Source organism: Ylistrum balloti, unplaced genomic scaffold (assembly GCF_031769215.1).
Source record: "Ylistrum balloti isolate Yb309-2 unplaced genomic scaffold, AGI_CSIRO_Ybal_v1 Utg369698, whole genome shotgun sequence".
Classification (NCBI taxonomy): Eukaryota; Metazoa; Mollusca; class Bivalvia; order Pectinida; family Pectinidae; genus Ylistrum; species Ylistrum balloti.
Genome location: NW_026781930.1, coordinates 81,848 through 191,625, shown reverse-complemented (window position 1 = coordinate 191,625; position 109,778 = coordinate 81,848). Strand labels below are relative to the sequence as shown.

Here is a 109,778-nt window from a genome sequence, read left to right as displayed (position 1 = left end):
GGTTAAGGCATCCGGGTAATTAGTGGTGACCGTATCTTTCCATTGTCATATGGTCTTGTTATCCAAAGGATTTCAAGCTGATTTTGAGTAATATTCCCTTTGCGTTATGGCTTAATGATCATACCAACCAGACAGGGCTGTTATTGTATCTGGCAGTATCTCTGCCTTACAATCCATAGAAACCGGTCACACTAGATTCAATATTATGTTCATTTCATCTTTTAGATGAACAGGGTATCACTGCACAAGTTATATACATCCCATCTTATGTATATATCCCCAGTAATGTAACAGAAGGTAAACTAGCTATGAATCTTTAGATTATGACGTTGTAAACATTGACGTCAAATGTATCGAAACGGAAGTTTCTTCGCTTTATAAACAAAGAATGGAATAAAATTTGGAAAGATCTGATTGGTTCGTTTTGTCGTGAACAATAATATTATTTGATTGTTTTGTTTTTTTTATTACAGATTTGTCACCTTTGCTTATTTAACATCTCATGTTGAAATTTCTTTGTTCTACTTCATATCTGTTGCTGTTTAAATAAGGAAGAATGTATCAATTCTCAGTATTTTAATTTTCATAATGCATGTTTAAATACTTTCATTAAGACAGTCCATACTCATCGTAATACCAAACAATTCCTAAGTATTAGAACACAAATACCTAATGGTTTGTACATGTTAGAGCGTAAGAGCTAATTCTAATTTGTATGTGTCTCTCTGATTGATTTCGTAATTTTCCTTCGTTTCATTTTGAAAAGTTTAATTTAAGTTAATTGTAATAGGTAAATTTCATTGTCAAATCTCACTTTGTGGTATCGTCTAGTCTTTAAGGACCAGGATCATAGAGAGAAAATTCTAACAACGATATTCTACATTACATCTCGTCCGTTGAATTGCATGTAATTTCAAATTAGCGATTGCAAGCTTCACACGAATTTGTTTCAGTTTCCAGTAGGATAACACGAGTATGTAAAGAGTTTGTTTTTAATGTATGAACGACATCATAATGGACGTTCACGGAACAATGATCTGTCAGCTAATGTCACGTGTGATATCCATACACGCTATTGGAGGCAATAATCAATCATTAATGTATCACTTGAGCAAGCATTGACGCTACAATGGTAAAACCTTATTAGCGATTCAGATCTCAACTCACGGCAGAACGAGTTACCTTCTTATTAGAGACTACATCGCTACCTTGCACTTCTATCTACCACATATTTCAGCGGAATTCATTATTTGCTGTTTTGACTGTGGGATCGTATATCTGACTAGCATCATCCCGAGCTTAGGATTATTTATGTTTTGTATTAAAAAGCCGTTTAAGTATCGTTATCAGATAGGCGAACTTACGAAACAGAGATACTACTCGGATTAACCTCAAGGTTAATGAACCATCATCTCTGTATCACCAGGGATAGTTAATAATTACACAACGCTGAATAACTTCGGGATATTTCATATTGGAAATCGCTTTCAGATTAGATATAGAAAAAAACTAATGTCTGGATATGGATTGCTCACGAGTAAAGGTTTATGTATGGATGTGCTTGTGCTTGTATAAATATGTGGCAGGTGTTGTGTACGTCCGTGGAAGGGGGGCAAGCTTTCCCCATGAAGTTTACAAAGAATGGAGATCGGCTTATCGCCTCTACAGGAATGCGCATGTCAACCTGGATATGCCTTACGAAGCCGTTGGAAGTGGGAAGGGAAAGGAAGCTATAAAGGAAAACATTGATATTGAGTATGCTGGTTCCGACTCGTTGTTGTCCACGGACACGATTGCTAGCCATCCCGATCTTGTGCTATTTCCGATCATGGCTGGGTAATGTTTTACATCACTTTATATGTTGTTCGTGTTTTCTTCTTTTTCCTCTTCTTCTTTTTGTTGTGTATCATAACAAGATTGCGTATCTAAAGTTTAGTTAAGTTATCCGTACGATGTCGGCGACGAAACATTACTGAAAAGTTATATGAGTCCCCTTATTGTTACTGAAGTTGTAGATGCCTCGATGATTCCAAAATTTAACAGGTGGTTGAAAACACGGGGCATTTTGTATGCTTAGTAGCTTGAAACCTGACGATACGAAAATTAAGTAGACTTATATAGTCTTATATAATAACCATTGCTGTCAGTTATTATCCCATTTGAAAGTATACAAATTCAAAAGTATGAAGTACTATAGAACATATGGAAATTGATTCCAAGTTTGACTTAACCAAGACATTTGACTGTTGTGATACTGCTTTTTTCTTCCAACGGATTATTAAGGAACCATTAAACCAAAACAAAACTTCTTTTTCTATTTGTCGTTTATATTTGTATTTCAAATGGCGGAGATTTATTGTTAGATATTCACATGCGATAGTTGCCATTGGTGTTCCGGTCATTTTTCTCTGAAGACCTTCATTCCTCCCAATAACTGCTGGCTCAGATATTGATGTTTTTATACTGCGTTTTAGAACATTTATGGTTGTTGTTTTTATTGTTGTAACTAGTAAACAAACACTTTATAAGTAATGATACAGGTACATGCTTAGGAGATAAACTTCTATCTATATACGGCATCAGCAGCTACATCAATAATGTATTATAACCAGTGTTCGTTTTTATCGTTCAATTAAACCATTGATTTCATACTCTCATACATCTGGTTAGCAGAGACTAGCATTTGAAATATGTTCAGGTGTTCTATTATGACATAGCAATGATAATCAGTAAGCATCTGGTCATAACTGTAATTACCGCGCAGATGTTTCTCCACCTTTGTCCTATATCACGCCATGCCTGTGACAACTGTGAAAAACACTTGTGATAATTGTAACTTCCACGTGGGATATGGTAAGTTTATCGTCACCGGATACTACAATAGCAGAATTGGTATTTCTGATGATGTTATACTAAATGATCAACTGAATGAAGTTTCAATCTAGTTATTGTCCAATACTATGAACTACCTACCCGACACTGAACCCCATCTACGTGATCGTCACCGGATACTACAATAGCAGAATTGGTATTTCTGATGATGTTATACTAAATGATCAACTGAATGAAGTTTCAATCTAGTTATTGTCCAATACTATGAACTACCTACCCGACACTGAACCCCATCTACGTGATCGTCACCGGATACTACAATAGCAGAATTGGTATTTCTGATGATGTTATACTAAATGATCAACTGAATGAAGTTTCAATCTAGTTATTGTCCAATACTAGGAACTACCTACCCGACACTGAACCCCATCTATGTGACAACATGTAATAAGGTAGAATGTAAATCAATTAGGCAGGAACTTACTAATTCTATGTAAAACATGGCAGGCATGTTAATGACAAGAATGACACTTTTCCTTTTTACTGTGCCAATGGTGCTGGTTAAAAGACTATGTATTCACAAAAAACCGTGAAAGTGATCGGAAATTTAAACACGGGTAACTACGCAATTTCCAGATCATTCGCAGGTATCTAGAAATTTTTACATCAGATCATTATTCCGATACCCCGTCCTGTCTTTGTATAACATTGACAATACAACCATTGGAATTCATTGGATTGAAGATAATAAAGAAGATAGTGTTGTAACTTTACAAAACAATCACTGCACTTATATTAGAAAATGCAAAGGAAAACGTTCCAGAAAGTTTACGTCATTATGTTGTACGGGATGAACATGATTAAGATATATATCAGGTAAGTAATGATGAAATTGTTTCAGCTATCAATAACTTTAGTTCTAGTTAGGCGTGTGGCTTGGATGGCATGTTAAATAATGTTTTAGCTCCGGGTCTGCATAAACGTTTTAACAATGTCTTTAATTCTGGTCATTTTCCATGGACAATTTGAAGTATTCTGCCAGTCTATAAAAAGGATAATAAAGGATTCTAATTATTACATAGGTGTTACTTTAGTAAGCTGTCTTGGAAAACTTTTTACATCGATAACTGTCTTTTATTATCATTCGATAAAAATACAGTATTATAAAAGGTGCTTATTTTTGTTTCCGCAAAGACTTATTCCCTGTGGATGCTATATCCGCTTTACAAATTATAATTAATAAAACATTTAAAAGTAAGAAACAATTGTATTGCTGCTTAATAGATAAACGGAAAGCTTTCAATTTAATAAATAGAAAATATCTATGGTTTAAATCAATCATAGAAGGTACAGGAGAGAAAATGCTAACACTAATTAGATCATTATTATATGGAAATTTCAGAATCTGTTTAAAATACAATGGATTGAATTAAGAATTCTTAGAATGTAAGAACGAATTATTTCAGGGAGACGTCGATTCCCAATTTTATACTCTATATATGTTCACGATTTTGAAATGCAATTAGTGACAACTGTTGATAACGATAATGATACTGATATTTTGGCTGAATCCCGAGTAGGTCTACAGAAGTAGAGCCCTACTAACTTGCACACGTAAGTGGGCCTTAACGGTCAATACCGATAGAACCAAAGCTGTAGTTTTCAGACATGGTGGAATTCTTAGAGAGAATGAAGAATGGTTTTATAATGGTGAAAAGATAGAAATATTTAATGAGTTTAATTATTTAGGCATGCTGATGAATTGCAATGGTAACTCTAGACAAACCCAGAAAAGGGTCGCGGATCAAGGCATGACAGCCTTCTGTGCTACTTCTAAAGTATGTAGAGATAGATAGCTACATTAATATTGAAAAAAAAATATCTGTTGTTGACTAATTTGTATGTAGCGTTGTAAACCATGCCTCTGAAATTTGGGCATTCCATCAAGCGCCCGACGTGGAGAAATTGCATATCAGTTTTTGTAATAATATCATAGGTATTAAAAGGTATATGCAACAGCTTTATCTATACGATATTATATTGTGACGATATCCTTTTAGTACAATCACAATATTTTGCATTTCTAAATATCGGATAAAATTGAGGCATACAGACAACTGTATTTTATCATGTTTTAATCATATGTTGGAGAAAGACGATACATGGTTATTAAATGTTAGAAAAGAATCGTATAATATTTGACTTGGTTATATCTGGGAGTCAGATATTGTCGACAACACTTGTTTTAATACAATCAATGACAGATTATGCGAAAGTCTTCAACAGAAATATCAAGAAACTATAACGTCATTCCCAAAATATATATTTTTCAATACTTCACAAATGTTTTAACTTTACAAATTTACATTACCTAAGTATATAACAGTTGATTTCAAAGAGAACTTACCAGAATTAGAATGTCTCCCAATGATCTTAATATAGAAAGTGTCAGCTATTAAAAGTTAAGATATAATTTGATTAACTTATGTCTTAACTTTTAATAGCTCATTCGTCCCTTTGTATAAAATTGATTTTAAATTAGTTACAATTTGACATCATCTATGGAAATTTGTATAGTTCATTACCTTACAATTTGACATCATCCACGAAAATATGCATAGTTCATTACGTCCCTTTGTAAATAAAAAAAAATATTCAGAACCATGAAACTTATTTTTGCTTGACAAAGATGCACACTTTCATTAAAACCAAAATCTACTGGATAGCAAGACTATCGCTGAACTTTGATAAATATCAATAATCAATAAATGTTTTCATTGTTGAATGTTTCATCCTAATAGAAGTATGCATATGTGTTATATGTAAATATGTATTGTGAGTAACGAAATCTTCCAAATAAATATGGTGCGTGTACAACCACGTCACTGACTTCGACACTGACATTTAAATTCCCGTGCAATATAACGTAGGTGAAACTCTCCATATAATGTGTGAATAATAATTGGGTGTGGAAATGTTGAAATTGATTTGGAACTCTCTGAGGGTAATGATATATAAAACAGCACAATTTTAAACATAACTGTAATTACCGCGCAGATGTTTCTCCACCTTTGTCCTATATCACGCCTTGCCTGTGATAACTGTGAAAAACACTTGTGATAATTGTAACTTCCACGTGGGATATGGTAAGTTTATCGTCACCGGATACTACAATAGCAGAATTGGTATTTCTGATGATGTTATACTAAATGATCAACTGAATGAAGTTTCAATCTAGTTATTGTCCAATACTATGAACTACCTACCCGACACTGAACCCCATCTACGTGATCGTCACCGGATACTACAATAGCAGAATTGGTATTTCTGATGATGTTATACTAAATGATCAACTGAATGAAGATTCAATCTAGTTATTGTCCAATACTATGAACTACCTACCCGACACTGAACCCCATCTACGTGATCGTCATCGGATACTACAATAGCAGAATTGGTATTTCTGATGATGTTATACTAAATGATCAACTGAATTAAGGTTCAATCTAGTTATTGTCCAATACTATGAACTACCTACCCGACACTGAACCCCATCTATGTGACAACATGTAATAAGGTAGAATGTAAATCAATTAGGCAGGAACTTACTAATTCTATGTAAAACATGGCAGGCATGTTAATGACAAGAATGGCACTTTTCCTTTTTACTGTGCCAATGGTGCTGGTTAAAAGACTATGTATTCACAAAAAACCGTGAAAGTGATCGGAAATTTAAACACGGGTAACTACGCAATTTCCAGATCATTCGCAGGTATCTAGAAATTTTTACATCAGATCATTATTCCGATACCCCGTCCTGTCTTTGTATAACATTGACAATACAACCATTGGAATTCATTGGATTGAAGATAATAAAGAAGATAGTGTTGTAACTTTACAAAACAATCACTGCACTTATATTAGAAAATGCAAATGAAAACGTTCCAGAAAGTTTACGTGATTATGTTGTACGGGATGAACATGATTAAGATATATATCAGGTAAGTAATGATGAAATTGTTTCAGCTATCAATAACTTTAGTTCTAGTTAGGCGTGTGGCTTGGATGGCATGTTAAATAATGTTTTAGCTCCGGGTCTGCATAAACGTTTTAACAATGTCTTTAATTCTGGTCATTTTCCATGGACAATTTGAAGTATTCTGCCAGTCTATAAAAAGGATAATAAAGGATTCTAATTATTACATAGGTGTTACTTTAGTAAGCTGTCTTGGAAAACTTTTTACATCGATAACTGTCTTTTATTATCATTCGATAAAAATACAGTATTATAAAAGGTGCTTATTTTTGTTTCCGCAAAGACTTATTCCCTGTGGATGCTATATCCGCTTTACAAATTATAATTAATAAAACATTTAAAAGTAAGAAACAATTGTATTGCTGCTTAATAGATAAACGGAAAGCTTTCAATTTAATAAATAGAAAATATCTATGGTTTAAATCAATCATAGAAGGTACAGGAGAGAAAATGCTAACACTAATTAGATCATTATTATATGGAAATTTCAGAATCTGTTTAAAATACAATGGATTGAATTAAGAATTCTTAGAATGTAAGAACGAATTATTTCAGGGAGACGTCGATTCCCAATTTTATACTCTATATATGTTCACGATTTTGAAATGCAATTAGTGACAACTGTTGATAACGATAATGATACTGATATTTTGGCTGAATCCCGAGTAGGTCTACAGAAGTAGAGCCCTACTAACTTGCACACGTAAGTGGGCCTTAACGGTCAATACCGATAGAACCAAAGCTGTAGTTTTCAGACATGGTGGAATTCTTAGAGAGAATGAAGAATGGTTTTATAATGGTGAAAAGATAGAAATATTTAATGAGTTTAATTATTTAGGCATGCTGATGAATTGCAATGGTAACTCTAGACAAACCCAGAAAAGGGTCGCGGATCAAGGCATGACAGCCTTCTGTGCTACTTCTAAAGTATGTAGAGATAGATAGCTACATTAATATTGAAAAAAAAATCTGTTGTTGACTAATTTGTATGTAGCGTTGTAAACCATGCCTCTGAAATTTGGGCATTCCATCAAGCGCCCGACGTGGAGAAATTGCATATCAGTTTTTGTAATAATATCTTAGGTATTAAAAGGTATATGCAACAGCTTTATCTATACGATATTATATTGTGACGATATCCTTTTAGTACAATCACAATATTTTGCATTTCTAAATATCGGATAAAATTGAGGCATACAGACAACTGTATTTTATCATGTTTTAATCATATGTTGGAGAAAGACGATACATGGTTATTAAATGTTAGACAAGAATCGTATAATATTTGACTTGGTTATATCTGGGAGTCAGCTATTGTCGACAACACTTGTTTTAATACAATCAATGACAGATTATGCGAAAGTCTTCAACAGAAATATCAAGAAACTATAACGTCATTCCCAAAATATATATTTTTCAATACTTCACAAATGTTTTAACTTTACAAATTTACATTACCTAAGTATATAACAGTTGATTTCAAAGAGAACTTACCAGAATTAGAATGTCTCTCAATGATCTTAATATAGAAAGTGTCAGCTATTAAAAGTTAAGATATAATTTGATTAACTTATGTCTTAACTTTTAATAGCTCATTCGTCCCTTTGTATAAAATTGATTTTAAATTAGTTACAATTTGACATCATCTATGGAAATTTGTATAGTTCATTACCTTACAATTTGACATCATCCACGAAAATATGCATAGTTCATTACGTCCCTTTGTAAATAAAAAAAAATATTCAGAACCATGAAACTTATTTTTGCTTGACAAAGATGCACACTTTCATTAAAACCAAAATCTACTGGATAGCAAGACTATCGCTGAACTTTGATAAATATCAATAATCAATAAATGTTTTCATTGTTGAATGTTTCATCCTAATAGAAGTATGCATATGTGTTATATGTAAATATGTATTGTGAGTAACGAAATCTTCCAAATAAATATGGTGCGTGTACAACCACGTCACTGACTTCGACACTGACATTTAAATTCCCGTGCAATATAACGTAGGTGAAACTCTCCATATAATGTGTGAATAATAATTGGGTGTGGAAATGTTGAAATTGATTTGGAACTCTCTAAGGGTAATGATATATAAAACAGCACAATTTTAAACATCTCAGGATAATGTTTCAAAAATACACAATTAGATCATTCAGATATGATAAAACTAGTATATAACTAGAATATTTTGTTGGACCTTAAAGAAGAACTATTGTCATTACCAGGTTAAGGAATGTTTTCTTATTAATGATGGACATAAAACAAGGTAACTTACATAGATATTGAATGGGGGAAATACACTGTATTTTATACTAATGAAATACTTGGAAACGAAAGGTAATAAGAAATGATTATTACAGTCAATAAATGGATAGTACAGTTCTTTTATTCCATAGTTGATGGTTTCACACGGCGTAAATACGAAATCGAATGTCTTGAAGAAGGAACCAAATAAAAGTTATGTCCATCACGTGATGAGTCTGTAGTAACGAAAATGATTTAAAGTTCTTGGTTGACGTACTACCGTCTAGAAATCCAAGACGTGATATCTTGCACAAAAATTAATGATAAAAATATCACAAAGTTCGTTGTTAAAGTTGAAATAGCTGAGGTTTTTACTAAGTAGGGTGACAATACATGCTATAGAGAAACGAATATTTCTTCTGTAATTCCGGCATTGAACTGCATCAGATGATTGCTGTCCGTCGAAATGTTCTAGAGTTTTACTATATGTGCCGTATACTATATGTACCGTATGAGATACAGAGAATTATCTATTATTGTGTGTGTTAAACCACATCACTTACTCTTTCTCAAACACATTATGGTAGAGTTTATAACAACAATGGTCATTCCGTGTCGAAATCATGTGAGGTAAACTCTCCATAGTAGAAAAAAACTTGTGAAACAACAATAATGTTTGAAATACAATTAAAATAGCGTCTTTTCTGACGAGAGGACACAACGACGAAATTCTGCGAAAATGGTGAAAATATCAGCACGTTGGTTGAATCGATTGATACGGGCTCTTCAATGTTTGGCGGTGGAAGTATGTTCTGCAACCGTGCTGGATACATCAATGGTTGTGTTAGCTGTATTTCAGCTACATCCGCTGCACCTGGATATCTCACTTGGTGTTTGCCTTGATCATTTTGGTCATTGACGTTAAGTTTTGTAAACTGACTTTTTGTCTTCTTCAGCAAGAAACATTTGAACCATATGCAAAATATAATAACAATACTATAACTAGGCCCAACTAAGCTTAAATAGGAATTTAATTCTGTTTATACTTTCAATTGGTTGAATTGCTGAAATTTCCTGAATTCACCATTGTTTGTATCTTATGTGGAATGTTAATATTTGAATAATTTGGAAACTTATTTTTGAATGGCTTCCATGACGGACTAAATGAAATATTTGATATTTGTTTTGTTGGAAATGTAATGTTTAGCGGTTGAATTCCAGAAAATTGTTCGAAAGAAGCTGATAATGAAAGATGATCATTTGATGCTGAACATGAACTAGGCACATGTATTAATTGAAGGGGAGGTTTAGCAATCAAATTGTCAAATCTTGCCTGAATTGTTACAAACCACGAAAAATCGCATTTCCATGTTAGATGTAATGACCAATGAGCCATCAGTAATATGATATGCCAGGAAGTTGTAGACCAGAAACTACAATAATAACACAATACTTATTTATGTTTAACTTATTACTGTAAACAAGATAACAATGCAATGTTTACTTAAATTAATGGGATATATAGGGGAAGTTAATTGACATTGGTTGTAAAAAGGATGAGAACAAGTACGAATGTCTTCTCTATTGAGAAGTAAATATTTAGATAACTATGGATTGACAGCAATGGCTGAAGATTCCAGGTGGTATTAACAATAAGATTGCAAGAATTACATTCTTAAGGATTCGAGATTTCAAGACGGGAGTGACATTGAAACAGGAATATAACATACATTGTATAAACGAAATTTGTTTAGAGCATCCATTAAAGTTACATGAATAACAATAATGATATGTTTCAAGACTATTAGTGTGGAACACGTAAGAAGTTGGCAATATTATCATAACTTAGTTGATGGGTCAAAAGGAAGTTCAAGTGTTCTTGGAAGTGTATCTTGTATTCCCAGAAGTGTTTCTCGAAGTTGAGTTGGTGAGATAGTCCTTGGAGAAAGATGTTTTAAGGAGAATGATTCGAACGTGGGAAACAAAAGAAGATAGGTGAGGAAATATTATTTCGAAATAATAGTTATTACCGATAGTTTTATGTATGAAGTTTGTATCAAGATAGTTCTTTTCTTAAATACAGCGAAACATCAATGAGTTGATTCACGACGATTTTTGCTTACATTAAATCTGGTTAGAATTTGAAAAAAGATAAATTTTCTTTTAAAACATGAATAATTCTCCGTTGGTTACGGGAGAAGAGATCGTTTTGAGCGATACATTGAACGGAAATCAGAAATAGTTTGTGTCAAAGAATTATGTTAAGAGAGGACGACGTTATTGTTGATGTTTTGTGTATTTTTGTGGGACATCCCTGATGTTGTCTGATGTGTGATTAAGTGAGCTTGTTATCAAATCTGCCACGGTGTCTTTGTTCTGTTTGACTATAGTTAAAAATATGTCATAATCCCGAAAATTAATAATAAATGAAATCAACCATTGGGATTTTGTGTTTACAACACTTTTCTCCTCCCTAAAGATAACATTTTCGTTGACTTTGATGCCAACGACCAATGTGATCAGACAACAGATGAAACGTCATGATGACGATCTGTAAATGGAAAAGATAGAGAAGCTGAGAGGAAAAATACGCAGTTGAATGATAGCAAAAAAAAATGTTATATTCTGATCAAGGTAGCAATGAGACCAACGTTTCTTGAGTCTTAAGCATTTGCTGTAATGCAGTTTTGTACTGTAGATTTTGGCTGTTGTCTGTTGTATCTTCTGTTTGGGAACTAGATGTGGTAGATGTGATTGTAGATGTTTGACAAGATATATGTACAATACTTTTCATTGAATATTGTGTATCGACTGCATTGGTTGTTTTAGCTTGTTGTTTCTTGTGTCTATGACTTCGTAATTCCATGTGTGATATAGGTTCGTCGTCTGATGAATGATCACGTGTGTGCCCTATGCGGTTGACAATGTTAGGTTGTGTTTTGCGTATCTGAGTCTTGTTTTTGTGGCTTCAAGATTTGTTACAACTCTAGACATTGTGATGTGTTGGTCGTTAATAATATGTTTGTGAAATTCTTTCTTCTAATTATTTGAGAGTGGTTTGAGACGTGTGTCGTGGGGTAAACTTGGATCTCTGTGATATAAAAGGTAGAATAGACTAAATTTGGAAAATTCATTCACGAGAGATCTCATACTTGCTCATGCATCGGGAATGTTTTTATCCAGTCGTAAGGTGTGTTAATCATAAATTTGGTCAAAATGCTATGTTCTATGACTTCTCCCAACCATAGAATTTCCTGTAGGTTTGCTATGGTGGATGTGAAGATAAGTTAAAACATCAGTGATGACTTTGTTTTACAAATTCCTTGGCATTGTCAGATACAATGTGTAAAGGACAACCAAAACGTTGGAAAAGCTCTGTTAACAGAATGTGAGCTACAAAGACAACTTCTTTGGTAGGAATAGCTTCTACCCATCCTGTGAGATACCAAACAAAACTTAGTATGTACTTATTGTTGTGTGTTGTATGATGTGGTCCTGAAATGTCCATTTGAAGCTTAGCAAAGGGAAAAGCTTGAGAGTCTGTGTCTTGATGTTGAATCTGTTATGTGAATGTGGTGGTTTGTCGACATAGAAGACATGCTTTGATGTATTTAAAGTCTAAAGGTTTGGCCAATATACTTCCGCTTGATTGGTTGATATGTTCTGTCTATGCCTTGATGTCCAGTACAGTCATGATATTGCGCGACGACTGCCTTTGTTAAGTGTTCTGGGATGTACAGTCTGAGTTCTGCTTCAGATTCTGCCTAACTAATGTAATAAACAGTATCATCGCATCAGAAAAATGTGCGATTTTGTCTATCTTCTATACCGAGCTGTATTTTGGTTTTGGTATTGAGGATGTTGAAGTCTTTTGATTGCTCATGTGTCATGTTATATGATTTGAATAAGTGACTGTCAAGAGTTGGAATGTCTTCGGTTGCCATTTTGAAGTTTAAAAACTTTTTTGAGTTAAATGTATTACATGTTCAACACTCTGAACTGAAAAGTTTTGTCAGATATATCTAGATCTTAGTCGTCACTGATGTCATCAATGTCGGAATGTGTGTCACTATGTGGTAGCTTTGATAACATATCAGCTATAATAGTTTTACCTCCTTCAATGTACTCTATGTTTTGATTGTAGGACATTATTGTTAGAGCCGAAAGTTCAACTTTCCTTTTTTAACATCTGAGTTCAGTAAAGCTTTTAAAGGTTTATGGTCAGCCTTTACTGTGAATGTTGTACCATGCAAATAATTATGCAGTTTGTCTAAAGCATAACGATTTTAACTACTGTAGACCACTTACATTGGGTTTTATTAAGTTTATGAGAAAGAAAATATATTGGTTTTTCATTTGTTTCGCCAGGAATAATTTCTTTTCTTGGGTCACATTTTTGTGTTAGAACGGTGCCAATACAATGATCGGATGCGTCCATATATAAAGTATAATGTTTTGAAACATCAGGAAAACTCAAAAGAGGATAAACTTTCCTTTTGAAATGAAAATGCTTTTTGACATTCAGATGTCCAATTGGATTTTGCATATGTTTTGGTAAGATTGATCATATGACCATCAATGGCTGAAAAAATTGGAATGAAACAACTACAGAGTGAGATTGTTTCATTGATTCTATGACTTCTACCTTGTTATTGTCAGGCTTCACTCCTTGACGAGTGTTTGTAAATCCTGAATACTTTGTTTCTTGTTTGAAGAAAGAACATTTTTTTTCAGTTTCCGAAGCCGAGAGAAATATTCACTCTTGAGGTCAAGAGAAGTAAAATACATTGAATTTCCTAGCCTAGCTAGAAGGTCATCAATAACAGGAAGTAAAAATGAGTTTGGTTTTGTGATTACATTTAGTATCCTTTAATCTATACAAAATCTTAGGCTATCATCTTCCTTTTTCATCAGATTACATGGAAAACTCTATAGAGAACTAGAAGATAAAACAATTTTGGCTTGTTACATATCGTCTATGGCATGTGATTTTTTCTCTTGTTGTTGCAAAGGAGTGCGATATAAGTGTAATAGGTAGATAGCTGCCTGTGTCTATAGTCATTTGTATTTAGACAGTACTTGTGAGATCTGTATCTTTCTCTGCAAAAATGTCATTGTTGTCTTTAACAAGTTTGGTCATCATATTTTTGTGAGTGTCTGGAGAATCAAGATGTTGTAGAGATAAGTGATATTGGTTAATATTTTCTTTTGATGTTTCTTTGTTTGATATAATGGAAGTTATGACATCATTATGTGTTTCTGTGAGTGTAGCGATTGAACAACCTTTATATGATATAATAGTTCGCTGAGATGAATTGACAATTGTCATATGCAATTTAGTCTGGTAATTAGATATTTTATGTATGGACTCTAGCACTCGGATGTCTGACTCACATGTTAAAGAGCTAAAATAATTATGTAACAAATGCAAAATCTTAATACCTTTGATTGATCTGTAATGTGAAATTTTACTTGTACAGACAATACTGGATTGTGGTGGTAAAACAACTTTCTGAGATTAGCGTACAATACAATAATTAATCATTAGAACCAGAGTGCTTCCTACTTTTAAAGCATTTTGATCAAAAAGAAGGCTTACTCCTTCTTTAACAAACCGATTTCTTCTTAAGTTTCTGGACATATATTTTGGCACACAAAATGAATGAGTAAATTTCATGCCTCTAATAGTGAATTTCAAAGTAATTTTCCCAGAAACGTGTAGCGTCTATTTCCATTGGTTCTTCATCCCTAAATGTGTGAGCGTGTGTGTTGTATTGGACTGTGTTTATTTGTGAAAGGAACTGGTTGTTTTGGGAACAAAGATGAAATTGACGTCCAATGTCCATTTCTCTCATTGCCCAATCTACAACCTTATCAAAAACATTTAATTGCCCTCTCATAACCTGATGTCGGGAAACTCTAACCAATCATCAAAAGACCTAACGAGCTGTTTGGAAATAACAGGAGAATATAAGTCCTGGTTTTCATATTTTTTTCTCTGCCAACGACACTATTCATTGAGCAAAACGTTGGACGGGTTCGTCAGGCCGCCGCTGAATTTGCTTTAGCCAAGCAAATACATGGGTAAAACCTTGAATATCTCCAAATCAACGGTGTAGGTGGGCTTTTAGATCACCCCAGTTAGGACTCTCTATACCATTGGTATAGCGTTGAATGATTTCACTTAAAGGGCCAGTAGACGACTGCAAAACTAACAAATGCTTATTGTGTGTATTGCCTGAAACATGTGCCTGTTTATCGATGTCCCGCATCCATTGTTCAAATTCTGTTCCCATCAAAATGTTTACCTGTAAACTACGAATTATCACTTAGTATTAATCTGTTGGTACTGTTTTATCATACCTTAAGTCGTTGTGACTGGTTATTGATTAATGTCGTGACACTAGGTGCATTAGCTGTAAGAAATTGAATAGCATATCATCATTCATGTGTGTAAGACCATGTCAAAGCTCATATATTATTCAATCCTTGTTATCTGGTTAGCCAATGTGTAATATTACTTTATCAGTTTCTTAACACTTTTAGTATAAATACGACCACATTTCTAACCAGCAGTTATCGGTTCCTGAAGGCATGTGAGTGTTGCATCTCTCCATAGCCTACATCTCAATAAACCTTCAACACAGTGTTTTGACTTCTTCATCTCCACTCATCACCACACGAAACAAACTTCACTTTAAGTGGTCTTCTTAAAAATACTGTACCAAATGAAAGAAAATTTACCAAGTGCAATCTCGACAAGATTAAAGATGAAAACCATTTTATAATTATCTAGATATTCGACAAAAATCATTAAACACTATGACAGAAGAAAGACAGTTGTATCTACTTCTGGCTAATATACGGGGTTATACTTTAATTAACATAATATACATACATTGCATACATATTATATATGATTGTTTAGAGTTCGTGTTGTACTCTACTTTCTACATTAATGATTTCTAAGTTCACTCTTGCTACCATCCTTGTTACTTACAAATTATTTACACGTATACATCTGTACATGTGTAATGAGTCAATGCTGACATATTTACTGACTATTTCATTGTATCTAATGTTTAGGTCGCGAAATAGTTTTATGCTTAAGGGTGTATCCCTCCCCACAATGCTGTATCATTGACGACTTTAGATTGTATTGTACACACAATCTGACAGGCCAAAAGGCCAAATGATTAAAAGAATTTGAATTTACCATGCATAGTGTATATGATATCGTCAACACATTAACATAATGTACAATGCATTTCAGAAGTGTACGCTTCTTCTGGTTCATCGCCGACAACTGCTCTATAAATCTCTGACATCCAAAATAAGAAAAAGCACATCGAGATCGATGATTCCTTGCGTTTGCTTCTCTAATTTCCTTAATATTCCGTGAAAATGATAACATGTTGAGTTGCAGTAACACCGACAGCGGTAGTCCGCATTATTACTGGAATGTAAATTCACCACAGTTTAGGAATTTCTGTAATCTCAATTACATTTTAAGAATGTTATTTCATATATAAGAAAAAAAAGTGAAATACCTGTTTTACAGTGTGTGTAAAGTGCTGTTTTGGACATTTTGTTTGTTCACAGGTGTGTAAACTATATGCTTGACTGTTTACTGTTGTGTAAACTGTAATTCAACAGATATTGAAAATAAAAAAAGTAAACAAAACAACAACAACAAAACAAATAAACAAAAAAACAAAACAAAGCCAAAGGACAAAAAAGCAAAAGCCACATTTCTTATATTTATAATTTCACTGCATTTCTATATGAGCTATCTAAATAAAATGAAAACTGATTAGTTGCACATTACATGCATTGACTGAACTGTCCGACAACTGATTAAATAGCAAAACATTTTATCTCAGTATGGCGGGAAAGGTTGTCAACTACAAAAAACACGCAGAAAATTGTTCCATACGAACATCATATTTTATTACAATATATTATATTTACATGTCAATTCAAGTATTTTCTTACATTGTTTTACATTTTATAAAAAATAAATGCGCAAATTGCAGAAGTGAAATAAAAAATAAAAGCGTGTTGCACTAATATTGATATACATGTATTTTACGAGCCAGAATTCAAGTTCGTTCACCTAAGTGATTACATCGGTTCTATTGATAAGGACAAATAGAGAGAAATGTAAATATAGTTATAAGTTTTTTTCTTTAGAAGAAGAATAAGATTCCATGCGCTACTTGACAAACAAAACTGTATTACGTTGCAGCAGTAATCAAACATTACCAATGATTAATTGCTGGCATCAAGTTCTTCAGCTAATTGATAACATTTCAATGGGTCGCCTAGTGTATGTTTTACACAATACCCAAAACAGGAATCATTAGGAGAATAGTAGCTTAATATTCATCTCTACGCACGTAAAACAATGGAAGTAGTTGTGATTAAGTGTATATCCTCATCCTACCAAATCATTAGCTTCACATAGATCAATGTGTTATAGGAAAGATATCATCTAGGATCGGTTTTCTTTAATCTTCAGTTCAAAGTTGATTACCATGTTCAATTTCCGATTTTTATAGCTCGTCATTTGTCGATAGTGTCTGATCTATTATTATACTTTATATATCATTCCATTAAAATGCAGCAAGTGACTGCAAATTTTATTTCCAAAGTGAATGTTGTGTATTATCAATAACAAATATATATGCCCACATAAAACCATTTCCATAGTCTCAGGCGTTTTTGTGTTTCGATTTTTTAGTGGTCGTATGGCGCAGCCTTGCGAACTCCTCAGTTCAAAATTACATACAACATGTACAGGTGCGAACAACAATGAAACAGCAGTTCTCTCTCTCTCTTACACACACATATACACACATTCACACCCATTCACACGCAATATCAGTTAAATAGTGTAGAGGGAATTCAATATATTATGTGTAATTAAATCATTTCTTCTCTTGTTATTCATTGTGTTGCTTTTTTGATAATTCTTTTCGTGCTTATAGGTATCATAAGTTGGATAAATCCTAACATAGGCATATTTCTCTATGAAACGTTTCCTTAAATCTGCGTATCGTTTAAATTGAAGTTTCAAATGAAAGGACTCGTCAATGCCACCACTGTTACACAAAGGACGCATTCTATTATTCCCTTCCATATTATTATACCTCATAATTTCAAAATTCAATTTGTGAGGTAACATTTTGATACTTTAAATCATCTTCAAATTTCAATTTCATTTAGATATTGTAAGATATTTTTTAAAACGAAAAATCGTCATCGATATATTCATACAGCGAAAAATTGGAATTTGAATTACTTTTGAAAATGTTTATGATATATTCAGTTGTTAAAGTTCTGATACAAAGGATTTTTAGTATGTATTTGGATTTAATCTAAGTTGAATTATTTCCAAATAATGTTTTACACACACATATAGTGATTATATAGTCTTTATTATTTGCCGCATATATTTTCATTAGTATTAGATTTATTTTAGAAACTTTTTCCCAGACAGAATAAACTGCAAATGCTTGAAATTGTTACGTTGCTTCCTAGTTGTCAAAGATACTAAAATACCTGACGACATATCGGAGCTTGTAAATGTGTTGATTTATTGATACACTTTGGCAGTATCGATAACGGCACTACTTCTGATTTTTTTTTTTTTTTTTTTTTTGCTGGATGTTCAACTTGTAATGATTTAGAACACATGATGATTGGTAGAAAATAATTTATAATTTCAATTAAGTATATCCAAACTTGCAGAATTCGATTTTACCTAACGATAGTCAATTATGAATCAAAGAATGCTTAAAACATTTGAACAGTACTAGTGAAATCAAGAAGAAAATTCCGACGTGTGAGCATAACCATCTATGAATCTCAAATTCAGATATTTACATTTCCAATATGTAGTCTCCATTTGCCCTAACCAACAAAATTGAAGCTTACATTTCGGTTAACGTCAGTCTGATAATTTCTCGCAAAATGGAACTATTTGGTATTCCGTCAATTATCGGAGTGTTCCGTCACTACGTATAACTCCAATTAATGACGATTTTTAAAGTATCGCAGTTAAAAGAAATAAATATCAAGATGTTTGTTTTTAATTGACCAGATGTGTAAACTGTATTTCTTTTACATATATTCCGACTCAACACGCCACTAACTGAAACTGGGTGTGGGGTATGCTGACTAATACAGCGAATTGTTGTATAAGCAAAAATGATATTCATGTACAAAGATGTCAGAATCGTTTGTATTTTAGAATATCTTTTCAATGCTACATGAAGCCAATAGGCTTTTCGTTTACAGGGACAGAAGAACAACAATAGAATAGCACGTAATTAAATAGACGCAATTTAATATCGATACGATTAGAAAAGCAAGGACGAAAATCAATCTATGACAGGACTACATTGTAAATCGTTTTGATTATATGTGTCTTCATGTTTATTCACATTTACATAAGCGACCTGTATTATATCCATATGATGGCGATGGTGTTTGTTGCGATTAAACTGATGGTTTGTTGTGAAATTGAGTAAAGAGTGACAAGCGACACTTTGTTCCGGAACAACAGACACCTGTGACCTATTGTAGACTTGTCTCTGCACCACTGAATTCCTCTGCACCTCATCCTTTGATCAAAACCATCGTATTTTCTACTTTACATCAAACGCGTCTTAAGCGAACTGTAGTATGTTATGTGCGTCATTGGTGCCATTTGGCATGAGCAAGGCGCAAAACCAAAACAATGTATTTCGAAACAGTGGATTTTAAAAATGGAAACAGAACGGTTGCTGCAATGAAAATGACAGGGGAACAATACCATATGTCTCCAATGTCATCTTTTTATGGCTTATGTTTTGGGGACAATTCCCTACGGAACATGTTATCGTCATTGTTATTCAGGTAGTGAGTGATATAAGCTATAGAGACATTGTTCATTCGCTTGTCAGATCTTGATAGCGTTTCTCCTTTTCGGGTGATGGGTCGTCATATTACAACGGCGTTATAATTGCTTTCTGACTTCAGTATTAAATATAAGTGAATTCTCAACAATCATGATATTTCTATTAAACAGTCAAATTAGTCTTAAATTTACACTATACATCGACACCTTTCTCATCCGTTAATTGACCTACATTTTTTTCGTATCTAAGTGACAAAGTACAGGTAACCATGGCTAAGCAACGATTCATAATATGAAAAAATGTCATTCTTTTCAGAATTTACTGAACAATATCGTTAATAAAGGTCAACAAAGGTTTACGAATTGTGAATGTAATAGGAAGGAAAACTCTAAGTCTCCTCTAAGTCTTGTGAAGTGTTCTATATTTTCTATAGAATGGGAGTCATATAATATCACGAATTCTTGACCTTAAAGTCTCATATATCCTGGACCTTAAAGTCTCATATATCCTGGACCTTAAAGTCTCATATATCCTTGGCCTTATAGCCTCACATATCCTTGACCTTATAGTCACACATATCCTTGACCTTAAAGTCTCATATATCCTTGACCTTAAAGTCTCATATATCCTTGGCCTTATAGTCTCATATATCCTTGGCCTTATAGTCTCACATATCACTGACCTTATGGTCACACATATCTTGGACCTTATAGTCTCACATATCTTTGACCTTATAGTCACACATATCCTGGACCTTATAGTCACACATACCCTTGACCTTATAGTCACACATATCCTTGACCTTATAGTCACACATATCCTTGGCCTTATAGTCTCATATATCCTTGGCCTTATAGTCTCACATATCTCTGACCTTATGGTCACACATATCTTGGACCTTATAGTCTCACATATCTTTGACCTTATAGTCACACATATCCTGGACCTTATAGTCACACATACCCTTGACCTTATAGTCACACATATCCTTGACCTTATAGTCACACATATCCTTGACCTTATAGTCTCACATATCCTTGACCTTATAGTCACACATATCCTTGACCTTATAGTCACACATATACTTGACCTTATAGCCTCACATATCCTTGACCATACAGTCACACATATCCTGCCCGGTTTTCTCCTTAGCAATTTGAAATGGGTAAAATTATAATCTTTATCCTTGTAACTAATCACTACGCATGAGAACTAGCTTGTGCCGCATCAATGACAGCCAATTAGCGCTTGTAAATCTTACATCCCCACCAATCGCGCGAGAATTTACCTTAAGTACGTTTACAACGATATGTGTAGAGAGATTCCGTATAGTGTTGGCCATTGTCAATATGCTAGAAAGTAAAGATGTCGAGGAAAATGACAGGACATACTTTGTTTACAACATATAATAATGCTTTGACACATATGACAGTCAGTAAAAAATATGTTTCCATCAATGTATGACTTGTAACTAGCATGCTGTTGCACACTATATAAAACATGGCCTGAATACTAACCCTTGCAGGGGTCGCTAGTATTTGGTGTTTCTATAAGGAGAAATTTTGACTATCGCACACGATTGAAACCATGTTGCGGAGAGATAGACAGAACCCATCGGACAAGTCACATTCCAAACGGAAATGCTTAGCGCTAGGCGCTCCGAGAGCATACCTGACTAGTGGAGTGCTGTTGGATTACAATAGTAACGATTTGTGAGAATAGTGAGTGACAGAAGAGCAGCTAGGTTAACACACCTTTCTGATCCTGATTCAGAAAATCTTTCTCGGCATCAAAGTAAAAGACAGATATAAACAAGATTGAAATCCACCCTGTAATTATAAGTCGGACAAAAAATAACAAACACATGACGTTTTGATTATGTGGTGTTATATTGTTTTCAGCTCAAAGTTTGAAATATGTTGAGATTCCCCAACGAGTGGCAGTTGTTTATTATGTTTATCTGACTCACGTTTGTTAATTTTCAAATTTTGAAAAAAAAAACACTAGCTATCTCAAGTGTCTTTTTTTAAATTTGAAAATTAACTATCGAAAGTTCGATATGAAAGAACCGTTCTGAGATATTACTTATACCATAAATTTATATACCAGAAATGTACCAAATTCAATTTCTCCTAAAAGGCCACTAAGTTCTGTGAGCCGCATCACAACAGGACAAAATATAGTTCGTAAGGATGGAACGGCTTTTATATACTTTAGATGATCGATTAATGTTTCTAGTAATGTATTTATACATAAAATAATTTAATAAATATATAATAGTATGGTAAATATACTGTTTTTTACGTATTATCAATAGAATACTCGTTTAAATCACCCCGCGAAATGATACTGAGGTTGAACGTAAAAGCTTTGGCAGCTGAAAACTAAACTGCGGTATCCAGTTATTGGTCATTTCTTGGACGTAGTAGGTGTGTAATTACTGTGGATGGTGATATCATTTTTTTCATTAAAGACACTGCAAGGCAGACGTATTTTAATAGACTTTCGGGAAACCAAGCTGGAAGGATGAGCTAAAGTTATTGCCATGACACTGTGTTGTTGACACACGTGATAATGTCGGCGTGGCTGCTTCACCGAGTGGCAATACGTGATAATTGTAGTGTGTTGAACTGGAGAACAACGCTGAAATGCATTGATACTGTACTCACTTTAATGCTCGGAAATCTACTGTATAAAAATGTCACGAATTTACAATCAACGTGCGTATAGCCAACGTGTCATGCAGCGTGTTTACATGAGATCATTTTATCATTTTATTGACACGTGACAAGTGTTGCAAAAAGGTATTTCATGTTTTTGTTTTTGGGGTATAAATTGGCACTGAGGGGAATGAATGATTAGATAGTGTTTATTTGTAAGTTCTATTGGCAACAATTCATTAGGTAATCACTACGCCAAGCCATGCTTTTCCGAGTTCAGGACAGGAATTATACATCAATTTGTGCGTAACTTCTCAATTGAGTACGATATGAGTCTGTCAAAGGCTTTCCAGTTTCTTTGTCTTTGAGACCTATATTAAGAATAATCTGAATAATAACCGGGAAGCAAATCGTGTGACTTCATACAAATTACGAATTACACATCAGCATTACATCGATCTGCTTTCTCTGCCATTGATGGCATATCTACCAACAGTTTGTCAGATGTTTTGTGTTTGTCTTATTGTATAGTACGGACTGGCTGGGTCTCTATACAAGCTGATGATCGATTTGATGATCGGTATTCATGATAATTTTTTTTCTTGGACAGACGACAACAGAATGGACGCACTGCAAATTATTCCAATGTCAAAGTTCAGAGGTTAACCAATCAGAATTGTTGGAGGTCAGATAATACCGATCGAAGGTTTTTAAATTGTGTAAACGAAAACACTACCAAGGTGCTATGAAATTTATCATGGAGCATATCAGTTAGAGAAACAGACTTAGTTATGGGATAAATATAAAAAAAATGTTTTCCCTCTATCTTATCCGTTATTTATTTGTTATTTATTTTTGTGTACATTGTAACATATCTAAATGTTTTATGACGAATCGGTAAGCTGCAGTTTGCGTAAAACAAAACAAAAAATAATATCCCAACACTATTATTGACGAGTTGTCAAATATCATTAACCTGAAATCAACTATCGAGGGGAGACTGAAAACGGCTACAAAGAAAAGAACTCGATCACTGCCATAGAGATTGATAAACTCGATCATTGATTTACCAGATGATAACGGCGAGGTCAAAGATTCCTTGTAACCGATACAGGTAAAGAGGATGACGATCATATAAACTATCGAGAAAAAAAATTAACACAAACCAACCAAAACCAACCACGTGAAACGGACTTAAACATACAAACATTGAAATAAAGCAGAAATGAAAAAAAAACAATCGAAATTGGTTTCCCTCTCCGTAATTCTTCCTTTTACCACTCACCGACGAAAGTCAGTGTTCTGCAATGGTATTTATTATAACTAAAACCTGCAGATGTATCAACTCAAACAGGGCAAAGGGCAAAGCAATTCAAAAGTATCAATCCATGTTGTCGTCAGAAATTGTTATTGAGAGTTTGTTTGATTGTATTGGATTTTCTTCAATATCGCTGTGACTTCGTCTGACAGAAGATAGGCAATGTTCGGTCAATGTGTGGTTCTATTACAATTATGCACCATTACAACTTTTCCTACTTACAAGGATATTTGTATAGCCACAGCATTCAAATCTAAATAAAGATATACAGGTATATTGTAAACTATACCCATTTCGAAAGTAAAATATTCTTTTATTATAATAAAAATAGCATTCTAGTAGCGGAATAAAAACAACGCTTAGGGCAAGTTCATGTAGGGGAGGTTACTCTTTCACACAATAATGCTTTTCATATTCTCGCGAGAATACGAAAAGATATACAGCCCTACATCTTGATTTGGTATTCGTTGCATTTCCTTATTAGAACATGCAATGGAATACTGAAAGGAAAACAATTAAGTTATCAAGTAATTAATAATAATAATAATAATAATAATAAGTTTTATTTATTGTCGGTATTAAAAACAATACAAACATTAGCTCTTTTGAGCTATTTCATCCGACACATGCATACAGTTACACATTAAATACACAGTGACATAATAGATAAGATATAAGTTTAGAACTACTCGGATAAAAAACTTTAATATTTAGCAGGTGATATATTAAAATATAGTATTGTTAAAATGTGTCTGATTATATAGGTGTTCTATGTGTGTCTGTAATCATGTGTGCATGTGTTGCATTTACATTTTGGCCCATACCATCTGTTAATTAGTGTCTTAAATTGTGTAAGTGTGGTTGTTGTTCTGAAATGGTCTGTTAGGGTGTTCCAAATTTTAGGTGCTTCTGATCTAAATGAGTGTTTGCCGTATTTTGTGGTCCTAACCTGTGGTATTTCCGCTGTATTATGGTATCTAAATGTATATGATTTTTCTGTTATGTTTATGAGGTCATGCAGATATGTTGGTGTTTGATTGTTGCTAATTTTGAAAACTTCTATTGCAAAATTTCGAAGGCGCCTAATTTTGAGAGAGGGTAATTTTGAACGGGTTAATAAATTTTCGTATGTATTTTCGTGGTCGTCATAGATGAATTTCAGAGCCCTTTCTTGAATTTTTTTCCATTTTTCGTGTATTAGTTTCACCACAGAAGTGCCATGTAAATGGGCAGAAATTAAAGTTCGAAAGAATGATATATAGTGAGTCTGCCCATTCTGTTTAAGTGTTTTCCTATGCGTTTGAGTGTATTGAGTTGTTTGGATGCATTTTTGCAGATGTTGGATACATGTGTGTGGAAGTTTAGTTTAAAGTCAAGTGTAACTCCTAGCAGTTTAACCTCTGGTTCGCATTTAATGGTATTGTTGCCTACTTGGAAAGTGATGTTTTCGTTTTGTGTTTTATTACCTACTGCCATGGCTTGAAATTTATTTGGGTTAGCTTTCATTTGATTGTTTGCGAGCCAGTGTATGAGTGAGTTGCAGTTTGTTTGTAGTGATGTTTTGACTGTTTCTAATGAGGTGTGTGCTTTGCAAATAGTGTTGTCGTCGGCATAGTTGTATAATTTGCAGTGTTGTATAGAGTGGAAAATGTCGTTGATGAAAGTGTTGAAAATAATTGGCCCTAATATTGATCCTTGTGGTACTCCTTTGCATAGTTCCTGAAAGGTGCTTTCAATATTTCCTAATTTAACCTTTTGTTTTCTGTTTTTGAGATAGTTCAAAATAAGTTGTGAGGCCGAATTTGAAAGTCCATAGTTTTTTAGTTTGGGAGTTAGTAGGTCATGAGGCAAGCAGTCAAAAGCCTTTGAGAGATCCATAAGTATGCATCCCACATACTTATTCTGGTCTAGTGCCATTTTCCAATCCTCAACGGCTCTCAATAATGCCGAATGACATCCATATCCGGCTCTGAAGGCAGAGAGGTAAGGGTGAAAGACACCATCAAGGAAGTCGCTGAGTTGGAAGTGTATGGATCTCTCAAAGACCTTGGACAGTGCTGGAAGTATACTCACTGCTCTGTAGTTTCCTTTGTCGAGGGTGCTGTATTTCTTGTGAATTGGTCTAACTTGTGCTGTTTTTAATGCGTCTGGGAATGTCGATGTAGTGAGAGAGAGGTTTACAAGTGTAGTGATAGGTTTGATAATGCTGGGTTGTGCTAGTCTTAAGAGTTTGGGTGAGATATGAGTTTGTCATGTCCTGTTGCTTTTTTAGGATTAATTTTGTTGAACTGTTTGTTTATGAATTCTATATCTACATGTTTAAATGTAAATTGTGTATCTTGTTTTTTGTTCCTGGCTATGGTCTGTAGACTAGGATGTTGATCGTCAATAGGGGGGCTGTTAGATCCAATATCTTTTGCTACATTAACGAAAAAATTATTAAAGGTGTCTGCTACTTCTGCTTGTTTGTTAATTATTTTTCCTTCTTCTTCCAATATAATGTCTACTTGATTTTGGCAGCCTTTGTTTGTAATAAATGGTTTGATAGTTTTCCAAAAGTTCTGGTTGTTTTGGCCCCTGTACATATGTCTAGGAAGTATTGCTTTATTGACTGTTTTCTGAGTTTAGTGACTTTGTTTCTCTGTGTTCTGTATTTTTCCCAGTTGCTTTTGGTGCGGTTGGTGATGTACTTATTGTGAAGCATTTTCTTGTAATATATCTCTTGTCTTAGTTTCTTGTTCATAAATGGTGTTTGGTGTAATCTAGCTCGTCTTTTTTTCATTGGGGCGTGTTTGTTTATTATGTCTGTCAGTGTTTTGCTGAAGTTGTTGTAGGCTGTGTTAACGTCTGTATGTTTAACTGTTTCTTCTAGTGATGCGTTCTGTAGGTCAATGTGGAAGTTTTCAATGTTAAAATTTCTGAAGCTTCTATATGTTACCAATGGTTGTTTTTTAATAGATATCTTACTTTTCATTTGACATGCTATTAAATTATGAACGTCACTGATTCCAGTATTAAAATTACATATTTTCCCTATTAAATTTGGTTTGTTGGTTAAAATCACATCAATCAGTGTAGGATCAGTGTTTTTAGGAAAGCAAGTTGGTTTTTTTATTAGGTTTGTCAGGTCGAAAATGTCACAGATATTTCGCAGAGGCTGTCCTTTAGGTGTTAAAAGGTCATAGTTGATATCACCTAAAACCATAAAATGTTCATACTTTGTTGTACATTTATCAAAAGTTTTACAAAAATCATTTGAAAAGTTTCTTTCAGACATACTAGGAGGTCGGTACACACCCTGTATTAGCCACTTTACATTATTTATGTTAAGTAACTTTCTCCAGTACCTTCGTTCAGCCATTATTTTTCAAAATAGACGGTTTTCAAAGGTCTGATAGAATGAAATTATTCTTCAACCGGAGAAGTGCTTCCGGTTTTCGGACCATAAAAATGAAGGAAGGGAGGTAACTCTGCCCAATATTTTACTTTAACTTCCAAGCTTTAGTATTTGAAGAGCTCCGCTCTTACGGCGACACAGCCAACGCTCTTATGAATACATTCTAGTTGTGAAATATTACATTAAATCACTCTATAACCCCTGAAAATAGTTTTTAAGAAAGGCTGACACAATTCGTTCTTGTCGAGGTATTGTAAACAATAGTTACGCTAACAGAGAATAAGTTGTTATACTTAAAATGTAACTTGCATGACCTCCAGAAGCATCTAACATAATCCAAAAATGTTGTAATGATCCTAAAAGTGGAAAGCAAAAGTAGTGTCTGGTCATACTCTTAACGACAAGGCCGCGACGGAGAAAATTTCCTTGTTTGTGTGTGGGTAATGACATTATTTACAACTTCCGAAAGACATTGATGTGAATCTTTACTTTTTTGTTGTTGTTTGCTTGGGTTTGTTTTTTTCAAAATAAATAAATAAAAGAATTAATAAAGAATGAATGTGCATATTTTTATGATTACTAATTAACAAAACGTGTATAACCTTTAAACTTGCATTTAGTTGTTACAACACTTTTTATCAGTTTTGACATGGAATTCAGACATTTTATTTCCTTTGCTCTAAGTTTTTCTCGGTTGTTTAAGACATTTGAATTCATTTCGCAATTGCTCTGCCAAATATACCTTACAAGTCAAAAAGGTGCTTTATTGAAGGTATCTCTTTTCCTATTTTTTCCTCTTTATGTCAAGGATCGTGAGTAAATTTTAAACTGTCATCATTTTATATTGCAGGGCGGTGATGTTGGGCTATAATATACCTGGCCTAGGCGGCCCTCTTGTGCTCTCGAGATCAATGATCGTTGGCATTTTTAACGGCACTTACACGTGGTGGAACGATACTGTGTTCACATCGAGTAACCCTGGTCTCAACATCCCTTCAAAAAGGATTATCGTTATAGCTCGTGCTGACAAATCTGGTACTACTTCTATATTCACGGAAGCTTTGTCTGCTTTCAGTCAAGAATGGAGTCAGCAATACGGAATATTCTCAAAAGGCATTAACCCGGATACTGAACTTCCGTATCATTGGAATTCGGACGTCATTACTTATTACGGTCAACAGAATAGGGGAGTGTCGGGCTTAATTTTATCTTTCAGGGATTCAATAGGTTACCTCTCTGTTGCTGATGCTTACGAGGCAGACATCGCTTCAGCGACAATCGTGAACAAAGCTGGTCGACTAATCACCGCTAACTCTACCACCGTCCAGAGTGCTATGGATTATTTTTCGGAAAAAAGTTCTGAATTGACGTTCAGCTTAGCAGATGGCGGTTCGGACTTGGCATACCCGATAGCAGGATTCACCCACATAATCATGTACAAAACAACAATGAAAAACTGTGCGTCTGCTAAAGAGCTGGTACGTTATTTAGACTGGGCAATGACATCAGAGTCTGAGCGAGCAGCGTGCGATAATAAAGGTATGGCGCCACTAAGTCTGAATATGGTTGAGCAAGTGAAGTCAGTCGTTCTGAAAAATATAGTTTGTCACGGCGCAAACGTGTGGGATATGGTGCAGAGTGACAAAGAAGCAGAAGGTAGAGAGGTACAGCAATGGGTTATTCCAGTATCAGTCACTATTCCCATAGTAGCATTGTGCATCCTGTGTCTTTGCTGTTATATCATCAAGCAGCGTATGCATATCCAGAAAATGATTGATAACGACGAATGGCTCATTCCGATCGAGGACATACTTTTTTACTTTGACGGAAGAGGTAGGTCATCCATGAACTCGCGAATCGCTGATCTATCTTCTGTAATGTCAGCTGCGTCGGTGAAAGACGCATCGGACGACGATATCCTGATTAAGCACATTATACAGTGGCCGGGGAAATATCGAGGCAATCACATAGGCATTCGTCTGATGGAGGTCGCAGAGCTAGACCAGTTGGCGCGGCAGACTAAACATCAGTTACTGTTACTGAAGAATAGAATCACACACGCCAACGTGGTAAGGATGTTTGGTTTGACGGAGGTCGATGCTAGAAGGTACGTTATTGGAGATTACTGTGGCAAGGGTAAGATGACAAACCTTCTTCGTGATGACAAGTTTAACTTGTCTAATGATTTCAAATGTACCCTAGCAGGAGATGTGGCAAACGGAATGCATTACTTACATTCGAATGATATAGTACATGGTCAGTTGCGATCTGATTCTTGTCTTATAGATGACAGGTGGCAGGTGAAGATATGCGACTGGGAATATGTGACACTTTTGTCATTACAACAAGCGAATGTCTCCCCAATACTCACAATGCGAAAAAATTCAGACAAGGACTTAACCACAAATGAAATCGCTTTCAAAAATTTTTGGATTAGTCCAGAAATATTGCGATCGGACTTTACTGTCTTTCCATCAAAAGACTCAGACGTGTATAGCTTCGCTATCATTCTTCAAGAAATATTCACCCGAGAAGAACCGTATTCTGAACATGCGGGCATGTTGACTCCGCCAGAGGTGATAAGTGCTGTGACTCTTAACAATCTTCGACCAGAACACAATGAAGACACACCCGTTAACATAAGACAGCTTATGGAGATATGTTGGAATGACAACGCAATATCACGTCCTTCCTTCGAGCAGATTCTTAAATTACTCAAACGTGCCAATCCTCTTAAAAAGACTGTTATAGACAGCATGATGTCTTCGATGGAAGAATATATTGCCCATTTGGAGGAGAGAGTTGAAGAGAAAAACGCTGAATTGAAGGTCTCTAATAACAAATTAGAAACGACACTGTCTGGTTTGATGCCTAAATTTCTTGCACAAAGATTATCGAATGGTAAATCCGTCAAACCAATGTTCATATCAGATATCGCAGTAGCCATCCTGGATATTTCGCACTCTCTTGCAGACATTGAAAATGTAAATCCTAATGACGTCATCGCTTTTATCAACGAACTTTGTTTTGAAATTGATATGCTTGCACGAAAATATTCTGTTTACACTACCCAAATGAATGGTTGTTCTCTAGCACTTGTGTATGGCGTGGAGTCATCTTCCTCGATAAAAGTGGACGAAATGTGTCTTTCGATGGTAAATCTGGGCTTGGATATCCTCTCACATGAGGATATTGAAAGGCTGGCAAATTCAACAGAGCACCAATTTGACATGAGACTTGGTGTTCACGTAGGCCCTGCAATCACTGGCCTATCTGGAATAGCATCACCATCCTATGTAGTGTTTGGTAATTGTACGGACATAACACAGGCTATAGCACGCACCGCACCTGTCAGAACTGTACACGTGTCCGAGAGTTTGTGGCGAAACATCAAGCGCAGCAAGCAGTTTGAGGCCAATACAGCGGGAGAGCTTAGTGTGAAGGTAGGCTTGTAATAAACCTACATCTATATACATATATAGGCCTGTAGGTCAGTTAAAGGAATGATAAAGTTAGACTTATATACATAAGTCAGTATATCAGGTAAGATAAATGTAAAGGTAGAACTGTAGTACATGTAAACCTATGTATATATACAGTGTAGTATTCTAATAACCATTATGCTTGTTTCTTCTCCTTTCTTCCGCCGGTTTTTCAGACATTTTTTTTCAAAAGACCCCTTGATATAATTTAACGAAACTTAACAACTTAACATGTTCGTGTACGAGAGACATTGTGCTAGAGTTTTATCGACCGGTCATCTTTCTGTTGATATCTGTTTTCTGAATAGACGAGATGGCCACCACATAGTGGCTTCTGATTGGTTAATTTTTAGATATTCAATAATCATAAATATTAGTTTGTGGGTATTGTCTGACATAGGGAACACAATGATGAGGACAATTTTCTGATTTAACAAAACGTCCGCCGAGGAGAGCTCGATTGGTTGTCCGATTTTTTAAATGAAATTCGGTAAAAAGGAGTTGTCTGACTTTTGTTTGTAACAGTATGTTTGTGACAGTAATCAGTGTATTAATGAATAATATTTGTCTTATTTGTAATCATTGTCTGGTTTGTGATAGTAAACTTGAGGATAAAGTAAGCTTACAATATTCTCTCTTTACTGTATATTTCGGGTGATATCGGAATACCAACATGAACATGGGCAGTGAACATGACGTCCAGTGTTAGGTGTCTATCTGATTATGGGGAATGAAAATATGTAGAGAACAACCAACCAATTGAAAAACAGACTTCTGAAACAACCCTTGTGGATAGACAATTGAGCCCCAAAAAAGATGTTTGGCCGTCATTGATTGGCCAGTATACTATGAAGTTCCAGAACATATAGGTGTCCTTACAGGTGATTATTCATAGATGATGTTGGTAATTATTCCGTAAGTCTGATTTAAATTTTTGTTCCAAATTGGAGGTTATATGATTAAAAGGTAAAATGAATGAAGAAGTTTTGAGATTTACACCATCACATTAACACTGAGGTATGTAAAATCAATTGCTTGGTTGGTCTCTTCACGTTTGGCTGTCGACTGTCTGATAATGACTGAGTGAAATCCTTTACTTTTGGCTGTCATATGTCTGAATATGTGTGATAGAAAATTCTTTACATTTGGCTGCCGTATGTCGGATTATGTTTAAGCAAGAATCTCTCAGATTCTGCTGTCGTTTGTCTGATAATGTTTTAGAGGAAATCTTTCACGTTTGTCAGTTGTTAAGGTATAGGTTTTGAACTTTGAGAATGCATTTGACCATGGACTTGGAATAGAGCGTTTGTGATAAGACGCGTCTAAAACAAGTTCGTGGATTATGGAGGTGTTTCACATCTCTCAAATTTGCAGATTGACTGTAGAATTAAAGAATTTGAACATCAGTGAGAGTAAGGGTTATAGACCTGTTTTAAACATGGCTGTTCCGTACAATTTCCGTAGAACTTCCCACTCAAAAACTGTTTGTTAAACGTTCGGTTAAACATTTTAGGGGTCGCACTTTTTATGAAAACGAAATATAATATATAAATCATTCTACACACAAGATATATATTTCAGTATTACTACTTAATAAGTAATTATATCGTACCTGAAAAATATAACACGTCATTTATTTGAAGTAAATGATGTTGATGACTGTATTTCCGGTGTGTATCCTTTATATAGACCTACGCGCGTCATTGAAAATATCTGTAAAAAAATGCAGTTTACACACCAGTAAACAACAAAAACTTAAAATTATTTCTTAAGTATATTTATGAAAAAACCTTAACCAACTCAATATCATAACGCATACAATGTCATCTTTGTATCACAATCGTTAAGACTTGTTTCTGACGTAACACTGTCGGTGATAAAACTAGCTTGTACATATATAATCAGCAGTCAGAGATGGGATGCGGTCTGAACACTAACATTTTTAAACAAAAGGAATGTGTTGTTTTAGGAAACAACAGCCAAGTCAATCATAAAGCGTTTCTTATACGCTGTCATTTTCGCCTGGTTTTTACCGGAGATTTACCTTATTTCAGATTTCTTCATATTTGCTGAATGGCAATTTTGAAAACATTGAAAAGTTGTTATTTAAAGTATTAGATGTACGACATTTCCATTTCAGAAAGGGGAATGGTTATATTCGACAATTAATTTAATTCGGAAATTAACTTTGTATGGTAACAATTTTAGTTATGGATCTAGATAAGTCACAGGACCTGTAAAACAGACTTAAACATAACGGTTTAAACAGTCATCTTTGGTGAACATTTGGACATTTAAACAAATTATTTTTCTTTAACATATGTCATCTATCAGAAGCTATTTTGGTTGACTGTAGCATACGTATAAGTCTTTCTTACAAAATCAGCAAACATTCCGCTTTTTATAACAACCGAAACAAACAACTGACCGTAGCATTTCCGTCACAAGTCCGTGCTGTTTGCGTATTACGCAGCGTTTCCGTTCAAGTTGGAACGGCAAGCGTGTACAGGTTTGTAAAATGAAGATTATTTCATCTCGTGATCAGAAGGTTTTCATGTATGATCAGATATCCTTTAAGACATATGTTAATTACTATGATACGTCATGCCATATTAGTGCTATTTTACCTCCTGTGGTATGCGACAGCTATTGTTACCAACTTCATTATCAAAAGAATCTGTTAATAAGGTCGTCGTTGTTTGCACTTCAATATTATACTGATCAATAGCTGAAGAGTACAGCTGTGTTCTGCTCCTATCATAAACTGTGATACAACGAATCATAAATGTTTTATTCCTTCATCAATCTGCTTGTACAGCTCTAATATGAAAACGTCTGTCTTAATTATTTTATACAAAGAACTCCAACGCGTGTAAATTGCAATCAACGTAGAGAATGACCCAGAAAATATCTTGTACTTGTTTGCCCCATGTCAATAATTCTGTGACGCTTTGAGCATTGATCTGACGAATATGTATCTAGAATATTGATTAAAATTATTAACTATTAGTAGGGTAAAGCTGAGAACTCAAATAATATGGTCGTTATATATGAATACCTGTCAGTATCAGAAATTATTTTACACATTTAATTTAGTTATCGAGTAGTATTTACTGTCTTCGTAATATATTCCTGATAAATACTGATTATCTATGGAAAGAAACATTGAAATAGAAATAATAATTATCTGTTTCTGAATATGTATTTCATTCCGGGTAAAGCGATATCTTCATAATATTATAACGTTTTCGATAATGTGTTTAAAAAGTCTTTAAAATGTTATTACAAGATTTGATATGGTTTCTTACTCGTTTCTTTTACAAAAAAATAGGGCAATATTTTGAAAATATTACAGCGCAATGTTTCAGTTTAGCGTTTCTAAAATGTTCTTATTATATCACAAAATTGCATGTGTTTAGCAAAAAATGAAGATACATGTAAAATGTTTTTGAAATATTTGAAAAATATAATATCAATGTTACTCGTCAAACGTTTCCTGCTTAAAGTTTTTAGTACAAAGTTTAACATTTTGGACTGTTTTTGTTTAACACTTCACTCTAACATTATACAGACGTTAGGAGATTACATTACAAAGCATTGATAAAACGTCCATATGGTACGCCGTTCTTGATGGTGAACATTTACATGGTATGCTGGTGTGCAGCAATTTTGCGAAACTGCTGGCGTCTCGAAAGGATTTTTATGATCGTTTTGATCATAACGTTATTTAGTTACAACATGCTTTTACAACGCCATGTTCTAATTAGAAGGTTTGTTCAAGTAACAATCTTGTTCACATTTCGATAAGTTCTTGCTGTTTTTGTTTCCATGATGTGCTCAGAAAATGATATACTGAGATCTGAAGATATTGTCTCTACCATCTGACATATTGGACTGTTTTGCCTTTCCTCGGTTTTCTGACACTGTGGTGCATTTCGCCAGTGTGTCCTAATACTATGGTATATTTTGTTGCTGTGTTCTGATACAGTGGTACACTTTGTTTCTGTGTTCTGATACAGTGGTACACTTTGTTGCTGTGTTCTGATGCAGTGGTACACTTTGTTGCTGTGTTCTGATGCAGTGGTACACTTTGTTGCTGTGTTTTGATACTGTGGTATACTTTGTTGCTGTGTTCTGATACAGTGGTACACTTTGTTGCTGTGTTCTGATACTGTGGTATATTTTGTTGCTGTGTTCTGATACAGTGGTACACTTTGTTGCTGTGTTCTGATACAGTGGTACACTTTGTTGCTGTGTTCTGATACAGTGGTACACTTTGTTGCTGTGTTTTGATACTGTGGTATACTTTGTTGCTGTGTTCTGATACAGTGGTACACTTTGTTGCTGTGTTCTGATACAGTGGTACACTTTGTTTCTGTGTTCTGATACAGTGGTACACTTTGTTGCTATGTTCTGATACAGTGGTACACTTTGTTGCTGTGTTTTGATACTGTGGTATACTTTGTTGCTGTGTTCTGATACAGTGGTACACTTTGTTGCTGTGTTCTGATACTGTGGTATACTTTGTTGCTGTGTTCTGATACAGTGGTACACTTTGTTGCTGTGTTCTGATACTGTGGTATACTTTGTTGCTGTGTTCTGATACAGTGGTACACTTTGTTGCTGTGTTCTGATACTGTGGTATACTTTGTTTCTGTGTTTTGATACTGTGGTATACTTTGTTTCTGTGTTTTGATACTGTGGTATACTTTGTTGCTATGTTCTGACACTGTGGTATATTTTGTTGCTGTGTTCTGATACAGTGGTACACTTTGTTGCTGTGTTCTGATACAGTGGTACACTTTGTTGCTGTGTTCTGATACAGTGGTACACTTTGTTGCTGTGTTCTGATACAGTGGTACACTTTGTTGCTGTGTTCTGATACAGTGGTACACTTTGTTGCTGTGTTCTGATACTGTGGTACACTTTGTTGCTGTGTTCTGATACTGTGGTACACTTTGTTGCTGTGTTCTGATACTGTGGTATACTTTGTTGCTGTGTTTTTATACTGTGTTATACTTTGTTGCTGTGTTCTGATACAGTGGTACACTTTGTTGCTGTGTTCTGATACTGTGGTATACTTTGTCTCTGTGTTTTGATACAGTGGTACACTTTGTTTCTGTGTTCTGATACAGTGGTACACTTTGTTGCTGTGTTCTGATACAGTGGTACACTTTGTTGCTGTGTTTTGATACTGTGGTATACTTTGTTGCTGTGTTCTGATACAGTGGTACACTTTGTTGCTGTGTTCTGATACTGTGGTATACTTTGTTGCTGTGTTCTGATACAGTGGTACACTTTGTTGCTGTGTTCTGATACAGTGGTACACTTTGTTGCTGTGTTTTTATACTGTGGTATACTTTGTTGCTGTGTTCTGATACAGTGGTACACTTTGTTGCTGTGTTCTGATACTTTGTTTCTGTGTTTTGATACTGTGGTATACTTTGTTTCTGTGTTTTGATACTGTGGTATACTTTGTTGCTGTGTTCTGACACTGTGTTATACCTTGTTGCTGTGTTCTGATACAGTGGTACACTTTGTTGCTGTGTTCTGATACTGTGGTACACTTGGTTGCTGTGTTCTGACACTTTGTTATACCTTGTTGCTATGTTCTGATACTGTGGTACACTTTGTTGCTATGTTCTGACACTTTGATATACTTTGTTGCTGTGTTCTGATACTGTGGTACACTTTGTTGCTGTGTTCTGATACTGTGGTACACTTTGTTGCTATGTTCTGACACTGTGTTATACCTTGTTGCTATGTTCTGATACTGTGGTACACTTTTTTGCTGTGTTCTGATACTGTGGTATACCTTGTTGCTATGTTCTGACACTGTGTTATACCTTGTTGCTATGTTCTGATACTGTAGTACAATTTGTTGCTGTGTTCTCGTTTCCTACTTTGTCAGTATGTTTTAACATTACGGTATTCCATTGTGTTAACTGTTTTGTTGTTCTTTTAGGGGATGACTTTTGTCACCTATACAGTGAAAAGAATACAAGAAGGAGTGAAATACGCCACATCAGAGGATTCTGGCGTGGGAGTGGAGCCACAATCCCAGACATTAATGGAATGTTCCGACACAAAAAAGAAAAACGACCGTTTATACAAGACAAGCAAAAAAGTGAACGATCTTCGACAAGAGGCCGAAATACAGAGTTTCGACATAGTTGATGTTAAGTTCGCTGATCGTGCAAAAAGTATAGGGATTCATGGTGACACATCGCGGACACGAGTAAAGGATAAACAACATAACTACTATCACAAACGATATTCTAGTTCCCACAGACGACGTTCACTTGATTTCATTAACGATGCTAGTGTACAAAGTGTACAGGACAGTATAACATCCCTTCCTTCGGAGATGGCAGTCATGCACACGTCCCACGTTGGGCTACCTGTATCCAAGGAATACGTCCCGGTCAAAAGTAAATGGAAACGTAGATTCTTTGCGAACAATATCTATCCTGACAATTAACGAGCACGGTGTATTTCATGTTTTAAACGATATATACTGCTGGTAAAATTCTGTACAATTAACACGTTCAAACATCAGTTAATCAAAGCAGGAGAAAAACTCCATTTGTTCAATCATTTTTATCCAACAAAATCGTTCCTGGGAACATTTTGAAATTTGCGGCGGTATATCGTGAATGACCTGTCATAGAAATCTGTGATACTTTGACCAGGATCTGCTATTGTCGGGATTGGTTTTTCGACAGACACCGGTGATTTGAGTGGCAGTAAGGAAAACTGATATCTCATGATTCCTTGCTACAGGCGTTCATTGTTACTGTGTATTAGTGCACACCTCTTAAGAATGAATGGGACTGTGATATGATCACATATTCTTTCACAAATCAAATGCAGTTTGTAAGATTATAGGATATCACGATCAAGCGTATAAATGCCATGACTGTTTTAATGTTAATATGACACTAAACGTATCAATCATAATGTACATTAAAATCAAACGAAGATCAGAAACAAAAGTGTTTATTTTTTCGTTTGTGTTTGTGTTAGAAGAACTGTTCACTGCTGTGTCGCATTATGGTAAGAAGCGACTCTTTTCCATATTACATTTCTAAGAATATACATGTAGTTTTCGATAGAAACCCTTTCCATCTGGTCTATCGATTTGGTGATATTTCAGACGGTACATCACTCCTTTCCTACAGGTCACCAGCTGGAAATAGCTTCTCTTCCTGCAACCCCGCTTTCTTCTAAATCCGTGTACTATAGGAAATGAGAACTGTAATTAGAGATACCCCGTCTTTATACTGTGAACAGTAATAGATAAATGTGTACATATCATCAGGCGATTCTTAAATGAGATGTAGGCGTTAGTTTACAGGTGATGTGTACAGATTAGCGAGAAGAACCGTTATATTACAGTTGTGGGATCTCACAACTGTGCGCACGATATATACACGATAGGAAAACTTGGTCGAAATAAGCTATCGCACATTTGTGTGCACGTTATGCAGTTCTATCGTAGTTGATTAAAATTTAGGAATGACTTATAGATAAGTGCGGGATATGATTTTTGTTATTTTCTAGATATATAATAGTACAACTAAGTATATTTCCTAATCAGGCATACATATATAGGATGGACACGTCAATTTCTCAGACGCAGACTGAATAGTTACACAAATTTGTAATATAAAATGTTTAGTTTACATGTGCCGTCTCGGACCTGTCAAGTATGTACCCGTATACAGGTATTTTTTGTTGCCCGAGGCACATTATCGCCACCCTGTGAAGTGTAAAACGTTACAATAAGACTAATTAATGCAGGGTCCAGTGTTACGTCGAAAACTGTCAAATTGAAAATGATTTTTCTAATCACCGACCAATTGTAATATTCTCGTAATCGCTATTTAGTCATAACTACACGCGTTTTCCTTTTTATTTTCCATGCGTAATATATATCAACCGTTTTTACCTAACCGCACAAATGTGCGATGTGCACACGATGCTGTATAAAACGTGTATGCGCACGATATATGTACGATGTTCTCATGAAGTTTTTTGTGCCTTGTTCGTTACCACAGCTGTACTTTTTATACCGAGTCAACACAAGCCCATGTTTATTGTTAGCGTACAGGAAAACACAAAGCACCTATGACAGCGTGGACGACTCAAGACAATTTGATCCTTTGTCAATAAGATGTTTTGGAAATCGATATAAAACAAGGAAGAAAAAAAAGGAATATTTATCTATCCTTCAACACTAATGCTGTGCTTGCCAGCCTAACAACCAGAAGTGCCTTAACAACAGTTTAATACAGGTGTGATAATTTATACCTACCCTCCATGTTTCGTTATATTATGCCAGTTATACCTAGATTTATACTGTAGTAAATTATTCACCATCGACATTGTTATCAGTCAAGTGGAACAACCATTTTGACAACCAACAAGAGCGGTTTCTACGTCGTTGCTATGCCTACAATATAATAAACCACGCCCCTTTCTGGATAGTTTATATGTCTATATTTAAATTCAAATATTTTAACATTGCACACAAACGATATGTTCTCATTTCAATTATATACACGTTAAATTCCTTACCCTATGATTACTCTACTGATTGAGTTGGTTTGAGGAAGGGATTGATATTCTGTTTTCTACGGTAACTTTAACTCCCTATTTGGAACTTGTCTCTCGAGCGTTCTCTAACAGGGATTCGTTTGTTCTGAAACGAACTCGGGTAAAGTAAGAGCTCAACATGGCTCTATCTGTGTGGTCTTAGTTATGAAATTCATTAGAGATGAATGTCCAACAAAACAAAAGGAAAAACACCGTAAAAATACACGTTACTTGGTTTCGAACATTATTTTAACAAAACATTATCTCCAAATATATAAAACAGCAGATATATTGTTCTTCAACAGATTCAATATTGCAATATTTGATAAAAGATTAAAACAAAGCAATCACTACAAACAATAGGAAGTTCAGAACCGAAATATAACATTTTAATAAAGATACACGCCATCATGTTTACATGGATTTTCAGTGACGAAGCAATTTCATTGTGAAGGAAATTGATAGCCATACTTTTTAATATTCTTTTCAAAGTTGATTTTCATCAATAAAAAGCAACCTTTATCTGCCATAATGATCAATTACATTATACACGCACCTACACTCGGTATGATATAACGGGATGCCTATAAATTATGTAGATATTTAGCGTAATATTAAATGAGTTTTTCCATGTAAACTTGTGTGACGATGAGTGAGTGGGTGTCTCTTTGACATAACATGCCATGCCATCATCCGATAACAGTACTATATATCATTAATCAGCTGGGAAATAGGGACTAGAGTCAAACAAGCATAAATCTTTAGATATACATTTCAAAATTATCTTTCTCTCTAATGATGAATGGCATTTAAACAATGAACTAAAACCAGTGGTTCATTTCGTAATTGTTTTCATCCATGAATAACATCATTAAAATTACATTATTTCTTGTGTCCTTACGGTATAATAACTAAACACCGCCGTATTCTGTCCTCGGGTGTTGATAATTGACTATGTGTGATATTGTACTCAGCCGGAAATTAAATATCCCACGTAAATAACTAACGACCAACACTGAATTTATTAAAGGTGAATTTGAAAAAAAAAAAAAATAATAAAATAACGGTCATGTGATTGTCTGCTTGAAATCTGTATTTTTTCCGAGAGAAGATTGTAATTCAAAACTCGCAAATGTGTCATATAACGCTTCCGTAACAGGGTCTTAAAGGATGTTCAAGTAAAACAATAGATCCAATGTAAGTGCTTTCTTATAAGATATTCGGTAAGGGTCATTATTAATATTACGTAAAGCTCGAATGGTGTTTATTATGGTTATACTCAGCAAATGTATCATCGATTTTGAGTTTAAATTAAAGCTTGTTTTATATCTGTTTAGTTTAGGAGTGATGTTTGCTTATCTTTTATCAAAGTCTACATTTTAAAGGTGTATTCAGTGAAGTACGTGTACTTTGATTGAATTATTGGAGGTAGACTTATGATATGGACCACCACAGGTTCAGATCATTAAAATGAACCACGTGAATCAGCTCCCGACAACAAATATTATATTTGCACGTGTAATTCAATATATGATAGTATATTCCCAATACGACAACAATAAGGAGATCTGTAAACAGTCTGTGTTCTATCTTACTTCTCACTTTACTTGGAAATGCGGACACGATGATTATTACCTACACTCACAGAGATTAGATTTAAAACATAGAAGCAAAACTTGAAAACCAAATAAACATCCTGAATAAACACACTCAATGCAGCGCAAACATAACTGCCGAAGACTTCTCTTTTTCCCACTACACAGCATCCTGTGGCACTGAATACGGTCACACTGCAGTAGTCTGTATCTCGTCCCGCTTGACGCCTTAAACATATTGTACCACAGATTGTGTCTCCAGAGCTGTGTATTGTCCCGTCCAAGGAGCTATCTCATATCCTGTCTCTAGAGCTGTTTATTGTCCCGTCCCAGGAGCTATCTAATATCATGTCTCTGGAGCTGTTGATTGTTTCGTCCCAGGAGCTATCTGATATCCTGTCCCTAGAGCTGTCTATCGTTCCGTCCCAGGAGCTCTCTCACCATGTCTCCGGAGCTGTTTATTGTTTCGTCCAAGGAGCTATCTGATATCCTGTCCCTAGAGCTGTCTATCGTTCCGTTCCAGGAGCTACTGATATCCTGTCTCTAGAACTGTCTATCGTTCCGTTCCAGGAGCTATCTCATATCCTGTCTCTAGAACTGTCTATCGTTCCGTTCCAGGAGCTACTCATATCCTATACCTAGAACTGTCTATTGTCCCGTCCAAGGAGCTCTCTCACCATGTCTCCGGAGCTGTTTATTATTTCGTCCAAGGATCTATCTCATATCCTGTCTCTAGAACTGTCTATTGTCCCGTCCCAGGAGCTATCTCATATCCTGTCTCTAGAACTGTCTATTGTTTCGTCCAAGGAGCTATCTCATATCCTGTGCCTAGAGCTGTCTATCGTTCCGTTCCAGGAGCTACTCATATCATGTCTCTAGAACTGTCTATCGTTCCGTTCCAGGAGCTATCTCATATCCTGTATCTAGAACTGTCTATTGTCCCGTCCCAGGAGCTATCTCAAATCCTATCCTTAGAATTGTCTATTTTCCCGTCCCAGGAGCTCTATCACCATGTTTCCGGAGCTGTTTATTGTTTCGTCCAAGGAGCTATCTGATATCCTGTCTCTAGAGCTGTCTATCGTTCCGTTCCAGGAGCTATCTCATATCCTGTCTCTAGAACTGTCTATCGTTCCGTCCCATGAGCTATCTCATATCCTGTCTCTAGAACTGTCTATCGTTCCGTCCCATGAGCTATCTCAAATCCTGTCCCTAGAGCTGGATGTTGTTCCGTCCCAGGGGCGATCTCATATCATGTCTCTAGACTTGTATATTGTCCTATCACAGGGGCTGTCTTATACCAGATCCAGTTTAATGATAATGTCATATCAAAGACGAAGCACAGAAAGAATTATTTCTAATTACATATCAATAAAGGATATGCACTCAGTGACATAAATGAAGTCCATTGATTAAACGTACTTAAACACTTCTTTCCCCGTAGACACTCTAGACGTTCAGGTCTGATTACAATGGGAAACGTCTAACGCCAAAGTTATTGATAAATTCATTGTCACGGTAAACATTATATGGTGAATAAACAGTAACCTCATAAAATGGTTTAACAATACATTTTTTACCAGCTCATTTTCTCTTCGATATTGACAGAACACTTGCTGTGGCTGCTAGCTATCGTCTCCGTTCACCGCGTCATTATTTAATCATCACAAGCCATTCTATAGGAATCCATAGAGACCTGCTTTGTTTAACTAGAAATATAGAGTTACGTGGTTATGTTGTAGTAGACACCAGGGATGGGGACTGATATTGTCTAGCTTAGTCATTAGGAGGGGACTTATATAGGGTAGTATCATATAGGAGGAGTGATTATAGACACGGCTACTTTCACTGGAAGAGAATTAATATTACGTTATATGACCTTTTCTTAACTATAGGCTGGGATATAGAAAATTTTCGAAAAAATATCCAGACACTTTTTAGCAGTTGATATACTTTCTACTGTTACCTACATATCAACATCTAGGTAATTTTTATTTAGCAAACGTTTGTGACTTTCCGATGGTGATATGAAGTATTAAGTACTTGTTTGTATTAGATAGATGACTTTGGTAATCAATATTATCATGATTAAGAATTGAAACTCAAACATTATCTAAGGATGTGATCTAGACATAATAAATGTTAATGCGAAAGATTTTTTTATTTATCTATGAAGTTTTTCTTTATTATTTTTTTCCTTATCTAAAGAAAGCTCAATGCCAATGAGTTAATATCTAAAATTTTTGAATGTCATAACAGGAGGGAACTAATAGCCAGCTTGTCGTCACAGGGAGGGAAATAACAGGCTACCTTGTCGTCACTACAAGGGGACTAATAAGCTGTCTTGTCATTAGAATTAGATTCACAGACTGGCTTGTCGTCACTATGATGGGACTCACAGGCTGGCTTGTCGTCACTAGGATGGGACTCACAGGCTGGCTTGTCGTCACTAGGAGGGGACTCACAGGCTGACTTGTCGTCACTAGGATGGGACTCACAGGCTGACTTGTCGTCTCTAGGAGGTGACTCACAGGCTGACTTGTCGTCTCTAGGAGGGGACTCACAGGCTGGCTTGTCGTCTCTAGGAGGTGACTCACAGGCTGACTTGTCGTCTCTAGGAGGTGACTCACAGGCTGGCTTGTCGTCTCTAGGAGGTGACTCACAGGCTGACTTGTCGTCTCTAGGAGGGGACTCACAGGCTGGCTTGTCGTCTCTAGGAGGTGACTCACAGGCTGACTTGTCGTCTCTAGGAGGTGACTCACAGGCTGGCTTGTCGTCTCTAGGAGGTGACTCACAGGCTGACTTGTTGTCCCTAAGAGGCGACTAACAATCCGGCTTGTCACCACCAGGATAGAACTCACAGACTGGTTTGTCAATAGGACGGAATAGTCCGTCTTTTTATGGAAAAAACCTTGGACAACAAGGAAGAAATCATTCATAGGTGTTTAGTATTATACGGTTGAAGTGAAGACTTAATATGCCACATAAATGTCTTCCAAAGACACAGAGTTAAAAGAAATTTGTGTCGTTGTTCATAGTATATTCACTAACAACAAGCTAGTAATATCAAAATATTGTGTAAAACCGATTTGAATTCGAAAGTTCAAACACTTTATTGATACATGTGTAAATATCAAAAGGATTTGGCGTTAGTCTGATGGCCTATCGGAGTTTTCTCCAAGGAAGTGTGAACAGGACATAATTATATATACAGGCATTCACTCAATCTCACAGTGTACACATATTATTACGTATCATTAATCATTTCATATCAGAGAAATTATGAACAGGGGAGACAACTCCATTTAAAACTCCGCTTTAGTGGAATAACTAATTTTCCTGTAACAATGAATATATATATATATATCTTTTAATATTGTAAAGATATGAATGCACATTTATTGTACTATATCCTCATATACAGAGGGTTTCGGGCCAATACCTCATTACCAACACTCAACCTCATCATGTGGAAGGCTGAATTATCCCTTTTCCGTGACAATGTAATAGTTACATTAAGTATACATATACTTGTAAAATCACTTACGTTATATATTATACATCATTTTGGTATCATCTTTATATTTTATCAAAGTATAAAAAAATTGTAGCATTTATTTCAGTAGTACAAACCGACAGCCAGCAGTGAAGAATATAGACTACAGTACAAGTCATACCGGGTGCTATCATGTTGACGAAGAGAATGTAATCAAGTTTAGAATTTACATACATGTACTTATGGTTTCAAATCGTTCATCAAATAAACATGGAGGGTTTTCACGGGGAGGTATTGATGAAGGTCATAATTAAGAGATAGATAAGTTTCTTACTTGACAGAAAATTACTGCGTCCCTGCGTCTGTGGAAGTTCGTCAGCGCTCTAGAGGACTCATTGCATGGGGAATTCTCATTAAAACTTACACATATATTAAGTATCAAAATATCATGGTCAAGTTTAAGTGTTTTAGAGCAACGTCACTGTTATTATTTTTAGAAAATCATTATCAGCGCTCCTTGGGGGATTCATGTCAAAACTTCATACACTTGCATTGTATAAAGCACTAGTTACCTTGGACGACTTCTGGGCTGTAGGGTCAATGTCAAGGTCAAAGAGCGAAATTTATTATGCTTGTTTCGTCTGTCTTCTATAGGAACCCATTCATGTGAGGTACCTTTCTGTAACCCATTCATTATCCTCATCGCCTCAAAACTCTAGATTCTAAATGATTCATAGCATAAACTGGACACTTATCTCAAACAAGGTCAGCATGCTCTAAATTGACCTCACGTAGGATGTATACACTGTTGTAAGGAATTTGATACCAATTTCACCTTCTCAAAAGTCTCAAAATATTTATTGATTAGTGTGTTGTTTCCATTTGCCATCACTATTGAAGAAATAGGCCAAGATGTTTGAGGAGAAGGAACCGACATTGAAGAACATATTTGGAGGACCCAGTTCTGCTTGCACTGAAATGGCAACTGATTCCGTTTCAATTGCATTAAGATGTATATATCATTTATTAATTAATTAATTAACTAATTAATTACGTCTTTGAGATCGTTACAAAGGGTTTCAGAAACTCCAATGGGATTATCATCAACCATTTTAGATAGAGAGATATCATCTGCGAATGATGAACAACGGCGGCTAACAAAGAGTTATGTCACTTTAATATGATAGAAATAAAATGGACCCCAGAACCGAGTCCCGGTGGACAGATTTAAAAATTGACAGGAATCCTTCAACAAGTACACAATTCAATTGATATTCCAATATCATCTTGATATATTGTCCCCGTTTTCATATCCACCGTCGATAATATACTTATTTTATCGTCAACAGAATGTATCCGTCTGAATGAGGCAAAAAGAATTTAATTTCTCTTTGATATTTAAAACCGGGTTACTAGAGAAATCCCTTGTACCGTGTAAAGAATACTAGCCTGAAACACGGCACGGTTTTATCTCGGCTTTTGATTTTCCTGTGTTTGTCTTATCAAATCAATTTAATATTCTGAAAGCCTTATGGCTAACAAGAGTCCACACCTCACTCAGACAAAGTCAATGAACGGTGCACGAGACAGCGATCGATTTAAAACACAGATCCATATGTCGAAAATAATACCGATCATCGTATAATGAATGCTTTCAAACTCCTTCCTTAATACACGGTAAAGGTCGTCGTGATATCCAAACCATCGATCTATAGGATTTTTTGTTGGAGGACACTTATCAGTCGATTAAACGAGGAAGAATGAAAGAAACATTGATCAGTGTTGCATTTCCTTTCAGGGACCTACATTATATTCAGCTGTCAAATGACTTCATGTACTACATACTAAGTATGATTTTAAACTTACTGGATATTTCTATCTAGAGTACCCAAATAATGTATGGTTTCTCTTAAGTGAAAAACCAAGATATCGATGTAGCCAATCACGATGCGGTTTGTTTCCAATTAATCCAATTTAAAGTCCAAATTACACGTCTTTAAATAGTTGTGGTCATCATTTGTTTTGAAAATTAAGATCATATTCCGTACAGAGTCATCTTATCGACACCAAGTGCAGTAAAAAGATCTGAAATATGTCAAATTGATAATATTCTTGCTATAACCTGTTTGGAGAGGACGTTCTGTAAGTTGTAATAGCTTCTGTCAGGTCCCCTTGAGACTTTCTTGGCAATTGAATATCAAAACTGAAATACGCCTCGTTTATCCACTATTTCAATCTTCTTAATAATCCAGTTAGATCAAACATATTGGCGCACACTTTACATCATTGTATTTTTATTTCAATACTATATATCTGTTTCGAATTGTTGCATCAATTAAAATTAAACAAGGTATATCTCAGGCGTTTTCTCCGGTGTCTGATGCTTTTTGTATGATATCAATTTTTGAGGGGAACTGTTTGTGTTATTTCACCGATAAAATATCAGGAATGTTCGTGAAAAGAGATAACATAGGGAATAATTAATGTTGTATCTCTTATTACAGTGCTGGAGGTGATCGGATAAAATTTGTTTAAAGAATAAATTCCCAAGCGTACGGTTATGCAAATTCATAAACGGGTCGTTGATGAAACTTCATATTCATTACTAGCTTATCTGTTCAGAAAAAAATGTACTCCGACGCAAATTATACGGATTACAATACATGTGATGTGACGCATGGTGCTGGGATAAATACGTACATGAAGCATTAATGAGATTCTAATTTCAGGCTATGATTGATTTCAGTCGTATAGATGCTGTCTATATACCTAAACAAGGCTCTGACGACATTTTCAAAAGCTGTCTCATAACGTAATTTTTTTCAAAGTCTCTACATGTTGTTTTAATTCTATCAATTGCTCATTACGAACAATTTAGTACATAAACCTATCAAATATAACCATGCATAAATATTTTGTTCTATACGCTTCAAAAGTTCTTTTATTAAAACGTTTCCATCATAAGCAGCCACTATCATTATTAACATCTTTTGTTATATAACAGTGTTACTTTTAGGCCGTTATTGAAATATAGACGTGTCATAAAATCATAATAAAACACTTTTCATTAATGAATTTGAAGCGAAAGCACATAAGGGAAATAAGTACCTTTATACATTTCCTCTTGATATCGATATTGATGGGTTTAGAACAAATAAAAGAGATTCCTAGATGAGACAAAAAGGCCTAGTCTTTTTTGTCTCATCTCGGAATCTCTTTTATCTAGTGTTAACAAGTCCAGAATCGAAACGCCCTGACCAACCTTCTCCAGATATAACTTTAATCTTAAATTAATCTTACTGAGGGAAAAACCTGTGAAAATTTAACACACCTTTTTTAATAAGAATGTGAATAGTTGGATCCAGTGAAATCTTGGATCGCGTATATTAAGCTTCAGTATTGTTAACCAGTTCATAACTTCAATTCGTGTTGGTTTACAATAATTTTCAATGAAAGATCAATTTGAGAGAAGACAGTCTTAAAATGCTATTTCATTATCAGAGACTGAAGCAAATCAAAGACCATGGATAGTTAGAGGGACTAAAAACATCTGGAATATATTTGTCTCAAAAAGATTAGGGGAAGGTTAATTAGATCGAGGGCAAAATGGATATAGGAGGGAGAAAAAACCAACATGTTATTTTTTTCATTTAGAAAATAGAAACTTCACTTTTAATATTATACCTAAAAGTCAAAAGAATAATGACATTATTACTAAGCAAGAGAATATTATAGTAGAAGTAAATTCATTTTATGAAAATTTAAATAGGCTTTGGGAGATGGAAAATGTTTATTTAGAAAGATATCTGAATAATTGTCATGTCACAAGGCTAACTAATACTGACCCTGATAGTCTAGAAGGCAGAATAAGATACGAAGAAGCAGTGAAAACGCTTACGGACAGTATTTTAAGGTATTTTTGAAGCATTGATTATGGATCTTAGTAGGTCAGTGTCCAATTACACAGAAATTGTATCATTGTCCCATTACACAGAAATTTTATCATTGTTTGCAACTCCAAGCCGCTTTAAAAAAAATAGACCAGTAACTTTATGGATAACTTATAAAACAGCCTCCTGGTGTTATTTCACATGAAATTAAATATGTTTTAGATAATATGATAAATGAAGATCCGACAATCCTTTTCATCGGGGAAAACATTAGAGCAGTACATGCTGTGATGCAATATGTAGAAGAAACAAAGTATTCCAAGTATGTAAGTATGTTAATGCTAAAAGACTTTGAAGATTTATTGATAAGTTTTCAGAATTTTTTCATTTATAGAAAAGACATTAGAAAAAACGTAAAATATTTCGCTCTCTACATTGTTATACATGTACTATATGTACATGTGCCGAGATGGTGTTGATTATGTACCAACCTTAACTTAACGTGCACTAAATAAGTTGTGTGGATAGGAAATTGTATACACAATGATGTAACATTTCTGCCAGACCTTAAGTTACAAAGGGGAAAAGATAAGTTTACTTTTTTTGTGAATGGAAATTTTACCCCTGTACGTTCAACTCACTTTACCAAACGTTTAGGTTCAACGAATCTTAGTTTATTGGAAATATTAGAAATCATCAAAATATATGAAAATCACAAAATTAATCTAATTACGGGACTAATCCTCATCATGACTTTAAGAATATATATCAATATTAAGAATACCATATTACATTACATCGTATCGTTAATATGCTTAAATGGCCGTTAATATCAAAGATCGCCTAAACAGATAAAATAATTTACACTTGATATAAATATCTATTATAAGCTAAACATAAAATTTCAAACATTGACGAACGATGGACATACCATAATAATAATTTTCTTGTCTATAAATTCATAAGTAAAGTATTTTAACGTATTAGTGGACATTTGATACGGTGAACAAAATGTACTGGTATTTTGTATCAATCAAATATTTTGAATACCATGTAAATAATTTCAAAATGTGAAACTAAAAAACAAGCGAGAAACGAAAATATCAGTACCCGTGACAATATGTTCATCACAATAGTTTTGATAATATTCTTCGAAAGCAGGGGGAAATTCTGATTAAATTTGCAAAATAACAAATTAATGCCTTACTCATTCAAATAAATTGTACTATAGGTACAGCCTTAACGAAAGGTAATGGAAACAGCAAACACATATCAAGTAAATGCAGCATTACAAATAAACCGCCATTTAAACCGATTTGTGTACGTGATTTTATAATATAGCTTTAATATATAATGCCAATCTCTCCCAGAGTGCATCGCGGCACTCCAAAAACACATCTGTAAACAGCTTACGCCTTTTCAAGATAAATTTTCAGTAAACAGTCACCAGTCGTCGATTTTACATTTCGTACTTTCACTTCTCAACTACCGACGTGTTCTTGAGATACATATTGATATACTGTTATATCAGTGATAACTGATGGTAATTTGACTACAGTATCGGTACATAGCACCCCAAAAAGATCAAATGTTGTTTTTACGCTGATCTATGGCATACAAAAGAGCTGTTTATTCCTTTTGGTGTTGTTAGGATTGCAGCCATATTTTTACGTCAACGACCGCAAGGTCAGCCATTGGCTGTCTGGGAGCGGTTAAGAGAAGTATATTGTGACTGTCAAGAAACGACAACTCTGGTAGAGATTGACAAAATGCGTGTAAAATGAAGTCCGCAAACTGTCACCTGAGAGTAAACCTAATATATTTTACGGAAGAACGTCCAATAGCTTGTACAGACTGAGAGGATGTTCCTTTCTGAGCAAGTATCGTTTCCCTTTTCCATAAGAGAATTTTGAGTATGTCATATAAGAGTGTCAAACGATTTTTTCTTTACCAGCTTTATCATTGATATCGGTCATGTATTTCTTACGGGCAGATATTTATTTCAATACTTAAATGAAACTATATTCTTAATTTATCAACAAAGTGTCTCATAATATAACATTTGTTTTGATAACTTTAGTAGAAGTTGTATATCATTTTTATACATGTTCTTTGAGTTTTAACGAGATTTTTCATTTGAATTTGATATTTCACATTTCATCATTAATGAAAATATGTCTTATATCTCTGTTTATTACAAATGTATTTAAAAGGATTTATATTGTCACTATATGACAGTATCAATGTCCCTGTCCAGCTTATGCCTAACTCACTGCTTACCGCTAACAATAGAACTTTCGTCAGCAGAAAGTGATCATTAGCTTACCACTATCTTACCTTATAATGAAGACAACAGGAACAGCGTTAATAATAATTAATATCCGTGAAGATTATGATTTTCGTGAAGTGAATATTCTTTATCGAAATATTCATTCTTCCCCTACCATTGCCCATATTTCATAGTCGAACCTGTTTTTACGTTCTCATGCTGATTTGTACGACTGAAACATTAGGATCAAAGTTTGTATTGAAGAGCATCATATTACATTTACAGACAATTGCCTCTAAATTCCTTATATCTTTGATCTACTATGCTCTATTCAATCTGTAATTGTCTTTTGCTAATGCAAACTTTATCCATTTTGGCACTTTCATTTGTGCTCCTTTCAGTCCATTATTTCATTACGACGAAGCCAAGTCCACTTACTTACTTAAGTTATCTCATCCATCTTTGATTTCGACAGTCTTATGCCCACTCCCTTATCTAATCGATCTTGTTCTTTCTGTTTTCGGTGGTCTCATGCTTACTTCCATACTTCGATGATCTCAAGCTCATTAATTCAACACGTTCCCTATCCCTTTATATTGTTGTCGACACACCAACTGGCTGTTTGGGAGATATAAAAAATAGCACCCAAGAAGCATAGTGCGAAATAGCAAAATAATCTCGAAACATATCAATGTAAAACAACAGCAAGGGTTTACAAAGACTACATATTATCAGGATATTTATTTACAGCGCTCTATTATTATAAATTCAAAATTAGCAGCATAGGAAAACCAACTATCAAGTTGTTGTACAATGGACATGACAATTACTGTCTTTGTTTTCAATGTTTTGTGCTGACGTGAAGTAATGCTTTGAAGATGCTTTTTGATTTCACATTGATTTAGAAGAGGTATTGCTATTTGTTTTTCACCTTTTGACTGTTGCTTTAAATTATCATTTACGTTCTGACTAATCGATTTGTGTTTCAGTGAGCTTATCACAATAACATTAATATCTGTAGTTTTTTTTCTTCGTGAATTTTGATACCACTTTGATGCAACTTTCGGAACAATAATTGCCATTTATAAGTTTTCATGTGTTTTTATTATTCATTGATGATCTCCCTGAGATTCGATCACTTTTTTCCATACTAATTTAAAACTTGGTATGTCTGAAAAAGTCCTTCCGTATTTGGTGATAGTTTTCCATGTAAGTGTTATTACATTGTTTATGCATTCGAATATGATAAAAACGTATCTCCATTGCCATGGGAATGACGTGTGTTGTTCTGCCTTGGAGTAATAATCTTATTTTAGTTTCTATGGCCCTGCTATTCATTCTCGATCAAGTGTATGATTTCCCCTGTTTTCGACGCTGTGGTTTCTATACCAAATAAAAAAGAGAAACGCACAAAGTTTCCCCAATGCAGTACATCTAATCTGTAAGGAAATAATAGAATATATGTCCTGTTCTGGTAATTATTTATATAATTTCCTTTGATCAGATACTGTGTCCAGATCACTTCTATGACATTTTAGTGGCAGTGATTATCATCCATTGATACCCGCTTCATATTACCTAAGCAGACAAATACCTCATGGTGTTTGTATCACTATTAACATTAATCATCTGTATGATATTTAAACCCTCAAAATACGACACACCATAACAAAATGTAAAGTATGATTTTAATATTCGTATAAAAGATACAATAATACATGTTCAATATGTTATCAAAACATTTAAAGGAGTTGGAGAAACATTTGTCAGAAAACATAACTAGATGATACAATGAGACAACTGTAATCCATGACACCGTGCAATGTAAAAATGTACAAAAGACACAAACGTGAATAACACATTTCAATTCAAATACAGAATCAGATACAAGTCATAAACCAATTAAATAAAGAACATATTTACATATTCAATATTTGCCTTATGTTCCTATTAATTTTCATCCCATAAAATCTCTGATATGTACTAGCTCTGTCATATCTTTAGAAAACACAGATACATTGTGATATCGAAGGAACTTTAATATTGTGTTTTAAGAGTGAAAAAGTGTATAGCTTCAGCATGTATAGCTATTAAACATTCTTTATACCAAGTACTGTATTTCTTCTCTTGGTGATTTTGTTTTTATTTGCTCCATCTATCTTAACAGTATGAAATTGGTTGAATTATGTGGCACCTGCGACTTTTCATTCAGATATTGACATTTCGTTCAATATTTTTTTTATTTTATTCACTGAGAAGTCCAAAGAGGACATCTGTATAATGCATTTTTTGTTTCTAGTGTATCTAATTCCAAATTTGTATAGAAAGGTATTAATCATCTGTGTCTCTTTTGTAGTCATAATGATAATGAATATCACAAAAAAGGACTTATTTTCGGGGAGCTTGGCTAATTTGGAACAAAGGAAAAACCGTGGAAAATTACACACTTTTTTTTAAAAATCAAAACAATCATATTTAACGTAGCTATGTTGAGAACAAATGCTGCCATCTTTTCCACGACGGAAAGATCAGAAAATTCCTAGTCTAACTTAGAGTCTTTAGCTCTAAAACATCCCAAACAAATGTCCAGAACAAGCAAGCGACTATTTCCAGTATGCAGACTGGCATCAAAACTGGTCTCTATTCAATAAGCTGTAACAAATTGTCTTTTTCAAACGATATATTCAAATGTATGTAAATACAGATATATAATACATCCATATCGTGCTGGTGTTCAAAGACTGGTGTTTAACATGAAACATTGCATTATCTGAGTAAATATACTTATAAAGAATGCTACGATCGAGAATGTTATACTTTGTATAGGTTTATCATAAAAGATTAGATTCTCCTGTTCGTGTATGATGAACTGCAGGAACCAATACTTTAAACTTACTTTAATTGTCCGTGTTCATGGTTTGTCCATGAAAGCATAAACATGTATTGCTGACAGTTTATTTAGACATTTTCTCATCGAAATACAAACTATACATATTTTCCTTCGATTATGCAATTATTCATTAGACCCCTCCAGATGGATCTCCTTACATTGAGATCATTATGGGGCAGGTGACGGGTCATCATCCTTCCTCTGGCTCGTACGGACTCGGTACAACTTCCAACCAGCATTGCATAAATCTTGTGACTGGTTCTGTCAATATAAATGCTGTCCATGAGCTGATATTTAAAAATGAAATCTTCTCTACCAGGTGATGTCTAGTATTATGCTTTATAAAATGATAGTCGATCTGTTTAATGTGTTTTTATGTTTGCACCTTTGCAAACTTAATAATAAATGTGTACGTTATTTATCTAAATAAAGTCTGTGCTAGAATTGGAAAGGGCGCAGACAGGTAAAATATCGGATATCTGGTCGGGATATGCTAACGTGTATTTTTGTCATGACCACAATGTAATATGTATAACCAACATTATGCAAGGTGCGGAAAAATGATAAGAGAAAGAATATTTTTCTGCTGTCTTCTCCAATTTCTGATCTCCTAAATGCAAGCATGTTGGTGACTTAATCATAATTGCCTTTAGATATTTTCTCATTATCAATTGTCTTCAATAACCGCCATTTACTATATTACCCTGCTTATATAACTCTTTGGGAAGCAACAGAAATGTTATTGAAAACTTCATTAAAAAAAGAGAAAGCAAAATAACTACACATTTAAATACATAACCGGAGGACTTGTTTCTTCTAACTCTGGTTTTATTAATTTCAACTTCAATAATCAGAGACAAAGCAATGTTGTCATAAGTGGAGGATATAGACTTAATTTGTTGGGGGTATACTAAAGCGTACTTACCAAAACATCCATGATCTATATGGAAGTGTACGAAGGGGATGTAAAACACCAGACCTCCAATTATGAATATGAAAGCGTAGAGAAACTCGACGGCAGGATCCTGGATGATCGGAGCTATTACTAGGTATATGGAACAGGCCATGAAAATCAGCGGGAACAAAATGAAGACCTGGTGGAAAATAAGTAATTACATGTAACAAGGCGTTGAATGTTTGTCGTAAAGCCAACATATTTTTCAAAGATGTTATGGAATGTAAATCTAAACTTGTTTCAGACCATGCTCTTTTTTTTCTGTTTTTTTTTTTTTTTTTTTTTTTGTTTGTTTTGTTTTTGTTTTTACAACTATTTAATTTTAGAATCTTCATTTAAATAAAGAAATAAAATTTTATTGTCGCATTGACTCTCTTTGGTAAGTAAGGATATTTACAGAATGCCACCGTTTACATTGTTTCGTCGAATTAGTCATGTCCTGAAAAAAATGATATAACATACCTTAATTGGTCGATGTGCGTTCTTCATGGTAAATCTTAGGACGAATAATGATAAGATAGTTAAAGCGTAAAAAAGCCAGGCGGCAAAACTGAAGAAGTTTATCAAATTGCCAATATCGCCAGGTATCAACATCAGCAAGGAAAGTATCGTCTGAAATATAGAGAGGCAATAGTAAAATTTAATTTTACAAGTTTTCTAATAAATTGGAAGGCCTGAACAAGTTTTATAATACTACGGATATGGAATTAGCTGTATTAATGAAATGATTATTACAATTAACCTATGGAAAATAACAACAACAAATCTATAAAGTGTTTGAAGTGTAAACCAAATGAAAATATGAAAATTACATTTTACACTTACTTTTAAGATCTGTATATTATTGTACATTTCTTAAAGAAAAAAAATAAAATAAGATTTGTAATTCACACTAAAATTAAGTTATTTCAGGCGGCACTATCATACATATGTACAATAATTTGGTTTACGTATTTGTTGATAACGGGAATTACCTGATTTGAATGATGGACATGTTTAGAGAATGATATCGACTGGAAAGCCGATTATTCAATTAATCACTCTTTCTTACCGTAAATATGATGCATGGTATTGGAGTATACCGCTTACAGCTGACATATGACAACACTTCAGGGAACTGATGTTCTCTAGCTGCCGCATACAGTGTCCTAGGAAAACGTTATAGTATGTTAAATTAAAGTTTCGTTTAAATTATATCTTTGATTGTGTCTCAAGTTGAAATTCGTAACTCTGGACAAATAAGTTGAATCCTTTCTTTGTGTTTTGTTCGCCTTTATATATACTGCCATATTTTGGTGTATAATTGCAATACATTTCGCAAATGCAACGGCGGTATGTCAAATTTGTTTAATGAAGTCCTTCAATTTATTATCCAGAGGTGCTAGCTAAGTTGGCAGCAATTCTTTCACTGGAAGAAAGATAACTCTTCCTTCACGTATGCTTAATTAGTGTAGATTTAAATATACATTCTGGTACTTCGTGTGCTGTTTATCCATTGTACTCCATGTTATCAAATAAATACTCTATGGAGGACAGTACAGTTGCATTTATACGTTTGCACAATTTATACGTGTTATGAATTTATACTTATATATGATGTTTATATATGACTTTCAGAAATCATTCAATATATCAAATTACCAAAAACACATAATACATTTTTGAAAGCTAATTATTTGACAAACGTGTTGGAAAAATGCATGTTTAGACATTTGAATCTCTTACCAAATATATGAAAATGTAATATATATAATAATAATAGATTTTTAAATAGTTTAGATGAATAAGCGTTTAAATTTTAAGTTTTATAAATAGCCTAAAGTAAGCGTTTTCAACTGATTTGCAATACCATGTACCTAACTCCCGCAAACAGTGCACCATTGGCTGCTCCAAATGTAGAAAACAACACAAAAATTGGCATAATGATTCCAGCTGATCCCATAACCTTCTCTCCCCATGTCTGTAAAACAACACATGACAACAACATTATCAGTAATGCTCAATGCCAAAATACAATCAAATAAGTCAATACATTAACATTTAAGGTCTCTAACAAATACCTGAGAAGTTGTACAAGGACAAACAATTGTATGGTATATTCGTATACACAATTTGGCTTTGGTCTATCTAGTTTCCTAAATTTGCATTACAATTCAGTATATGTTTTGTGCTGCTTTTAACTGTTTGATATGCAAATTACCGATGCATCACCAGTCGTAATCCCACAAAAAGTGTCAACAAATTTTATATAGAAGATCATATCATAGATGGGCGTATTAGGTATACAATTATATTTCATGATTTCGTTCTCTACCTACCCCTGATTTTCAGAATTACTCTTTAAAATCAATGACTTACGACGACCACTGCACTTGACTCCAATAGTCCATCAGTCCCTAGCACGGTTAAGTAAGATATGTTGGCGAGAAGGTAGACGATGGTCACAAGAACAACACCCAAAATGTTCGCTCTTGGTAGGTTTCTACAATCATAAATACGCATTTCTGAAAACAAATTGTCAACAAGTTAACCTGATTCTTGAAAAGAAACTAAAAGAAAAAAACAAATTAACAGCTAAGAAAATTGCGCCAATTATTATTTGATTGGTTCTTTAAACGTTCTTTCATCCCCCCCCCCCACCCCCCGCCGTTAAAATCCAAAATTGCCGAGTGACAGCCATTAATTTTTTCTCATCATTTCAAAATAAAATTGGCAACTAGATAAGCCCAGTCCTTCTCAAGAAATAGCATTAACAAGAATTGTTTACAGGTGTAATACCATACCAGATGACGGGAGAATAAGAAGGCTAAGTCACAATATCACTTGAATACAGTATCATATTGTTTTGCATTCAAGCTGAATGGTCACGCACTAAACCAAATCTCTAATTATCTCCTAATCATGCATGAACCGTTCTGATCTCACTCTTATAGTAATTTCTATCTTTTAATGAACACCAATTAAGTAGCATAGATTTATTGGAAAATGAACACCGCTTTAGCAACAGAATTTGCTATAACTCAAGTTACATATTTGAAATATCATTCCGTACTTACACATATGGATTCTTTAGTTCTTCTGTCACGTAATTAAGGGTGTTCCTGAAAATATTGATGTAAATCTCAAAATACAACAATTATGTTTTAAGGAACTCATTATTTGTTTTATTGTAGTTACGCAATAGGGTTCTCAATGTTAAATGCTACAGTTGTGGGATCACACAACGTTACACGATGTGCGCACTACAGGACAATTGGACGAAATAAACTATCGCACATCTGTGCGCATGTTGTGTGATTCGCTCGCGGTTGGTATACAATCTAGAAATGCCTTATAAATAAATGTGTGATAGGGTTTATCTATTTTCTAAATATATAAGATTATTGCTAAATGTATTTCCTTACTTAGCCATTAATAGACAGACTGGACACTTGTAGATATATCAGATACCCAGTGAATAGTTCGATACACTCGTAGATATATCAGATACCCACTGAATAGTTCGATACACTCGTAGATATATCAGATACCCACTGAATAGTTCGATACACTCGTAGATATATCAGATACCCACTGAATAGTTCGATACACTCGTAGATATATCAGATACCCACTGAATAGTTATATCAGATACCCACTGATACACTCGTAGATATATCAGATACCCACTGAATAGTTCGATACACTCGTAGATATATCAGATACCCACTGAATAGTTCGATACACTCGTAGATATATCAGACACCCACTGAATAGTTCGATACACTCGTAGATATATCAGATACCCACTGAATAGTTCGATACACTCGTAGATATATCAGATACCCACTGAATAGTTCGATACACTCGTAGATATATCAGATACCCACTGAATAGTTCGATACACTCGTAGATATATCAGATACCCACTGAATAGTTCGATACACTCGTAGATATATCAGACACCCACTGAATAGTTCGATACACTCGTAGATATATCAGACACCCACTGAATAGTTCGATACACTCGTAGATATATCAGATACCCACTGAATAGTTCGATACACTCGTAGATATATCAGATACCCACTGAATAGTTCGATACACTCGTAGATATATCAGATACCCACTGAATAGTTCGATACACTCGTAGATATATCAGATACCCACTGAATAGTTCGGTACATTCGTAATCTTAATTTTTGTTTAGAAAGAGCAACACGTGACCAGCAGTAGTGTATGGACTCACATTATTCATATAATTAATATGTAAAAAATAAACGGATGTCTCTTTATGTCACAGCAATGAATCATTTAATTTCCCATACCATCGGAAAGAAAATTTTATTTTCATTGCTTCTGTATCATTCTAATTTTTCTTTTATTTTGTAAACAAAAACATATACTCGTAAATCGTAAGTGCCGTGCTTGTTACATGGTCGACCCAGCTGGCACGGATCCGGGCCTGTCACGTATATACCCGTATACAGGTAAACCCAGCTGGTACGGATCCGGGCCTGTCACGTATATACCCGTATACAGGTTAACTTTTGTTGCCCGATGCACAACTACTTTATGAGGTGTGAAAGCATATACGACAAGATTTATTAATGCATGTCCAGTGTTATTTCGAAAACTGTCGAACTAAAAATGCCGTTTAAAATCATTTGATCGCTATTCAGTAACAACGTTTTTCCGTGTTATTTTCGTTCCGTAATAATATCCAACCCTTTTTACCAAACCGCACAAAATGTGCCATCCTATCGCACAGTTATGTACACGATACTGTATTGTGTGTGTGTGTGTGTGTGCGTACGATGTTCGCACAAAGTTTTTAGTGCGTTGTGTATTACCACAACTGTATGACTAGTAAAAATCTATTTTATTTTCTGTCGAATATGTACATCTGCTATGGTGTTTTTTAGACATAAATCTTCACGTGCCTTTACAATGACGTCAAGCATCAAACAAATGTACATTGTAAAATTACTTCTTCAAAATTTTGCATTGGTGATTTCGTAACCCTATCTTCTGTTTTTTGTTTGTTTGTTTTTGTTTCACTTTAAGGTTACAGAAAAATCTTACCATCCGTCGTAGGCCCATAGAGCATCGTAAAATGCAAGTGCAATAGATGACGCCGAACCCGTAGTACCAGCAAATCCTGACCGCATGGTAGCAGTCTCACCTTTACAAAACCAAACAAAAAAAATAACCAGCCGGTGTCATTAGTCAATAGACTATTATTAAAACTTTTTTTCTATTAAAAAGTCTGCATTATGAATATTGTTCTATAAATTGATTTTATCATGCTCTGTTAGTCCTAACTTTTAGTAAAACCGTTTACCTCTTCCAAGCCACACGAAGCCGCCGATAATGATGATGACGAGGGCAATGAGTTTAGCGGCGGTGAAGAATACCTGTACGTTGGCAGCAAGCTTTGTGTCCCAGCAGTTAATCATGGCCAATGTAACTGGCAAGTAAAACAAGAGAGTCAATATAACTTCATTAGGACAAAAGACTGTTACATAACGTTGTAGGACATGAACGTGTGGCTGAAATGTAAGTGACATTGTGAAATATTGCAACGTACGTTCAGTTTTAATTACTGAATTATTATTTGACTAAAGCACATGATGAGTATAAATACCTATTGCCAAAGCTGCAATGAGCTTGACGGGTGTTTGAGGAGCTCCACAGTAATCGAAGAAAGTGGTGGTATACTCTGCAAAGGTAAGTGTGATGATCGCGACTGCAGAAGGAGTTATCACTATGATTTTAGTCCAGGCGAACAGGAAAGCGAGGACCTTGCCTAGTCCAGCCCATATGTATGGGTACTCTCCTCCAGACTTGGTTATCAGACATCCAACTTCGGCGTACGACAATGAACCTATCATGACAAAGTTCAGTAGCAGCGTTGGAGAAGTGAAGAAAATGTACATAAAGTAAGGTGACATTGAAAAAGATTTTAGAATAGATATCAGAATGTAAAAGCCTCTGCTTCGTCCATCAATATGAAATATTGCCCAAACTGTTTATTCAGTTTTGTTTGCTGAATAACGTTGAATAAAAGGAACCGCTCTAATTTTCACCACCAGGCGTTTCATTGGTTATATTGTGTAATCTATTGGCATACCAGATTAATGTACAGTTGTGGTAACGCACAACGCACCTAAACCTTCGTTCGAAGATCGCGTATCCGATATTCAGTGTGTATGTGATATATCTACAATTGTCAAACCTATATATTAACGACTTAATTAGGAAATATACTTAGTTGTATTCTTATTTGTTTAGAAAATAAATAAACCCTATCCCACACTTACGTATAAGTCATTTCTAGATTTATATCAACCACGATAGAATCGCAGATTTTGTGCGATAGTATTGCTTAACGAGCGCACAAATGTGCGAAAGCTTATTTCGTTCAATTTTCCTATTGTGTAACGTTGTGCAATCCCACTACTGTACATAAACGAGGTTTAACAAATATACACAGCGGCATTATCATACGTATCAAAACTATACATAAAACATCAGTGCAGTAAATCTAGTGCCAAGAAAAAAATCCCAGCCAGAGAAAAACGAAATCAAGTACGATATCTAGTGTAATAAAACATAATGTTTTGTTTCTTCTAAAAATAATAGTAAGTTCATCTAAGGTTTTTGAGGTAATGTTTACCGAGAAGGGAGAGAACTCCTGCTGATACCCATACAATTAGACTGAGCCCTACTGATCCGGTCTCGGTCAACACTCCTTTCGGGGATATGAATATTCCAGAACCTGCATAAGAAAAAAAGTATTATCAACACATTTTTAAACAACGCTGTCGCGGTTGTGTCCTCGGCACGGCCAAGACACTTAAACCTTAGAGGTTTGGATGGAATGCAACGGGTCTTATGCATGTTGTTCTGTGACGTTGCCACCAACTACTACAAGAAGACCTTTTCTCAAGATGGTCTTGGTTGTTGACGGTTCGATAAATCTATCAAACACACAAAAAACATCTTTATACAATGCTTTCATTGAAGCATGTCATCACATTGCATTCAACGAGCGATCTACTAGTGATCATCGGTGGTTGTATCGCTGAAACGAACGTAACAAAATTCTTAATCCAGTAAAAGTTTGTTTAAATTATCAAAATGTGTTAAACGACGATTACGCAAGTGCATGTTGAAAAAGAGAAAGTATTGACCTAGACGCAATCAGTGATAAGTTTTCACCTTCGTATTATATCTAATTAAAGCGTAGAAAAAGTTGTTTGGCCAAATTAATGGTTCTCAATTCACTTTTTCTATTTTGAATAAATGCACGCTGGTTATTATTTTTTCATCTGATTAATGAAGCAACTATAAAAATATACACCTACCCGAATATTGAAACCATGTTGACAAACTTACCGATCACAGAGCCCACGATGAATGATATTCCGCTGATGAGTTCGACATTTTTCTTCATCTTGACCTTTTCCCTCCTCCCTTTGGCCATACTGCCATTTTCGACTGCCTTTCTCTGTCGAGGGCCCCCATCGTCATCTTAAAAAAAGAATGTTTCAGGTAGTTAGGCCTTTAGCAACACTAACCTAGAAGGGCGTTACTGTTAATTTCACATACTGTGTCTAATTCTAATTTGATTGGTGCTCATCACTTGTGTGTCTTTTGTATAGAAGCGCAACTTAATATGACCAACCCATGTGACATTATCCTGTGTTGAAATCAAAATTCACGTCACTACCAGCCACGTGGCTATGTTATCAAATAGCTCAATCAGATTGGATTTACTATTTTCGTATATTCTCCACTGTACAGAGCTCGTTAAAATCGAAACAGATCAGGACCGCGATCTTCGTCATAATATTAGTGATTAGTGAATCTAGTCAGTGAACATTTGAGTTTGGTTAGCACGTTGGGTTTACATCGTTTACAAAGGAAATAAGCATGAGATGAAACGTCTGTAATGATTCGGAGGTATTCAACATGGTAAATTAATTTAAAAACAATTTGAAAATCAAACAGTTGTTTCACTAGTTTACCGTTTTATATAACGAACCTAGTCTTCATAATTGATTGAAAAAATCACAATCAAAACAGTCAATTCTACAAGCAACGGCATATGGAAAAGTTTCAATGGATGCACCAGTAATATCGTAAAGTACTGAACAAATACAAATTTGAGAAGAACGAGAGACAGAGATTGGACTTTTTCCCGAGAAAATTCCCACACGCATCTTGTAAAGAAATATCTCTCAGAAAATTATAGAAATGCGAGTGGTTTAAAATATAGATCTTGTCGTGATCTTTGCAATGTCTGCTTTTGTGTTTGGGTGCCATTTGTCACCAGGCGACACACCAAACTTAATGGATAACCCGGGCTTGACTTGGGTATCCCATACTAAAAAAAACATAAGGTTTGGTTTGTCACCCCAGGCAGTGTTTTCACGTGTGTAACTGGTAAATCATGTCCGTATTCATACTGTATGTTAAAATTGCATTTAGGAGAGTGACAAATGCTGAAAGATAGCAAATATTTTACATGATTCAGGGTGTTATGACAAGCAGGCAACTAGCTACACGTTTTAATAACAGTCATTCTGGTATTTCGCGGTGAATGCAGCATTTGAACCAAACCCGGTGTGTTGACGAATGTCTACAAATAGAGAAGATAAACCTCTCAGTAGATAAGCATAGCGAGTCCAATTCACGACTGCAGACAGGCTCTGACGACCGTGGAATGTCAACGTTCGCGTTAGTGTTAGTCTACTGGTCTGACGAAAGCAGCCTTTTACTGTCCGACAGACAGTACGGTCCGTGTTTGGAGACCAGGAAATATGCTGTACAACCAGAATCATATTAACATTCTAACAGTATTTACTGGAATTGACAAAAATTTACATTTACACCTGGTCTTATTCTATATATACTTGTTCATGAGCCTCCGTGTTAATCTTTCTTTCGTTCATTTTGGCTCAGTTTGGATTATTATGATGTTGGAATCTTGTTATTTTTTCATATTTTGGCAAGGAGTGATGGCGATGCTCCGATTGTCTGCACAAGACATGAACCCAATTGAGCAAGTATGGGACTATCTCAGACCAGGAGCCAATGCAAGGGATCCAGAACAAGTTTCGCATCTTTTTCTTTTGGTCAATATTTACCAGTTCTCAGAAGCTGGTGGCCATATCAAATATCAGCATTTTTATACCCAATAAAACTTGATTAGTTAATCTTCTTGGTCATGTTACATGTTTTGGTAATTTTATTACCTATTTGTTGATAGGAAATACCGAAATTCAATTTTTTTTTCTAGACCTTGGGAGTGCCTTTTGTGCATGTCTTTTCATGATAATACAGCATTGTTGCCTGTTGGCTGTTTATAGTTTCGTTAGTTTCCTAAACATATCCTACATATCCTGTGATGTTGTCAAGATTTTTTTTATTGATAATCGAAAGCTCTTCTAACTGCTATTTTTTTTTAAACCTAAGCCAATTCGAGACTTCAAACCTACGACAGGTATTCCTATATATGTGACTTATAACTAATTACAAAACGGTGCAATAATTTTATACATTTAAAACCGGACACTTCACTTCAAAACTGGTGCCTTGCCTTGCATTGAAAACAATGGCTTTATCACTTCAAAACTATGGAAAATTACCCTGCACATAAACAAAGAATGCATCACTTCAAAATCATGTGACTGAATTATCAACAAACAACACGTCAAAAGTATGTAACATTATTCCGTATTAACATAAACGGATACGTCGCTACCAAACAAAGGAAACGTCTATGTCACATCGAGCATTCCCAAGTATATTAACGTTCAAAATGAATATTTGAAGCTACAATAATAACTGTAATTAAATAAATCTTTCCACAAGAAGGTCAAGTGTACATGTTGTTAGACGTCTTTCAGATGTAACCGAATTCATTTCAAAGTGATTTTTATGCATGACCTCGCCATACTCTCGGTGTTTAGAATAGAACATGTTATTAATGAATGTCGGGTTAACATCTGACTTAAATCAAAGCAAACTGCAGATTGTTTCTTCACAAAAAGACTTTATTTGCTATTAATGTTTGCTTCATATGTAAGTTTTATATCCCGAGAAGCCATTGAGGTTATGTTTGCACTGTGTTGAAAATTTTAATCGGCTCCTCTGCTAAAGAGATTCAGGTAATGATATTTGATACAAAAATGAATTGTTTACTTTTATCAAACAATACCACTCAGGATATCCCTAGTTGATAGTCGTTGTTTGAAGTCAAGCGACTTTATACAGCTGTACGTCCTTTTGAAAGTCCTCGGCGATTCTAAGGGCCTTGCGTTGTAAGCTTAGAAGGCGACTGAGGAAAATCTAAGTGATCGGGAGAGAAAATTATTTTATCTTATTCTGCATTTGTATTGAATGCGTGTCCCTTGTAAATTCATCGAATTATTTCTTGATTAATAGATACCATAAAAACACATTCATATTATCCTTTTATCATTATTTAAGGAAACATGACATCATTCTTATTAGACCAGTTGTTTTGGAATGTCTGGACTATGTGTTGTAGCATTGACTTTTCTACATACCTGACTATTTTTTCGAGCTAGTAACACTTTGTATATGTGACACTAACTGAGTCTTAGCCGTCTGTCAGATTATTATGTATGTACCGCCCGGGGGCGTATTCATAATGACACATGTATAGGATGTGTATGCGTGTGTCAGTATATATATACTCCAGTAAACCAGGTATATATGCCTGATGCCCCGCAACACGATTAGCATAAGAATAATAACAATGTAAGACGTTACTTTAATCAAAATATTACACTAGGGTTTAAATAATAATCAATGTCTAAAAATATGAAGAGAGAAAAATATATGAATGCTTTATTCTTGAATATAAGTTTTTGATACGAGTTGTTTATCTTAGGTGTGCAAACCCGGCAAGCAAATCTTGGATGACAATACATATTCAAACTAAGAAAGACTATCTATCTAAGTTAACAGTATTACGTTTGGTCGGTTCATTTGTTAATGGTTCAAATGTTTGTTCAATTGCAAAAGTTGTATTCAGTTCATCGATTAATATATTAGATATTGCAATGCTTTCATATGCGGTATAGATGTCCACTTTGAGCAGTCAATGTATGTAAAGCAGGCGAGGAGACGCTGGACATATAGCATACCCGAATGTTTTATACATGTAAGTAAGCTTTATTTAATAGCCTCATCAAACAAGCATGGTAAGTTATATCAAATTTGTCAAAAATCGAATATCAAACACGAACTTAAAGCACAAAAACAATTAAAAAATATTGTAGATGAACTTCGTTTCGAAATTATATCATATCTACAGCACTGACAATCATAGTTACAACACAGACAATCATAGTTACAACACTGACAATTATATTTACAGCACTGACAATCATAGTTACAACACAGCCAATCATAGTTACAACACTGAGAATTATATTTACAGAACTGATAATCATAGTTATTGTACTGACAATAACATGTACCGACTTATCGTGAAGCTAGTCATAAACACTTAAACGCACACGTTATATCTTGTTCAAGTTGGACTATTTAAGAAATCGAAATAAACAGGTGCAAGATATAACGATCAAAGCATTAACAAACTAGGTCATTGTACCTCACGTGAACCTGTTCTAAACTGATTTTATTCTATAAGTTTGTTCTGGTTGATATCAACTGATACATGAATTTACACTGTGCTTTATCGCACATATAAAGCAGTAGTTACATATTTAACAAACTTAATACAGTTATTCTTTTCCGGAACACAGTAAACTAGTGTGCCTGTCGTAAAGTATAAGCCAGGAAATACGACGAAACACTAGATTGTTTGTAGTGCAAGTACTAGGTTGGGTTTATTTTCCTATTATCAGGTATAACAAAATAACGAAACTTATTGAATTATGGGGCTAATGTATTTCCTCATTTTGATTTTGACATTTCGGTCATTATAGATGTTCCACAGACGTCTCCCAGGCTTCAAAATTTCAACCCTTAACATCATTGAAGATAATTAGAAGAACGCAATAATAGATGAACGTAGTGGTATAACAATAATCATTCGGCTCAACTGTGTTTCAACTGGTTGTACATTTGAATTTAATGGTACGGCGGCGTATGAGGGACATTAGGTAAATCCATTTATTTTCGGAGTAAAAATGTCTTGAACTTAAAAGATAATGTCTTGCAAGAACAAGCTACATCAACAAATGTAGTAAGAAGTATGTAGAAGATTATTTGTCTGCACGTTCAACATAGTAAATTATACTAGCAAGATAAATTATTCTTTTTGATGGCTCTCATGCGCCGCCGTAAAGAGATGTTATTCACTTATATGGCTTTTATATAATCTTCCAACGAAATGATATTTAAGGTTGATCATTCGTTAAAATAAGTTCATGCGGAAAGAGTGGAAAGGTTAGCGAATGGATTCTATCCTTCATCAATTCAAACATGTCAACAGGCAAACAGTTGTGAGAAAAAAATAGACATAATTCCAATTCATTTAATGACAATAATTCTAATATTGCAGGTTCTTAGCATCATTGAGGAGTCCCAAATTGACGAACAGCACATTAATCGATTAATCGGCTCTAACTGAACTCCAGAACTCTAACAATTCTACTTGTTGTTATTCAATAGTATCTTTTGTACGATTGAATCCTTTACATCAATCAAGGTAAGTTATGACTGTTCATTATACGTGTTCATCAATAAATATAGAGATTTACAGAGGTGTACAGGTCCACATTCGTGCTAAGGTGGTAACATTGTCCCTTCAATGTAACAGAACTCCGGGCTATTATGATACTAGCTGTTTCTATATAAATTTCTTTATAAATTCCATATATATTGTAATTTTGAACTGAATTAAACATTTTCAGTTGCCTCCCAACACGCTGGTTAATATGATTCAGAGTGATAAAGCCTTTTCATGAACACTTTACCGTAAAATGTGTTTTTTTAATGTATTTACCAGATTTGCTAACGGGCCTATGATCGCTGACCCTTCATACAAAGCAGAGTATTTTAACATCAAATTGAATCTGAATTTGATATTTCTTCAACTACCCTGTAAACATATGGCTTAATGCTCAATACATCGCGCAGGGATCGTGACATATTTTTCAATGATGATAGTGTGCTCCAGTTTCTGTAGATAGACTGTCATCTCATATTTATATCTTATACACCTACACAAATCTGCATCTAATGAATGATGCAGTAAATTCCATTCATGGGAATGCTTTCCTTGTTAATCGCAATATGAATGTAGCCTATAATGCAGTCATGTTAGAGACGCTAGCCGACCGTGACAGGAAATGTTGTTTACAAATTAACGAGGACTCTGGATACATCGACATTGGTATTCTATCCTTCGATTAATATTTGTTTATGAAGCTATCGTTTGTATAAGTTTAACACAGTAGGCAACGTATTCAATGAATATAATGCATGCGTGTGTATACTTTTGCACAACGCCCGGTAAAGGTCTAATAGGGCACACGTATACATAACATTTTAAAACACCGTCGGTAAAGACACTTACACAACGCTATGTCATAAGTGCTATTTTTATCATTTATAAAATCATAAACCCCGTATTGTATCTAATGTAAATGATAGACAGTGGGTGGAAAGGTCAAGGTTATTGTTTCTTATGTCTACATGTAAGGCCCGCCCATGCTACCTTCCCTGTAATATGTACCCGTGTCTGATTACCCATTGTAGAGGTAAAATAACCCCAAACTGTATTCCTTCTCCTTTGTAATACTTTGAATTACTTTATATCCCCGGTTTTACACAGGCATTATCCATTAAATGTGTCTACCATCTAGTATGTCTGTTTTTAGAACGGTGACCAGGTCGTTAACAGTAAGTCAGTGCAAGTTTCGAGGTCGTAACCACATATGTATTCATAGTCATTATACTACCTTAGTATTTGTAAAGCAGGCATAACGGACAAATAAATTTCAGGTTACAACTGTCTTTATAGTGACGTGACAGGAACAGTAAGTGTCCTCTAGAGCATCAACACCCGTGGTGGATATATAATATGTACAGTGTTATATATATTAGACTATTGTCAGTGAAATAGAGAGAAATATCTCATTGTTAAGATTGTTATTTTTACTAATGAAAACCCCACATTTTGTTATATTTCATGTAGTGAAAATAACACTTTTGCAAACTTATACCAATGAAAAGAGAGAACACCAATCATCTTATAAAACTGACAAATCATAAAGCCACAAAACCAGACATTTGAAGGGATTGTTTACTTGTGACTCAACCTTCAATTCCATGGTAAACGTTCATTTCCATGAAAGTCAGCAAAGTTACTTAATCAGAGATCATGTTCACATTTTAGTACCCAGAACAACAAATGACAACAGGATCGATATTTGTATAGGGAAATAAGTGAACACTTGCTTTACAAACTGTAGTCTATGTGCATAAACACGTAATAGTTGCCATACCTTACAATGAATGCCATGACCATAATTGATTGTTTATAGAAATGTCCTCTTCAACAGGTCATTCAGTTTGTATCTCTGGTATGTTCCTATTAATTAATATAGACATGACTGTTTACATTCTGTCTTATTAGACGGCATACACAGCTGTAATTAGCTTTCAGTGGGCAGGACTGTTAGAGCTACATAATGAAGTGTTGCATGCCTGCGGCACATGACACCAGGCCTGTTCACTTTGTAAAGTTTCAGACGTATATATATATATAACCTATATACTAACCTCATCTCTGATGTTCACCGATTAAGTTTTTAACACATTCCATTAGTTAAGGTTAGAGATTCACTATTCTCGTTAAGAAATTGTATGTCAGTGTTCTACATTGTAATATGTTAACTGATCAGCTCTAATTTGGAAAGATGTTTTAATATAAGATAAGTGCAAGACATTAGCTCTCTACTTTGACAAAATTCCAATTAATGTTAACCTTTACCAAATAAAATCTGACGTACATCTAAGTGACTATCTTTATCTTTATGAAGGCGACGGATAAGACTTGAATATTATCAGATTTTTTATACAAAACTGTCTTAATGTTTTCACAGTGAAACTGATAAAGACTTAATATAGGAGATACTTTTATAAACCAAACTCCTGATGGCCAGGGTCTTTCCTCCACCGAAATTAACTCGCGTTAGCGACTGTCAGATTTATATTTCTTAGTTTGGAAGCACAATAAAGTGTAGAATATTAACGTCCGTAATTTGATAGTATAGACGAACGTCAAGTTTAATGCTGTTGTGCTAATATGTAGCTGAGGACAAGCAGATTGATATCTTTTAAGCATAAGACGTCCACACGAAGCAACATAAAATGTATTTATGTTATTCGATTAAGATTAACTTTTACAAGGGCTATGGTTGGGAATACGTATGATATAAATATATGGAAGAAGAGCAATGTATCTAATTCGTCGTCACCTTCCGTGTACTTATATGACAAACCGGTTTTACTTAACAAATTGTATAGAAATGGCATATTTAGTTGTGTGCAGAGCCTGTTTGATCAATGAATATTTAAAATCCCAAGGAAAAGTACAAACATTTACGTCTTACAAAGCGGCAACTCTTTAAAGATTTCAACAACAATAACCTTACCTGGCTGGTAGCCCGTATTCTCCATATTTTATCCACTCGCAAGCTTGGTATATACTGTAGCTGTATTATTCCAGTATATGTTTGATATTATTTAACCACTTTCTTTAAAAACATCCAGTTTATATCATTGGCACAACTATTTATTTGACTAACGCTATCACACAAGTGTGAGTCTACAGCATAAACTGCCTTTACTAAATAAAGTTGTTCGAGAAACCACGCAAGCGTAACGAAGATATTCAGCGGTTGATGTTCTCACAGACGTTATACGTATCACTGCGAGTCTACCCCTTGAACACATCCCCTCCTGTCACATGCCACTAAGCGACAATTACTATAAATAAGGTCGGACTGGCTTTTATTGTGACGAACAACCTTAAGGCATACAGGACGGGGCACCCGGCCAGTCATTCTTGAGCAGTAAAACTTGTTTCTGGGTGTATGCGATATAACATCTCACATTTTATGAAGATAGATTACAAAATGTATCTCATATTTATTGTCAAACTCATTCTGATGTCAGGTTAAGTGACACAAGTAAGTGCAAAGATAAGTAGCTTAATATTTTATGGTGAGAATAAATGAAAATAATGTCAAAATCACTGACTTACTTAAAACTTACTAAAAAGGAACAGTTCAAGGAGACGAAATGGTGTCAATGTACAGACAAACTCGTAACACAGGATTTCAAATGATGCAGGCCGATGATTAGGATTACTTCCATTGTAAGAAAACGTTTTAAAGAAGGTATATTTTTCTCCTAATATTATGTTTAGGTTGGAATAATTCAGGATCATGGGGAGCGCTGGACCTTTTGATAAGTGGGACTGTAAAATGTTTACCATAAGTCCGCTGAAATCTTCAAAAATGTGAAATGATCACAGGTACACAGATATGTCTTTTTCAGTTTCTGAGAGGTGGATTTCAATGCGAGTTATACAGACGTGAATATCGTGTTATACCTTTTTAGTTAAAATGATATATATATATGTATCATATGTATAATAGTAATGACACTTGACTGCTGCTGTCAACCAAGAAATAGTTTCACGTGAAAATGGTTGTATTTCATAATATAATACTATAAAATCTCAACATGTCAGCCAGCAGTGAAACGTCCTCGAACACTCTTAACAGTGTGACGTCATCAGGATGAAAAAATAGCTGTCAACAATATATGTTTTATCTGAATTAACTCAAGAGCAACAGAATGGAACGAAACATTCACCAAAAAAGTGTAGGATGTTTAAAAAATACTTTCTAATATATCACAATTCTGATTGCTATACCTAAATTTGTTACACAAACTTTTAAACCTCAGACATCAGTAAGTTACCACTGGTATACTCATAATTTGATGAGATACTTGGTTGCGGACCAATAATGACAGGGTGCAATTTTTTAGCACGCAATACAGCAAAAACTGCAGATCGACCGCTCACCGTCCGCACACACGCTCTATATTAGATAATAGATTTTGAAATACCACCGAACCCTTAGTTTATTTAGTCTTTCTAACGTATAGATTTACACCTCCGAGACTAGCGAGTGATGTGCCTTGGACAACATCAATACTTTGTATACGGGTTGTTTATTTATTTATTATCTATCTAACAGTTTTTACGTCCGCTATTTCAACCTTTCAGCGAACGACAAATCATAGAAAAATGGGTAGAGAGGGAAAAGTGTGAAGTGATGGGAGAGAGTGGGATACAGAGAGAGGGTAGAGAGTGGCCGTTTTACCACCTGACCTGTTCTTAAACTATACTATACCTTTGAAGACGACCCCTTGACCTAGTTATAACTAAAGGTAAAGGACTGAGCGAAACTGGAAAGGGATCATGCATTAAATCAATTTCGGAATGTTAATAGTATTTCGAAGTCCGTCAAAATTACTTGATAAATTGTCACTATTGCTACCCTAACCTCTGAACCGGCGTTATCACGACTCCAGAGGGATTCTTATCGTGCAAGTCTGACATTCTCACACGGGCAACCATTTTAAGTCCCATCCGACGGACTTTGTATTAGCGGTAAATTGTTAGTATGGTGCTGGTGTTGATATGTTTTTGGTGTATACAGGAACATATATGACAGGTCCGTACCGGCTAGGTCTGCCGTCTAATCAAACATAATTCTTAGAATTCTTTGTTTGCATAAGAGAAAAATCAGAGTAACACAGAAGTAATGAAAAGGACATTTCTTTTCTAACAAATGTATATATAATGAGTGTCGGTACACTAAGACTGGTTATGTGTGTAAGCAGAACACTCTTAAATACGATTGTATATAAGTATTCAGTATGTACCTGACAGATCTATATGTTTTTAAACTCTAGATATTGGCTTAATAAGGAAGTTTACTTTAACCGTACTCTTATATTTAAACATTAATAAATTTACCCTATCCCATACTTATTAATAAGTCATTTTGAAATCAATCAAGACAGAATCACACTCCATGTGTTCACAGATGTAGAATAGCTAACTTGGTCCAGTTTTTTCTATCGTGCACACTTAGTGCTTACACCATGCGCACATCGTTTAACGTTGTGTGATCGCACACCTGTCCTTAGATGTCTTATAAGCTAGATATGGTATACATGATTCTGTCCTGTCGTAATAATTCTAGTCACTCATGGAAGATGTTGATACTGATGCCCTTGAGTGAGACAAGTCACCTCTATTGCTTATCCTAGCTACCTGCCTACGACGAGGTAAAATATAGAATTTCTTATTGGTTTTGTTGTCACGAAATCCGAGACTTACTTCTTGCTACAATAAAAATAAGTTAAATATAGACTTATTTTTACACCTAGTGCACTTGTAGTGCATAGGATAAAGGTTTGGTTTAGAGCAGGTTTTAGATTTAGAGTTTAAGAAAACTATTTTTACACTAGACTCCATAAGGTGATGGAACTATCTCCCCCGATGTAGGTAATGGACAGTGCCTATGGCTGTCTGTGCATTTTACTTGTGTGACGTCTGAAGTCAGTTTGTTTATTCTGTAAGCCATACAACTTATCAGATATAATAAACAATATTGAAACATATTAACATGTTAAACAGAGTAATGATGTACAGGAGAGTCACTATAGTATGTACCATCATATTGTCCACAAACAAACACAAGTGGTTTTATTTAAGTGACTGCGAGCGCTTCTTAAAAGCAAATATTATATATTTAACAATGTTACACAAATTTGTTACATCAGTAACACTGAGCAATTGAACAAGTTTAAATAAACTGGGACTTCGAAAGTAATATGACTTCATGTATCTCACCCGTAAATCTGCATGAAATTGAACATTCAAGTATAAAGTGAAACTTGTCCTCAATATCTTTAGTGTAACATAATGTACAAACTCTATTGGCCCTTGCTACATAATTGTAGACCTGTAAACTTGTAATTGTATCTTCCATTTTAGATACAAATCAAAGTACTGAAAGTACTGAAAGGCCGAACGTATTGAAAAATGTTCACAAATAACTGCTAAGCTATATTACTTTCCCCATACTCCTACATTTTGGAATGCAAAAATTACTAAAACAAGAGAACCAGAGGCTATTCGTCCTAATTTCAAGCGATTTTATATCTTCTTTAATTCTTATTTAAAATTTGACGACACTAATGTGAATAAATCAAAATAGGTAAAAAAATAACAAAATACACACAACCATATATTTATCGCCAACAAGCCAAATTATAAATAGCTCTATGATGAAGTTGACTAAATAAAACCTTTGAAATACCCAAGATGTTGCAATTACTATCCTATCAATAAGAGGATTCAAACAAATCGAAAAGACTTTATACCTACTTCTTTATTTTGAATGTATTGCAAAGTAATAGTCCTTACTTATTATAATTATATTTGTAGTTGAGGAAAGTAGATAAGGTATACACAGCATTTCAGATAGATAAAAGTGTAAGTAATTACATTAAATGTATTTACATTTCTATCTTCCTTGAAGTATCATGGTTAGACTTTTCTTCCGGTAATTATGTCTATAAAGGCATAGTTCTATGAGATTAAACCAGACTTCCATATGTATACAAAATTTACAATATTTTCACTATAACTACTACTATTTCTGATCCCCAATGCATTAGATAATGTCACCATGACACTCTTAATGAATAAATATGTTATGGAAATATTGATAATTGATAATTATAAACATGAATATTTTGGGGTTTCTTTTTAAACGCGCTTTGTTTGAAGGAATATTTTCATTTCAAGGAACTTTGATACACATTAACAAACCATGAGAAATCAGCACAATCAACCTTCATCAGCAAAAAAGGTAAAAAATATAAGTTATAACAAAGTTAACATCATGATCAGTACAATATTGAAATATATCATTCATAAATCATGAGCACCAAATGTACCTTGCCTACAAAGCGCGAACTTTTTATCTTCAAAAACTTGAGAAAGTGTCATGGCGGTGGGTGTGAAAATCCTGAAAAAGTGTCATATCGGCGGGTGTGCACGTAGGACGAACAGTCCAATTTTGTGACGTCTAATGAGGTAAAGTGATGTTATATATTAAGACGATCTTGCCACAACGACAAGGATTAAAGCAAAATTGATGTTCTGTTTGTAAGTTTTGTTTGTTTATAAGTGCTGTTAGTTGATAATTCAAACCAAGCCCTTAGACTAGCTTCTTATCATGGCGCCAACTTGCACATACAGTGCGTCATGTCGAGAATTCCGTAAAATATATTGTTCAGAATTTATCAATAGTTCAACCACACTGTGCTTCTTTTTTTTTTTAATGTATAGTAATCGTATTGTTATTAAAAAAATTAAATAATTTGGATGCTTTTAAAATAGTGATTTGAAAAATCGTGCATTATTTACGCAGAAAATTGCCGCTAGAGGGCTCTAACTCTTTCCGATATTTCAGCCAATGAGAAGGCCAGGACCGGTAAATTTTGTCTGAAAGGCCGTCGCAATAGAAAAACAATAGAACGCAGGTACGTATAACAACAACTCACTTTATTCGTCAATCTTACCTACACTTACCTGGACACGGGTGTCGATACAGGACACACGGCTGACGTCACTCAGGTGTGACGACTGCCTAAGGCCACGACGTTATATGGTTACTAATTAGCATGGCTATTCACCTGAGCGGACCCAAAAGCTGCAACAGTATATTAATTCCTCATGTGAAATTCGTTATATATTTTGATTTTAACATATAAATGATAGGGCGATTGACGGGGAATGAAAAACACTACGTTATAACCATTGATTCGTTGTTAGCGTGTTCGTTATAAACGTGTTTTACTGTATTAAGCTTTGAGATTTGACGAATACATGAAATAATTCTACAACTGATCGATTGTTTTTTCCGGTAATATTGTAGTCCAAGGTTATCTTCTAAATGCCGATACAATGTTCCTTTTTTTGGGAATTCCGTATTTATGTAATAAGTCTTGCAAATTTATATCATAAAATGTTTGCTCTATTACCTTCTACACTGTCTTACTTTCGTAGCAGTTTTACCATTAATACCCTAAACATAACTTATTCAATTCTGATGGTATATTTATAATACAATCATCTTTATCAACTATTCTCTGTACATAACATGCTTTCAATATATTATTGTCTGTTTCTTTCAATTTTTACCCAGCACATCAATATTTTCATTTTCCTAACAATATACATTGGAAGGTAACCTAATTCGTAATACACAATGTCATTACATGTGTTCTTACCCACACCTAGCGGTTTATTTTTACAAAAAATACCCATACTTCACCTGCACACCCCAATATACTTCTTACATAGGTGTCGAATACGGAACATAATGTTTCAGTATTAAATTTGTGGTCCATTTATTTACTTGATAATGCAGTATAGGTTATTTGACCTTTTCTGCTACTTGTTGTTGAGTTTTATAAAAACAAATCCGTTAAAAACCATACGAAGATCTTGAAATTCCTTGAATTCAATACCAACCTCTGCTTCGCTATTGTCGTAAAACCATCGTCATGTTTACAATACCAGCATTCCTGAAAACTACAATTTTATTTTTCTCTACGTTAAGGATAAGGTTTCCTTAATTATTACATACACATGAAGCATCTAACATAGATTGTAGAGCATGCAGTGTTTCCGCAATAAGAACTGTAACATTTGCGTACATAAGTAAAAATAATGCTATCATACAAGTTCCAACTGGTTGACAATTTTCTTTTATAAAATTCATTTCAAAGTCACTGACAAATAAACTGTATGAAATTAGTAAGAGAACTTCTCCTTGGAAAAGACCGATTCTGTTCGAACAATATTACGAAGTACGGTAATTGTGTTTAACATAAGATTTAACATTTTCATACAGGGATTGTGTAATCTTAAACACTTTACCTTGGAATCCATATTTAATGGATTTACATCACAACTTCCCTCTATCTATGAGGTTGAAAGCTGAAGTACCAAAATAGCATCTAGAGTTGGGTGGCCAGCTTAACAACCAAACTGGGCATCAATAATAATAAAATTTTGTAGGACCCATTATACAAGCTTTCTGTTTAAAATTTCAGTAAAACGTCTGCCTATACAGCTAACAAGAGTAATGCCTCTGTATTTACCAACATCAATGATATCGCCCTTTTTGTGTACAGGGACAAACAGTCACGTGACCACACTTTTGGCTGAAAAATTTCGTGAAATAAGGGATTAAAATGTCTTCATAATCTATAAAAAGTTCATTTAAGATAAAATTTCCACAACAGCTGTTATTTTCTTCAGAAACAAAAGTCCTTAACTGTGTATATTTATCTTACAGTTGTGTTAATATCCTTGTTTTTATTCTGATGTAAATTCTTATCAATTTCTTAATGCAAAATGAATATAAATTGAATAGCTACAAACATGCAATGATAATTAATACTTGGAAAAGCATACACTTGATAGGAACAAAAGATCTGTGATGAATGAAAGCCGTCCTATCTGGAAGAGAGATTATGTAATTTACAGAGTTTTTAAATTTTTTAGGAAATTAATTAGTTGAAAGCATTATCTACTGGTAGTTCTTCAATGTGCAATCAAAAATGTATGATACAGATTTAGAGAAAAAGCTTATATATTGTGTTTTGGTGTTATGATCAACAGTTTATGTCTATAAATCGCTGCTTAATCGTAGTGCCTAAGTTTGGTCATTTAGATAGAAGTCATTTATTCCAATACACTGGGAACATAATTTATATATAATATTACAGCTATGTATACTGACAGGTAAAATTGGTAATGACTTTTTCCAGTCACTAAAATAGATACATCTTAATAGGTTGAAATAATGCATTAGTTTCGGCAGTCTAATCAAGCTTCTGTATCTGAGATACATTAGGTAGAAAGACGTCGATTAGTGAAGCAACATATATCTTCATGGGAGATAGATCTAGGTAAGTAATTAGTCAGAAATCCTTTAATGAATGAAAGAATGTTGAAAGACATCTGAAAATTATTGATGTAGGTAAGATGACACCCCAGGCTGAGTTCATTCATTCATTCATTCACTCATTCCATTCATTCATTCATTTATTTTTTCCGTGAGCCATCTGACTCATAGGTTAAATAACAAACACATAATTACATAATGTGGTACAAATATGAAATAATGTTATACAGATCAGGTTAAATGGAGAGTAAGCTTACGATGATATTGTAGTGTACAATTAGTTCTATCAATCACTAAATTCTATGCGTTTCATTGAGGCAAAATATAACTATTTCCCTAAATTACATAATTCTTTTACCGTGTTGGTGCTCAGTTATATCGTTAACTTAAAAATATTTGGACTTCTGTGATAGAATTGTTTGATATATTTACGTCTCAGATTTTGGTAAAAAGGACATTTTAGGATAAAGTGAAATTCGTCCTCTATATCACCAGATGTACAAATGGTACATTATCGATTTTGACAAAAAACATTGATCCGTCTACCGACTTCAATATTTAAATTATGTGACGACAATCTGAAACAAGTAATAAGACGTTTGTACTTTGTTTCTATACATTAATAAAATTGGAGACAAAAATTATCAACAAGGTGCTGATACAAAAAACCCTTAGGTGACCTTGATATATTTGGTAACATGTTCTGTCTACAATTGTCAAAAAATCTTTTGACTGTAATGGAAAGTCTTTTGTCTAGAAACCACTGGAGGGCTAGCACACTTGTAAAATGTTCAATTCAATGTCAAAGCTTAGAGCTAGACTGTATAGCAAGAGTACCAGTGAAGCTGTGTGTGTGTGTGTGTGTGTGTGTGTGTGTGTGTGATTATGTAAGGTATGTTACTAACTTCCGTAATTTGATTTTTTTGTGTGTGTAATTATGTAAGGTATGTAACTAGCTCCCACAATTTGTTTTTGTTTGTTTGTAATTTTGCAAGGTATGTAACTAACTTCTATACTTTGTTGTTTTTGTTTGTAATTGTGTAAGATATGTAACTAGCTTCCACATTTTTTTGTGTGTAATTATGTAAGGTATGTAACTAGCTCCCACAATTTGATTTTTTTGTTTGTAATTTTGTAAGGTATGTAACTAACTTCTATACTTTGTTTGTTGTTTTTGTTTGTAATTATGTAAGATATGTAACTAGCTTCCACATTTTTTTGTGTGTAATTATGTAAGGTATGTAACTAGCTCCCACAATTTGTTTTTTTTGTTTGTAATTTTGTAAGGTATGTAACTAACTTCCATACTTTGTTTGTTGTTTTTGTGTGTAATTATGTAAGGTATGTAACTAGCTCCCACAATTTGATTTTTTTGTTTGTAATTTTGTAAGGTATGTAACTAACTTCCATACTTTGTTGTTTTTGTGTGTAACTATGTAAGGTATGTAACTAGCTCCCACAATTTGGGGTTTTTGTTGTGTGTAACTATGTAAGGTATATAACTAGCTCCCACAATTTGGGGTTTTTGTTGTGTGTAACTATGTAAGGTATGTAACAAGCTCCCACAATTTGGAGTTTTTGTTGTGTGTAACTATGTAAGGTATGTAACTAGCTTCCACAATTATTTTGTGTGTAATTATGTAAGGTATGTAACTAGCTCCCACAATTTGGAGTTTTTGTTGTGTGTAACTATGTAAGGTATGTAACTAGCTCCCACAATTTGGGGTTTTTGTTGTGTGTAACTATGTAAGGTATGTAATTAGCTCCCACAATTTGGGGTTTTTGTTGTGTGTAATTATGTAAGGTATGTAACTAGCTCCCACAATTTGGAGTTTTTGTTGTGTGTAACTATGTAAGGTATGTTACTAACTTCCACAGTTTGTGGTTTTTGTTGTGTGTAACTATGTAAGGTATGTAACAAGCTCCCACAATTTGGGGTATTTGTTGTGTGTAACTATGTAAGGTATGTAACTAGCTCCCACCATTTGGGGTTTTTGTTGTGTGTAACTATATAAGGTATGTTACTAACTTCCACAATTTGGGGTTTTTGTTATGTGTAACTATATAAGGTATGTTACTAACTTCCACAATTTGAGGTTTTTGTTGTGTGTAACTATATAAGGTATGTAACTAACTTCCATAATTTGCAAATGAAATATATCTGGTTATTTCATTAATTGAAAATGGAGAGGGAAGAGAAGAGGGGACTCTTGCCGCCACTGTGTTGACTCGGGATCCTAGCGTCATCTAAATAAAACAATGTTATGTAATATTTGAATGTAAGAATACACAGTTTAAAAAATATTTAGTATCAATCTAAAAAGAAAACTCTTAAATAGATCATATACCAATCTAAATTTCAACTATTGTCTGTTTCGCTATTGTCAAGAAAACATTAATTGTAAATAAAGAGACGAGATCACACGACATCACGGTACATGTATGGCTAAGTCTCATTTTGTGTAATCAAATATAATATTTTTATTTCATTAGTGAAAGGATAAAAACGCACACACTTTCAGCTAAAAACAGCAACATACTTTGAATAAGATATTTAGAGTTTAATAGTTTAATGTTCCATTTCGATAATCATATATCTTTTTTTTATATTTATTCAATATATGTAATGATATGGTAGTAAACTGGTAGTACTGTGATATAAGGTACAAAAACGCATCTCTCTACAGCTGTACTGGTAAAACCTCAGGTAGTCTTGGGTTGTATTGTCACTGGATTAAAACACCAGGAGGCCACGGGCTCAACCCATTATATGTCAGGGATTTTTTCACTCTACCTGTGTGGACTCCAGTGCACTTATAGTTTCCCTGTAGTCTTTTTCTTTTGAACTAGAAATCTTTTCCTCGTGAACTAGAAGTGAACTGAAGTGTAGATATCAGTCTGCTGTAGCCATCAAATATTGTACAAGGACACAAGAGAACAGCACCTTTTAATACAAGTTTAGAATTAGATACAGTTTATGTGAAAGTTTTACAGCCGGCTTACTGATCTCATTTGGCAATATTCCGTTTCTTTGAGCGATGTGAACTTATTTGAAGGCCGTCAGTATACCTGGCGGTTTCGTTCTATTTTACAGTGTTATTTAGGTACGTGACATTACTGAGCTGGATGGACACATATCTGCATGGCGGATGCCATCAATATAGAAAAATACGCATACTCTTCCGGAACATCGGGTATAATTCTCCATGTAATCTTCTTTCAGGATTCTCCATTTTACCTTTATTTTGTTCATAGTTTGCTCTGGTTTAATCGAATTTGAATTGAAATTAAGATTCTGCTAACATGTTGACATTTTGTTTGTTTTTTTGTTTTTGTTGTTTTTTTTTTATTATCATTTTCGTTTGTTTTTTTGTGTTGTTCATGTAATCCTATAAACACACACCGAGCACACTGATGTTAGACAACGCAGGCTTAAATTCCTGAATAATAAAAAGCGTGAGAACCGACAGTTTACATTCCTTCAGTACCATTAAACTGCTGTTTCAAAGCGACGACATTTCTCTGCACTCTAATTTAAATTTTTGTATCATTTCTAGACATAGTATCAACTCTACCCGATGCTCTATACTAGGTGAATGATAGACTCTTATGGAAGTTACTATACTTGACTGGTGAAGCAGTAACTCTACTCAGTACATGGGATAGGTTGGGTTACCTCATGTAATTATATACCACACCGTTGTGGACTGCGCAACACTTATCGACAAAAACTCATTGCATACATCGTGCACACACACGCATAATACAGTATCTAATCACAACTGTGTGATTGTACATTCTGCGTCGTTTTGTTAAAATGGTTGGCTAATTGTAATGAAAATTAAAACTATTTGATAAAACTTTCATTTAAGGAAGGAAGTGGTGAATAAGCAGAACAAGTATGAAAACAAGAATTTCCCGTCCAATCTCAATGATAACAGATTTTAAGTATGACATACATCCCAGACTTATTCGGGAACTATGCTTTACAACCCCTGAACTCTTCCTACCAAAATTTATGCTAATAGTGATTAAATATAAATATAAACTTTATTTAATTTGCAACAATTGCGAAACAAGTTATGTCAACTTATACTAATTACTCTTGTTGGCCCGGATGTAAGCGCGCGAGGGGTCTTATTGTGGGAGGAAACCCACGTGGTCGGGCAGGTGACCCCTTACCTTTTCACGTCCGTTCCGGGAATCGAACCCCGGACTGCTAGGTGAAAGGCGAGTGCGTTACCACTGCGTCACCCGACCCGTGATTAAATACCCTTATTACGGAAAGGAAGGAGGTGCCATAGTACACTTGTGATAATGTACAACGCACCAATAATTTCGTGCGCACACCTGCATACATCGTGTGCACACACGCACTATACGATTGGGTAGTACATTTTGTGCGGTTTGATAAAAATGGTTGACTGACATACCGAATAGACAACTAAACGATAATTTCGTATGATTAGGAATAAACAGCGATCACGTGCGTATTGAAATCGATCGATGTGTTATAAGACATTTTCTGATTACACAGTTTTCGAAATATCACCCCTAATTAATTGGTCTTTCTATTGTGTAGTTTCACATTTCAGAAGGTGGTGAGTGGTGTGCCTCGGCCAACAAATAATACCCATAGATGGGAACGTACAATGTGCGTGACGGGTCCGAATTCATACCAGATTTGTCTCGCTTTTACGGGCACTTTTTCAAGACCCCTTTTTCCACTATATATCTTCGTATTGGTCGCTTCAGTATTACGACCACTCCGCTATTCCGTATTACGACTGCTTCGTACGGTCCCAAAGACCACTAAATAACAATAATTGACCTCACCATTACGTCCAAGCTGTGACCAGTGATTCAAGTTTACCTGGTGGGCAGTGAACCGCGAGTAAGTGGGTCGATCTCGACCATTGTTTTCGTCACGGGTTACCGACCCTGTCACTTGACCTACTCTTGTGAAACTGCATGCCACTCGCATACGTTTTAATATCGATCTATTGTTCGTTAATTATATATCGATCGATCGGTAGGTATGCTGTTAAACACCTTAGAAGCCTTGCATACCCAAAGGTGAATTATGTAATCTTTTCGGCCGATATTCCTTTGCACGTACGTGCACACGTTGTCGAGGTTTTATTAACTGTTTTTGTAGCGAAATTACACTCTCGACATCGTGTGAACAATCAAACAAACATGTATCTATTCCTAATTTTTACGACATATTTTCTCTGTCACAAAAATCAGATGAACTATATTAAGCAATGACGACACCAGGTAAACGCAACGAACTATCGCTAAAAAGGACTGTATGGAAGAGGAGGCTGTCCAGATCCGTAGCTCATCGTGACAGTGTACAACTGGATAAATGTGTTGTACTGAGTGATACACTGACAGAGTTAATGTGTTTTCAAATATTTTGTGTAAAATGAAGAGTTAAAAGACTTTATAGTGACTTCATTCCTGTTGTTACAAATGTGTTTTATTGTGTTATACATCGACTAAGTGTTGGTAAATTTATGTAAAAAAAAATTAAAAAATTAACGTTAAATTCCAATTGAACTTAATATTGATTGTTTACTTTCTTTTAGTCAATGTTTACAATAGTAAATATACATGAATATTATGATAGAAACTAAGGAATATATACATATATATATTGTTTTGTCAGTTCACCAATTTTAAGCTATTACTGTTGAATAATATACATGTACATTACTTAATGATACATAAACAGTCTTTATTTTAAAGAGAGTTACGGTTCTTGACGGCCAGTCTGATCCACCTCACTATTAAGATCACCTAGCTATTAAGACCACTTTTGTCCAGTGAAGTTTCACTGAACATATACGTAACGGAAAAATGATTTCATCCAGTTTTCCTACCGTGCGAACATCGTGCATACATCATACGTAAATCATGTAACGTTGTGCGATCCCACACTTGTAAGTGGTGAGTTAAGAACAACGTTATCCAGGTTTGTGTCTTTTGTACCACGCAGTAGACTCTGCTGCAGTTATCAAAAGGCTTGCACGTCGCGGTTGAATTTGTTTCAATAATGGCCCCGTTTGAAATAGACAACTTTAATATGACATTCTTTTGAAATCTTTCAATATAGAAAACTATTTCAGTAGACTGAAAGCACTGTAGGCAGCATATCGACTTCATTCTAGTTAATGTTTCCATTGATGTAAACATAGAAGAAATTCTGAAGCATTCTAGTTTAATTGTATGAAGTGGAAATTTTATATCTAATTTATATAAATATCGGAGGGACCATTCTCGATGACGCAGGAACAAACAACAACATGTATTATCTGTCCCATAGCCTCCCTAGATTAATCGAACGGGCCTCCCTAGTTTAATGGAATTCTAGATATATTTGTTAGTGATCTGTTTTATTTGTCTTCAATTTATTCTATAAGGATTTCATCAGGGACAGTAAATCATAGATGGTTACAATGTCCGCATGCTAATTGGTAAATTTTGACGTTTCGTTTTAATGTAGAAAGGGATCGTGACCGTAACCTTTTCACAACCAAACGATTATAGGGATACCTCACTGTATCTAAAACATCTACTACATAACCATACAACACATGGACAATGGAGGTTCATGACGATTATGAGGACGTTCTTTAGTCATTATTATTATCTCCATCTGTGTTTACTTTGTTTGGGAGCATGGAACTACTTGTATGTACATGGATTTATCATAGCGGGTGTCTGCGAAGAAGCAGAAGATGCTTTCTTCAGAAACATATGTTCTTCTTCCCCTTTAACTTTTTCATGGATAGCCGTGTAATTTTGTCCCTTGTTCGTATTATGTCTGAAGCTCACAAACTTCGCATTCGAAATACAATTTTGTTGACATGTCAATATTTTCATTGTTCTTTTCTATTCGTGAAGCGTACATGGTGATATATGTAGATCTGACTGTATAAAAATATCTCGTTGAAACTATGATTGGTAATATCAGTGTATCTCTATTTACCTAGTACTGAATTCAGATATATGATAAAGGAATATATCTGCTTTAAAGAACATGGCGATTTGATAGCGTAGTGGTAATGATATAAGTGTAAACGTCATCACTGATGACCAATGTGGTGATTTTTTTCACAGCCATTGTTTATCAAGTCGATCTACACATTGGCAAGACTCGAACCATCGTAAAGGAACCGACCTGGTTGGAGTTTTAGGACTTCCAGGTATAACAATATTGAAGAACACCATAGAGTGCCAGCCTGGTAACTAATCACTTTTCTGATTACTCTCCATACAGTGCCAGCCTGGTAACTAATCACTTTTCTGATTACTCTCCATACAGTGCCAGCCTGGTAACTAATCACTTTTCTGATTACTCTCCATACAGTGCCAGCCTGGTAACTAATCACTTTTCTGATTACTCTTCAGTATCACACTCATTACTTTCGCTGCTCTTCCAAATTAGAGAATTTTTGAGGGCCTGAATGTAAGACAATGTAATAAAATGCAAAGTGGAATATCATTAAAGATATCTTTACTACCTAGTTTAGTTAACTTAACTTTTATTCCAGACAGTGCATATTTGTAGGTGTTCATTCTCCTGTGTCCAACGTGATGTTTACAAAAATATCTCGCAGATTTTAGGCCAATACGCCTGCTGTATTTTACCTTTTTTGTCTTGTTAGTAGACTAATATTTTAAAAGGACGAAAAAAGAGTTTGAAGCTGTAACTTATTTCATAAATATAACATGACGTCGCTTGCGGGAATGTGTTCAGTCGTTCCCCACTCTTCCATTCCATTGTTGTTGCAGCATAGACAAATTACGAAGATGATTATCGCGGGGTTTCTCTTAATATCACAAGATGGATATTTTGGCGAAGAATTGTCCGATACACCTGTCTCTCAAAATGTCTAATGTCAGGTGGTTAGGCTGAAAGAAAATCGGTTAATAAGAAACATGTACTGTATAACAGTGCCATATAAATTAGCATCATCCAACTCGAACTGCTCAGCTCTCCATTTACATTAGTAAGGAGAAAATAGAGACTTCCAGTAAGCCATTTGATTGCGCCAAGATGGAAAATCTAAATATTGACTTTATGAATACGACTTCAAAGGAAGATACTTATGTACTGAAAGAGACTATTGGATCTTCTACATGTGTATGATTTGGTTATCTGAAGTACAAAGTGTATAAAGTTACATTTCAAACCAATCGAGACATCGGGAGTGATCGAACCTAATTATCAACGATATCAATGGGAATCTAACATCCTTAAGCTAAGTCATAATGTAGGTTCTATTTTTGTTGAGTTACTTCATAAATGTTTGTAAAAGTGACGTTAAAAGTAATTAATACGTTATGTAATATTATGTTATCTATTTTAGGTTCTGAAGGTTTAATGTGTGCTTGTGCATCTTTTAAATCCACTTTGAATACTACTGATTTTATGCTGTTAATATGTAGAGGGTGTCCAACAAGTAAAAAACATTACATTATTGTTAACAACCTAGAAACTTCACACTTAGTTTTCTGTCGATATTTGTGTGATTTATTTTCGTTCACCTATCCAATTTACAAGCAACATATACTTTTCTATTCTTGTTATAATTGTTCATGCAATAGTCATATTTACTTATGATTTGTGTTGATCTATCCAAGTGTCATTTACTGTAATCGATAAGTATTTGTTCAGGTATTGTTGTATCATTTTTAATCAGAATACGCTTGCTCTTCTGGAACACCTGGTCTTATTCTCCTTTCTTTCAAGAATCTCTAAGCATTTCTTTTTGTTCATATTTTGCCCTAGTTTTATTGACTTTGATTTTGGATTGTAAGATTAAGTTGATATGATGGTATTTTGTTGTTTAATTTTTCAAACATGTTTTACAATGTGACAAAATTGAAAAGTAGAGTGAAATAATAAACTCAACTGTACTATATAGCTGTTTATTTCCTCTACGTTTCGTCAGTGATGATAGGGACCTAGTCCCATAATTCAACCAACTTAGAAGTGTTCATAGGTCTGATAATAGTAGAATGTCAAGTACATGTATATTACAAAGTAACAAAAGGCTTTACTGTGCATTTGTTGATTACAAGAAAACATTTGATAGTATTTCACATAATAAGTTATGGTTTAAATTGTGGAAATCTGGGGTCAGGGGACGTTTGCTGAATGTGATAAAATCTATATATGAAAATGTTAAGTCGTGCATGAAGTTGCATAGTAAATTGTCTCCAATGTACCACTTGCAAGTCGGTTTATCATAAGGTGAATCTTTATCACCGATTATGTTTTCCTTGTTTGTTAATGACATGGAATCAGAACTTCTTGTATCCAATTTTCAAAGCTATCATATACAACTCCTTAATTTGTTTTTAATCCTGTATGCAGATGATACTGTGCTATTTTCTGAAGACATTGTTGAGCTCCAAAATATTTTGGATTTTTTGAAGCTTTACTCGGATCATTGGAACTTGGCCGTGAATGTCGATAAGACCAAGACAGTAGTATTTTGAAAAAGTAAACGACTATTTCCAAATGAACGGTGGAATTTTCTGGAAAATATATAGAAATTGTAGATCAATTTTGTTATTCAGGATTGGTATACAATTCTAACGGTAGATTTACAATAGCACATAATAACATTGCTGCACGAAAACTAGAAAGGCGTATTATCTCCTCAATCGTATGATTAACAAGTTTGTTTTTGAATGTAAACACTAAATTATCATTATTTGATACTTAAGCATCATGTATTTTGAATTATGGTTGCGAGGTCTGGGGCATTGATATAGCACCACAGATTGAAAAGGTACATTTGCCGTTTTTAAAAACCCTTTTTCGGGTGAAAAGAAAAATGTTCATAATTCTATGATATATTTCGAGCTAGGTCGCTTTCCTTATTATGTTCACCGAACGGTTACTATTGTTAAGTATTGGCTACAACTTTTGAAAACAGATACTTGTATATTAAGAGCTTGTTATTATGGATTAGCTGATCTTGATACCAAGAAGCCTCATTGTAAGGGAAATTAGATTTTTCATTAGATTTTATTTAGATTTGGTTTTGGTGATGTATGGTTGGCACAAGGCGTTTCAAATGAAAAAGTATTTGTTATTGATATATAAACAACTTATACAGGATATATTTATTCAAGACATAAGAAGTAGATTTGAAAGCTCCTCAAAGTGTATATTGTATAAACATATGGTTGATCGGTTTGTTACACAATCGTATTTCAACAAACTACTAACTATGAAAATAAAAATGAAACTGTTTAAGTAGAGGCTGAGCTCACATAAGTTGAATGTTGAAACGGGTAGATACCGTGATGTTAATATTTCTCAATGAATATGCCCTCTGTACGACAGTGATGGAATAGAAGATGAAATTCATTTTATTTTACTATATCCATATTATTTTGCAATTTTGTCTGGTTTCTGATACATGATAAGGCAAAAAGAAATAAATCATTAAATACTTGAATTATATTTTACTAATGCTTTTCGAGATATTTTTGAGCAATTGAGTGTTTCTTAATTAATCTATACATCTTCATTTTTTCAAAAGTAACACTTCCGAGTACTGGTGCTTCAGAACACCGCTCTGTTTAAAATGTGCTTGATATTTATGCATACTTATGAATTTTCTGTCTTAATCTTATTGGTTATGGCTAATGTTCTCCGCCATCTTGTGTAAATGTTATTATGTGTATGTATATTGTCAATCTTATATGCTGTTGCATACGGAATGAAATAAAATAAAAAAAAATTCACGGAACCGAGCCTTTGTTTAGATCAATGTAAAAGTTTCGTTTCAGACTATTCACAGACAGGTCGGAAGTGTTGGCGTAAGGGAGGTAATCAAAAGAATTCAATATGTAGTTAAAATGGATGAGATGAAAACGTATGCGCTTCGCAGTGAATTTGACTTTGATAAAAAATTGAACTTTTGATTTTTGAAATATGCTTTCTCATTGAATGTATCAGAAATCCTTTGTTGCATTGTAATTTTTTCTCTCCCATCTTATTCTGTGCTCAGTTTGGGTTGATAAAATGAAAGACTATCGCAGAAAAGCTCATGTTCAAATCCTTTTACAAAGCAGGAACACAATTAAACGAATTCACAAACATGGCGGAGAACCTGCATCATCCTTGATGAACCAATGAATTATTTGGGATTTTCGCAGTACCTATATTTTTGCTGATATAGCCATATCTTTAATGTAGATTGAAAAAAAATATGGTCGATGACGGACACGATAGTTGCTTGTTTCTGTCAGTGTTGCTTCATTGTTGTTCATAACCATGCCATCAGATGGCATTTGATTTTGTTTCACCAGGGGACAGAAGCGACATTTTACAGTGTGCAGTTAAAAACGGGTTGGCCCAAAACACTAATAGACATCGCAGCTATAACGTAATTAACGACGAAGGAGGTAGATACATAGGAAACGTCAGGCACAAGAAAAAAAGGTGACTATTATTGAAGCATACAAACATACAATGACAAGAGAAAAGAAGTTCTTATGATACAACCAGTAAAACTTCACTGTCACTTTCATCAAACAAAAGACCAGTGTGGAGCGTACTAGCACTGACGTACGTAGTGCACGAGATAGTACAGAATCGACCAACTGTTTCGGCTGCACCATATTCCTAAGAACTCTAAGGTAAAAATAGTGTGACGAGATGGTAAACAGACAGTCTGTTGACAAATGTTACATGCTGTTGAAATTCTATTAGCGGGTTTATTATGATCAAATGTAACAGTTTATAAGTTATAAAAAACAAGAGAAAGAAATCGTGAATTGGACCGAAACTTCCCAAGATGAGTGATATGTCACATAGATATTATTGTATAATCTACACTCAATCGAATTCCAATTCGGGCTTTCCCTAAGACCGACACTAGAATCTACTTTACTTTGTATTGTACATGTAAATGATACATTTCGTAACGTTGCAGGTTAAGGTTGTCTGTTGACGCCATTTCATAACTTTGCTCGAAAAAAATACATTCGATTATTGAAACCAATTTAGAATTGGGTGGGATATTAGCATTCGAGAGGCAGTCAACACTAGTTTAAACTCTTGATGCATCCAATTGAAGTAAGTTACTTGGTTGTCTCCAGAGCGTCGGTGATTGGCAGTGCTGTTTAAAAGTTACCTAAAAACATCAAACATCGATCTGTCCCGCCTTCTTGAAGACAAATTTAAGACATAACGACAGTTAAAACCACTGTTTCTTCAATACTTTTTTCTAACTCAAGAAGCGCTGATATTTAGTATACAAAGTAAAATAGGATGATTCAGGATCACGGTATTACATGTAACATATTTCGCCTGTGCTGCGTGTTTAAATCCATCAATATTCAGGCATTTCCATTGATATTTTTCATTATAATTTCAAAAACATTTTAATTACTTTGTGATAACCCCTTACTTATACCTTCCAGCAATAGTGTATTTTCACAGTTTATCACCAATGTGGTAACGTTGTATTATTCATGCAAATAGAATGCTCTAGTGTCTGGTCTACAGGATCTGTCATCTCTCAGTGAGTAACGCTGTTTGGGACAATGCATTTTGATAATCTACATTTTTAAAAGAGTATATGGTTACGAGGATTTTGTGGCAGCTATATCAAAACTATGCTTGGATTAGAAGAATTAAACACATAAAGAATATTCTTTAGAGTTTGAAACATGTGTTAAAAGTATCCTCATATATGTACGGTTTATTCTGTCGTAATGCTACACGATTACAGATAAATACTAGTGTGTTTCTACATCTAGTGTTGGACCTACGACGCTACCTTTGAGAGTAAAACATATTTCATTTGAAAAGAATATGTTGATATGGACTCTATACTATGACGTAAGTACGACGAAGGACCCCAACGGAAATAAGCGTATATTATAACGCTTTTTGGGCTATCCTTGGATAGATTTGTTTAACATATATCAGCTGTCTTTATTGTGATTTAATGTTCCGGTGTTGCATGTTTTATTTATGTCAATTTTTCACCTTATGGGGTGATGAGGTGCATTTTTCTACATATCATGTATCCCTCCATACATATGTATCTTGCGCCCCTCATCGGTGCCGATAATTTGTACCCCATCTTTTTGTTGTACATATAGACTGAAGTTAATGTCATTCAGATCTATATATTATATAACAACTGTGATTGATATTATGGTTGTATTTGAAATGTTCCTGTCATTTAATAAATGACCATTTGACAACATTTCTTTTCACTGTTGTTGTTTTTTGTTTATAAGACATGTACAACAAATAACAAGCTGCAGTCTCTGAGCTGGGTTACCATGCTAACACAAATGTCAATTTTTCACCTTATGTACTATGTAATATGTATTTTATTTATCATGCTTTGTATACATTTGTGCAAATCTTTCCTGAATAGATTTATTATTATTATTATTACAGCTGTAGTACTTTAAACATGAGTTGCTTCCCTTTACGCCACCACGCACGACTTGTCTAGAATTTGTACGTAAATCAGGTTTGACACACAACGTAATGACTAAGTAAAGCAACAATGATAAAGATCTTTAACACTGTAAACACAACAATATGTGTGTAATCAGTAACTTGGTTTTCCCTGAACAACCTGTTTACATAGGAGGTCAGTTGTGATGAGTAAGTTATAGTTATAGTCTGTTGCAGAATTGTTGTACAGGTAACTTCAAGTTCAAGTTCTTTATTTCACCAAAAGTCTTACGACTTATAGGTACAAGCTATTCATCTACAGGTATATATGTTATAGGAGAGTGTCTAAAGCATACGAGTGCAAACTATAAACACTGAACATATTACGAATACACAAAATTATAAATAACTAACTAATCAATTACGAATCTTAGTGGCTAGATATAAATATTTTCCTAAATTTGACAACTCTTTAACGTTATTAACAGATAGTAGTTGGACAAGTTTGTAAACATATGGACTCTTATAATAATACTTCTTTATATATTTTGATCTCAAATCATTATAAAAAGGACATACAAAAATGAAATGAAACTCGTCCTCGACGTCTCCCAAGTTACATTTGCTACAGTTCCTATTTCTTCGAATGATGTTATTGTGTCTACCTATTTCGATATCTAATTTACGAGACGATATTCTAAACTTAGTTAACATACAATTGTATTTAGACTCAATAGATTAAAGGAGATAAAACTGAATACAGTGACTATCTATAAGATATTGATATATTCTACCTTTTGTAGAAACTGCTATCTTTGCCATCACATTTTGCTTAGTAATATCGCTCAGCCTCTAGTCAATTATTCTAAAAGCGTTTAAAACTGGTAGATTCGCTTCAAAAATATAGCCTAGGCCTAGGGCTATTAATTCATTCTTGATATTACATATCCACGAATCATTCTCGATAACACACTCATCATAACAAGTTTTTAATATCAAATTATCCGATTTCTTTAACTTCAACCAATATTTGAATACTCTTAGCTTTCTTGTAACAATTAATGGTAACCTACCCAATTCACAATAAACTAAATCATTGGACATATATTTACAGATTTTAAGGACTTTTTTGCAGAAATTTAGATGGACTCTCTCTACGTCGGGGGCTTTATGAAATCCCCATAATTCTGCACCATAACTTAAAACACTGTTTACATAAATATCAAAAACAGAGCACTGAGTTTCTACATTCAAACATTAATTCCTTAAAGACGATGACAATGAAAATAAGGCCTTTCTTCCTTGATCTGCTAAATGCTTTTGAGTTTTTTAGAATTTTACTGTTTCTTCAATACTTTTTTCTAACTCAAGAAGCGCTGATATTTAGTATACAAAGTAAAATAGGATGATTCAGGATCACGGTATTACATGTAACATATTTCGCCTGTGCTGCGTTTCTTGTTAATTAAGGTTTGCAAAACAAATATGGCTTCAATGGTTGAACTGCTTTTTCTGAAAGCAAACTGAGCATCTGTTATTATACAGTTTTCTTTTCCCATTTCGTGATTCTATTATTCAAGATTGAAGTAAATAATTTACCAAAACAGCTTACTAGGGATATACCACGATATTTATTATTAAAAATACTACAAAATTTTCTAGGATCAGTTCTTTTCAAAAGGACCAGCATGTCGCCTTCATGTCGTTTGTATTCTCGTTGAAGTTTATACAGCAAATTTTGTAATTACCTTTGGCGGTTATTAATATCTTGTGATTTTGATTCGATTTATCCCGGTTAAAATTAACCAGCGAATTTCTATATTCCGTATCCACGGTTTGTCTTGAGTAAAACTGGTTTTAGCGTAAAATTCGCGGGAGTTTCTCCAAGGGGTATCTCTACACTCACAATAAGGTAATGTACACTCATTTAGTATTCGATTTATGTTATTTACACATTCATTAACTGCATCTTGATTATTTAAATTAACATTCAATTATGCATCAATTAGCTCACAGTTCTCACTTAATTTATCTAAAATTAACATAGTATTCTCACCTTTCCATTTAACAGACTTACAAGTTACTCTACAGTACATGGCATTGCCGTCAAACAACTCATTTACATTTTGGGTATTTAAAACTGTGCCGATAAATATACTAAACGCAACTGGACAGTGATCAGAAAAAACATTAAAATTACCAGAATTAAACTTTATTATATTGTCTATTTTCTCATTTTCTACTAACAAACAATCAATCGTATTTTTACCGTTATTATTATAAAATGTATACGTACCAATAGCGACATCTGGGTGCCGCCCATTGACTATACACAAACCTGATGACTTGCACAGGTCAATAAGCTTACGACCAAATGTGTTTACCTCTTTATCCATATTTTTTCGATCAATACTGACAGTTTCAACATTATAATAAATCACATTATTTAAATTATGTACTAAACTATCGTTTAATGTATCTAATTCTATATAATCACGCCTACTTCCAGTTCGTGCATTCATATCGTTGGTGACATATACGTCACCCATGCTTTTATATCTAGCAATAGAATCTTCTAAGATTGGAAATAAATCTTCATCACAATGGTCATAAAAACACTTCCCTCGGGAGGGATATAACAAAAAGCAATAAATGTGTGTTCTCCTGCATCACATGTACCTGCATTATCAATCTTAAGCCAGACAGTACTATCGTAATTATTTTCAACCACGTCAATTTTTCGGCCAGTTCTGATTTGTAAAAAAAATACTATACCGCCTCCTCTACATACTGATCCGAGAAAAGCAAAGTGACTTTAACCAGAAAGCTGCAAAACATCAAGCTCTTTTATCCAGCACTCCGATACACATACAATATCGTATGATACAAGTAAATTACAGAATTCTGGGTCATCAAGTTTGTCAAAAATACTTCTGCACACATGCCAGGAAAGAACTGAGAGACCACTCTCCTGTCTGTCCTGTCTCCCAGATATCTGGGGACTACCATGTGGAGGGTTGAATCGATGAGGAGCAGAATGAGTTCTCCAGGGCTGACTTTGTCCAGGAGGTGCTCGTGAGGCGTTTCCAGGTGGACCGCTGAAGGTGTCATTGTGGTTATCCGGTCGCTGCTGTTCCCTGCGAGGATTCATTTCACTATGTGACGGGCTGGGAGTTCTTTTAGGCTGTGTCCTCGACATATTATCAGGTCCCCTATACAACTGGCCATTAATGTACAACTTATCCCTGACCATCTTCGTATGGTCACCACGCTATACAGGTAAATCTGATAATCAAGTTCTGATAGCTGTTCAGAAAACTGTTAATAACTGTAAAATAAAGGAATCAAATATATTTGTTAAAACTGTTCCAATTCCAAGCTGTTTAATGGGAAATGTATAACAGCCCAGTACATTTTGGAGAATTATCATATTTCAAACAGCACTCTGAAGCATCAATTTCTCATTGCTTGATTTATTACTTAACCTTTGTCACACATATATCAGTTAATCTTGTACTTTTTCAGTTTAGTGTAAATTACTTTTGTCTTATATGTTAGTTACTATTGTTCCTTTTTCAGCTTACTGTGAAGTGTTTAATTTGAGTGATATTATCTCTGTTGTTTAATACTGGATGGCTAACGCTCAGATCAACGTTAAGTTCATCACCAACAGAAGATGCGGACAGAATCTTTCGCATAATGGATTCATCTACAGACAGATTCGAAGGAACGGCAACAGGACATTCTGGAGATGTTCGACCTCAGGCTGTTCAGCAGCCCTATTGACAGTAAACAACATACCAGCTAACTTTGGAAGAAATCAACCCAACCACGCCTCACACCCAGCCAGTGTTGTAGCCAAACAGATCATGAACCAGATCAACAGCAGATGCGCAGAATCTGTCCAACCCATTCCATCCATCTTTGAGGAGGAACTCAACCAACTCCGTGAAAACGACTGGGATGACACTTCCAAGGCTGTGGTCCACCGACTGCCAACATTCTATACAGCCAAATCGTCTCTCTACCGTGCTTGCCGAAAGCATTTCTCCTCTTTGACGACGGTGAACAGAACAATAGGATGATCGCATTCGCTTCATCAGAGAACCTGACCGAACTTGCAGCATCTGACACATTCTTCTGTGATGGCACATTCTACACCTGTCATACTATGCTTCACCAGATTTACAGCATCCATGTACCGTTATCAGACTGGGACGAACGACATGATGACCTGTGCTGATTCAGCATCCGATCTTCTCCATCTTGGATAGAGTTTCTAATTCAATTTAATTGCTGACACCAGTATATTAATGTGACTTAATGAATTTTATTTATCAATTTAACATAATCTTACATGATAGTAATTAAATAATGAATTATAATATTAAATGTTAATATTTAATAACTATTTTATAATACTTTTATATGCTAAAATTATGTTACAATTATGTAAAACAAATAGAAACTTTATCTATTTCATTATTGCTATGTAAGTATCCTATTTACAAAATAAGTTGACATTCTTTGTTGGAACAGACTATAACTTTAGCTTCAAAGGATTCCCTATATAAAAACCTTCCGTTCAAGTTGGCAGAGTTAGCGTCCGGGAAATGAGCCTCTGTAATCACTATACATTCTCTATACATGTTTTGAAACAGATATTAAAGTCATAAAAATTCCAATCTCATGACGTTACAATGTTTACAATACCTGACGCACAGCACACATATGTGCACAGGTAGCACCCTCAAGTGTATATAAAGTCACTGTGGCCACAGTTTAAAATCTGACACCACAAAAAGCTCTTTTCATACAATACTACATAACAACACTAATGCTGTCAGCTCTACTTTATTTTCTGCATATGACGTTAAATTGGTACGCATAATTGTTTTTAGCATGATTTCTCTACAAAGTGTAGTTTTTGTTTTAAATATGGAAGTTATCTTATATGAACCATTTGTTTTTCTTAGAGTTCAACAATGAACTGTTAAGTGCATTGTTCAGTAGACAGAACTCTGTATTTTAATAAGCAAACATAAGTTAAAAGATTTCCCATGTTGAATTGAAAAAGAAAGTGCAGATCTCTAACATCTTCCTTGTTCCTCGACATCTCAATGTTTGCTTTGTATGAATGAAAACAATGAAGAAGTCTTGTTAAGATGTTTTCTTATAGGTCACAGGAGAAAAAAGTTTCATAGTGACTTACTGACTTTTGTCGTGTGTTGTGCCGTGTGCGTCGACCGTCGTCCCCCGGAAATAGTTAACATTTTTTTTACTTCTTTACCAAGAAAACCTGCACTCATTTCAACAGGATTTTGCATAAACGTTCTAAAGCCAAAAGTAAAGCAAATCTATTACCTATATATAGTCCTGGATCCCAGGGGTCTAGCTTTGGGCGAACATGCGTCAAATTGAATCAAATTTCAAGATCTGTAACAATTAGATATGGTGGAATCACATACTCTTCATTTCAGAATAGTTCATTGTACATATATCAGAACCTATAGATACATATTGTATTCATTCAATACCAATATATTTAATGTTAACAATGTGTACATTATCTAGCAAACATATATGGCAATGATTTGGAAAAATACATTTTGGCTATGATAAGGCTCCGAGTATCATTGTATCAGAAATGGCCGGCCATTCAAACTGAAAACTGGAATAAGATTTAAATAGTTATTTCTGTGCGTAAATTTATGATCGACTACAATATAAAACCCAGGATGTTGATCAGATGATATAACTAGTACTAAATAGTTTTAAAATTACATGTAATTAAAGCGTCTGGTATCTTCGATGTATCCGTGAACTATATCTGGTATAATTTTATTCTTACTAACTTTTCATGATTGTAACATACATAGAAAAAATGAGTAGTTAATGGTGTAGCATTTGAAATAGCAATTGAATTGAGCTGTTGTCTTTTATTAATAATAGAACAAAATTCAAAACACTTGAAGGATTTCAAAGTTGACCAAAGATAATATAAGTTTTTATTACCATATTATATACAATATCAACATATTTTGGTAAACATCATCATAACATTCGTGTAAATATTCCCTTTCCAATGATCCAAATTATGAAATAATGCCATTAAAGGGATCGGACATCCAATGAGGATCTCTACCTCAATTGGAGCAATGCCAACCTCCTTATATACGCTAACTCAATTAGTTCCTCTATTCATACCATGACAAGGGAGACCACTATTTATTATCAGCACGACACTACCATTATTGCCTTCTTTGAAAACAATAAATGTAATCAAATACACATTTCTGTTTGTAAGATAGGTTTTTGATGACTTATTTATCATTGTTTTTTGTTTGTAACTTTTCTTTTTTTAACATTTTTATTGTCATTATTGCCGTATGTATATATTTACGAGTGCCATGTTCTAAATATTTGCCATAAGTTCTTGATGAATTATATCTATATCTGGTAGAGACTAATGATTCTTTTTCTTTTGGGCAAGTGTCATCGTTGTTATTACCAAATTTTGAAATGTTGAAGTTCTTCATTATTGGAGTTTGATGATTTTCATTTAGTTAAATTTATAACTTTTATAACATTGCCTTCTACCTTAGTCCGCTTTGTCTTTCTTGTCCGGAAGTTGTTTCCTTTCAGTCATCTTCCGTCGTTTTTAGTTTGAAATTGTCCTAAATATGATTAGTGACAGCCTGATCATTGTATGATATTCCTGATTATCTACATACTACTTCTTATTGTGTAGTCTTATCTTTATCGAGTATATCTTCAGTGGTTTGTTGGAGCCTCAGATGTATCAGTATCATAATCGCTGATCAGTTCTGAGAACGAGAAGGTGTTTTTACAGCCTCTATGCAGGGTAGCAGAAATTTAAGAGCAATTGCTGTTGCGCTTGGTTGCATTTGCCCTTTTCTCTGAAATACAAGGTAACCTGTGCTAACCTGTGCTTAGATTTTTCTACCTTATTTCTGTGCTGGTGTATATGAATCCATAAACTGACAACGGCGCAGGAATATTGATAAATTACGTAAACAAATAGATGTAGTTTCCTAATATAACTATACGTTAATTATCAAATATCAGCATCGGATATGTTTTAGTTGACATTCATGGACATGGACTGAATGACAAAGAAATAAGGTTTACCGCAGAATTGAAGGGAAAAAGATGAGCAACTCCAAAACATTTAGTGGTTAACGACATATGTCGTAATGCTTATATTTCTTAAAAAGCGTAAAAGATAATTTGACCAACGAAGACACACAACCCTTTACCCCTTTACCTGTCTCCGTTGATTGTAAGATGAAGTTACTGTACCGCCTCCTTTGCCCAAAGCTCGATACCTTATATCCCACCCCAGCACACTCTAGTGTAAGTCATACAACCTTTCCTATATCTTTTAACATGTTACCGTAGACTGTCCCAGTGTTCCTGTACCTTCCTCTATAAAATAAGTTTAGATAAGATGAGTTTATTTCTGGTTTAAGGTTATCAGAGATCTCAAAACCAGACTCGCAATAAACAAATAAATACATTTTTCAAATATTTCTATCCGTTATACATGCACATTGATTCTAATTTTGTTCTGGCAGCTCATTCGAAATGGCAATTGTTCGGGTTGAAAAATAGGGTTGATTTATGCATCGCTTAGGGAATATTTTTTGTGTGTCCTTTGTCACTGGCGACTATTTGCTGTGCAGTGAGGCGAGCAAACAGGAAGTACACAGACACAAATCTACGCATATCAGATTAGGAGGCACTTACCGACAGTTCATTACATTAAGGTAAATTATTGTTACAGACTTGTCAATCTGGTATTATAACTTCTTCCAATACTTTATGATTGTAACGTGTGCGTTATACTTGAGGCTTTATTGTTGACTATAAATTTTGTATTCCAACATTACAAAGACAGCGAGCTGAAGTGATTACACTTTTTTTTATTTATGAGATATTTCTATTCAGAATACATGTATATATTTGTAGTTGGTCTGTTACAGATAGCTACACTATGAGTGCACCCAGATATGAACGGGTTGATAACGGAGACGATCCACCGTTGTTCCAAGCAGGTATTTATTATATTTATATATTATTACATTTAGTATTTATTATATTTTCACATAGCTATAGACAGCTCTACAAACTATGGTATATGACATTCGGACCTGCATGATTGTTAAACGTTTCCGACTTGATCGTTTGTCAGTGGTATCATTTCATGGATGCTGCTACTATGGAATATACATTGAATATTCCCCTTTATCTATCTGGATTCTCTATTGCAGTGTTTTTATCCTAGACATCAAACACTAAGACCGCCTTAATAATGGTGGTTACTGGTGTAATACTTCCTGTTCCAAGAATGATTAGATACAAAAACTCCACCGTAGAAAACATCAGCAACAACGAAATAACCTATGCGTGTTTTGAATATAGATAAAATATGTTTTATTAGACACGTAATTTGTCGTCAACTATCATGTGTGAAGATAGAATTGCGGAAGGATATTTTCGAAGCGACTTAGGCGCTGTGATGCGGTTCATTGTCTCATTACTTACACTCACTGCACCCAGAATATCACTGTTTACGGATTTGTATCCATTTTAAAACTAGGGTTCATTGCTCTTTAGATATACAAATTAGCGTTGCTACATGTACATATGTTCACGTATAGCTTTGTGCGAGTAAATCGGTTGGCTGATTCACCAGAGCAGTAAGTACGACACACTTTGACTTGATGATGAGTAAAACTTTACTCGGATATTTTACTCTATTTATTTGCAAATCTTGGAACAAGTGACCGGTATCACAAACTTCTTCACCGATTACCAAACTGTCCTATGTTAATTGCTAAACCAAATGCTGGTCTGTTGTTCATTGTTCTTGAAACTGATACAGTTTGTGGTAAAGGTAAAGAACCCTCCAGTAAATTCAGGGGGAAAAGGACAAGTCGATCGCAGCCTTTGGACCGTCCAAAAACTGATATCAATATGTCACCGACCAATCCAATCAACAGCAGGGACTGTTACTCCTTCACGAATTGGACTTCTACCAATAGAAGGTCTATTAAACACCGCATCAAGGGCAGTCTTATCTAATATATATAAAGCTACCTAAAAGTACTTTATGACAAAATGCTCCCCTCGAAAGTGGGTTTGTCCTAACTCGAGCTGCCAAAAGGGGCAAATCATTATGTGAAAAAGGGATCGGAATAATTGCTGTTTTGAGCCAACCGTTTCACTCCCTCTCTGAATTAAAACGGCAGCCTTTACGAGCAAATGCGTGGTCAGAGAAAGGAGTCTAGGAGACAAAGTTACTTGATGAAATACGATAATTTGTGTCAGCTCATTGCCCGTTTGGTGGGCTCCCTTTCACACTCACTACCAACATTCTTTTTATTCATGGTCTGCAAAATCAAGCAAATGAGACAATCTGATAAGAAAACATATCAAAATAATATAACTACCGTTCAGTGTAGAGTCCTAGTCATATAAAAAGGCACACTAGTGAGGTAACAAGACATTTAACCAATCTTAGTATGACTGTCAGCTCATCACCTACATTCACAACACCAGTATAGATATTTATTTATTAATTAGACTATTTAGTTGCTAGATGCCTTCTGTCAAATCGGCAAAAAAACTACCTGTCAGTTATTCGAAACGTTGTAATAAATGGCTAAACGGTTAATCGAATATAAAATGACAAATATTTTATGTCTGATACATCAATATATATAATAACATATATTTGAAAAGTACTGTTATTTCAAGTATTAAAGGAATATAGTACAAACGTGGTACCGTACAGTTTACGCACGACTGCCTGCGACATGACTGCAAATGAGATTGTACACGAAATAACAGAAAAGGTGCATAACGTAAGAAACGCAATTTAATTTCCAAAATTTCAAATGGCAGGGAAATGATTTTATTCAGATATATAAAAAGGCAGGATGATTTTGATAGTTTATTATCTAAACCGGCAGCAGAGAAATCTTGCTTAGAAGTAACTTACTTCCCCAGTCCTTTTTAGCAAATATTTACAATAATGAAAGTCGATTCGCATGATACTGCCACTATTCGAGACGCTGACGTCCGATCTATGGCTTTTTATCTGGATATAAAATGGCCCCTAGCACGAGGGGATTAGTTTTTAAAAATTGTAACCCTGGGTATTGAACAGTGTTCAATCTCACCAGACGATTTGAATCAGTTATTGCCTGGTTTGTAAGGGGATTGAAGCGATGGTGTAAAGTCTCGCGTTACGGGAAATCATGCAATATCTGATTTACCGCATGCTTTTCACCCCGGAAGGAGGAAGTAAACCAAGGTCACCTAGCTCTTCATTCTAACAAGGTCGATTTTTTGCTGTTTCTTCGAGGTGTGAAGTCTATACCGCACGGGTGTAAAAGAAAGTCGTGGGACCCATAGCAATGCAGAGGAGATGACCCAAACAACAGATTGATATTTCCGCGATCACCAGGTTTTCCAAATTAGTATTAAGTGACGGACTTAATAAACTGTTTACAGCCGCAAAACCCAACAACACTATTTTACCTTACTTATATTTATTGCACTGTGGAGGTCCACTACATTTGTTGTTTTTTTAGGTCTCTTCATTCCAAAGAACCATTGATGATAAATGTATTCTTTATTAATAATTTAGGAACTTAATAAGTTTAATAAGATTGCATCTTGCAAACAAAAAAATAGAGTACAAGAGCAAACCCCTTGCTCTATTTTATTAAGAACTTATGTTCCTAAAATAGATATATTATATATTTATTTGGTAAAACATACATTATATTACATACATACACGTACACGTATTGTAAAACAATACTTATTTTAACCAGAATAACATAAAAACATTACAATATGACACTGGATACAAATATCATTACATAAAGTTAAACTATTCCTAAAATATAATATTTCTAAAATAAACTAAAATTATGTTGAATAAAAGTTCGTGCGTCTGGTAAGAATATTACGATATCACAGTAAACAAAACATTCTTGAAGCATTGTTCTGTAAAAATGTTGAACACGGGTTTGAAAGTTTCGGTTTTTATTAACTGAACGAATGTCTGCAGGAGGCGAGTTCCGGGCCTTGACTCCATTAAAATAAAATGTGACCTTTACAAGAAGGCACAAGAAAATTCAATGAACAGTTTTTGGTACCATAATTATGTCGGTCACAGACCTTTCTAATAGATGACATACAACTTGGACACATTTCATAAAACACACTGTACATGTGGTTAAGACATAATTGTTTTGTTCAGTTTTCAATATTCAATAGCTTCAATTTGGATAAGACATTTTGGTTTACACTTTCGCTGTATAAAAATGAAGTCTGGAATTAACTTTTTTCACTAAGTTTTCAACAATACTTTCGCCTGTTAAACCGAGATAGCGTACTTGATCTGAGGTTTTAATAGATTGACCATTCACGGTTATTTCAAATGAGTTAATTTTGCTAAATTTTGGCTTTGTACCAAAGAGAATAACTTCATTTTTCCCGAGGTGCAGAGACATTTGTTATTTACAAGCACAAATGGGACAATTTGCCAATTCCTCTGATAGTTCTGCTTTTATTTCCCCATGGTGTTTGCTAGAAAACACAATTGCGGAATCGTCAAAGGCTTCAATGTATTGCACAAAACATCATAAATGTCATTTTTCTGTCCATTTCCCATTGGATTACTGAACCTTTGTAATTGCCTTTCGAAGCTGTTTAAATACTTTAATATATAGTAAACATAAATGTTATAGGGGAGCCCAGTGGACAGCCACCTCCTTACGTCCAACCCGCGACACACCCAGGTAAGTCGTGTGCTCATATATTCAAAGCATTTTTTTTATATAATTATTGTAACTCCAGTACACTGACTTGCTCTAGTTACTGTTTCATTTACAAGGCCAATGAAGAGACTAAAGCATAAGAGTAATACATGATATCTTAATTCAAAATCAAATTGAATGAAACGAGACCTGTCATTAAAATCTAGGAGAATCTACAGTAAATATCAAGAAATGGAAACCAGAGTTATGGCAACGAAATTACCAGATATCCTAACGATATTTGCTCACAAAAGAAAAATAATGTTTCTCAATACATTGTACGCACCAACATGCCATCAGCAAACTCAGTGTTGTAACTCACTTGTTAAGAAATCAATGATACATTTCGTTTGTGTAGCAAGTCGTTGACTCTGTGACATTTAAGGGATGAGGGCCCGTATTCTTGAAACCGTTCTCATGCTCAAGCATGAATTTTTGCTCAAGCCTTATGTCTTGTTTAAGTTAAAAATGAATAAATAAGACTTATTTTGCCGAAAATTTAAAAACAATTTTGAAAGGGCTGAAGTCATAGCTATATTCAAGGTTTAAATTTGACATTTGTATTATTTTACATTATTTAGGTGAATTATAAAAACGTTCGCCTGAGCACAAAATATATGCTTGAGTATGAGAATGGTTTCATGAATACGGGCCCAGAATAGTACAATGACTACTTTACGGAAACGACCAGTTCACCATTTGCGGAATTGAAAAAACCTCATCACGCTAAGTATATAAATATAAATAAAACCTGAGTCTGTTATTTAACGAGCAAATTATTCGGATTACAGACAGGCGTAAGTTATTACTTTGGGTAGTAGAGGGTTCAAGTATCACTAAGGTTATGGATGCTTAACTCGGCTCAACTACTAAGAATGTAATTGGGGAAAAAAAGATGAATTTAATGGACACAAAAAAAGAGTGTTATACAAGTTTTAAATATATATGTTTTCGACATCGGCATATTGAAATCTATTGAAACCTATCAGAGAAGAAAATATAGCATATCCCACTTTTCTTCAAAAGATATATGGTTACATTTTCCCAGTAGATATGCAAAGTGAGTCTTTTGTTTCAGGACCACCACAACAATATGCACAGCCACCATCTCAACAGATTTCCTCAAGAACTGTTGTTGTGCAGCAACCTCGGACTATCGTTGCAGTGACAGTAAGTATAATACTTAAGCGGTATTACACATTATAAACCTGTTGAGGTCATCAAAATATCGCTTCTTCCTACTTGATATGTATATGTAGCACTGGTAGGAAAAATGGCTGACCAATTCCGTTGTAAGTATAACAGGTCGAGCGAATTATCATGATAATTTATCTTTGACATGGCGTTTTCATATGATTCAACTGTAAAGCGTCCCCTCAGTTAGATGCATATGATCACCATCCTTCATTGACCTTTAAGTTGTGACAAGAAGCTTAATAATAAAAGTTAACCAATTAATAAAGCAACTAGGATCTTAACTATGCATAGAAAATACATCTTTGGAATTCAGTCGCAAGGGCATATTATCTTGTGTTTAGTGTCTTATTTCATGCATACACTTGAGGGATCGCAAAACGTTACACGATGTGTGAGAAGTGCGCACGATGTGTGCACGATGTATGCATGATGAGAGTACGATGGGAAAATTGGACGAAATAAGATATCGCATATTTGTGCGCGCAAATATCGCACAAATGTTCTATCATGTTTGATATAAAATGAGTTTAATTCATAACAATAGCCAGTGATGGCATGCTCAAAGTCATACCCTAGACGTAGTAGTATGGGTTGCATCAAGCTTACAACGGACTGACACCTGCTGACTGCAGGCTGTCCAAGTACCCATAAACTCGGTTAGGCTGAGGTCTGACACCATATAAAAAAACCCAATGATATGCAGTGAGGCGTCTGGAAGAGGAAAGTAGTTCGGAATAATAAAGGTCAATACCCTAAATAAAGTCGCTTTAATGCAATGGAACAAGAGGTGCCATTATTGGGTCCTACTCTCAATTCACACAAAATGTAGTAGATGATTGCGTTTTCAGTTCAGAGAAAGCTTGGATATTTAGTTTAGTATAGTAAACTTGTATCATTTTATTAAACACTGCAATATACTGTTCAGCAAGAGAGAATATAGTTTCATTTCAATCAGTTGAGCTTTATATTATTGATAAAATTCAAGGTTTGATTCATCTGGATGCATAGAAATGAATAGTGACATGAGTCGCAATGGCGACCATATAGAAACACATTGGAACATTAGAGGAAAAGATCTTTTGCCTTGCTCAAGCAAGCCTTGCTAATGCCACTAGAGGACTTCTTTCCCAGAGTATATAACCCTGTAGCTTCAATATATAGCTCGGCTAGAGAGTGTTTCTCTCTAAATTGATTACTTGAGCGTAGGAGTTGTGAAGTAGAGGTCCCAGGTTCGATTTTTCATGAAGGCATAAAATAATGACCTCTGTTTAATTTGTTGTTCATTGCAATATCAGCATCCATACACATGTCTCTGCAGAGAGCGCCCTCTGACTATTTGGCTTGGTCTATCTTGGGATGTCTGTTCTGTCTATGGCCTGTGGGATTATGCGCCATTTTCGCTTCTTTGGATGTGAGTATCATTTTCGCTCTTCTTTTATCTATGCATCTTTAAAAAAACCTTCTATTTTCTCGTTTTTTTTTTTTTTTTTTTTTGTTGTTGTTGTTATCTTTCTTTTTTTATTTGTATCCGAATATAAAGTTTCAGATAATTTAGAATGACTTATCTATAAGACTAAGTTTTCGGTGTGGCTGACAATAGTTCCATTTAAACGTTATGATTAATCTAATACCTTATGACCATCTTCATACAAGGAATTGACATACAAGTATAATGTGATTACAAAGCAGCAATTGTTTAAGGTTACTTGTGTACGTTGCTAATTGAAAAGAATTATCATAATGGTTGTACTGAAATAAAACCATTTAATGTTTACAGTCCCGCAGTAAAGCTGATAGCGGAGACTACGAAGGTGCCAAAACAAGCGGACGACGTGCACTCGGAATAAACACAGCCAACACCATTCTTGGTGCAATATTGATCACAGTCCTAACCATTCTCATGATGTGATCCGAGCAATGATGTTGATGGCGGCAGATTGATTGTATATAAATGAAAACATCCGACCATATGAACTAAAAAAAATGCGTTGTTTACATTGGTTTGCAAAAATCGTTTTGGTATATTTTCATATAAGCTTTACGTTTGAGATTGTCAAAGTCGTTGCTTATTGTTATCTAACCTGATATATGGAAGTTGTATTTACTTTTCTCGAATGCCTAAGTGATTACGATTTTATCAATTTCTTTTGTAACAATAAATACATTCATATATAGTGCTAACTGGAATACTCTAACCTAGAAAAACTTCGCACACAATGCAACTAGTATAAGTAATATAACGATAGTTTTTAACATGATATTGAAGGATAAGTAACTGACAACGTAGCTTAAACCTTACATTTTATCGCGTGTTTATACTTTTAAAATAAAAAATATATATGATATCTATTGTTATTGTCATGACTTTAGTTTTGGTTCCACTGTTAAAACTTAAAGCAATTCACCTTGTTTAGAGTAGTGCTACTTTAGATATACAGAAATAGATCTGCATTCAGGTGAGGCTTTTGTATTCATGAATGCTAGTTTATATGGGCTCTTTGCGTGTATTTAAAGCCGTTAAACCATAGTGAAGATATAATCATATAAAAGGGAGGAACTGTACAGCGCATGTCTACCACAATTTCTAACATTCAACAATATGTCTACAGATAAGATCTATTTACTTTCTTCACGCTACATTACACAATTTGAAATTAAAACATCACTTTTATTCTTCAATCATACAACAGACAGGAACCAATTTCGTGGTAAATACGTGTCAAAAGCAGAGATGAAATACACACTGAGAATGAAGTCTAAAAATAATGGAAGGTCTTGTGAACAGCATTTCCATTGGGTATGGTGGTGAGATCTTCAAATAGATCATAAACATACCCACAGGCCCTATTAAAACTAAGGTAGCAGGAAACAGTTAATTTGCATTTTTCCTGAAATTATTTGTCATGTTTGAGATATACAGGTATAGCAGATACCAACCTAACACTACGACATTCTAGAAGAAATTTATTTCTATACACCTATCTTACAATCAACAACACTGTCATGGTAACTTACATTTCAGCAAACTTCAACTCGGAAATCTTTCATAACATGACCACATGTAAACACTATGGAAATTTCACTTCCTGTAACGCTAGTTTTTGGTGCGTAGACACAGATTCGAGACAGCCCAAATAGCGATCTCTAACATAAAACTGAAATATTATTCTGAAAAAATTAAACCCTACATTGTCCACTTTAAGATGACAAGACCATTTTCAGGAAGGATTTATTTTTTTAAAATTCTAATTAATTAAATCCCTCTAAGTGTCTGGAAAATGATCAGACGAACAAATCGATATATCGCTTTGCTGTGTATATCGAATAGCTATCGATTAATATAGATTTGCTCGCATGGTGACCAATTCTGCTCTCAAATTAGGAATAAAGGGAGGCAATTTGAAAAAATAAGACCTCAGTAAGTCTTAATTGTAATTTAAAATGAATCGAGTAGTTTGTGCTTCTGTGAATTTAGATAACTGGAAAGCAGATTGATACTACATATATATATAGTCTGATACTATGACGTCATAAATTGCTAATGATGACTTCACCAATGCACTGTGATGTCATAGTGAAGGCTAGAAATCCCACAAAAACTTCAAATTAGCAATTAACAGTGATATGACATTAGATATTCTTAAATGTCATGTGTATGACATCACAAGCACCTGTGCTTACTGCCCCACCCTTATGTGATTAACAGAAACCCCATGACATTCCAATGTTGTTCCAAAAATAGTACTTTTTACAGCTGTAACTACTGAAGATCTCGAAAAGATAACATGGATACCATATAAACATTCTTTGGAAAATATATTCAGAAACAAGCATAGAATGTTTCCATTGTTTCCCTCTCTTATAAGCATGACGGCCTTTTTTGCTCAGAGGTGAATTTGTTATATGAACAAAAACAGGATGAAAGCAGATATACCATATGTTAGTTTTTGATAACAGTTTAAATGTTTTTATTCTTGTATTTATTTGAGAGACAATGATAATCTAAAGAAAATTATCATACTTCCTTTTACTTAATATTTGTCGATAACATTTCACAAATTAATATCTAACTCAGAAAATTGTCGTCCATTTATTTGATATATTTGATAAATATTCACATGATGGTTAGACCTGAACTCTGCTGGTGGTGTGCTAATCTATCATAAAATAACATTTATAGAGAAAACCGATATGATTTAGAACATATTGATGTTGAAATACTATGTCTAGAGGTGTACATTGAATCTCATACATATTGAGAAGAGTTGTAAATACCAATATACATATCATTGAGTGATAACATAGATAACACTCAACGTAAGAGTCCCTTTTATAGGCTGATAACTTAATGTAACGTAATTAGCTTTGGTGATGAACATGCTCAACGTAATCCTAAAGCATCAACCTAAACATGTGTCAGGAAAAAAAATAAGTTAAGAAATTACAACAATCTTTTATCTGATAAAGATTTTTTCTTCTAGTATACGAATGGAAATAATGGTCAGATGGTATAGCACCTAAAATGATTATTGAAAACTTGAATTCTCTTAGTTTGAAAAGTGCGATATAATTGATATTCGGAAAAGAACTTCTATATATATACACTATGAATTATATGTAAGTAACATTTAAAGAATGCCATTTGGAATTCCATGTCAGAAAGAACACCAATAATCTTATTCTAAATTTGACATGTCTGTTGACGTTTGATGTTTTCGATCAGTATCATATCAAATACGTGTATGCACAACTATGTGGAATCATTATTCTAAAAACAAATACATCCTGCGTTGATTTAGAAACATTAAGCTCAAAACTTAAATAGTCTATTATTTTATGATGTTTCCTGTAATAATAACAAATACACTTCGTTTGGAGATTAAATGGCCGCAGCCTGTTTAATGATATATATTTGCCCCAAAAATGTGGCGAGCAGGCATTTACAATGACCGGTAATTTCCTCCCCCTGGGTTATCCAAAGCAGGTTAGAACTTTACTATAATATTCTATATTATAAATGACTAGAATACACAAATGGTACATGCAACGGTAAGTTCACCACACTGAGTATCTACCAACCGGTACCGGACACATCAGCAACTTACCTTCCCCAGGGTAAACCTTGGCAGAGTTTGCATGTACCAGACTATAATTAGCCTTGTCCTATAAGGCTCCACCGTAACCTTCCAGTGTATAACCTTGGCAAGTACTGCGTAACCTTCTCCCCCCGGAGAAACCAACTATCCTTAGCTTTGACGATCTACCCAGATCGAGGAAGCTCCACCATACTTCCAGGCTACAGCCTTGGCAAGTATTACTAACATACTAAATATATATCCTAAATACCATTACATTAAAGTTCCACCCTCACGACTCCCTGGGATTCACGAGGCAAGTTAGATGGGGAATTAACCAATAACCCTTTATAATACGTGGGTTTAACTGACTCCTAGGGTAAACCTTAGCAAGCCATTACCCACTTTCTACATGTAATACACACAAAAAACCTATACATATTGAAATTTATATAAAAGTATGCCTGCTCGCCACAACATGCCACTTGGAACTGTTTATACAGTTCCACCATCCATCTATCCCCCACCAGGACCGATAACTCTTTATTCGAAT

At 34.6% G+C, this 109,778-nt stretch overlaps 3 protein-coding genes across 3 annotated transcripts; 2 read left to right on the top strand and 1 right to left on the bottom strand.

The window, feature by feature from the left end:
- The first annotated feature begins 1,522 nt into the window (after positions 1-1,522).
- Positions 1,523-37,364, top strand: LOC132565156 (retinal guanylyl cyclase 1-like). Its single transcript, XM_060229776.1, has 3 exons — positions 1,523-1,836; positions 28,252-30,844; positions 36,849-37,364. The coding sequence occupies exons 1-3, from the start codon at positions 1,523-1,525 to the stop codon at positions 37,362-37,364; spliced, it is 3,423 nt and encodes a 1,140-aa protein (XP_060085759.1).
- A 16,369-nt stretch (positions 37,365-53,733) lies between these two features.
- Positions 53,734-70,368, bottom strand: LOC132565163 (b(0,+)-type amino acid transporter 1-like). Its single transcript, XM_060229783.1, has 13 exons — positions 70,221-70,368; positions 61,954-62,088; positions 61,232-61,333; positions 60,200-60,439; positions 59,897-60,022; positions 59,638-59,737; positions 57,630-57,674; positions 56,932-57,055; positions 56,430-56,533; positions 55,625-55,721; positions 55,036-55,185; positions 54,544-54,712; positions 53,734-53,879 (listed from the first exon to the last, which is right to left on the bottom strand). The coding sequence occupies exons 1-13, from the start codon at positions 70,243-70,245 to the stop codon at positions 53,809-53,811; spliced, it is 1,488 nt and encodes a 495-aa protein (XP_060085766.1). The 5' UTR covers positions 70,246-70,368; the 3' UTR covers positions 53,734-53,808.
- Positions 70,369-105,456: 35,088 nt separating this feature from the next.
- On the top strand, positions 105,457-106,427 carry LOC132565154 (trafficking regulator of GLUT4 1-like). Its single transcript, XM_060229775.1, has 2 exons — positions 105,457-105,561; positions 105,928-106,427. The coding sequence occupies exons 1-2, from the start codon at positions 105,457-105,459 to the stop codon at positions 106,057-106,059; spliced, it is 237 nt and encodes a 78-aa protein (XP_060085758.1). The 3' UTR covers positions 106,060-106,427.
- Positions 106,428-109,778: the final 3,351 nt, after the last annotated feature.

What these genes read in the sequence shown, in the direction of transcription:
- LOC132565163 (XM_060229783.1), bottom strand. Translation starts at nt 70,245, where the DNA reads ATGGAGAATACGGGCTACCAGCCAG. An exon ending in GAATACGGGCTACCAGCCAG is followed by an intron (nt 62,089 to 70,220) that starts GTAAGGTTATTG and finishes TCTTTTTTTAAG; the next exon opens with ATGACGATGGGGGCCCTCGA. An exon ending in CATTGCAGCTTTGGCAATAG is followed by an intron (nt 60,023 to 60,199) that starts GTATTTATACTC and finishes TTTACTTGCCAG; the next exon opens with TTACATTGGCCATGATTAAC.
- LOC132565156 (XM_060229776.1), top strand. Translation starts at nt 1,523, where the DNA reads ATGGATTGCTCACGAGTAAAGGTTTATGTATGGATGTGCTTGTGCTTG. An exon ending in CTATTTCCGATCATGGCTGG is followed by an intron (nt 1,837 to 28,251) that starts GTAATGTTTTAC and finishes TTTATATTGCAG; the next exon opens with GGCGGTGATGTTGGGCTATA. An exon ending in CGGGAGAGCTTAGTGTGAAG is followed by an intron (nt 30,845 to 36,848) that starts GTAGGCTTGTAA and finishes TTGTTCTTTTAG; the next exon opens with GGGATGACTTTTGTCACCTA.
- LOC132565154 (XM_060229775.1), top strand. Translation starts at nt 105,457, where the DNA reads ATGTCTCTGCAGAGAGCGCCCTCTGACTATTTGGCTTGGTCTATCTTG. An exon ending in CCATTTTCGCTTCTTTGGAT is followed by an intron (nt 105,562 to 105,927) that starts GTGAGTATCATT and finishes TAATGTTTACAG; the next exon opens with TCCCGCAGTAAAGCTGATAG.